Below are 142,047 nucleotides of genomic sequence, written 5' to 3'. Positions count from 1 at the left end.
ACCTGGTTCAGTTGGTAGAGTGTACAACTCTTGATCTCAGGGTTGTGAGTTCAAACCCAATGCTGGGTGTGTAGAGATTACTTAAAAAATAAAATAAAATCATTAAAAATAAAGTTTGTGTTTTGAATTTCAGTTAATTTAGTTGGAATGAGTTAATACCACTTTACGTTGTGTAGTATACAAAATATTTTCAGGTACATTATCATAATTAATCATTTTTTTTTAAGATTTTATTTGAGAAAGAGAGAACACGAAAAGGGGGAAGGGCAGAAGGAGAGGGAGAAGCAGGATCCCGCTGAGCAAGGAGCCTGCTGTAGGGCTCCATCCCAGGACCCTGTCTGGGAGCATGACCTGAGCCAAAGGCAGATGCCCAGCTGACTGAGCCACCCAGGTGCCCCACATAATTAATCATTCTTAAAACTCTGTGAGGCAAATAGTATTCCTATTATAGGTAAGAAGAAATTGGAGCTTAGAAAGACTGGCTTTCCCAGAATGAAATAATAGTATTTAAAAGATGCATATTAAATCCTGATTTTTAAAATTCTAGGATAGGGGCACCTGGGTGGCTCAGTCGTTGAGCGTCTGCCTTCGGCTCAGGTCATGATCCCAGGGTCCTGGGATCGAGCCCCAAGGAAGCCTGCTTCTCCCTCTCCCACTCCTACTGCTTGTGTTCCCTCTCTCGCTGTGTCTCTGTCAAACAAACAAACAAATAAATAAAATCTTTTTAAAAAAAATAAATAAATAAAATTCTAGGATAGGTACTCAACTTTCACCATGGCTCTACCATCCTTTGCGTCCCAAGGTTAATAATGTATTGTTTCTATAATGCTACTCTGGTGTTATATTTGCCTTTTTAGACCATTGGAACTTTTTATTTCTTTATTTTTTAATAATCGCTTTATTGAAATATGATAGTTCACATACCATAAAATTTATCCTCTTAAAGTATACAATTCAGTGTTTTTAGTATAGTCACAGTGTTATGCAGCCATCACCACTATCTATTCCAGAACATTTTCATCACCCAAAAAGAAACCCAGTACCTATTAGCAGTCACTCCCAGTTTCCCCTTACCTCCCTTACCTGACACCACTAACTTACTCTGAGAACTTAATGTTCAGGACATTTCATGTAAATGGAATCATTCATGTAAGTTTAATGGGAGAAGGCTTTAAGCAGTTATTTGTAATCTGAGCGGTTCTGCTCCATTCTACTCTTTTGTACTGATTTTCATGTTACTGGAGTAGATCACTTTTCTAATCTGCATAGGCACTTTTCCTGTTTGTGGTTCCATGCAATAAATAAATCTGCTGACGTGTATATGTTTCCTTATTCTTGACCTTTGCTCTTCACATGTCTAATAGTGAGTTCATGGTGTTGCGTAACCTGTTCTCAGGTATCTGTTTGTGGCTAAGTAACTTATATTCTTAGTTGGGCATTTTTATTTCTACTTTAAAATGACTAATGCTTCCTACCTTGTTTTAAGGTTCTTAGAAACCACAGCTTTATTGAAATATAAATATCTCATTATCTTCTAAAGCAGAGTTTCCCATATATGTTAATTATTTCTCTAGGGACAAATTTTACAACAGCAAATTTGGACCATCTTTATGCAAAAAATCGTTTTTCCTTCAAGGCTTACCCCATTCCACTCTCTCTCAGTCTCATAGCTTTCACCTACTAACAGTCATCTTCAGTGAGGACTTCTTTTTTTAGTAAACTCTGTCCTCAACGTGGGGTTTGAACTCATGACCCCGAGATCAAGAGTCACATGCTCCACTGACTGAACCAGCCAGGCACCCCTTCAATGAGGACTTTGTCACTTGATTCACAGTCTTGCTCTCTCTAGCCCCGCGTTCTTCCTGATGATTCTGCTGTCAGCGTGGACAGTATACCATGTAGCCTGGCTTCCCCTTTCTTTCACCCCAGCTTTTTTCATCTGTCTGTGCCAGAGCCGGGCCTTGGAACTTGCCACCACCCAGACCTGATCCTCTTGAATTTTTGAACCTCACATTCTCCTCCAGTTTGCTGACACAATTCTGCTCCACCTTTCACTTTTCTTGCCCTTTCACTATGATTATGTATGTCTACAGTTGCTTTTCGACCAGAGCTTTTCCCCCTGTTCTCTTAGTTCTCTTCTGTGAGAAGCCTGCCTTTGCTGCCCAGTTTATCCCCAGGTACTAGCTGCCTTTATACATTTATTCACACAGCCTGAACTTTTGATCATATCACTTCAACCTCTCACTAGTGTTCCCCTTGTCTTTTTTCAGTTCCTAATCCCTGTTCACTCCATGTTCTGTAAAGCTGATCCTCGCTGGAGGGAGTGGCAGGGAGAGGGGGAGGTTGGAAATCCATGCAGATGGATAATGCTGTGAATGTTTTTCTGCCCCAGCCAAGCACTCGGCTCTTTTTAGCAGTCTTTTAACTTGATCTTTTCCCCACAGTAGCTATTCGAATCCTCACTCTGCTCCTCAGAAAATTCTCGGTACCCCTTCTTCACTTTTGGAGTCTGATTCCTGCTACCTCCACTGTATGTTCCCTGGCCCTCCTTCCTTCTACTCTTAGAGAAGTGCTCTCAGCCCTGGCTCCTCTTGAGACTGTGCCCCTTTTGCAATTCCTTCCTTACCTTTCTCGCTCATCTTTAACCTCTCCCTTTCTGCTAGCTCCTTCTTATCAACATACTTACCCTTCCTTAAGAAGAAAATCCCACTTCTGTCATTCTATTTCAAACTCTTTGAAAGAGGACTCCTTCCTTACTGCCTCCAGCTATTGACCTTCTGTCCTACTCCTTCTCCATAATAATAGCAACCAGGTATTAAGTACTTATTTTGTGCATTTTATCTCAACTTGATCTTTACAACACCCTGAGAGAGTTTGCAAAAGAAACTGTAGCTTGTTCTAAGGTCACACAGTTAATGACTCTTGGAGACCCAGCTCTGCTGTGCTTTAAGTACTAGCCTTGGGCTCTCCTGGACTTCCGCTCTGCTCTGGGTGACTCATGCTCTCAGCGGTTGTCTCCTAGTCACAAAGCAAGCTGTGACATCTCTGCAGCGGTACTAATGGGGCTAACTTCTTTCCACTTTTGCCACCGTCTCTTCTTGGTTTTTTATTTTTGTTTCTTTAAGATTTTATTTATTTGAGAGAGTGAACAAGAGAGAGAGCACAAGGGGGTGGAAGGGCAGAGGGAGAGGGATAAGCAGACTCCCCTCAGAGCAGGGAGCCCGATGTGGGGCTCGATCCCAGGACCCCGTGATCATGACCTGAGCTGAAGGCAGATGCTTAACCGACTGAGCCACCCAGGCGCCCCTCTTCTAGTTCTATCCTTGCTGGGTTCTGTTGGTTCTTCCACTCTTCTGTCCCTTAAAGATCATCTCAAGTGAAAACTCATTTCTTCCATAGCATTTGGCTGGTGTTGAGGCAGGAGGCCTTTAGGCAGAATTGGTGGGAGAAATCCATTTGTTCGTTGGGACGGAGACTGGGCAGAGGTTTTAAGGTGGTAAAGTATAGGTCAGCGGCAGTGAATGGCAAGTGGTTTACTTTGGCCCAGGGAAAGCTACAAGTAGGGAAGATTGAAGCTTGTAAAGGTGACCAAAAGATAGATAGTGGAAGTTCTGGAATATTGGACGAGGAGTTTGAATCATTTCTCAGCCCACAGACCTCCAGTGGCTCTCTATCCATAGGTATAGGGTGGCCGTATAATTTCACACCTAATCAGGATGCTTTTGAGAGTGAAAGGAAGCACTGTGAATAATTGTACTGAGCTAACTTTGCTGAGACTGTCCCCAGCAAGCTGGGAGTTATAGTCACCCTGACCATGCAGTAAATCAAGTCTAAGATGACATTTTGATGAAGCCACTCTGGAGGGTGTGTACAGAGTGGTACAAACAAAATTTGAAGTTAAGATGGTAGTTTGGGAATGTGATTTAAGGTTCTTCACTAACTGGTTCCTGTAGGAATCAAAGAAAGCTTGAGACTGCAGAAATTGATAGAGCTGGGGAATAACTAACTGGATGTGTGATGTGAGGGAGAAGGAGGAATTACATGTCAGAGTCATAAGCTGGAGTGATTCAAAAAATGGTACGTAACCATTTAAACAAATTTAGCCTTTAAAACTTTGTTATAAAGCCACTGCAGTGTGAAAGAAAGGGAACGGAGTTGGAAGTCAGAAAGACCCATGTTTAAAACTTGGATGTGCCGATCCCTAATACTTGAGTTTTAGCTATTGTAACTTCAGTTTCTTCTTCTGTAAAATGGGAACAGTAATGTATTTACTTGGGGGCCCAGTCAGTAGAGCATGCGCGACTCTTGATCTCAGGGTCCTCAGTTCAAGCCCCACATTGGGCATGGAGCCTACTTAAAAAAAAAAAAATATATAATAATATATTTACTTTCAAAGGTTGTTGGGGTGTTTAGTGGTGACATTCACAAAGTGCCTAGTCCTGTGGGCCACATGGTAGAAGAAATAAGAGCAGCTAATGCTGCATGCTTCCTCCATGCCAGATGCTAAGTGCTTTGTGTATAGTAATGGATTTAATCTTCACAACCATCTCAGGTAGCTACTGTTATTCCCAGTTTACAGGTAAGGAAATTGAAGTAACTTGCCTAAGGTTGGTAGTAAAATCCTGGCTCTATAGTTCTTGGGTTTTTTTTAAGATTTTATTTATTTTTTGATAGAGAGAGAGATAGCAAGAGAGGGAACACAAGCAGGAGTGGGAGAGGAAGAAGCAGGCTTCCCGCTGAGCAGGGAGCCAGACGTGGGGCTCAATCCCAGGACCCTGGGATCATGACCCTAGCCAAAGGCAGACGCTTAATGACTAAGCCACCCACGTGACCCCGTAGTTCTTGTTCTTAACCTTTCAACAAATCATAATGCTCATGGGGGTAGCTGCTATTTCTTGTTAGCTTTGCTTTATTAAATTGAAAGACTGATTCGGTATTGTTTCCTATGTCAATATGTTATGGGTAGCAAGCATGAAGACCAAATGCCTAAATTTAGTATCAGATTTGTTTCTGATTCTGACTTATGCCTCACTTGTGAGCACCTGTTGACTGATGCTAAGTTTGCAGCCCCCTAACCTGTCCCATCATTTCACAGTACCTGACTTTTTGCTGTCCCCACTTAGTTTCACACCTCTCCACATAGTATAAAAACCACTTAGCAAACTCTTATTTAATCTTCAAGATTCAGGCTGAACATCATCCAAGAAACCTTTCCTTAGGGACACCTGAGTGGCTTAGTCGTTAAGGGTCAGCCTTTGGCTCAGGTCATGATTCAAGCCCCACATCGCATCAGGCTCCCTGCTCAGCCGGAAGCCTGCTTCTCCCTCTCATACTCCCCCGTTTGTGTTTCCTTTCTCGCTGTCTCTCTCTCTAATAAATAAATCTTAAACAAACAAAACAAACCTTTCCTTAGCTACAACTTGTCTCTGTAGAACTGTGGAAATAGGACTCTGGATGTAGAGACAAGGAGGACTGGTTTTCTCTTTTTCTATACAGAGCATAAAGTACATTTGTGAGCATTCCATACCCCTTCCTACTGCATTACTTCTCTTTATTCTGATTTTACAGTGTTATGATCATTCATCCCCTAATAGCTTATCATTTACAATATGGACAGTCTTTTTCTTTGTGTTTGTATAAGTTTTGAAATTCTATAGGGTAAGTTGTTACCATCCTAGATAATATCCTATTCAGTTTTAACATTTTTCAGTTGAATTACATTTGTGTAGCTAACTTACCTCTCTAGACTTTAACCTTTTCAAGAGAAAGAGCCATGTTTATCATCAGTATTTGTATCCCCCATGGTGTCTTAGCTTAGGACCTTGGACATAATATGAACTTGGTAATCATTATTGAATTAAATAAAATGTCTCAATACACCACTGCTTTATTTGATTCCCTAGAGTGAAAATTATGATTCTGTTTGAAAAACATACATCTTACCTAAAAATCTTCAGAAAAGATAAGCCACTTGTATATGTTTTCTGTGACTACAAGTTTCAATTTCTACATGACCTAGAATAATAATAGAATGAGATATAATTTTCAACTTGAGTAAAATAAGAACTTCTAAGGTACTGGATTTTTTTTAAGATTTATTTTAGAGAGAGAGAGTGAGCAGTGGTGAGAAGCAGAGGGAGAGAGTCTTTTTTAAAGATTTTATTTATTTGTTATGTCAGAGAGAGAGAGAGAGAGCACGCACAAGCAGGGGAAGGGGCAGAGGCAGAGGGAGAAGCAGGCTCCCCACTGAGCAAGGAGCCCGATGTGGGACTTGATCCCAGGACCCTGGGATCATGACCTGAGCTGAAGGCAGACGCTTAACCGACTGAACCACCCAGGCGTCCCTGGATTTTTGTATATATATATGTGGCTCTTCTAGTTCTCATTCTTGTGCTACTGACATACGAAACTTTATAATTTGTGAGTCATTCTCAGTCAGGAATGGACTGGTTGCAAGAGCAAAATTTTGCTCTGGCGAGTTCAAGTAAGTGGATGGAAGAGGGGAGAGGCTGTTGCCTGGATTCAGGGAATTGCCTAGTAAATACTGCTAGGCGTTCTAAACTGGAGGTAGGTGTCTCATCTCTCATTTTCAAGGCAGTGTAATCTCTTAACACCTTATCCTCTAGCAATTCTGAGTTTGATGGGCCTGTCTGGATCAGGTTGGCAGCCCACTGACTGAGAGGTGGTTAAAGAAAGCACTGTTGTGTGTCACACTTTGTCTAAAGAATGTCAAAGATAGCAGAACCTTTCAAATTGTTTGGACTTGGCCCAAGTTTTGGGCCTGGGTTTTGTTTAGCTCTAGAAAATGAACTTTGTTGATCTGAAAGTGTATTTTTGTATATGTGATCTTTCATTTCTCCAGGATTTTTTTCCTTTTCTTTCCATATTAGCTTTATTAGTTATCAAGCCCATGTCAAGTAAATGCTATACGGAACTATACTCTGCATGTTCTACTGTGATTTAAGAAAATGTTTTTTAACATTCAGCAATATGATAAAATTTGAAAAATGCCGAAAGACGACAGACCCAGAAATTTACCACCTGTTACCATTTACTACAAAAGACCAAAAGTAACAGAAAGAGGGTTTTTACTCCACATAGCTATAATCAGACTCGGAAACTTATTATCATAAATTTCCTTTTTTCATCTCTTTCTCCTTGCTCTTCCTTCCCCTACTCTAAGGTTTTGGTACCTATTTCATAGACCATATATACTTCATTTAACTTACTGTTGAATATAGATTATTTCCAAAATTTTTCTTACATAATGCTTTGACGCACATCTGTATACATAAAGATTGTCCATATTTAGGACAATTTCTAAAAGTAGAATTCTTGGGGGGGTGTTTGGGTGGTCACTTGGTTAAGCATCCAACTCTTCATCTCAGCTCAGGTCTTGATCTCAGGGTTGTGAGTTAAAGCATACCTTAAATAAATAAGTAAGTAAGGGTGCCTGGGTGGCTCAGTCGTTAGGCGTCTGCCTTCGGCTCAGGTCATGATTCCAGGGTCCTGGAATCGAGCCCCACATCGGGCTCCCTGCTCTGCGGGAAGTCTGCTTCTCTCTCTCCCCCTGCTTGTGTTCCCTCTCTGACTGCGTCTCTGTCTGTCAAATAAATAAAATCTTTAAAAAAATAAATAAGTAAGTAAATAAGTAGAATTCTTGGGTCAAACAGTATAACATATATTACTGGCGAATTAGTTATTAAAAAGATTTGCATCAATTTATACTGCTATTAACTGCCTCTCTTATGACATCTTTTCCAGTTCTGGCTGTTACAATTCATTTTCGTGTTTGCCACTCTGATTGGCAAATAATGGTCTCTAGTTTGTTTTTTAATTAAAATTTTTTTGGTTTTTTAAAAATGGAAAGAGGGCTTTCACTTTTTTTTCTTTTCTTTCCTTTTTTTTTTTTTAAAGATTTTATTTATTTATTTTACAGAGAGAAAGTTAGCGAGAGCAGAAACACAAGCAGGAAGAGTGGGAGAGGGAGAAGCAGACTCCCCGCTGAACAGGGGGCCCGATGCGGGGCTCGATCCCAGGACCCTGGGACCATGACCTGAGCCGAAGGCAGACGCTCAACGACTGAGCCACCCAGGCACCCCTCCCTTTTTTTTTTTTTAAGATTTTAATTATTTATTTGTCAGAGAGAGAGAGGATATAAGCAGGGGGGAGAAGCAGGCAGAGGGAGAAGTAGGCTCCCCGCTGAGCAAGGAGCCCAATGTGGAACTCGATTCCAGGACCCTGGGATCATGACCCAAGCCAAACGCAGACGCTTAACCGACTGAGCCACCCAGGCGTTCCCCCCCCCCTTTTTTTAAAGTAAGCTGTACACCCAACATGGGGCTTGAACTCCCTACCCTGAGATCAAGAGTTGAATGTTCTACCAGTTAAGCCAGCCAGGCACCCCACTAGTTTGTATTTTAATGGCATTTTGTTTTTTATGCATCAGTATAGATCAGATTAGACCACCCTGGGTAAGAATGGCTAACTCCTTATAGTAAGGTTGTTGTAGGATTATTTACTCAGAGTTCCTCTTTAATGTTGTTGTTAAATGTTGACTACTGAATTCAAAACACTTTCTTTTTCAGACTCTATATAAGATTTGGATATGTCCTTCATATTTGACTGGATTTACAGTGGTTTCAGCAGTGTGCTACAGTTTTTAGGTATGTTGGTTCTTTGTTCTCTATTGTTATCCCATTTAATCCTACTTAAATAAAAGTGCTTATTTGTCTAGAGCCTCTTTATATATAACCCAGTAGTTGCGAATGTGGGCTTTGAAATCATACAAACATGTTCAGTTACTCATTGTATCTCTTATAAATTATGTAGTCTTGGGCAAATTACTTTCTCCACCTTAACCTTAGTTTCCTTATCTGTAAATTAAAAATAATTCCTACCCCTTAAGATTGTTGATAGGAATATTATTTACAGGAATAGCTACCTTTGATTAGCCAGTTTACCTAAGTGCTTTAATACTTTATCTCATTTAATCCTCACAGGAATTCTCTGCATTATTTTTGTTACTATAAAATACACGTCCCATAAAGTGCCTTGTATATCATAACTGGCAGCGTATAGTCTGCTAAATGAGACTTGTTTATGCAGCAAATCAGACTAGTGATTTTCCTCTCTTCTATAGATTTTAAAGAGGAAAAATTTTAGCATCTCATTCTCTTATTGACACTCTTAACTTCTCACATTTTCCAGCAAAACAAGCTTTTGATTAACTTTTTTATGTTACAACGTACACAATTTATTATAGTAATTAATGAAGATATTTCTGGTCTCCTATTTTCAAATCATGCCCTAAGTTTAGTCTCCTTGTAATCATCATCTTGAACTGGAACAAAGAGAAGCATTTCATGTAATTACAGAGTTGTCAACATAATTCCTAACTGGCCCCAACTGTACTTATGAATTACTATCTCCTATATAAATGGCTCTTTTTCCACAAACATAATTTTAACAAAGGAAATAAATTTTGTTTGGAAAATACACATTTTGTTTGACTACTATATATTAAAAGGATAAAAATGTAAGATCAAATTTTGTCAATCTATTTTTATTTCTTATTTGAACCTCAATGTTTGCACATTTTTAAAAATGAAGGTTTTCTTTTTCCTTTTTAAAATAAAATTCTTCACATTTTATACTGTCACTCTACTACAGGTCAAATATCAGATCTCTCTATATTACCTCAAGAATTCTTAAATATTTTTATCAGACTGAAATATTTTATTACAATTTTTAACAACTGGGTCAGAAATAAACATTTTAAACTTCATTATACTGGGATAACCCGGGTTGTAACAGGTTGGTATCTGTATCTCAGTTTATAGAAAAATTAATCTATGGTGAACTGTGTTGAAAAAGCAAAATAAATTGCCTCATAAGCAGGAGCAAGAGGTTAATAGGGCTAACAGTAGGAGGCAGTGTAGAGAAATGAAATGAACCAAAGCTTAGGCATCAGGCATGGTTTCAAATCGTGTATCTGACTTCAGCAGTTGAGCAAGTTAACTTTGAGCCTTTGTTCCCCTCTGTAAAAAAGAGGATAATAATGTTTACTTCAAAGAGTTATTTTTTGTTTTTTAAATTTTATTTATTTGAGAGAGAGTAAGAAAGAAAGAGCACAAAAGAGGGGGTAGGGTCAGAGGGAGAAGCAGACTCCCCGCTGAGCAGGGAGCCTGATATAGGACTCGATCCTGGGACTCCGGGATCATGACCTGAGCCGAAGGCAGTCGCTTAACCAACTGAGCCACCCAGGCACCCTCCAAGAGTTATTTTGAAGATTAAATAATGTGTAACACAGTTTGCTTAATAGTGCCTATCACAAAATAAGGATTTAGTCCAACCCACTTTAAAGATTAAAGTTTAAACGTTCTAGGTGTTCCCTTTTGGAATTTTATCCAGTGCACTTTTACTACTTAAAAGTATGGTAAGATTGATTGTGATTGCACTGGTTAGAAACAATCGATGTAGGGGCGCCTGGGTGGCTCAGTCGTTGAGCGTCTGCCTTCAGCTCAGGTCATGATCCCAGGGTCCTGGGATCGAGCCCCGCATCAGGCTCCCTGCTCGGCGGGAAGCCTGCTTCTCCCTCTCCCACTCCCCCTGCTTGTGCTCTCTCTCTCGCGGTGTCTCTCTCTGTCAAATAAATAAATAAAATCTTTAAAAAAAAAGAAAAGAAACAATCGATGTAGAAACATTTTAAGAAATAGAAATGTGGGGCGCCTGGGTGGCTCAGTCGTTAGGCATCTGCCTTCACCTTGGGTCATGATCCCAGGGTCCTGGGATCGAGCCCCGCATCGGGCTCCCTGCTCTGCGGGAAGCCTGCTTCTCCCTCTCCCACTCCCCCTGCTTGTGTTCCCTCTCTCGCTTTGTCTCTCTCTCTGCCAAATAAATAAATAAAATCTTAAAAAAAAAAAAAAAAGAAATGTAGGGGTGCCTGGATAGCTCAGTCTGTTAAGCGTCTGCCTTTGGCTCAGGTCATGATCTTAGGGTCCTGGGATTGAGCCCCACATCGGGCTCCCTGCTTAGTTTGGAGTCTGCTTCTCCCTCTCCCTCTGCTTTTGCTTTCTCTTTAATAAATAAAATCTTAAAAAAAAAACAAAAACAAATGTATAAAAAATTATTAGTCATAATTCATGATTAAGTGAGAAATTTAGTACCCAGCTCAAGTAAATATGGAAGACAGTCTTCTCCTTAGGATCAGAATTGTTGGTCACTGGGTTATCAAAAGTTTAGGTCTTCAAACAATTTACTTCTTAAGCTTCAATGTGGATAAAGAATTGGGTGTTATTTTGGCATGAACTTATTAAATGGGTAGCCTGAATTACAATGCCTAATGTCTTTAAAAGTTCATTTATTGATTGAGTAAATATTTTTGGAATGACTACTATGTCCCCGGTCCTCATGTAATTCCATGGGTGTCAGTTAAACACATGAAACATAAAGTTCAATATTACTACATACCTATTAGAATGTTCAAAAGCTGGACATTGACAACACCAGATGCTGACAAGGATGTGGAGCAGCAAGAACTTTCATTCACTCCTGGGAATGCAAAATGGTACAGACGCTTTGGAAGATTGGGTGATTTCTTACAAAACTAGACATACTCTTACCATACAGTCCAGCAGTTGTGCTCCTTGGTATTTACCCAGAGGAGCTGAAAACAGTGTGAACCTGCACACTGATGTTTTATAGCAGCTTCATTTATAATTGCCAAAACTTGGAAGCAACCAAGATATCCTTCAGTAGGTGAATGGAGAAATAAACTGGTTCATCTAGACAATGGAGTATTCAGCACTAAAAAGAAATGAGCTATCAAGCCATGAAAAGACATGGAGGAAGCTGAAATGCATATTACTAAGTGGAAGAAGCCAATCTCAGAAGGCTACGTACTGTCTGATTACAACTATATGACATTCTGGCAAGGCAAAAAGGCAGAAATAATGGAGACAATAAAAAGATGAGTGGTTGCCAGGCAGAGCTTACAGGATTTTTAGGGCAGTGAAAACACTTTCTATGATATTATAATGATGGATATATGTTCTTATATGTTTGTCAAAATACAGAATATACAACACTAAGAGTGAGCCCTAAAGTAACTCTGGGTGATTATGATGTATCAGTGTAGATTCATCGTTGGGTGAGTGATGTTGATAATGGGGGAGGCTATATATGTGTGGGGACGGGGTTTTGTCAGTTTATTTTAAAACTGTCAGTTTTGTTGTAAACCTAAAACTGCTCTGAAAAAAAGCCTTTAAAAAAAATAAAGGGCGCCTGGGTGGCTCAGTTGGTTAAGCGACCGCCTTCGGCTCAGGTCATGATCCTGGAGTCCCGGGATCGAGTCCCACATCGGGCTCCCTGCTCGGCAGGGAGTCTGCTTCTCCCTCTGACCCTCCTCCCTCTCATGCTCTCTGTCTCTCATTCTGTCTCTCTCAAATAAATTAAAAAAAAAAAAAAGCTTTAAAAATAAATAAAGCTCAATTTTTAATTTTGCAGTAAATGCCAATCTCTTATAAATTGGTCAGTGCTCTTTTTTCTCTCACTTCCTCTATCAGTATTAGCTGATACATGTAAATTATGTGCTTGGTTTTTTTGTTTTGCTTTAGTTTTACGTAAACCTGTGAATAGTTTAACCATTTGACAGGGAAATTTGACAGTGACCCAAACTTTTTATTGAAAAAACTCACTATGATTATTATTGTCAGAAGTGCTTAACTTATTTTCATCCATGAAAAATCTCTTTAATTTTCCTTTTTTTAAGATTTTTATTTATTCATTTGACAGAGACACAGCGAGAGAGGGAACACAAGCAGGGGGAGGGGGAGAGGGAGAAGCAGGCTTCCCGCCGAGGAGGGAGCCCGATGTGGGGCTCGATCCCAGGACTCTGGGATCATGACCTGAGCTGAAGGCAGACGCTTAACGACTGAGCCACCCAGGCGCCCCTTTAATTTTCCTTTTGGTCCAGCTTCACAAATAGATGATGTCAAGTGTGTTATGATTGTTTCTCTACTAGATGACATTGATATTTATTCCTAAATTGTCAAAGGGATCAGCGTTGTGGTATTGAGACAAGTTTAGGTAACACATTTCAATGACTGGGACAGAGTTTAGTTTTAAAATGATTTGAGGGGCGCCTTGGTGGCTCAGTCCGTTGAGCATCTGCCTTCAGCTCAGGTCATGATCCTGGTCAGATCCCTCTGCCTGCTATTTCCCCACTTGTGCTCTCTCTTGCTCTCTCTCTCTCTGTCAAATGAATGAATAAAATCTTAAAAAAAAAATGACTTGAATTTACAAATTAAAACTAAAAATAGCCTAGAAATTCAAGCTTATTCAAGCCAGTTTATAAAATCTTACAAGTTCAAAAGATTAATAGGTGTTTCTTTATAAAAAAAAAATCTAATTAGGAAAAGTATACAAATAACTAAAGTGTAAATGTTATATTATAGTTTTATTTAAAGTCTTTTGTTTGGATAATCTATGTCAGATAGAATTTTGACTAATCATAGCTCTTACTCTGCAGGATTATATAAGAAAACCGGTAAATTGGTATTTCTTGGATTGGATAATGCAGGAAAAACAACATTGCTACACATGCTAAAAGATGACAGGCTTGGACAACATGTCCCAACGTTACATCCCAGTAAGTATATTCCCATATACAACATGTTACTTTATCAAGTGATACCAATTCATAGGTACTAACCAAACATTTTGTCTTTTGGTGGTGGTTTTTTTTTTTTTAAGATTTTTATTTATTTATTTGACAGAGAGAGAGACAGTGAGAGAGGGAACACAAGCAGAGGGAGTGGGAGAGGGAGAAGCAGGCCCCCCGTGGAGCAGGGAGCCTGATGCGGGGCTCGATCCCAGGATCCTGGGATCATGACCCGAGCCGAAGTTAGTCGCTTAACCGACTGAGCCACCCAGGCGCCCCTTTTGGTGTTTTTTTGGTGGATAAATTATGATCAGGTGATATGACCTATTCTTAAAATAGTATAATAAATCATAGCTAACCCACTCCACTCCCAAGAAGTATATTTAAATCTTAAAATAATACACATATCTTCTTTTCAGTTAGTACACCCTTCTCCAGCTAGAGGAATTAAAGTTACTGTCTCAGGGATTATAACATGATTGAGGTCTATCCAACCAGATATTGCTTAGGCTATAAATAGTCACCATTACCTTGTTGAAATAAATTTCTTTCAAGTTTTAAAACTGTACTTTTAATCATTATTCAGTGGACAGCTTATAGTCTTGTATTTTGCTAGTGACTCTCCATTTATTAACCAGTTATTTTTCTACTCTGAGAAACCTCAACAGTATCTAATATAAAGACCATAGAATTATTCCAAGAAACAGGGCACATATGGATACATTTACAGAAAGTTTTAGAACAATTTGAAAGATAATTTACTGTGGTTTCTTTAAGAAAGACTGCCTAAAAGACATTAACAATGACTCTGTAAATCACTAATACATACCGTCCAGCATATAAGGTTATGTCATGATACTATTTGAGAAAGTGAAGTTAATGTTAAAGTGACAAAATTATTAGAACAGAAGCCTAACTTATAAATACCTGTGACCTTACTGTCACTTGAAAAGACTATGAATCAAAAAGACATAAAGTTTTGTTTTTTTATTTTTATTTTTTTTAGACAGAGTTTAAAAACAAGCTAATCCACAGATTAATTATGAAATAGTGTGGACTTAATAATGAGTATAAAGTGGAGCACTGGACCAAAAAGTAGATAATAATATGATAGTTATTTAATTCAGTAAATATTCAGAGAACAGGGAAGGAGAACAACAAAACAAAGTACTGTTTTATCAATAAAACTCTTAGTGAAGTTGGAAAAGGAAGATTTTATAAAATTGATAAATCTTTGTTTTATATTAGGACAAGAGTGGGGCTTGGCAGATAAGATTCTGATACAAGAACAATACCATTAAAAAATGATCATTGTGAAATTGAGTATTTAAATTGTATGCAAAAACAGTTGAAAGAGACTACAGAGTGGTGTGGTATTATATTAGGTGTAAGTCAATTTAAAAAAAATTTTTTTAAGATTTTATTTTTAGTAATCTCTACATCCAACATGGGGCTCCATTGTATAACTCTGAGATCAAGAGTTGCATGCTCTACCACCTGAGCCATCCAGGCACCCACATTTTCATATATTTTTTTTAGATTTTACTTATTTATTTGAGAGAGAGAGAATGAGAGGGGGAGGGTCAGAGGGAGAAGCAGACTCCCTGCTGAGCAGGAAGCCCGATAAGGGACTCAATCCTGGGGCTCCAGGATCATGACCTGAGCCGAAGGCAGTCACCCAACCAACTGAGCCACCCAGGTGCCCCATCCATTTTCATATTTTTGATGTTGCTCTCTTTTATTTATTCATCAAATATTTACTGAGCACCTACTTTATGTCACACATTGTTCTAAGTATGAGGAGTAAAAAGCACAAAACAGTTGCCATCTCAACTCTCCTGCAGCTCGTGTTCATTTTATCTTACATTTTTCATTATTAAGAGCATATGTGGGGCACCCGGGTGGCTCAGTTAGTTAAGTGACTGCTTCAGCTCAGGTCGTGATCCTGAGTCCCAGGATCAAGTCCTGCATCGGGCTCTCTGCTCAGCGGGGAGTCGGCTTCTCCCTCTGACCCTCCTCCCTCTCTCTCTCATTCTCTCTCTCCCAAATAAAAAAAATAATTAAAAAAAAGAGCATATGTGGAAAAGGTAATCTATATCTACCCTATGATCTGACAATTCCATTGCTAAGTATTTATCAAGGAGAAATGAAAACGTATGTTCACCAAAATCCTTGTACAAGAATGTTTATACCAGCTTTCTTTGTAATAGCCCCAAACTGGAAACAGCTCAGATACCCATCCAAAAAAAAAAAAAAAGAAAGAAAGAAAGAAAAGATAAACAATGAAATTCTTTTCAATAAAAAAGAGGAATAACTGTTACATACACAATATGTATTACCATGCTTGGAAGAAACTGGTCACAAAAAGTTTCCTACTGTATGGTATCATTTATATGAAATTCTACAACAGGCACAACAAACCTGTAGTGATAGAATTCAGATTACTTCTGGGAGTGTACAGTGACTGGGAAGGGGCATACTCCCTGGGATATTGACAGTTTTCTGTGTCTTAATCAAACTGGGACTTTTTATAAAGTAGGGAGTGTACTAGGGATTGTAACCATAAAGGCAGTTTCCCATCCACATCCAAGCATTTTATTTTCCTTATGGAAAGGAACACACTTTGAACACAAATTGTATTGGTTCATTCAGTTGGGAGTCTATATAAAGAATTTTTTAACAAGAAACTACTCTGGGGCCTCAGCAATTGTAATGAATAGTTAAAATTACACTGAACCTTTCATTATAATTGTAGGGGACTTCTGCTTTTGCTATGGGGCAGTAAGAGCATCTGGAATTATCCTCCCACTGTAAGCTGCTAGAAAACTGGACAACCATATATACTACAACTGTTTTCAGAACTGGACAATATTTAGCACAGGACTGTGATTCCTGAGAGAAGGAAAACAAACCTTTCTTTATTCAGGCTTTATCACAGAGATAATCTTCAGACCATGGTACAGGAAGAAGAAACCCAAACATGACCCAGTAGTCTTGCTGAGTTGAGGAGAGAGAGACTAGAATATGGGGAAACTGGGGTGACAAGAATTTGCTTGGCATAGTACCAGAGAAGGAGCTCTGCAGACAGAGAACTGCAGAAATGTTCATGGCTAAATACCAATCTGTGTGCATAGGGTAAAACTCCCCATGGCCAAACAAAGAACAATTTCTGGAGAAAGAATAATTGTAGCAGAGCTGTTAACCAAATAATTCTCAGAGCTCACATGGGCCCAGAAATCATTCATGTTCCCACCAGCCAGAAGGGAGAGACGTGGCATTCAGGAGAGACTCCAGAAGGATCATACTATTAATGGGGCTGAAGTACCTGTAAAGACTATGATAACCCAACAAAATTAAAAACTGATCTGCAAGCAGTTTAACTGCCTGCCAGAACAAAGTCCACCTTACTTGAAAAGAATACAACGAAATCCAGCATCCAGTGAAAAATGACTAGACATGCAAAGAAGCAGGAAAGTGTGACCCACAACCAGGAGAAAAATCAATCAGTAGTGACAGGCCCAGAAGTGACTAAGATGATGGAATTAGCAGATGAGGATCCCAAAGGAGCTGTGATGAATGTGCTCAAGGACTGAAGGAAAACATGGAAAGAATGAGGAAAGAAATGGAAGATACAAGACAGAACCCAAGTGGAACTCCTAGAAATGAAAAATACAATAACTGAAATTTTCACTACATAGGATTAACAACAAAATAGCAAAGACTAGTGAACTTAAGTCAACATAATAGAAACTATATAAAATGAAGCACAGAGAGAAAAATGAAAAGAAAATGAACAGATACTCAGTGACCTGTGGGATAATACGAAGCAGTCTAGCCAACCTATACTTGAAGTCCTAGAAGAAGGAGGGAGGGAGCAGAAAAAAATTTGAAGACATCATGGCAAAAATTTTTATTGCAACTGTGTTTATCATTAAAGACTATCACTTGCTAATATGAGAGCCATGAGAGAAAATTATTTCCCCAGTGTCATCTAAGATGAATTACAGGAAAAATTATAAGGTTGGAGCAGTTACTTGATTTCACAACACATAATTACCTGAATAGTTAATATTTTCAGCAGGAGAAAGAAAGAAGGGAAAAAAATGTTGGATTTGTGGACGGTAGTGAATAGTAGAATATTACCATTACTTGTGTTATGTTGTCAATATAAATTGAAGTATATCTAATTACAACAGATTCTTTTATTAGTTCCTAAATGTCTGATTTGAACTTATTTGCAGTTAATCAAACATTAAATAGCAATATATACCATGAATGGATATCTGATTTTCTTGTTGTAAAAATATATTTTTTTTTTTAAGACTTTATTTATTTGCGAGAGAGAATGAGAGACAGAGAGCATGAGAGGGAGGAGGGTCAGAGGGAGAAGCAGACTCCCTGCTGAGCAGGAGGCCTGATGCGGGACTCGATCCCGGGACTCCGGGATCATGACCTGAGCCGAACGAAGGCAGTTGCTTAACCAACAGAGCCACCCAGGCGCCCATTGTAAAAATATTTTATATTATTATTTAGCTTCAGAAGAACTAACCATTGCTGGCATGACCTTTACAACTTTTGATTTGGGTGGACATGTTCAAGGTAAGATTCTATTACTCTTACAGTTGCTTTATTTTATTTTAATAAAAATGTGGCCATTATTTTCCAGTGCATGAAATCTCATTCTGTTCAAGGAAGGCCAGAGTAGACTTAAAATTTAAGAATTATTACCACCAGATAAGCTTTAAACCAAAGTGATTTTCATGATACTCCTGGTCAGTTTAAGTCTGAATTGCTTTAGGTGTAAAGCATGAACCTAAATTTAGCCTCTGTCCTCTGCTCCAATTCACATCTCACTGATTATCATAATCATGTTATGATGTTACTGCTCTGTATTAAAAACCTTCAATGGCTGACCTACAAAATGGAAGCCAAACTCATTGATCTGGCATTTGGGATCTCTGTAATCTGATCCCAGCTTATTTTTTGAGTCTTTATTTTCCTCTCTTCCCTTTCCTATTCTCTGTACTCCAACTAAACAAAACCCTCTTGATGTTCTCCCCCTCTGTGCTTTTGCTCATGCCATCCCCATCTGCACACAAGTAACCCACCTTCAGGGACCAGTCAGTGTAAGTATGGCTACCTCCCCTGAGAAGCCACTCTCACCTGGGAGTGCTCTTAATTATACTTCCATAGTGCTTAGTGCATTTGTGTAAATGTCTACAAGTTTGGAAAAGACTGTTATCTCCTCTACTAAACTTTCCGGAACTAAAGACATGGCAGTGCCCAGCACATGGTAATTCATAAATAGTGAATATTACAAAGTTGGTGGGCATTCTGAAAGCTCCTAAGACAAATAGTTGAAAAGATTTTGATTGGTTGTGGCTAGTGAATGCACATTTGAGACATAATAATTATTTGAAATATATATGAAGTATTTTCCAGAATATAATGGTTAGAGAGAATTGGAACCTAATGGAGTTTGTCTGAGACTTAATTTCTGTGTTGTTTTTAAGATATATCATAAAACTGAAGTCAGAAAAAAGTTGCTTACCCCTAAGACACCCCTAAAACTTTTCTAAAAATAATGTCATGGAAAAAAATTACCCTAAAGTTTTCATCGACTTTAACTTCTGTTATAACAGTTTGCTTTTATTATTTTAACATAACAAATCTGTACCCACAGATTTCCTTCTTTCACTGACTCCGAATTTATCAGTGGCAAAAAAACTGATAAAATGTCAAAAAATGAATACTGCATATAAATAAATAAAATTAAAAAATAGTGGCAGTCATCCAATGAACTTAATGTGCATCATTGTCCATTGGTAGCAAATAATAATTCCACTTCTAACTTGGGAGAATTGGGGCAGAGTAAAAAATTTGACTTGCTCACATCAAGGAAAGCCTTCCTCGGTCCTCTGGAAAGATTTGGCAACCCTGGGTTAAAGATTAACTTGAGTATATAGTGAAGTGGTAGCAGCTAAGGGATAATTATACTTGATATCTTGTTGGACTCTTCCATCAAACCATCTGCTAGGTTTGACCAGCAAATAAAATCTAACTCCTGATTGTTTTTGTTAGCTCGAAGAGTGTGGAAAAACTACCTTCCTGCTATCAATGGCATTGTATTTCTGGTGGATTGTGCAGACCATGAAAGGCTGTTAGAATCAAAAGAAGAACTTGATGTAAGTTAACTAAAACTAAACATAGCTGAATCACTGTGGTAAGCTTGAGGAAATAGGTTGGAGATCTAGGGATCAGAGTGCAGCTTTTCTGCAGTCTCTGATATAACTCCTAGCAATTTATGGAGCTCAGTGGTTACTCCACTTGGAATGCAGAGACAGTAGCTTGGAGTAATTGTAGCTATTGAGGACATACTGACACAGACTTTCTTCCTGAAGACCTAAGCTCACTCTGTGCAGCATGCCTTTCTAGTATATTTCATGTCTGTGGCATACCTGGAGTGGCTTGGTCTTGAGTCCCTGGTCATCCTAGATGCCATTTTCTTCAGGAGCTGGCTGGAACCTGGAAATGGTATAACATTATCTTAGTCACCACTTCCAGGAGTGAGTAGGGGCATTTGTAGCCACTTCTCGTCCCCCTCTTCCAGGTCAGTTGCTTCGTAAAGTGGCTCAGGATCAGCTGGGAAGGCCAGGGCTAGATCTGGGACCACAGAGAAAGCAATGATTTGACCTTGACTATGCCTCTGCCCAGAGCAGGCAAATAACTGTTCATGTGGCAAAGTCCAGGTAGGTTCTGTGGTCATGGAACAAGGTCAGGGAATTCCTAACTACCTACTTTGTGCCAGGCACAGGTATATTAACTCATTTAATTCTCAAATCAACTCCATAAGGTAGGTGCTACTATTCCAAATTCTCTTTGAACTTCATTGAGGCTTATTTGTCCAAGATCTCATAATTCATAAACAGTAGAACTAGAATTGAAACCAGGTCTGCTCACCTTCAAGGTATTTGTTTTAGAGTCCCTTAGTGATTCACAGAGTGAGCAGAGTTGAGCATTTACAGAAGGAGCTATAGGGAAACAGAAGAATTGAGCTTACAGTTTCTTTGAGCTCACTCTTTTTTTTTGTTTTTTTTTTTTAACTCCTCTCTCCACCCACCTTGGAGCTCAAACTTAACCCCCAGATCAAGGATTGCATGTTCTACTAACTGAGCCAGCCAGGCGCCCCAGAGCTTGCTTTAAAATGTACGAAAAGTTTGTCAAAGAAATTTGGCAATACTGACGTGCTATGATAGAGAATGAGTCCTTGATACTCATTGGTATCTTATCATAAGGAGCTCTTCAGATAGTTTCATATCAACATCTTGTCTTTCATTTTGTTTTGTTTCAGTCACTAATGACAGATGAAACCATTGCTAATGTGCCTATACTAATTCTTGGGAACAAGATTGACAGACCTGAAGCCATCAGTGAAGAGAGGTTGCGAGAGATGTTTGGTTTATATGGTCAGACAACAGGAAAGGTAAATAAAACAATTTTTTTTTACTAGTGTGAATATTTCATTTGACAGTGTAAGGGTCTTTTAATTTAATACCTTATTTGTTTTTATCTTCTGAAATAGTTTATTCCAATACTAGCACTAACAGTAATCATGGTGATTAGTCCAATTGGCGGTCTGCCTTTTTTTAAATTGAGGTATAACTGACACGTAACATTAGTTTCAAGTGTACAACCAAATGTCTTTTTAAATTACTATTGTCCAATTACTTTAAATTACTATTGTCCAACTACTACGCCCATTATTTTTTTTTCTTAAAAACTGTCATTTGTACATTTGGGTCTTTTTAAATGTCTTCGTGTGTTTTCTTTCTACCACTGAATGAAACCCTTTCTTAGGGATAACAAAAATGTTAAAGCTCATGCTTGTGGGAAACTGAATGAAAGCTTTCAAAGTTTATTCTTCTTAGTTTTTCAGAATTAGCCACCAAATAATATACTTAAAGGTTTAAGCATTCCAGTAATGTATTTAGGCCCTAAGTTCATCAGAGATAAAAATAAAATGTAAATTTGAACAGTGTTTGGGGATTTTCTGAACATAATACTTTTTTTAAGATTTTATATGAGATAAAGACAGTGAGCATGAGGGATAGGGGGAGCCAGAGGGAGAAGGAGACTCCCCACTGAGGAGGGAGCCCGAAGTGGGGCTGGACCCCAAGACCCTGAGATCATGACCTGAGCCTAAGGTAGATGCTTAACCGACTGAGCCACCCAGGCATCCCTGAACATAATACTTTATAATAAGCTTCAAAATGCATTATTTTTGCAATCATTTTTACTAGTATTTGTTTGAGGAGAGACCTTGGTATTGAAAAATATCAGAGTTTACAAACAAAATTTCCTTGGTTTGTGTGTGTATATATACACACACACACATATTTTCAGAGTAGAGAAATACTGCATTCTTTGGAAGGAGACTCTGATGTTAGGGTAGACTTTAGTCTGTTTTCTGTGTCTTCTTTTCTTTAAGTCAACTCCCCATTTTTAGGAAATGCCTTGTTGAGTCATAAATCTACTCAAAAAGGTTTGTCTTTAATATTAGTGAAGCTGGCTTGGGTAACTTAAATTTTTCTAAGTCAAAGATTATTTTCATTCTTTTGTGCCTCAGAAACTCCCCTCTTTCCCACTGAGAGAAGGAGGTTTCCTGTGTGTCTAAGGGACTTGTCCGCCCAACACCCAAGGCTTAGCACAGTCACCCTTTGTTCTGAGATGTAGAAGCTGCAATTCAGCTGTAAAGTGGAGCTTTTATTTCATAAAGGGGTCATCCATCATAATATAATGTCTGTCTTCCCTTCTAGGGCAATGTATCTCTTAAAGAACTGAATGCCCGACCCTTAGAAGTTTTCATGTGCAGCGTGCTCAAAAGGCAAGGCTACGGAGAAGGTTTCCGTTGGATGGCACAATACATTGATTAACAACCACCTGCATCGGTTCCAGGTCTCACCATTCAGGCCTACTCAGAGATTTGATCCACTCAACATGCATAACTTGAATTCAATAGACTTTTGTTGGTTAGAAAACATGTTTTTTAGATTATTAATATTTTATCAACTTAATTTGAGTGCAAATTGAAAACTGATTCAAGTAAGTTTGAGTATCACAATGTTAGCTTTCTAATTCCATAAAAATAGTTTATACAGTTTATAATCTGACATTATCCCCAGCGCCATTTATAAAGAACAACTTTCCAGCAGTACATTTGAAGCACTTTTTAACAACGTGAAGCTACAAATATAAACCATGTTTAAAAGCTCATCATGTTAAATTTTTATGTACTATTTTGGAACTAGTTTTTAAATTTTAGATTATATGTCCACCTGTCTTAAGTGTACAGTTAATAATTAGCTTATTGATGATTGCATGATGCCTTACAGTTTTCAATAATATTTTTTCTTATGCAAACGTCATGCAATAAAACACACCCTGATGTTTGGCATTTTTGTTGGACAGATGTTTCATTTACTGTGTCTTATCTAGCTAGTATGCTCCGAAATTTTGAGTATTTAATAAAATACGTATGAGGGGGTTGTGGGGAAAGGAGACCACTTCAGAATTTTTAGGATAATGTATAAGTCTCTAGAGGCTTTTGCATTTACCAGGAGACAAGCTGTGTTTAGTTCCACCTTGTACCACATTTATCTCTGAATCACATGTGTTTGTAACAGTAATGCTACCATTATTAGTGCTGATGGGGTCCACCTCCTAGTTTCCGTGGAATCGGTCTTTTGAAGAAAAGCACATCTGGTACAACACAAGGTTAATCTGGGGTTTGATAGGCCCTATAGCTCCATTCCAGTTGTCTGATTCTGAAGTGTTCCAAACTTACTGGTGCCCAGTTCGGTTATTTGTGCCTTTTCACCAGAAGTAGTGACAGGCACCAGTCTCCCCACATTTAGAGGTACTCCCCACTCCCTTTTACATAATGGTACTCCCAGGGCAAGCAACAAGTAGCACCTTGTGCGTAGTTTCATTGTGGAGGCCTGTATATGTGTGAGAAAGGAAGCCTCTTCTGCCTTCTGAGCTGCATGGGGATTCTGGTCCTGTCCTATAGCTTTTTTGCATTGTTTGGCATATTTTATTTCTCAGTAGAAATAAATGAATGCTTGTGTTTGATTTTCCTTTTTCTTAATTGCTCTCAGCTCTTACTTTTAAGCACAAAGGCTTTTGTTTTTAGAAGTAATGCCTTCCATGTGATAGTGTCTGCAAGCCTCACTGAGACTAACATTTTAGGTAGGTTTTAAAGCACTTTAATTTTCTAAGAAATTGAGTTTGTTTGTTTTTTTCCATGAGGTTCTGAGATTCTCATAATTACTAAAATAAGCTGAAAGGAAGTGCCAAATATGTATTTTTAAAGACTCAGACTTAAGAGAGTTCTCTCTTGGTTATAAACCAGGATTTTATAGTATATTTCACCAATTCCATTGAGAATAGATTTTCCAATTCCCTCAAGAATAATTTTAATATCAGAATTAGTGTTTTCTTTAGCTTTTTTCCAAATCAGTTACTCTAGTTCTGTTATTAATAATGGAACATCTGAGACAGATAAGGATTAAGGGATATGACTGAAAGGAAATACCAGTTAGCTAAACCAACAAGGTCATTTCAACATGACCTCTGGTTTTAGTAATAGGGCTTTTCTGTTTCACTTTAACCTTCCTTTCAAATAAAAGAGCTTCTTCCCTGCTTAGAATCATCAGTAGCATCATGGGAAAAGGAGGAAATGACATACCAACCTGTTGGCTTATCCTGCCACGGGTAATTCAAGTACTCACTATTTTAGGGGCACCTGACTGGCTCATTTTGTGGAGCATGTGACTCTTGATCTTGGGGTTGTGAGTTCAAGCCCCACACTGGGTGTAGAGATTACTTAAATAAATAAAACTAAAACAAGTACTTCTAATATCCTTACTAAACAGAACTGCACCTTATTAAAAGTACTGCCTCTCGTTGATATCTGTCTTGAATACCTACAGGGACATGCATTTTCTTTCAAGTATTTCCTTATATTGTGATATTGAGAAATTATTTGTATCATAAATTGGTGTGAAGGAAAAACCTTACTAGTTTCTCTAAAGGGGAGAAATGCTTTCTGGTACAAAATAAATCATTCCAGAATTCTCATTTTAGTTCGGACACTGGATCAAAGAAACAAAGTCAGTTGTGGACCACAACTAAACTGTGGCTATTTTCCCAATGATGTAGGATTCTTATGGCCTGAACATTCGGAAATGAAGCTGTGCGTAGCAGCAACTGGCTTTCCCCCCAGCTCCGGGGAGATGGACCCTAGTCATTGGGTTTCCCATCTCACTCTTCCAGCTCCTCGGAACACATCCACTGAGTCACTGCTCCCCTTCAAAAGAAACATACTAAGAGAATAGCAAGAAACAGTAGAAGCACATGGGGAAAACATGCTCTCTCTGTGCTTGTGCAAGTGCGTGCACCTGTGCAGTATTTTGGGGGTAAATGGTAGCACTGGGGACATAGATTAATTATGTACCTTTTACCGGGGCGCCTGGGTGGCTCAGTCGGTTGAGCGACTGCCTTCGGCTCAGGTCATGATCCCAGGGTCCTGGAATCGAGCCCCGCATCGGGCTCCCTGCTCGGTGGAGAGTCTGCTTCTCCCTCTCCCTCTGCCTGCCTCTCTGCCTACTTGTGCTATCTGTCAAATAAATAAATAAAATCTTTAAAAAAAAAATCATGTACCTTTTACCATAAGTTGTGAAAATGTATACAAGTTAAAATTGGATTCCATATAAATCAGGCACTGCTCAAAAGATACGTTAAAATCTTCAGTCTAAAGCTCTAAAAGACAAGGTCTCAGCCTGCATTTCTCATTTTAATGAAACCCTTAACCCCACACCTCTTTCAAGGACTGCTGTTAATTATATTTTCAGGTATCTTTTTAAATTGATTCCAGTTTGTCTTTTATCAGTGAATTTTTAGAATGGAGATCATAGCATTTTTTAAAATTGGGGCAAGACATTTCCTAAAATATATGAAAATAATTCTTCACTATTGGCTTGGTTGACCCAGTATCTCTGAATGCCAAAGATGTATGAATCCAGATATTGCCTGCATAGCTGTAATGTTTAGTTTTGTGTGCCTGTGTTTATATATGCATCTACTGTGGTTTACAGTGTTGTTTCTTTTCCTTAGTTTTGAACCGGCTCACACTTCTTCCTAGTGCTTTCCAGCACATAAACTACTTGTAAAATCATTAAAATAGGGTAATAGCTGTGATAATACTGCTTCTTGCCTTCTGCAAAATGATTTGATCAGCCACATTCAAAACACAGCATTTTCACAAGTTCCATCATTAAAAGCAGTGTAATTCTAGTTGACATGATTTGAGAGTTGCAGGAGAAAGGTCTACATGTTCTGAAACTGTACGGGTTGTGACTCAGTGTGGCATTTCAGTCTTGATAGTCATGTGATTCAGGTTTGCAAGGATTTATTGCCCAACTTTGACCAGAGTACAATGAGAATAGCTAATATGAAGGGAATGCTCTCAAAATATCTTGTGTTCATTTTACTTAGAGTATATTGTTTGGATCATTTTAAACCTATGTAAAAGTTGGTGAAGCTTCAAAAAATCTCCAAGAAACCATGAAAAAAAAAGATTAGCAAATAAAAATTCCTTAATGCAAAATTAATGGTGAATTAAAGGTTTTCTGTAAACCTTTCATTTTTTTGCTGTAAATCTAAGAGTTCAGAACAGTGTATCTTCAGTTAAGGTCTAAATTCTCAAAGCTACATGGTGATGCTTCTGATGGCTTCCATCACTGTTCTTTGGAAATGCAAATTAGTGCTTTTTAATCCCCCCCCCCCCCCCGCAAGGTACAGTCTAACAGGTCTAGGAATATGGGACTGTGCCTCTGTGCAAAGTGATTGGGATTTTGTTAAAACCGTGTTTCCACTCCTGATCCCTGAACCATCCCCCCTCACACACTCCCACACCACAGCTGGATAAAAAGTATGAAGGGAATCTACAGAGCCTATTGAAGATGTAGCTCTGAACCAACACATTTTTGTTCTCATAATTTAGAACATTAAGTAACTAATGCATTTAATACCACTGATCGATTGTTCAGGGATTTGACCACACTTTTAAATAGAATCAAAAGTAATTACAGTAAGCAAATTTATCCAAAGTAAACTTTGTTTCAGGAGCATCCTTGTCCCAAATAGGTTTTAGGGCAGAAATGGGAAACCCTTTTGAGTGATTTCACACCGAGTTATTTTTGCAAAAGCTGCATTGCACTGGATGAATTCTTCAGCATGCATTTTAAATGGGGAAGGGAGAATTCGAATTAATTTCAGTTTTAAGTATTTTGGGGCAAGGGGGGGTGATAGTTCTATAGCTTTTGACATACAAGTGGTTTTTGGAATTGTTTTCATTATCAAGTATAAAGATTCACATCGGAATGGCAAACTTCACATGGGTTTCTCTATTCCCTGGTGCTGCTTCTAACCTGAACTCATCATCAGTTGACATACTGAGATGATAGCACTCAGGGTGAATGTAGTCACGTTACTTTGAAAGTGATCAAAGTGTTTTTCTGTGGTGAGGCCTTCAGTATTTGAATGCGGGGTATGTTGAAGTGGTAAGTCAGTGTAAGTTTTTCATCACTAACCTTGTTTGCACTTTTGTACACCACTGCTTGCACTAGCATCTCAGTGTGAATTTTAACAATGGTTTTACAGTGTATACAGATTGTTAAGCATAATTTATATAAAGATGTTTCCGTTTACCTTTATGTATTTTACAAAGAACAGCTACAATAGATGGTTAAATGTTCTTGAATTGTGTTTGTATGTTATTTTGATTATGTTCTATTATCATTCACCCCCTATGAATTCGAGTGTCAGGAATAGAAAAATAAAATGCTAACATGGTCTTTGAAAAACTCTAGTGTCAAGATCCATTTTTATCATCCAACTGTAATTTTCATTTTGCTCACTGGAAATTTCTTGGACTTTGAAATTATGAAGATAATAGAACTTTCCCTTTGTACAAAGATTCTGAACAATCTTTGCTTAAGTACCAAGGCCTAATTTGCCTGAGGACAACTTAAGGGCAAACTGAAGTAGAACTGACAACAGTGTTGACTGCTGAAATGTGAAAAATAAGGCAACCAGTTGGTTTTATCTACATCAAAGTTCTCTAGCGTTCGTATGCATCAGCATCTCCTGGGAAGATTTTATTTTATGTAAACTCTGTGCCCAATGTGGGGTTCAAAATCACAACCCCCCGGGGATCAAGAGTCCCATGCTCTACTGACAGAGCCAGCCGGGTGCCCTTCCTGGGAAGATTGTTTTTAAAAAGCACAAAAGAAAAAATAATCCAACCGCAGGTTGTGATTCAGTAGACCTGGAGTGGGGGTGGAGGGCAGGAATCTCAATCATTTACAAGCTTCTCAGGTTTTTCTGATGCCAGAGTACATGGATTTTTCATTTAGCAGAAACAGTGATGTAACAATACTAAATACTAATACTGATGTAGGAAAGATGTTATTAGGGTTCGAAGCCAACGACCAAAAAAATTCTTGAGATGTCTTTGGTGCAAAAGGGTGGTTTTATTAAAGCACTTGGACAAGACCCATGGGCAGAAAGAGCTCACCAGGTTCATGAGGAGTGGCCCATTATATACTTTCAAGTTGGGAGGGGATTAGGGACAGCGTAAATCAAAGTTTCCAGGACCTTGAGAGGGCTAGCTATTGTTGGGAAAAGGTCATTTATTACCGTCTAATAAAACCTTAGTCATGAGACCCTTCAGATGTATATCAGTGGGCCATATGCTTGGGGCGGGGGGGGGGGGGGGCTTTGTCAACATGTATCTTGGGGTGGGGGTTAGAGATGAAGTTTCCAAAGGAATTTTTATATGTTCAAGGAGACTTACAGGATCCTGGGCGGGGAGAGGGGGGTTCAGGCTAGGATTGCCTTTTGCCCTTTGCAAAGTATTAACATTGAGGCAGTTGAGTCCCTAGAGGAATGTCACTCTGCCTGTTTCAAGGACTTGTCAGTGGGCTCTAGGTAGTAAGGAAATTTAATAATTTTTCTCTTGCCTTTGTTTCCCACATCAATATCACTAAATGATCATTGGTTCATCAGTGAAGAAAAACATTAATCATTTTGGTAAGGATTATCGAGCTACTTTTGAGACTTAAACCCTTCCTTCCTTTAAATCTTTCCCACAACAATGTACAGAATGACAACAAGCTTTGGGCTAGCTCTTTTAACATATGCAATCACGATTCTATTACAGTTGTGTCCATCAAATAAATTTACCTCTGGACTCATTATTTGTTGAGTTGAAACTAACAAGAAGATAAAAATAGTGCAATGAAGGAACAAATAATGTGAAATAAATGATCCCCAGTTTATTTAGCTCATTTTCCTGAATTTAGCTATGTAATTTTCAAAGGTACAAGTAATGCAAGAGTCAGAAACCCCTGCAGAATGTGAAAGACACTTTGTTCGGAATAGGGAAACTTCCTAAGAAACAATGTAAATGTAAATGAAGCCCTTTGGGTGGTGGCCACTGTCCTCCTCCTTGAAAGGAAAGGCATTGCTTAAAAATTGTTAACTAGAGGGGCGCCTGGGTGGCTCAGATGGTTAAACGTCTGCCTTCGGCTCAGGTCATGATCCCAGGGTTCTGGGATCGAGTCCCGCATCGGGCTCCCTGCTAGGCGGGGAGCCTGCTTCTCCCTCTGCCTCTGCCTCTCTCTCTGACTCTCATGAATAAATAAATAAAAAACATTAAAAAAGAAAAAGATTCTCTCTCTCCCTCTCTGCCCTTTAAAAAAAAAAATTGTTAACTAGAAAGTCCTAAAACAAAACAAAGGTCCTAAAAAAGGCCCTGTTTTTGTGGCATCCCTTATATAGGGTTCAGCTGGGGATGCAGTTCACTGACAAAAGTCAGGACCTCTATTTACAAAGCCTCTTAACCTTGATTTATTTAAAGTTAGACATTAAGGGGGTGCCTGACTGCCTCAGTCAGAAGAGCATGCAACTCTTGATCTTGGTGGTCGTGAGTTCAAGCCCATGTTGGGTAGACCTTACTTAAATAATCTTAAAAAAATAAATAAAAATTAGGGGTGCCTGGGTGGCCCAGTCAGTTAAACATCGGACTTCGGCTCCGGTCATGAACTCCGGGTGCTGGGATGGAGCCCCAAGTCAGGCTCCGCACTTAGCGTGGAGTCAGCTTCTCCCTTTCACTCTTCCTCTCCTTCTGCCCGTCCCCCCAGCTCCTGTGTGCTCTCTCTCAAATAAATTTTTTTTTTAAGATTTTATTTATTTGAGGGCGCCTGGGTGGCTCAGTTGGTTAAGCGACTGCCTTCGGCTCAGGTCATGATCCTGGAGTCCCGGGATCGAGTCCCGCATCAGGCTCCCTGCTCGGCAGGGAGTCTGCTTCTCCCTCTGACCCTCCCCCCTCTCATGTGCTCTCTCTCTCCTCTCATCCTCTCTCTCAAATAAATAAATAAAATCTTAAAAAAAAAAAAAAGATTTTATTTATTTGAGAGACAGAATGAGATAGAGAGAGAGAGCATGAGAGGGGGGAGGGTCAGAGGGAGAAGGAGACTCCCCACCAAGCAGGGAGCCTGATGCAGGACTCGATCCCGGGACTCCAGGATCACGACCGGAGCCGAAGGCAGTCGCCCAACCAACTGAGCCACCCAGGCGCCCCTAAAAATCTTTAAATAAATGAATGAAAATTTAAAAATAAAGTTTGACATCAAGGCTCAATAATTTTCTGGCTATTACTTAGTATATAAAGTAAGCCTTGCTTTGGAATGTGGGTTTTGATTTGGGGCGTCGTAACAAGTAATTTAAGATGTTTATTAAAGTCACTAACTTCAGGGAGCCTGGGTGGCTCAGTTGGTTAAGCGACTGCCTTCGGCTCAGGTCATGATCCTGGAGTCCGGGGATCGAGTCCTGCATCGGGCTCCCTGCTCAGCAGGGAGTCTGCTTCTCCCTCTGACCCTCCTCCCTCTCATTCTCTCTGTCTCAAATAAATAAATAAAATCTTTTTAAAAAAAAAAAAATAAATAAAGTCACTAACTTCAGTGATGGCAATATGCCACTACAAACAAGCTCTTTATGTTGCAAAAATAAAAAGAGCTTTCTTCCTTGATTGTATCGGAAGGGCTTGGGTTAATAGGTAACACATTCCTCCAGTCAAAGGGTTTTGCATGGAACGGGTTTCAAGGCTGTTAAAAGTAAAAAAGAAGAAATAATTGAGGCGAGGTACAGGTGTTACAGGGGTCAAAATGGAGATTTTGGTTCACTGCTTTCTTGAGCAAAAAGCAACTAAAGGTGAAATTCAGTATTGGAACTGTAGTCCCATTTGATCTGGGATTAGCAAAATTTCACTAACTAGAGAGATTACAAACATTACCAAGTTACAGCACCACTTTTATGGTTCTCCTAGCACTTGGGTTTGGGTTCAAGTCCGTCTAGACCTATCTCTGGACTGGGAAGCCCTACCAGACTGAATGCAGTCTGGAGAAAATCAAGTTGACTTTTGTCTATTCTAGGGACTTCACTTAAAAAAAAAGTTGGGGCGCCTAGGTGGCTCAGTTGGTGAAGAAACCGACTCTTGATTTCGGCTCAGGTTATGATCTCGGGGTCCTTGGTGGGAGCCCAATACAGGGCTCTGCAATCAGCGGAGGGTGTGCTTCAGGATTTTCTCTCCCTTTCCCTCTCCCCCTGCTTGCACACACACACGCGCACGTGCTCTTTCTCTAAAGTAGATAAATATAAATAAATGAATAAAATTTAAAAAAATTTTTAAAGTGTAGTTGACATGTTACATTAGTTTCAGGTGTACAACACACTGATTTGACAATTCTAGACTTAATGCTCAACACAGTAAGTGTAGTCACCGTACAATGTTATTACAATATTATTGACTACATTTCCCATGCTGTACTTTTCATCTCTGTGACTTATTTATTTTATAACTGGAAGTTTGTACCTCATCCACTTTATGCCCTGCTTCTGGCCCACTACAAGAGCCCTCTTGCATACATTTCTCTCACCTGGCACGCCCCACTTGCCTTATCCAAATTTTTCACCTTCGAGGTCCAAATCAAGTTCTGCCACCTCGGAGACACATCTGTGACACCTCTGTAAAAACAAATTACTGGACTCAGAAGGCATTGCCTCTAGCCAACTGTTGTGCTGTAAGGATTCTCTAGAATAAGTAAATTAGTATAATTTCTAGGAAAACAGAAAACATTTAACTTTAGCCGAAGCATCATTTTGTTAAGACAGTTTAGCACAGGAAGGAGTTTGGCCATCACAATGGGGTAACAGGACCAGTTCAACTACACTAGTGCCCTACTTATGAATAACTGCGTGATTGGAGCGCTTGGGTGGCCCAGCTGGTGAAGCCTCTGACTCTTGGTTTTAGCTCAGGTCATGATCTCAGGGTCGTGGGATCCTGAGCGTGGATCAGGCTCTGCCCTCAGCAGGGAGTCTGCTTCTCTCTCCCTCGCCCTCTGCTTCTGCCCCGCGCCTCCCCTTCTCTTGCATAAGAAATAAAATCTTTGACTAAAATAAATAAAATACTGGGATGCCTGGGTAGCTCAGTCAGTTAAGTGTCTGCCTTCAGCTCAGGTCATGATCCCATGGTCCTGGGATTGACTCCCCGCTGAGCAAGGAGCCTGCTTCTCCCTCTGCCTGCCCTTCCCTCTGCTTGAGCCCTCTCTCTCTGACAAATAAATAAATAACATCTTTTTAAAAAATAATAAAATCCTTTTAAAATTAAAAAAAATTAAAAAGTAACAGCATGATGAACCACTGTTAGCTTTCGGAGTGGGTCCTGTTCTTCAAACTGATTAAGCACAGTTGAGGCACAATGCTACATTAGTTTCGGGTGTACAACACACGGAATCAACAACTCTAGACCCACAATTATAGCTACCATCTGATATTCTTCAGCCTTACTGCAGCAGAAAAAGGATGGTCAAACCCTGGTCCTCTCTCAATTTGGGAGGAATAAAAAAAGGCCTAAATTGTATTCGTGGAATCGGGCTTTTAATTCCTTTAGCCCTTTTTTCAGCAATGACAAATGACTTAAGCTTTTTAAACCTTGGTGGAGATTAGAATTCTTACCTCCAAGGATTGTTGAAAGGATAAGAAAATGTACCGCAAAAATGTACTAAGCACTCAACAAATGGTAGTCATATATATATAACAATGTACATTTATGTACAAAATATAGCCCCTGGCTTATGCCCGAATAGGCAAAAGTGTTGGGGGCAGGCGAGGTCTTAACATGGGCTCCCTGACTCGTCACAACGTCCTGAACCTCTTAAAATTTGATGCAGAGCTTTGTGCTCTGTCGTGTTGGTAAATTCTACTGCGAAACGATTCAGTTGGCACAAGGGTCTCAAATAAGTTCGTGAACCAAAACAGGCGGGGAACCGGCAGGGCAGTTAAGGCTTTGATTTAGGGACAAGGAATTGGGGGTGACCTAAGGAAACGCCTCAGGTCACCTGAGGGGAAGTGAAGATCAGCAGTGCGGGTCTCAGCCCACTGCCCTTCCTCCTGGAGGTCTCACAAGGGGCAAGCCCACCCTTGCCCCCCTTTTCTCTGCCCCTTGAGCCCGGCGCGGCCTCCAGGTCTTCCTCCCATTACCTCCAGAGCGCCGCACCGGGGGAGTAAACGCGTGGAACCTCAGCCGCCAACACAAAGCACCACTTGCCCACCGTACCCCGAACACTCTTCAAACTGGGCGCGGGGGCGGGGCCAAAGCGCGGGGCAGAGCGTCGAGGTAGCGTTCCGGCCTATGAGGGACTGGCGTTCGGGCGGCGGGGGCGGGACGACGGGGAGGGCTCCGGCCTATGAGGGACTGGCGTTCGGGCCCCGGGGGCGGAGCGGCGGGGAGCGCGCAGAGAGCCGGGGACGTCACTTTTGAGAACATCCGCTAGCCGGGCTGGGTCGGAGGTCGAGAGAAGCAAAGTGGGTGGGAGCTTGTGTGTAACTAAGGGCTCCATTGCCCAGGAACACGGCTCTGACAGCTCCTGAAGGAAACTCTGCAATGCTGCCTTCTTTCCTGACTGCCTGGCAGCAGATGGCAGGGGCGCGAAGCTATCTAGAGAACAGCCTGAGTTTTTCTCTACCGCAGCTTCTATATAGGGCCAAGCTCAGAATCATCAGTCCTCTGGTAGTTGGGTGGCAGTGGGGTCCCTCTTGGACTCTCTGGGGCCTCATTCTGCCTTCCTCCTCGGAGAAGCAGTGCTCCGACCGTTCTACGTGATGACTGGGCAGCCTTTGCCTACCACCCCAAGTGTCAGGGCTGGGCTGGGCAAAATAGGGAGGAGGGTCCCTACCAGGGTTCTCTCTTTTTTTTTTTTCCCCCTCTCTCACACACAAAGTTTTACATATGGGGAACTACTGCTTGTCACCAGGCACTTGCCAAGTACTGTGTTGGTGTTCGATTCAGTTTTGGATGCTCGGCCTCACTTTCTGTCTGCTTTTCCTTTAGTCAATAGGCATTTCCTGAACACCTGCTGGCAACTGGCATCACATACAGAAAAATGGGTAAAGATCTGCCCAAGGCACCATGGGAGGCGAAAGGAAAAAGCGCCCAAACATTACCAAGGAGATTTCTAGAAAGCAGGCACCAGGAGTACAAACTGGTTAGAAGGAGGAGTGAGAGAGGATGTGCCAGTTCCGTAGCCCGACAAAGGCATGGCAATAAAGGCCACGCTGTAATTTGGGGACTGGTAGAGTTCAGTGCCTGAAGAGGACTATGGAGAGAATGTACTAGGAGAAGGCAAGAGTGGAGGGAAAGACTGGAGAGCATGAAGCCTGACCTGAGGAGGAAGCAGGAGAATAGGGCTGTTTTGTTTTTTTTTCCCATCCTCCTACCTGTTTTTCACCTGTAATGATACATATGTTATTTCTACCACCGGTTCCAAAACCAGCATTGTATGATGTATGACCATGTTCACCAACCATGGTAGGAGCTAGTGCTCCACCAGGATATTCTGCCCTTGGGACCATCAAATCAGAATCTGGACGTGCTATTTGAAGTTGGGACCATCTGGATAGACGTGTCCTTCTTAAAATGCCACTGACTGTTGAGCATGTGCACTAGAATGTGTGGCGCTGACAATGGGGAAGATCCTGATAGGAGGTAAAACTAAATGACAAGCTTGAAGCTGTTGAAACAGCGGGGATTGCCAACCTATAAAACACCTGGCTGAGCCCTGGGGTCAAGTGGGTGGGTGCTCACTGAGGATAGTGCTGGGAGAGTGGGGAGCTGAGACAGCATCTGTCCCATCTGACGCCTCTCTCTGCAAACCTCTGACCTGGGACTGGCTTGCCTGAAAAGTGTGGGGATCTGGTGGCTCCATCAATCAAACAATTCAAGTGTAATTGTAGGGATAAGGGGGGGGGCATACCCTGCATTCTGATCCCCTAGGAAAGTACCCAACTTGAAGAGTTGGATGGGCATATCTTAACTCATCAAATAGCCTAAGGGCTGTCCATTGAACACTGGACTGGACATGATCTCTGTGGCTCCAGGGCTCAGGAAGACCTGTGAATAGAAACATCAAGTTTCAAGGAGACAATTATAGTTGAATTTAAAGAAGATTTTCTTTTTTTTAGCACGATGACTTAGCACTGGATTGCTTTTAAAATGACAGTCTCTCTGTCATTAAAATTCAGAGGTTGTTCTAAAGAAGTTGTTTTTTTTTGTTTGTTTGTTTGTTTGTTTTAAAGAAGTTGTTTTGTAAGATTGAGTAAAGGACAGGCGAGGCTAGGTAGGGAGAGACAGATAGGGGACCAGTAACCAGGCTCACAGATACCCCAGATGTGGAGAAGTGTTATAGACAAGATATTAACCAGAGAGAAGGGACCAGAACAGATCCACCTTGTTTGTCTTAATTGTTATAGATGAGATATTTACCAAGTTCCCTGGTCAGTTTTTTAGAACAGATGACCATAAAAGCCCTCAGTGGCAACCCATATGGGACCCCTCTCACTCTACAGAGCTTTTTTTTCTTTCCTTTCTGTTCTCACCTTCACTTAATATATTTTCACCTCACTTCACCTATTTGCGAGATTCATTCTTCGACTTTGTGAGACAAGAACCTGCAACAAGATGAGGTTTCACAACCCCTTACCCCCCAAACTCTGGAGGTGCTATCACCCAGATGCAGCTCCTCAGATGAAGGCCAAGCAGGAACCAGGATTAATGGTGCAAGTTGGTGCCAGTCCCACACCCTTTCTTGACTAGAAGGAAGTGCTTTGGTTTCAGGGGGATGGGGGGTGGGTTTTCCCAGAGATTTGAGCATCCCTTCTGATTCCTGATGCCTCTTCAGGGCCCACTGCTCTTTCTTTGACATTAACCCATTATCGAGTCTTAACATTGGATGAGGCAGCAATTAGGCCCACCTGGCCTCCTTCCCAAGCTTCCTTCTGTAAGCTAATGGGCATAAATGTTACGGCTGGCATGTGGGAAGCCAGGCTATGAAACTAAGCATCTGTGACCAGAACCAGGCAGTGATGACCCACAGCCCCAAAACTGGAGTTTGGAACATCCACAGGTGAAGGTTTATTTTGCTGAGTCACTTTTCTGCCTTGGCTTCTCTTACAAACCCCAGCTGCTCTTCTGAGTTTCATGTTGCTCACAACATTCAGTCCCTAGCCATGGAACATTCCTTCTTTGCAAAAAAGGGGCGGGGGGTGAGGGGGCAGGAGGGATGTCCTATTCAGCTACCCTCTAGCTCTTGGGTTACAAGGTTTCAAGTGTACAGGAAGGCCACCAAGGAGCTCAGAACATTGGTAAGCTGGGGGTTTCTCAGGCCCAGGCAGCTGTCACAGGTATCACATGAGCTGGTCCCTGATGACCCCCAGAGGTGTACAACCAGCCCCTATTTCAGCCCTCTCCCCAGACCACAGTTGTCCTGGTTGAGGGTAGGGAAGCCCATGAGAACTTGTAAACAACCAGGCTTTGCCAGCTCAGATTCCAGGAAGTGAGAGTTAGTAAACAAATCCCTCTGGCCTCCTCCCCTCAGCCTAGAGGGGTCTCTGCCCAAACCTCCTCTTCCCCTCTTCTTCCACCTTCGCTGAGTCCTCATTTTGCCCACCTCATGTCTATGTCCCCTTAGCACCTCTCAGCCGCCCCGCATGGGGGGCCCAGCAGGAACTGTCATCCTCATTTAACAAATGAGTAAATTGAGGCCCAAATGCCAAAATACAAGTCCTTAATTCTCAATTACCCCATTTCTGCAGCAAGAAGCCTTGAGTTTAAGCTTTGAGTTGGGGGATGTACGGGAGTCATGCCCCAGGAAAGGCAGAGGCCCAATATGAACTTTTTTTTGAAAGTTTTTTAGAATGGCTTCTTTTTGCTTAATGTTATGTTTGTTCTTGCAACAAAGCAGTTGTAACTTACCGAATGTGGCAGGGATTCCAGACCCCGTCCCCGCATAGTATTTTTTTTTTTAAACTAGGGTGATAAAACACATAGGATAAAATACAGATAGCAACTTCTTTTATGTATGTATGTATCTATTTATTTTGAGAGTGTGAGGGAGAGAGCACCAGCGCCAGCGGGGGGAGGGGCAGAGGGAGAGGGCGAAGCCGACCCCCAGCTGAGCAGGGAGCCCAACAATGTGAGGCCGGATCCCAGGACCCCAGGATCATGACCTCAGCCGAAGGCAGACATTTAACCGACTGAGCCACCCAGGCGCCCCCACATACCAACTTCTAAGTGTAAAGTACGGTGCTGTCAACCATATGCTCACTGCTGTGCACCAGATCCCCAGAATCCTCTATCCTGCCTCTGCACCTGCAACTGAACTCAGGGGGTCTGCTGCTTGGGGGTGCTTCAAATTGAACACCACCCAAGGAAGTGTTGAAAGCAAAGAGTCTTTATTACTTGTCACAAGTAAGGAGACAAGGAGATAGCTCTCAAACCACTGCCTCCTCTTAGGGTTAGACGGGGTCTTTTATTCGGTAAGCTTCAGAGCAGGGGCAGGGCGCCGGGTCCATTAAGGAACTGACTTTGTTACTTAAGCACTTCGGATCAACTGCACATGCTCAGTATGTCAAGGCGCTAGTGCACACATTGTTATGTTCAAAAATGGCTGACCCCCACCCCCCATAGGAGATCTTAGAATTATAACGAGCTAAAGGTAACTTCAGGGCAATTTAGGGGGCTACTCTGCAAGACCTCAGCAACAGTCCGGCTTGAGCTGGCTCCCGCCGTGGGGTAGCCGGTGGAGCACCTGGCCCTCCGTCTCCTGGGTGGGAGCAGCTTGTTCTACAAAACAGACACATTCTTTCCCTGCTGTCGTCCCTTCCCTCTCCTCCTTTCTACTGAGCGCTTGCAGCCCTCTGATCCAAGCAACTCCCCTTGGCATCCTAGCTCACACACCCGCTGAGCAGCTCGCACCCCCTCTGCCCCCAGCCCCTGGCACCCCCCTCTCTACTTCCTGTTTCCACCAGTCCGACTCCTTTAGATACCTCCTACAGGCGCTGTGGTGTAGGGTGTGTCTTTTTGCCATTGCTTATTTCACTTAGCAAAATGTGTTCGATGTTCATATGTCAGAATTTGCTTCCTTTTCAAGACCGGGTAATATTCTATTGCCTGCATCTGCCACCATTTCCTTATCCGTTCATCCACCGATGGACACATGGGTTGCTTCCACTTCTTGGCTATGGTGAATAGTGTTACAACCAATAGAAGTGTTTTAGACACTTACCTGAGTCAGTAAATAAATGGCCCGTGGGCCTCAGACAGCTCTAAGGAGAAGGGTCCCTTCCAGGACGGAGTTCCGTTCAGCCTTAGCTTGGGATGTGAGATGAAATGGGGACAGGCGCAGCCTGGGTTCCGTGTGTCCTGGCTACTGGCGGCAGCCCCCTTTCCATTGCTCTTGAACTTCAGGGGTGAGCATTTTGGAGTTGTGGGGACAGTCTGGGATCTGCTCCAGTTTATACACCATGGGAAATCACTCGCTAGCGCCACCCCTCTGCATGAGCCACAATACAGTGGAGGACACGAGGCTCCTGCTAGGATTGCCAGGTTAAAATCCAGGATGCAATATTTGGAACATACTTGTACTAAAGAATTATTCAGTATTTGTCTGAAGTACTAGTTTCACTGTGGGTCCAGTACTGTTATTTGCTAAATCTGGCAACCCTACCTCCTAACCCACCGAGGGGCTCCCTCACAAGCCAGGACAAGGACCTTTGCATCCCGACACAGGTTCCCTGAGAATGGATGGTATGGATGCTTCTGAACTCCAGGCCTGGCTTGGAGCACGGGGTGTCGAGCCCCATCCTGGTGCACTAAGCTTGCCCCTAAGTCACCTGCTTGACTGGCCCCTATCCTTGCCTCGCTCTGACACTAGGCAGTGAGTCTGCCTGAACCCCAGAAGGCTGCCCTGAAATCCATTTTTCATGATCTCTTTTTTTTTTTATCAGGCAACCCCCAGTGGCGATCATGAAGCCTCATGTCCTGCCTGTGCTTCTCATCAGGGGAATGAAGAGTGGGTGGCTGGGGCAGATGTAGACAGGGGCAGCCGCGGCGTGGCCTTCGGACTGTGAAGGAGTCAGCCCTTTTGTGGATGCCCTCAAGAGCCTGGCCAGGCGACACTGCAGTATGGGGTCTCTCCTGTGAAGGGGAGTGGCGCATGAGACCACTTTGAGCAACCTGCTGGCATGGGTCCACAGTGTCTCTGAGTCCCGAAACCCTCTTCTCCCAGAAAAAGGGTCTTTGCTGCCTCTGGGCACAGACAGAGGTGCGATGAGAGGGACTGAGGCCGTCTCTGGGAGCACGGAATGTTCCCTCTCCAACCCGCCATTGATCGCCTCCCTTGCTTTAGCAGTTACGAGACAGCAGGGCCTGGAAATCCTCAGTCCACCCACCCTACCCAGGGTGGGCACCCCACAGGCCTAAACCAATGCCTTATGCTCTCAGGAGACCTCTTGTCCCTTATCCTGAAGGCTGATAAAGAAGCTCCTTCTCTGTGCTGGCTCATGAAGGGCTGAAGGGCCATGCATAGGGGGGTGTGGGAGAAGGAGGTCTGGAGTTCTGAGACTAGGGACTGCATGGTTGGCCCTGGCCCTGGGGGCCTTCAGACTTGTTGCTGGAGCCATCTGGGCTGGGGCCTGACAGGCAGCAGATGGCACCCCATAGCCTATCCTTGCAGAAATTTGGTGAGAACAAAGGAAGTTCTCAGAGACCTCCTCCCACCCAGCTTTATACTTACGGTATGGTCTTAGTAATGGACGCTGCTCTGGGATTACATGATTAAAGTGTGTCTCCCACACCGGCCTGGTCTCCCCCTAGGGGCATGTGGTCATCCGAATGTCCTCAGGGCCCAGTAGCAGGTGCTCAGTGAGCGTGGAATCAATGCAGGCAAGATAGAAGGGTGATGAATGCCGCACCCCCCCTGGGAGATCCTGGGAGAGAACTGGCCCGGCACGAGGGAGCTGGGAACACTTCAGTCCACACTCATCCTGTCCTGCCCTCGGGGGAGAGACAGCAGAGGCAGCCACAGGGGCAAAGACCTAGGAGCCCCAACCAGCTGTGAGACCCCTGCCGTGAAGCAGTCATGTGGACTTGAATGGGTGCCGAGAGGGACCCCAGAGGGACTTGCTGGGAACTAGGGCCAGGTCTACTCCTCTGCCTTCCCCCATGGAAGAGGGCCAAGGACTCCTCATGGTTGTCTGTCCCTCACCCCTCACAAGCCTGGGTCAATCCAAAGCAAACCGGGAGACACCCGATGGTTTCTAGGGCTATGGTGCCCAATAGAGTAGGCACTAGCCACCTGGCTATTGAGCTCGAAAGTGGCTAGTCCAAACTGAGATGTGCTATAAATATAAAATACACACCGGATTGAGAGGATTTAGTACAAAAGAATGTAAAATCTCTCATTAGTAGTTGTTTTATATGAATTACACGTTTAAGTGGTTGTATTTGGATCTGATAGGTTAAAGTTCCATTTTACGTGTTTATTTTTACTTTTAAAACCTGCGGCTACCGGACTTAAACGTGTGATCGCACCTGATGTCTACCAAACACTGCTGCTTTAGACCCACAGGTGTCTTGACCTCTCTGGCCCCACGGGTAGCAGCTGGGTCAGCTTTCAGGTGTGGGTCTGGCAGCAGGGCGCCTGTCTCACTCTTCTGGACCAAGGTGGCCAAGTGCACGTGGCGTGGTGCTGGCGGAGGGAGGACCGAGAGGCTGGGGTGCTGGGGTGTGAGCCCAGGGCAGCTGGCCCCTGTGACAGGTGGGCTGGCCAATGCAGAGCCCCAGGTTCCTTCCCATGCCTTCTGCATTGTGGTCACAGAACCTTGGATCTGGATGCAGCCTTGGGGGCTACTGCCTATTGCAGTGACAAAATGGGGCAATTCTCGGTGGCAAACAACTAAGTCGGAGGCTCCAGAAGCTAGGTTCCTTGAGTCCCAATTCCACCCTTTTCCCAAACTGCCCGCCTGGGGCTCTCAGAGGTTGAAGACCCCTTCCTACTCTGCATAGTTTGATATATCTTTGCACATGCCCAAGCCATTTCAGGAATGCTTGTTGGCCCTTTCTTCTACCCAGCTGCCCTTGACCGAGCAACCGTTTATTCTTCAGGTCTCCGTTGCCTGGAAGCTCTAGGATGGCAGGATCCTGGTGACGTTTGGTATACAGCCCAGCACGCTGGCAGAATGAGGTATATGGCTGAGATTCATTGAATGAATGAATGAATGAATGGTCTCCATTCCTCAAGGAAACCCATCCTGAATGCCTCCCATCCCCAAACCAGCCAGGGCCTCCGTAACTCCCTGTCCCCTCATCGTCTGAGTCCCTGCTGGACAGTGAGCTGCCCTGGGGCAGGGATGGTGGCTACACTTACCTAACAGCTTCCAGAGCCCGGCACCGAGCAGGTGCTCAGGCAGTTGGGAATGAAAAACAAACCTGGGCCAGCACCTTCCCTGATGGAGGGACAGATGCCCAAGGTTGTCCGCAAACCCTCCCCCTGTCCCAGGAGGGTGGCTCACGACGGGGTGGGCCGAGCGCAGCAGTCCTGCGGGTGATGCGGAACCCCTCCTCCCATCACAGCTGTGGCTCTGGGTGCCTCCCTCATCCGCTCGGAATCCCGGTGGATGCGGACGAGGAGCAAAGTGGTCACCCAAGGAGGCGACCTGGGTGCGAACTTGGAGGAGGCGACTTGGGAGCTCCACCGAGCTGCCCTTGAGCGCAGCCCCCGGTGCCTTCTGGGCGCTGACGAGGAGCATCGCTAGAGGACTCCTCTGCAGGAAGCACGAGGTCCCGCGGGACGCGCAGAGCCCTCGCTGGTTCCCCAGGCCTCCTGCTGGCTGTGGGGTGTGGACCCCCTCCCCCCCCGCCCAGTGCAACAGAGCCTCACACCATCCGGCACGGAAAACATTGCTTTATTCACTGCGTTTGCCAACACACGAGGAGTGCAAAGGGCTCCTTGAGACACAGGCCCTGGTGGGGGCCGGGGTCCGGAAACCCCCATGAGTGAGCAGGACAGGATGGGAGTGGGAGCTACGCAGCAGCAGCAGCAACACAGAATCATGCAGGGCGCGCGGGCTCCGGCCGCAGCAAGGCGGCCGTACATTCTATTGCTCGTTAAGGGGAGCGAACGTGGACAATGTACAAAAAGGGGAAATAGGTCTTTGCGTTAATGAAAAATACATTTTTTTCTCTACAAAGGAATCTTTTCTAATACAAGAAAATAAATATTGCAACATAAGCCAAAAATAATTTAAAATTGCTCTTTTCAATATATTTTCAGTATTTCTCTTGTATATTAACAAATGGCACATCACTTTCTTTGAAACAAGGACAGAAGGTGTCACCTCCTGTGACATTCATATCATCCCCCCACCCCGAGTCGTTTGTGGAGCACAGAGTGTTGGTGCGTCTGAGGGACAAGGTGGCAGGAAGTGCCTTAAAGAACGGACTCCAGCCCTGGCTCCTTGGCCAATGTGGCCAGCCGGGCCGGAGCGTGGGAAGCGGCCTCCCCCAGGGCCTTGCTGCGGCATCCAGACCATTCTGCAGAGCTCCGGGCACGGGCAGAGGTTAACCACATCTGGCAGTGAGCAAGGAAATGCCCAGTCCAGCTGCCGCCAATGTGTTAGTAGTGGGCAGTTGATTCCCTAAAAATTGCCCCAGCCAGTCCCACAATGTGCCCATACACAACACACAGACACGCATGCGCAAGGACACAGGGCATGCACCCTGGCCCAGGTGCACACACCTACAGTCCGGCACCCACGTCTGGAACCTTGGTGGCTTCTCGAAGGAAATCGAGACCCTGACATTACAAACGCTCACACACTGTCACAAAGTCAGAGAGCTCATTTAATAAAATAAAGCTTCTACCTTTCTTCTCCTTCCTCACTTTAAAATACATTTATGATCCATAAAAATACTTTCCGTGCACCATATCCTTTTCTTGCTGTGATGAGGGGGAGGGAGGAGCTGTGCAGCCAGGACTGGGAGAATGGGGAATGACAGAATGAGTAACAGAGCAGCTTCTCCCTCCCAGAAGAGGGCCAGTGAGTGGGGGCAGATGTGGTCAACCAGGAGCTCTGCCTCAGCCTCTGGCCTGCAAAAGGCCTCCTGCCTTCTTCCCTGTTTCCAACCTCAATGCCAGGGGTGGCAAAGCTGTCTACACGGCGGGCAGTAGACCAGAGAGGGAAGGGGCTGTGGCTAATGGAGGAAATGACAGTGGTGGGGATCAGCATCTCTGACCTCTGTGTAGCCTTGCTGGGCATCCTAGAGGTGGACAGCTGCCCGGCAAGAACAGCCCTAGGGCTGGCCTGGGAGTGAAGGCCCCCCACATCCCTCACCGGCTGGCTGAACAGATCCCTGGGCCCTGTGCAGGACATGGCCCCAGGGAGAGTCCAGTCCAAAGCCAAGAGCCAACACAGAAGAGAATCCAGAGGCCAACTTGGGCAGAGGCCCCCTGAAGAGAGCTGGCTGCCCCACCTGGCCGACCCAGACCAGACCCTGGCCAGCCAGGCTGCATTCTCTCCTGCCCCCGGGGGAGCCCAGACTCTGCCTCGGGACGCGTGGAGGGGTGAGGGGGCAAGGGCTGAGTCTATTGGGCCTGAGCCATTCCCGGCACCCCACCCCCACCCCCGGCAGAGTTGGTCGCTCTTTAATCGCGTCCCCTGGCTTCCTGCGAGGTCAGACCGGGCAATCCAGCACAGACAAGACTGTGACCCAAAGCACGGGGAAGGAAGGACGACTGTTCAAAGGCAGTAAACAGAGAACGGGGGTTGGGCCGCTGGTGCAGACGCCGCACTGGCCGGGACTCCCAAGGAGGCAGGCGGACTGAACTCTCCACGGTGCCTTGTGCCATCCCAACGCCCAGAATCCTGGAAGCCCGCCCTGAGTCCACTCCACCCGGACCAATGTGCCCAATCTTCTGAACGGAGTCCTGTCTTTGCTTCCTGTTTTGCTAAAATTCACACGAAACTGAGTGTCGATGACAATGCCACTGTCGTACCTTGAAAGTTCTGCAGTCGGGGGTGGGTGGTCACGCTGCTCCCCATCCCGCTGATCTGCGTTGTGTATTTGTGTTGGGGGGAACCACATGGTGAAGACTTTCGCCATGCTGGTTTTGTGGTCGGTATTCTACCCCCCCCACCCCCGGTTGAGTCTCAGAGTTTGGGAAAGCTCACAGTGGGCCCAGCCCAGGATCTGAAATCCAGCGCTGGTTCCCGCTTCCCGATTCTAACAGTTCAGCAGCAGAACAGCACCCTCTTCCAAGAGCTTGGGCTCGCCTCCTTGGGTGTGTGCAATGAACATGTCTCTACACTTTGTTGCTAAAGAACTCCATTTAAAAAAAAAAAAAAAAAGTCCAAGTGACAAGTTGTCAGGTCCAGGCTGTGCTGTATTATGGTCAAAATATTCTTTGGCATCCATAGAATGATTCGACTGATTCACTGGACTTTTGCAAGGTTCTTGTTGGAGAAGTTCTGGCTTCACCAGTGGCGGAAGTGACCCAGGAGTAATTCATGAAAGAAAAAAACCCATGTTTTCACTGAATTCCTTTTGTGTTTGTTCCCTGAGCTATCACCCTGGGGCCACTCCACTGAAACTCTTCAGAGCAACTACCTGGGACCTAGAGGGTGGGACGGAAAAGGCGGCAGGTGGGTCGGTGGTGGGGAGGGAGGGCATACCCAGGAGAGGGGGTAACGGCTCACAGGGACAGAGGAACCAGGAACATCCAGCAAGACTTGAAATCTGCCCCAGGCCCCGGGATCCCACTGCTTGTTGGAAGGAGGAGTTTCCAAAAGGAAACCGAGGAAGAAGCTCGTCTCTTAGCAGGACTGGAAAACTTGGAAAGGCAAACGGTCTGGTCTGGTCAGGTCAGCTGTCTGGGAGTGACCAGACTTCGGCCGAGACTGGCCCCGAAGGAAGGAAGGAAGTTGGAGCCCCAGAGCAATTCTCTAAGTGGGTGAGTCTGAGCCCCACACCCCTGTCTGGGCACTGGCCCTCCCTTGCAGCTCCCACCGGCACTGGCGGCTGGCTGTTTGGGAGTCCCCTGAGTAAATGGCACAGCTCAGGAAGGATTCTAGGAACCCTTTCTCAGAGCCGCCGGGCTGGGCACTGGCAGGGGCGGAGCAGCAAGGGAGTGGGGGGTCGCGGGGTGGGCGGGCAGGCCTCAGATGATGTGGGTTGATCAGGAACAGCTGTGGTTCCTCTGGAACCAGCGGTCCCTCTGCGCCCCCTCAGTGCTTTCTTGTATAAGCTCGTTGTGCTTGTGACAGTGAGTAGACTCTGGCTGGGTATCACTTAGCATACTTCCTTGGGGATCAGTGGAGTGCAGCAGGACCCCCCAAATGGACCCCAGTGGGATTTGGGGGCAAGGCGGGGCAGGCCCTGGGCTGGCCCATCTGCCGTGAAATAATGCCCAAACGACGGTCTGTGTCACCCAGTGGCAGCGGGCTGGAGGCCTGAGCTCTTCTTCACCTTGCCTACATCTAGCCAGGAGCCCAGCGACGCCGCGTGGGCCAGGGCGGGGCACTGCCCAGGCAGGGATGGTGCACAGGACCTGCGACAGTCCCTGCGGCCAGAGCCGTGGAAGGAATCCTACTGTCCTAGGCCAGCACAGAAGAAAGACAACAGTGTGGAATTCAAAACTCTCTCTATATTAAAAATAAAACCACAACAGAGTGGCAGTCTCAAGGGTCTGAGACACTCAGCAGAGATTGGAAATGGCAGTTGTGACTGGGCTGAGGCCTCACGGGAGGACCAGGGCAGGGCCTGGGACGGGGTAGGGGGTGACTTAGGAGGCCAGCACCCCCATGCGGACCACCTCCTCAGCCCCTGCTTCCCGGGGAGCCCGCTGCACCCCACTGTCCTCAGCTTCCACATCTGAGTCGCTCATCTCCCCATCAGAGAAGTAACCATCGGTCTCAGTGTCAAAGTGTAGGCTGACCTTGGGCCTCTCGGCCACAGCAGAGGGCGGTCCTGTCCCAGCATCAGGCCTGGCACCTGGCGATCTCCGGGTTCCCTTGTTTTCGCGGGGCAGCCGGAGCCGGCCCAAGGGCTTGGGGCTCACTGTAGGGCCAGGCACTTGGACATTCGAGTCGGCAGCCATTGGGGCTGCCTCGTCCGGGGTCTCGGGGGCCAGAGGAGGGGGGCTCTCGGGGGCTGCTGGGATGGGACAGTCCCCAGCTGCAGGGCTAGACGGCAGGTGGGAAGGCGTTCGCCGTGTTGGTTTCCGGGCCACTGGCCCTTGCCCCCCCTTGCCACTGCCTGCATCCTGGCCCCAGGGCTTCTTGGGGGATCTGTCTGGAGTCGTCCGTGAGCCAGGCCCATCCTGTGGTGGCTTCTTCTTGGCAGGCAGGCGGGTGCGGCCCCGGGCCTTCCTGGCAGGGTCCCCAGGTCGCAGAGAGGGGTCCCGCATGAAGCTCAGCAGCGTCTCCTCGTCTTGCAACAGCTCCTCTGACAGCAGCCCCGGAGCGGGGTCTTCACGGTGCCCATTGTTCAGTGACCACTCGCTCATGGCCATGTTCTCCGCCGTGATCTGCACTGACTGAGCCAGCCAGCTGTTGAAGAAGGTGCCATCGATGGGGAAGGAGGTGGACAGGCCTGGCCGAGGGGAGAGAGGACGCAAGTGAGATACTCGCAGGTGTGGGTCCCACCCTCTCTCAGGAAGCCCTCTCAGACCCTCCCCAGCAGGCCACGGTGCACCTGCCTCCCTCCCTCTGTGCCAGACCCCACGGAGCCATCTTGATTTGCTGATCCCTCCCACCAACACCACCGAAGAGGGGGGTCCACACCATATTCCCCTTTTCCCCAGATCAACCTAGTCCCAGAACTGGTTTCATGATCTGTGGTGCAGAATGCAAAGTGAAAACGTGGGCTCCCTGTTCAAAAATTATTAAGATATTTCAAGGCAATAAAGTAGAGCACTAAACCAAGCAAGAGCCCTTTGGGATGGGACAAGTACACACCCGTGAGGCCAGCTCTGCTCACCACCCCCTTCCCGGCGATGCAGGGGATGGAGGAATGAAAGGAAACGCCCTCACGCCATCAGGGGCGGTGGGTTTTCATGAGCGCTGCTTCCAAAGCAGAGAAGCTGGATCAGTGTGTCAGGTGTGAACGGGGTAGTGAAGGGCTTCTAGGTAGAAATTCCCTCTTGGGGGTCCGGGCCAGCAGGTGATCCTGGGCTTTTCTTTTGATACCCACGTGGTCCCCTTCTTGAGACTGATGGAAATACAAGATAACCTGAGGCTTCCTTGCTGGAGGTGAGGTCTGGAAGATGCCACAGTCATCCCTGAAAAGTGTTCTGGGGAAACATGTGACACCCTGGGAGACAGAGCCCAAAGCCAGGGGACCCTCAAGGGCTGTTCTGCTTAATGCAGCAGCAGTAAGGATTCTGTGAGTGACGATGGGCTGGGCCAGTCCTGTGGCCACTCCTTTGGCTCTCTCGGGGTAGCTCCAGGAAGGCTCCCTGATGCTGAAGGGAGGGCTCGCTGGAGAAATTCCAGCAGGGTGGGACTAGGATGGAGAATTCTGGCAGACCCTCATCTCCCAGCAGAGGGCTTCGTTCTGGAAGGGCCTAGATGGCCTACAGGTCCCTTGAGGGCCTCCAGAAAAATCTGGCATCCAGGACTCTGGCTAGGGGAATGTGCGTGCAGGCTCCTGAGCCCCTGGCCCAGTCTCCAGGTCTACACAAGAGGAATTTCTTGGGATGCAGACAGGACTCTGAGACCCTACCTTGTTTCCTTTATGGCTAAAAGGTGTGAGCACCTGGGCATGGAAGGGCCTGCTTAGCCCTTTGGGCTTCCTACTCTGCAGTGGAGGTACCGGCAGACCCTGCTGGCCTTAGGTTGGGGGCTGCAAATGGAGTGATGGTGTGATCCTGGCCACGTCTGCCAGGCCAGTGTGGCCACTCACTCACCCAGCTGCCCCAGGACTGAGTCGGGCCCCGCCTTCACTTTCTCTTTCTTCTCTGGGCTGCCCTTCGGGCCCTCACGGCCTTTCCTTTTCGAGTCACTCTTCTTGCCCTTTGCTCTCCTCCCAGACCCCTCTGTGCCAGGGAAAGAGAGAGCAGGAGGGAGGTGGTTAGCCCAAGCAGCTCAGCCAAAACCAAGATCACTGCCGACCAGCCTAAGAGTCCTCACTCACCTGCGCCTCACCTTCCAGGTCACCTTGCCCTGCTGACGGGCCCCAGGCTCAGAGCCACGGGCGGCTGGGTAAGTGGGGCTCCTATGAGTCAGGGACTGGTGGGGAAGGGGGGGTCACTGTCTACTGCTGCCCTTGAGTGGCTTGGGGAGGGCACAGGGCCACGAAGAGGGTGGAGAACACCCCTGTAGGACCTGGAATGCAGGCTGAGCTACATGCCTACAGATGTGGAGGGAATCCTAGTGGGTGGGGAAGGTGGCGGAGGTGAGTGGCCAGGACAGGGCCTTCAATGCCAGGCTGAGGAGCCAAGCAGGAGGAGGTGGAGAAAACACTGAGGAGTCGAGAGACATGGGTTCTAGTCAGGTCCTTGAGCAAGTCTCCTGCCTGGTCTCCTGATCTGCTCTTGAGGTCACGCAGTAGATGGCAGACTTGGGGTGCACACCTGGCCCTCATATCCTTTTGGTCCCTGACCATACGGGTCTAGGGAGCCACCGAGAACGCTGGAACAGGGGAGGACACCTGCAGGGAGAGGCCCAGCTGCCAGAAATCTCCTAGCTTTTCAGCCAGAGGCTGGCGTGCTTCCCAGATGAAGCTTTACGAGAAGGCTGAGGGATATGCAGTCTCCCCGGCTCTGCCGCTAATCCCCGGTGCAACCTCAGGCCAGGCCTCGGGAGCCTCATCTCCGACATGGGACCTGTGCCTACATACTTGGGAGGGAGACTTCGAAGTTTCCCCCGCTGCCCTCAGGAAAGTCTGAGCTCTTTGAGGCCATAAAACCTTGCATGTCTGACCCCATCAACCCCCAAACCTCACTTGAGACATCATCCTTTTGCCCCAGTGGCTGCGAGGCCAGCCTCCTTCCCGTTTCTCTAAAAAGCCAAGCTCTGGCTTCTAGGATTCCAAACTGTCCTGCCCTCCGCCTGGTTTAGCTCACAGCATAAATGTCACTGCCGTGGGAAGCCTTCTCCACCCTCTGGCCACAGAGGCCTTGACAATCTGCTGGTAGCCATGTCCTGTCCCAGGGCCGAAGGTCACCACCCCGAGGGCCTCAGCACAGGCAAACCAGTCCCCTCTCCAAATGGCCTGCTCTGAACAAAGGGCCGCCTGTTGCTGCCACTTAGGTCTAAGAGCTGCAAAAGTCCCCAGGCTCCACACAGGGATCGGGCCCTGGCTCTTGACCAGGTTTCTGGAATCCTGTACCTGAGACTACCACACGCCCTGCCACTTTCTGTCGCCCTGATCGTGGGGCTCTCCTTCTGCAGCCGGACGTGCGGCCACAGTGAGGTCCCAGGGAGCCCAACGTGTTTCCAGAATCCCCACTGCTGCGAAGCCATCCCTGATGCTCTGTCCCTGCACTGGTGCCGACCTCAGCCCCTTGGGCACCCTCTCCTTTACCTTCCCAGATGGTGAGCTCCACAAGGACAGGAACTCTATCCATTCAGTCCATGGCAGTGTGCCCCGTGGTGCCCGGCACAGAGCCTGGCATGCTGTCTACACTGTTAATGCTTGCTGCAAAAAACCAGCAAACAAGAGGGAGCCTGGAAAGCTCGGGCGGCCAGGAAGCTGCCAGTCCTGGGGAGGCACAGTAAGCTCTGACCTCTGTGTGGATGTGACCCGGCCTGAACCAACACCTGTACTGGGTAGGGCTGGTTTCTTAGGACAGAGTGGGTTGTGATCCCAGCCACGCAGTCCTTCGTTCTGGGGGTGGCCCAGCAGCTCCAGTTCCTCTCCACGCCAGGCCCAGCCTGACCCAGAGGCTGAACTGGCAGCGGCGGCTCCTGGCTCAAAATCTCTCTCCATCCAGCTACGTGTCATCCAACACGAGAGCACCATTTTTTGAGTGAAGCAGTGCCCTCCTTAACATGCACCCACTCTGGGAAGGGCCTGGCGTCGGGCAGAATCCACACAACCAACAGACAAGAGCAATGTTGAAGCTTCTTTGCCCTTGATTTCCAGATCTGTTAAGTGCATGTGACGGCAAGAGTTTAACAGAGAAAAAAGCTGCTGGTACAGCATCTAAATTCTCAGTTGAGGTCAGAGGGAAAGAACACACAGGTCCTCTTCCATCTCTGAGGCAGCTGCCTGGTTCAGGATCCACATGGAGGCACACGGGTTCAGGGAAGCTCACCAGCTTCCGGCCCTTCCTGCCCCAACACCAGCCTAGAGCCACTGGTCCCATGCCATCCACTCCTGAACCACGATGGCCCTGCAACCACGTAGGTGTTCCCAGTGGACCAGAAAGCTCCCTCAGGACAGGCCGATGCCCACATTCCTATCCCTGGCTCCTTGTCAGCCAACACACAACTAGGGCCCCGGGAATCCCATCTTGGTCTACTAGTGGGTTACGAAGGGTCCGTGTACGGGCCAGTGGTCCCTGGCTCCGTGCACATGCCCTCACCAGGCCCTGAACACACCCCCTCCTTGGGCCCCGGCCCCTTGACAGCATGCACACTGAGCGGGGGCTGGTGATGCGCAGGGAAGGCGCCTACCTCGACACAGATCCTGTTCAATCAGTTTCATCTGCAGGTGGAATATCTGCTCCTGCAGTTTGCAGATGGCGTGCTTCGTTCTCTCGCGCCTTGTCACCATGTAGCACAGATTTCTAACCTGAGGAGACAAGGGAGAGGTTTTCCACTTTATTCATGGGCGGTCACCCCCTGAGCTCCCAGCTCCAGGGGGCCACCACTGCCTAACCTGCCAGGGACATCTGGGAATCAATTCCCAAGCCCCAAGTGAGTCCTCAGGCCGGAGCCACAGTTCTCTGGTCCAAAACACAGGCCAACCACAGCCTTGATCCTGCAGCCCCCACTGAACCAGAGTGGGCAGGGAAAGCATCTGGTGAGCTCAGGCTGGTGACTCCACCTGCCTCCTCTTGGCCTTCACTTCCGGGCCCAGTCTGCCATGGTGCCCCTCCAGGCCCTTCCAATGTGGCTGCCCTCCCCTACATACACAGTGCTCCAAGGTCACTGGGGCCTGGCAAGGTCACCAAGTCCATCCCTCCGCCTCCTGTCCAAGGCCTCTTTTTCAAAGACATTCCTCAGCCATAAGCACCATGGCAAACCCAACTCCTGTCCTGAGACGCAAATGGCCATGGGTAACAGAGCAGGGAGACCTCCAGCAGAATAGCTTCTGACCCAGCCGGATCCTGCTGCAGCTGAGCCATGTCCACTTGCTGCACTAGAACCTGAGCCAAGCCCACACCTGCTCTGGCCAAGGCCCCTAGTCCACATGGCTATGTCCCTATAGGAGACAGAAGTCCTCAGGGGGAAGGGCAGGGGCCTCCCTGACTCCCTTCGGTCAGCTAGGAAGAGTGTCTAGTGCCTGGGAGACAAGCTTGCTTAGCTCATGGGACACAGACCCACTCTGTAGCTGTTCCAGAAGCACCTGAAACCTGGGCCATGTTCTCCCTGTCCCCCTCGAACATTTCCCCAGCCATCCCCTCACCGCTGCTCTCAGGATGGAGCACACTTCTGGGGCCAAGACCAGGCCTCCCCCCTCAAGACATTTCCTTGTTCTGGTATCGTCTTCGGCTCAGGCTGGAGCCTCATAGCAGGGACAGCTGGCCAGAAGCTGTGAGCTGGAAATCTGGGTCCCACCAGGCTAGTCCCTCTGTCTGCAGCTGGGTTCCACCTTCAAAGCCGAGTTCGGGCTTCATGTCCTTAAGCTGCCTAGGGGAGACCAATGGGTTCCAAAGCCCCTGCCTATTGTCATGACCTCCCTTTCTCCTGGCCTGGGGGTAGCTGTGATCACACCTCTCTGCAGACATGGGCATCCTCCCCTTCCTTCCTGAGCCTAGTAGTGAAAGGGATCCCAGAATGCCAGGCTCTGCAGGAACTCTAAGCACACTCCACACTCCCGTGTGCACCAGCCTAGACTACGGACACAGGCCATCCGAGGCCCACACCTCCCTAAGGGGCAGCCGCCTGGCCCAGCCTAAGAGCCCTTGCTTCCTCTCAAATCCTGGACTTCCTCAGGACCTCCTCGCAACCACACATCCCTGAACACCAGCTGTGGCTCTGGGAACTCATGTGGTGTTGGGCCCTGGGCTCTGCGGCACGCGGTGCCATCGGGGAGATCCCTTTCTTCTGAGGGCTTCTTGCCTAGCAGGGCAGAGGGATGCAGAGCGAGTACTGACAGGACCAGGCAGCCCTGACCCACACTTGGGGTGGTGAGAAGGCTTCCTGCACAAAGGGGCAGCCAGGCCGAGTGGGAGAGGCAGAGCGAGGCCTTGTGGCTAGCGTGCCAGGCTTGGCCTGACTGAGCCAGGCCGAGGCGATCTGGGGAGGGACTTTGCTGGGGGCGGGGCGAGATGGGGTGTAAGTGCTGAGACCCTGGAGTCACCCTTCAGCGCCTAGCTCCTCCTCACTCCCCTCCAGAGCCAGTCCCTCAGCGTGCCCCATCAGTCCCTGGGGAACGTACATCGTTCCTATCAGCTCCCTCCACTTCTAGTCACATAGGCTCCACCTGGACAGGCAGGCATCCTGACCCCTCTGCTATCTCAGACAGTCTTCTTGAAATGTAAATCCCCCTGCCCTTAACACCTCTGCTGGTTTCCCTACGGGGATGAACAGTGCCCCCTGCCAAATTGCACGTCCACGTGGAACCTCAGATACAATCAGTTAAGATGAGGTCATACCAGATATGAATGAGCCCAAATCCAATGACTGGTAACCCTATAAAAGGCCATGTGAAGACATACAGGAAGAATGCCACATGACAACAGAGGCAGAGATGGAATCAGGGGTCTACAAGTCAAGAAATGCTAAGCGTTGCTGCGAATCAGAACCCAGGAGAGAGGCCTGGAACAGATCCTCCCTCAGAGCCTTTAGACAGAATCAACCTTGCCAACACCTTGATCCTGGATTTGTAGCCTCTAGCACTGTAAGAAAACACACTTCTGTTGTTTAAGGCTTTGAGTTTATAATGCTTTGTTACAGAAGGTCTAGGAAACGAACACAGCTTCCTTCCTATGACACTTAAATAAAAAAAAAAAAAATCAGAGCCAAGTCCAAAGCCTTGCCCAATCTGACCTCCCACTGGCACCTCACAGCCCATGTCTCACAGGTCCTTTCTGTGTCCAACCTATTTCTGCCTTGGGGCCTTGGTATATATTTAAGGCTCTTCCCAAGGCTGGACCTCGTCCTTTAGGTCTTGGTTCAAATGTCACCTCCAAAGGGCCTTCCCTGTCCGCTGCATCCAAGCAGCCCAACATTATTCTCCCTGTATCCTAGTCCGTTTCCCTCCTGGCAGTCACGTGGCCTAGTGTGCATGGGGACGGCAGGGATGAAGGGAGGTGGACCATTTCATGGATACTTTGGAGGCCTTAAAACAAACCAGTCAACACGGTCCAACCTAAAAAACAGATCAGTCAAGGTCTGGCTTTTAAAAAATTTCCCAAACATGTCATTCTCACACTTAACTCTAACACTAACCTCGAAAGATGACCTGAGGCTCAGAGTTGCAAATGTCCCTCTCAAAGAAACCAATACTTAATCACTTCCTATTAAAATACAGACTTTTTTTGGTCTTTCATCTGAAACTTTACAAAAAGGTTTCTTAAGGCAAACCCAAATGAATCACTGGCATCAAGATCCCTTTGGGTAGCTGTTAAAACCACGGATTCCCAGGGCACCTGGGTGGCTCATTTGGTTAAGCGTCTGCCTTCAGCTCAGGTTGTGATCCTGGGGTCCTACGACTGAGCCCCATGTCAGGCTCCCTGCTCAGCTGGGAGCCTGCTTCTCCTTCTCTCTCTGCCTGCAGCTCTCCCTGCTTGTGTTTTCTCCCTCTCTCTCTCTGTCAAGTGGATAAATAAAATCTTTAAAAACAAACAAAACCCCACAGATTCCCAGCGGGGAGCCTGGGTGGCTCAGTCCGTTAAGTATCTGACTCTTGATCTCAGCTCAGGTGTTGGTCTCAGGGTCGTGAGTTCAAGCCCCGAGTTGGGCTCCACGCTGGGTGTGGAGCCTACTTTAAAACAAACAAACAAACAACCTACACAGATTCCCAGGCTTGGGAGAATAACAAAGTCTCTGGGGGTTGGGTCCTCAAATATACATTTTATATAGCACTACATAATCTGAGAATTACTGCCCTCAGCCAGGGGTCTCCAAAGTGAGCTGCATAGGCTACTGAGTTAGTTCATTGCAGTATAGGAAAAAGACATTAAAATATCTACCGGTGTGTGTGTGTATGTATTTTTATTTTAAGATTTTATTTTTAAGTGACCTCCACACCCAATGTGGGGCTTGAACTCACAACCCAGAGATCAAGAGTCACATGCTCTACCGACTGAGCCAGCCAGGCGCCCCTCTACTGGTTTATTTTTTGATCCTATTAGAAATTCTGATTATGTCTGCTTCATAATATGCAGTGGTAGATATGAATGAGAGATTAAAAATACAATATATTGCAGGTAAATGCTCAGTTTTTCTCCTGATAAGGTACACTACACAATCAGTGATACCCGGAGGCTCTTGCTATGCAAGACGGGAATGCTTCTTCCTTTGAGAATCCCAACAATGCCAACATACTGTGGTTGGCACACTGGTCAGGATGCTCCCCCCTCACGCTGGAATCATCAACTGGTTCTCTAATTTCTCTCAGGACTGTTGGTTCAAAAAAGACCTTTGGTTCCATAGTCACGTGTTACTAAATGTTGTAGCATTCCTCTTCTGTGACGGCTTTTGGGGACCAAATATTGATACCACCGTAGAAACTCATCCAGCCTATCAGGTTTCTTACACTGTCATTATTGTTCTTTTCTGATTATAAACATAAAAAGTTCTCTTAAAAAAAATAGGAGTGAGGGGCACCTGGGTGGCTCAGCCGGTTAAGCATCTGCCTTCAGCTCAGGTCATGATCCCAGGGTCCTGGGATCGAGCCCCGTGTGAGGCTCCCTGCTCAGCGGGGAGTCTGTTCTCCCTCTGCCTCTGCCCCCCCCAACCTGTTCTCTCTCTCTCTCTTTTTTTTTTTAAAGATTTTATTTATTTATTTGAGAGAGAGAGAATGAGAGACAGAGAGCATGAGAGGGAAGAGGGTCAGAGGGAGAAGCAGACTCCCTGCCGAGCAGGGAGCCCGATGCGGGACTCGATCCCGGGACTCCAGGATCATGACCTGAGCCGAAGGCAGTCGCTTAACCAACTGAGCCACCCAGGCGCCCTGTTCTCTCTCTTAATAAGTAAATAAATAGGGGCGCCTGGGTGGCTCAGTTGTTAAGCCTCTGCCTTCGGCTCAGGTCATGATCCCAGCGTCCTGGGATCGAGCCCCGCATAGGGCTCCTTGCTCAGCGGGAAGCCTGCTTCTCCCTTTCCCACTCCCCCTGCTTGTGTTCCCTCTCTCGCTGTGTCTCTCTGTCAAATAAATAAATAAAATCTTAAAAATAAATAAATAAATAAATAAGATCTTTAAAAAAAATTGTGAATGAAAAAAAATGAATCAAGTAGCAAAGTCCCCCCAAACTAGGAACTGATCACAAAAGCAGGCTTTCTATTTTGATGATGTTGTTCTGGTATCAGTAAGTTTTACAGAGTGAATCTGAACAGGGGTGAGGAGAGCGGAGGGGCAGGGAGGGCTCCCGGCTAGTTATCTTGAGCTAGACTGGACTAGTGTTGAGGCATCTGTGCAGACTAGGGAGGTTGTAGGGGGAGCAGGCTTGGACCTGGGTATGCTGGGCATGAGATACTGGAGCTCAGAATGGAGATGTGGGCTGGACCAGCCTCCTGATGGGGAGCAGAGCCGTGGAGCAGAGTACTGAGAGGTCAGCCCAAGTGTGGTGAACTGATGATCTTGGGGCCAAGGAGTACTCACAGAGGGAGCAGGAGAGCTGGGGTATTAAGGGAGGATGTGGTCAGAGTGTCCACAAGAAACGTGTTTTAAGACCAAAGGTATGTTTGACAGTGGCCACCATGGCTGAGAAGGCTGAAGATGGAGAAGTGGCCACTAGACGTAGGGAGATGGAAGCTGTTGGTGGCCCTGGCGGATGGTTCTGGAATACGGTGGTGGCAGGAGCCTTGCCAGAGTAGGAAGCAAGGAAGTAAGAGCAGTGAGGGAGGACAGGAAAGGAGAGATGGGGATGGGGGTGGTAGAGGGTCCCAGGACTAGAGGGACATGGGGAGGGAGGATGTGTTTTCAGAGATGGAAGAAGGTGAAACAGATTCGAATCCTGGAGACTGAGCGGGCCTGAAGGGAAGGATGACTCCCGTGTTCACGCAGGGTGTGCGCTGGGGGAAGGGGGATGGGGAGAAAGGGCAGAGAGCCGATACAGAAGGCTCTAGCGCCCAGAAGTTGGAGGGGTCTGGTCTGAGGCACAGGAAGTGAGGTTGAGAGCTGAGAAGCAGGAGCCCTGAGTGAGGTGAAGCAGGGGTGCAGACAGGGAGTGGGCTGGGGAGCCCAGAACATCCCAGAACAAGGCTGGCTGACAAGAACCTTGGTGGGGCTTACCTGCTGCTCAGCACAATGGGACTGCTACCGGGTGAGGCTCTGCCAGGTACGTGTCCTTCACACAAGGGCAAGGGCTCGGGCAGCAAGCCACACGGGGTGGGACTGAAGAAAACGGGACAGTGAAGGGTGGGGAGCCGGGCGGGGGTGGGGAATGGAGCAGGGAGACAGGAGGCTGTGGGCAAGCAGGGGGATTTGAGGGTGCAGGGTTACTGACGAGGAAGCAGGGTGGTGACCAGGTTTCAGTGGGGTGAGGACACGAATGGGTTGTCAATGTCCTAGAGATGGGAGATAGAGGGGTTGAGGGGCTGTAGTTCTGGAGGCCAAGGCTAACGGGGACAAGGTAGGCTTTGGTGGGAGGCCAACGAGAACACAATCCAGGCACTTAGGACAGAGAAAATGGGGTATGACCCACTTGACAAGGAAGCGGGTGGGTGGCAAGTGTGGGGGAGGGCAGGCTCTTCTCCATGGGAGAGAGTCAGAAATGTGGCCTCGGGGTGATCCCACAGATCTATGCTCAAAGAGGAGTGTGTATGTCTGAGAGCTGCCCCCACCCTCCGCAGCCAGGTCATGCTCTTGGGTAAACTCCAGGTAACCAGATCCAGAGGAACCACAGGCATCAAGCCCCGTGCAGCCCAAACCTCCGGCACAGTTGCTAAGGGACACCAGCTTGGCGTTGGCAGGCTGCTCATCAGCGCTGCAATTTTTGTGTCAGCTGTGAATAACTCTGGGAGCCGGCGGTGGCTGTGCCTTCCTGAGCGGCCCGCTGGGGCCAAGGCCTGCAGCTGAAATTTTAGGAAAACACATCTTCCAGGCTGACCATGAAATGGGACTTGAGGCTAGTGGCGGCAGCCTGGCCCTGGCTTCTGCTTCTCTCAGCAAAACCCCTGCCTGGCCCTGGGGGACACGGCAGTGAGGGAGGGTGCCCTGTGATTCCTCCCCAGGGCTTTGCCCTGGGCCTGCACGCTCAGTCCTCCGTGGAGCCCCTCTCCAGGCAGCCCCCCCTTCTTTTTTTTTTTTTTTTTAAGATTTTATTTGTTTATTTGAGAGAGAGAGAATGAGAGAGAGCACAGGAGAGGGGGGAGGGTCAGAGGGAGAAGCAGACTCCCCGCCGAGCAGGGAGCCCGATGCGGGACTCGATCCCGGGACTCCAGGATCATGACCTGAGCCGAAGGCAGTCGCTCAACCGACTGAGCCACCCAGGCGCCCCTGAGCAGCCCACTCTTCTAAGAGGCAGGCAGCAACAGTAACCACGACGAACAGCAGAGGTCGCTGTGCTCCCACCTTCGCGGTGACGCCAAGGTCAGTTGGCTCCTTATTCCCATTTTACAGAAAGGAAACTGAAACTCAAGGCACAGAGCTGGGAAATGCTGGAACTGGATGCAAACCCAGTTGCCCAAGGCTTCCGTCTCAACCCCGACCCTGCCTCCCAGATGGATTCGGCCCAAGCTGGCCGGGTGCCCAGGCAGAGGCTGGATCGTTTCGGCCCTTGGCACTGGGCCATGGCCGGGCCACCAACAGTCATGGGTCTTTGCAGAAAGCCTCCCCTGTGGCAGAGCTCTCAGCCCTGCTCCCTCCCGCAAGCCACCAACACGGGGCTGTGAAAGGCCCCGAGGCGAGACCCGGAGGGCGTCAGGCTGGCAGGGTGTCAGGCTGGCTCATCATCTCCTCTGCCTGCCAGGGCCACACACTCTCTGCACTCCCTTGCCTTGCTCTCGGCTCATGCCCGCCAGTCCAGCTCGGGGGCTGCTTGGAGGACGAGTGGGCTGGTTCACACCTGACTTTGGAGGGCTCTGTCCCCTTTCCAGAGGTGTCTGCATGGCAGCTCTGGCTGCCTGGGAACCTGCTGGCATCCTAGCCCTTGACCTTGGCTCCCGGCCACAGCTGTACCAGCTGACTGAGGTCGAGAGGCTGGGGAGACGACAAAGGGATGCTTTTGCTCAGGAAGTGTACAGAACAGGAGATTAAGCCAACAACTCTCCTTCTTATGACAAACCCCGCCCCCCATTCAGGTCCAAAGTCAAGTCAAACCCTAGAAAACACACAGTTCTCTACTAAGGCTCCCTGTCATTCATCTTCCCGAGCCCTAGTTTTCTCATCGGCTCATTAGGGCCAGGAGGAGCTACTTTGTCTCTTTTTGCAGGATGATGATTAAGTAAGTCACCCCACCCCCAGCCTCCCTACACTGCCTAGCTGGAGCCAGACCAGCACAGACCCTAGGGAGGTCAGACCTGAGGGGTCACTTGGGAAAGAGCAGGAGTAAAAGCAGGGTGTTTGCACTGGAGATCCGGAGGGTGCAGACTCAGGGTGGCCTGAGGACAACTGTGGAGGCGGCTCTGGTCTCTGAAAAGTACTCCATGTCCTCATGTACCTGATGCCACTGCCACATGAGACAGGACGCTGGGCTGCCCAGGAAGTGGCGGCTACAATGTAGATGGCCTTGCCCTCCGGCCTGGCTGGAGCCAGGGACATCTGCCGTCCCCACTCTCCACCTCCCCCTTCTGACCTGCTGCCAGGCCGGTAGGCTCCCTCCCAGGCCGGCGGGGTTGTTTCCCCTTGACTGGGGCTCGGGGTAGGGGAGCTCGGGCAAGCTGGGTCCAGATTCAGTGCCTCCACCTTATGTTCCTCCCAACACAGCACAACACCTGCCAAACTCTTCTACCCATTTTACAGACTTGCCAACAGAGATGGACCTAAGCCAAGCAGCTGCCTCAGGTCACACAAAGCCCCCTGAACGTGTCCACCCAGGGCTGTCTCCTAACAAGGCCTGGGGTAAGGGCAGGCAGGTGTGTCTGTGCCACGCACCGAGGACACTGTGACATGGTTCCATGTGCTCTGGAACCCTTGGACAGAATGTCCCAAAGAGAGGCCAGAACAGCACCTGCGGTTCAGAGACCATCCTGTTTCATCCTTGGGTTGCCTCCAACTTGCACTAGAGGTAACACAGTGGGAAAGAAAAGTCAAGTTCGAGGACATACCCCACAGAAGGTGGAACCACCTCACCTCTTTTCTGGGGGAGTAGAAGGGACTGGAAGCTTTGGGGGGCCTCCATGCTCCAGGAAAGCAACTCTCACTATCCCTCAACCACCACAGCTCACCCCAAAGCCATGGCGTCTCCTCATCTGACTCAGCTCCCAGAACTACCCGCTTGCACCAAGCCAAGACCCACTGTCTCCTAGCATAGAGCTGGGGGCTTTGGGTCATCCATCCACTGTAGGCCCCGTGATTCCTTTCCCAGGGTGAGTGTTTGGAAGTTGCAGCCACAGAGGGACGGTCCCTGCTTAAAACATTCTGCAGTCTCCACACACATCATGGCCCACCCACTGACCTTTCTCCTATTCCACACAGGCCACTGTGACTCCGGCCCACCTGTACGCCCCCATGCCTCTTAACACCTGTCTTCCCTGCCCTGGCCCAGCACATGCTTGTTGGGTTGATCCAACTTGCTGTGATTCCCAGTTCCTCCTCGGCCTCTGATTCCAAGCAGAAGCTCATGTGCTGGGAATAGGCATGGCCCAAGGAGGCCACAAATGGGGACAGAGGCCAGTAGACACTGGAAGCCTGGGTCGTGCCCCAGCTCTGATGCCCTCTAGCCTCAGGACCCTGGCAGGGCCCCCACTCTTCAGGCCCCCACAAGGGTAGGGACAAGAGGCGCTCGGAGACCCAAGGGCTAGATGCTTCCCTGTTCTGCATAGTATCAGATACCCCCACCCTGTCAGAGACCTGGAGGCCCTCGGCCCCCGGGCCAGAGCGCACCACCTGAGTCCTGGAGAGCCATGGCTGCTGTGGGGCAGTGGCAGGGGCACTCACCCTCTCCAGGTCCTGCCGCAGGTGTGTGAAGAGCTTGAGGCGGCGGTACAGGACATCCTGCTCCTGCTGGGCCAGGTTGTCCACCTCATCGGTCTTGGGGGTCAGCAGGGGCTGGTTGGCGTTGGCTTTCCTCTTCAGCTTCCAGTACTGGTAGATGAAGTCAACCAGCGCCTCGGCTAGCTCCAGCCGCTCAGCCACCTCGGCTGGCTCCACCAGCTCGTAGAAGTCTTCCTCCAGCTGCTGCAACCGCTGCTTGCGCACGGTCACCTTCTCCAGGTCCTCGCCGGCGGGGCTGGGCTCCGTGGGGTCGGAAGTGGGCTCCCCCCGAGGGCCCCCGTCACTGTGCTCCTGGCAGAACGACTTGAACTTTACCTCGTCGTTGTCTGCTAAGATAGTCCGCATTTCCAGGCCATGGTCAAAAGCGCACGTGACGTGGAACGCTGTGACGCAGGAAGGCATGGAACACTGGAGGGAAAGGAGGGAAGTGTCAGGCACGAGGGGAGCCCTGCTAGGAGGGAAGAGGTTCCGCTGAGAATCCAGGCTGCCGGTGACACCCGACCCACAATGGTTCGGACCCGCAACATCCTGTGGCTATGGAGGGAGCTCTGGTAAGTGGGAAGGGGGAACTCTGGGGGAGCCTGAAAGGAAATGGGGCTCAGTACCATATATATCCTGGGGAAATGAGCAGTCAGGAGATTTGACAACCCTTGGGAGTAAGCTGCATTACTGTGTGGGCAAAATGACTTTGGAAAAAGAGGCATCAAAAGAGACTGGTGATGGGTCCCTGCCTCCCTTCTGCAACATGATCTAAGATGGGGAGTCGTGTGCCGCCTCTGTCCTCTGGAAAGAGGGGCTGGAAGTGGACCCCCTTCCCTCTCTTGCCCAGGCAGCTGGGGCCAACTCAGGGCCGGCTCCTCTCTCCCAGCCTTGGATGATGGCTGTGGGCAGCTGATAAATGTTTCAGCAATACCCCACCCAACTATTAATGAATATTTAGATTGCACTCACAAGTCATTTTGAAAGTCTTAAAAATGGGCAGAGGCACATTTAGTGTTTGCAATGACAACTGTTGCTAGAGAAATGAGGAAGACAAAGAATGACCCCCCACTTTCCAACCCAAAGACCAGCAGCATCACATCATCTGGGAACCTGCTGATAAAGCAAATTCTCAGCCCATTCCAGATCTATTGAGTCAGGACCTCTGGGGATAGGCCCAGCAATCTGTTGTAACAAGCCCTCCAGGTGCTCCTGCTGCACACCAGAATCTGGGAACCACCGCTATGGACAGACTGCTAGAGCCCTGCCCGGTATGGGCTCAGCTGGAGGAGAAGTGGTTCCCGCCCCTCCCACACGGTATGTCTGATGTCAGAAGTGAGGTCCATGTGTTTATTAACCCCAAAGACAGTCACTCTTGGGGAGAGCCAGGGCACGGCAGCTCGGTGAGCCTTTGCTCCCAGGGCCTATACGCCGTGCCTGGAGGGGCTGGGGATGGAAGAATGCCCCTCGGTGGGGTCCTGCGTCTGGCTACGGGACCAGGCCTCCACGGTGGTTCTGTCTGCAGCACCGTGGGGACAGGGGGAGTGGGGTGGCAGCTGCCTGTTTTCCACAGCGTTCCCAGATGCACCCCTCTCTGCGGCTGCGCCTGGCATGAGTCCCCGGGCAGCTGCGAGGTGAAGGGCCTCGTACCTGGATGCAGGTGCCTGTGCACTCCTTGCAGAGGTTGCAGGACAGAGCCCAGCGGCTGGCTGGGATATGCGAGATCTTGGTGATGGGCTCCATCTTCTCTGGACACCCAATGCTGACCTGGGCAGGAGACAGGGAGCTGCGTCAGGCCTCTCCTCCCCGCTCGCTTCTAGGGATCCCCCAAATGGGAGCCGTCTGCCGAAACCAGGTAGGGGGCACACAGGGCCGGGGGAGAGCCCCTGCATCCCAAGACCTTCCTGACTCTCCCAAGCTGACCAGGAAGTGAGTGCGTTAGTGTTTGCTCACCTGTGACTAGCCTTGTTTGTGACTGTGTATGAGAGTGTACATCAGGCCATGTAACTGATTATATGTGTGTGTGTGTGTGCGTGCGTGTGTGCGTACGTCGTGGTGGTGTGGGCCTTGAGGCAGCGAGGCTTCAGTGTGTGTGTGGGTGTGTGTATGCATGCAGACGCACACACAGATGAGTACATGCAGCATCCCCATGTCTTCTATACCTCACCCCTTCATTACTAGCACCTTCGGAGTTCTTACTAGAACACGAGTTTATTTAGTTTATGTTTCTGGGCAGCAAGTAAAGGCCCCAAGGCAGCATCTCTTCTCCTCCAGGGCCTGCCTGGCCAGTGGGGATGTGCCTTTGTTTAGCCCTGCCCGTCCCTCCTACGGGGACGAGCCAACAACCATACCTAAGTCTTCTGGGCACACAGCCCACCCCTCAGCCCGAGGATACATCTGCCTCCCCACTGCCCATGCCTGAAGATGGAAGAAGGGCTCCTGTTCAGAGGTCCTGAACCAAAGGGCCCCCATGGTGGGGCAGGGTCTTTGCTGGTTCTGTCTCTGAGGTGCCCAGTCCAGGGAACACCCAGAGGTAGTCCCAGCTTTCAAGAGGTTGCTCTGGGAGCAAGAAACCACTGTCAACGCAACCATGATCACCACAGAAGCCTACAATGGGGAGTCCCTGCAAAAACCTTCAGACTGGAAGCCCACGAACCCCACTGGAAGCCCCCTGCTGATAGGGGCACCTGGCTTGCTTGCAGGCACAGGCAGCATCGGAGGGGGCCACGTTCCCAGTTGGGGCACACAGCGGGCCTGGGGCAGAAACTCTGGTGAACGTCAGCATTTCCTATTTCAAATAGAACAGGGTGACTTTCCAGGAGCCCAGCGCCCTGGTGACTCACTAACTCACGGTGGACCTAGTGTGTCACCCATGGTCCCCCCTCCACCTAGACTCAGACCCAGGCCAATCCCTCCATCCCAGGCACAGCCATGAACCCACGGACCCACCATCCACTTCTAATTAGCTCTCTGCCTGACTGCCTGATTTCCTTTTCGGTCAGCGGCTTATTTTTGTTTTAAGCAAGGAGCCTGACGTTGGTTGGAACCACTGCCTGGATTTGGAAGGACCCACAGCATGCTTCCCCCTCTGCTCTGCTGCCTGACTTCTGCTCAGATCTCAGACTTAACCACCTGGATCCCCCAGGGGCCCATAATCCCACCTACCCATGGAAACCACCACCTGAGTTCTATCCAAGACCACAGGCAAAGCTCTCTGCGGGTTGCTGCCCCAGTTCTTCTCAGGTGCCACATGTGAGATACCCCTTTTTATGGAGGCCTGTCACCTTCTTTCCCAGTGCTCTGCTCCGAGTTCTGAGCTCCATGGAGACCCACTTCCCCAGGGCCGCCCCCTGCCTCGATCTGCCCACCTCAGGAATCCACAGAGCGCAGCTGACGTGCACCCACTTGGTCCCGCTTCTGGTGGGCTTCAAGGCTCCTCCTCGTTTGGGGCAGAGCAGGCACTTTGGCTGGACACCCAGGGCACACGTCCGGCACAGCCAGCTGCCCGTGGGCACCTTGAGGATCCCGTAGCATGCCTGGGGAGAGAGCAGGGCGGTTACCATCGACACCTGGTCAGGAGTCAGCTGCACACAGCCCCGGCCCCAGCCCGAGCGAGGAGCTACAGAGCCCCACTGTGAGCAGGCTCTGGCAAGGAGGCCTCCACAGGGATTCTAAGGCAAAGACTCCAGTCCTCTGTGGAAGGGCTCAGCTCTGCCCTCTGTTGGGAGGAAAGTCACTTTGGCCAGAGGTTCCTAGTAAGTGCTGGACTTCAGAAGTGTCCATGTCCAGAAGTTGGACACAAATTTGGGTTTGTATGCTGCTTGAGGACAAGGCCCTGAGTGTTTTCCTTTTTTCACAGGGATTTGTGAAGGAGGCTCCTCCTAGTCATGCCTAAGGCTTATGGACCTACGAGCTACTGGGTATAAGGGATATGAATGAATGAGGGGTCCACTGCCTCTGAGCTCCCCAGAAGCTATTCTAGCAGCAGTGGCTAATAAGTTGTGTGTGTGCTCAAAGTCAGGGCTAGAGTGGGTCCACTGGGTTCCAGTCAAGTCTTCTGTAAACAATGCCCAGCGATGCCCAAAACCTGGGAGGTTTGGGGCCCAAGATCAAGAGGGGGGGCATGTCAGGCAACACGCGTGGTATATAAGATCAGTAGTGGTAAATCCTTACAGCCTGTACTACACACTGTTCTAAGCAAAGAACTCCTAGAAAGTAAGCGAAACCTCCCAACAACTTATTTTCATTTAGAGTTGAGGAAATAGAGGACCAGAGAGGTTAAAAAATTACCCAGTTTCTTATTGGGTAATTCTTATTCAAATTGTGCCCTGCCACAATTTGAAATCAGGCAGCCTGGCTCCAGGCTTTGCTCTCCATCACAGCATGGTGCGGCCTTTTTCTAAGTTCAGGTCGGAGAGAAGAAGAAGCAGGGGGGCAGGGTGTTCAGCGGGGAGCCTCGGAGGGAGGCCCCCAGGACAAGGATGGAAAGGCCACCCAAGGGGTATTTACTCAACTCTGGCGGACAGCGCTGAGCCCTGGGGCACTCGCTCCATTCCCTTCCTCCTCCCTTGCCCTGCTTCTCAGGGGCCTGTGGCCGCAGGGCTGGGGCCTTCCTACAGCTGGGACGACCAGCAGCCAGCAGCAGCCTGGCAGGGCAGCAGGTGAGGGCGGGGTGAGGCTGCGGGGCCGGCCCACCTGGTGCACGCAGACGTTGCATTTGTCACAGAAGACCATCTCATTGCCATCTTCACCCTCGGGAGAGCGACACACATCACAGACGACGTCCTCATCATACTCGATGCCCAAGCCCTCCTGAGTCTCGATGGCCCGCACCATATTCTGGTGGCACAGGGTCTCTAGCTCCTCCAGCACACGCTCCAGCGTCAGCTCGTCTAGCTCGGGCCTCTCTGTGAGGATAGCAGGGGAGGGTGTTAGGAGCCTGGCTTGTCAGGACAGGTATATGGCGAAGGGGGGGCGCGGATCTCCACTCACCCACTGTGTGACCTGGGAAAATGTACCCACAGTCATGGGCCTCAGCGCCATCATCTGGAAACAGGATGGGCTGGACCGTTCAATCTCACAGACCCCTGGGGGCTGGTCCCGGGGCTCTGACTTTAGATGGCCTGCTTGTGACCACACACGTGTGTACATGCAGATAACATGATAGGATCTCTGGGATGCAGCTGTATGCATGGGGAATTCACTGCCTGAGCTGCATGTATGGGGTGGGGGGACCTTCCTAGGACGTGTTGGTGGGCTCCAGCCAGGAGGCCCCCGCTAACTGACCCGGCGCCCCATTTGTCATCGTAACTTCACTTATGTGTTCACTTACTCTTCGTGTAATACTCAGGCTTACTAATAATATCCTCAAGAACTCTGCAAGTGACAGGTCATTATTGCCCCCACCTGACAGCTACAGAACATGAGGCACAGAGACATCAAAGAAGTTCTCTGATCAATAATGCAGTAGGGACTTTCTCTCATATCCACGCGGTGCCAAAGCCCCGTCGCAGCCACTGCCCTTCTGAGGGTGAGGATGCTGGCATTCGGAAGAAAACCCTGCCTGGCCTGCACCCATCCCACTCTCAGCCTGGCAGGTCACCTACCCATCTCCTTGAGCTCCGAGTTGATGAGCTCCAGCCAGTAGGCATCAATCTCGTCCAGGTCATAGCGGCTGCCCCCAGGCCAATCAGGCTGGGAGCCCTCGCCAAGTTCAGAGCTGCTAGGGGACACCTGGGTAGGGGGGCCTTCCAGCGGCGGGAGGATCCTAGGAAATCAAGAGAGGGTATCATGAGGGGAGGGACCCTCAGCCTGCCACCTTCACTGGGTCTGGGGGCCACCAGTGAGTTGGCCAGCTCAGCTGAGGAGCTGGTGGGCAAATGAGGTGTGAGACTTTGAGGTCACCACCTTACACTACCTTGTCCTGCCTGCCCACCCTGCAGAGACTCAAAGGACTATGGGAGAGGAGACCAAAGGGCAGAATGTGGGTTGGGAGTGGGTGCTGACCCATTGTCTTACACATCCCATAAACATCCATCCTGCCCAGAGCACACCTCTACTGGTCCTCCCATGAGGGCATCTGGGCTTAGCTAACGCTCCAGGATCCAGATCTGCCCTGCCTGGGGCTCTATCAGAGGCAGCCCACGTGCTCTCCTGGGCAATGCTCAGTGCAAGCCACTTTGGGACAGGTGGGATAGAGTCAGCAAGGCTTCAGGTCCTTCAGCATTCCCCTCAAGGCCAGGGGGATGCCAGGAATTGTCCCCATGTCCCCGCAAGGTCGGGAGAGAGAAGGGGTCTTACCTGGGTACAGTGTTGCAGCCCAGGGTGGCCCTTTCCACATTCTCTGTGGTCTCCCTCCCCAGAGGACATAGTGTCTCCTACACACCTTATCATTCCCTCCAGATACAATGTAACCTGAGCAGTCAGGTCTCTCACTGTGCTGCCCCCACCCTCAGTGCAAGATGGAGACCTCCTACCTTGGATATAAAGACGTACATGCCTACTACAGCCCTAGGATCATACTCCAGCTCAGCCCTCCCTTGGGCCACGGCTCTCCCTGGGGCAGCTCAGAAGGGTCCTGGCTGCAAAATGTGGACTCAAAGTCCTGATCCACTATTTTCTTTTTAAGTAAATTCTACCCCCAACATGGGGCTCGAACTCATGACCCCAAGATCAAGAGTCACATACTCTACTGACTGAGCCAGCCAGGCGCCTGCCCCCTGATCTACCTCTCATTGTGCGATCTGAGCAAGCTGCTTAACTTCTCTGTGCCCTGAGACCTCATTCAAAAAAATAAGCTGGCAATAATAGTACTTGCCTTCTACGGCTGGTTAAGGGTTAAATGGACAAATACGTGTAAACTCTGTCAACAGTGCCCGGCACACAGTAAGCACTGTAGGTGTCTGAGTGCGTATTTTAAGTCCTCTGGATCTCACTCTACTCCTTCAGAAATGGAATAGGAGGGCTTTTTGCCTTGGGAGGGCAGTTTCCCCTCTTGGCTCAGCTGTGTGCTGCCCGAGTTCCCAATGCCCGTTCCGATGCCAGCTTTTCCCACCCCCCACTGGTTGCCATGGTTATTGCGGCGGAGCCTGGCTTCCATCTGGCCAGCCCTGCCAGGCCTGAGAGGCCCCTCACTGGCCCGAGAGGCCTCCTGGGGTCAAAGGCAGGGCTGCCGGGGGTTGTGACTCAGCGCCGACTGGGGAGGGGAAGGCAGGGTGGCCCAGAGACACGGCTGAGCTATGGGAGGACTCCCAGGCTCCAGGGCGGGCCCCGCGTGTCAGCCAGAGGGGCAGGAAGGCAAAAATGGCCTCCAGACCAGGAGGAGAGGGTCAGAGGGAGGTTGAAGGGCGCAGGAGTGAGGGCAAGTGCTTGGTGCCACGTGGGAGGCCCAGATCAAGGAAGACCTCAGGTAAGGACAAATGGTGTGACTCCCTCCATCCTCCTGTAAAATAGGTCATTCCAAATGGATGCAGTGCTGATACTCTTAGTCCTACAAAATCCCCTGAGGGTCTTATTGGAATTAACACATTCTTTTAAAAACATAGATTAATTTTGTCTTGACTCCGCTTTGTTTGTGCTCCCGGCGTAGGCTCAGTCAGATTTTGGATATAAGCTTTGTCCCACTGCCTACTGGCCTCACCGCCTACACCTGTATGGTCAGTCAGCTGCCCCCTGGCCAGACCTCTTGGGGCCAAGATCACGTTCCTTTCTTTCTCAGAGACTCTAGGGTTCAGGGGCTCACACCAGAAAAGGCATTTCCTGTGCTTCCTGGGGCCCTCATCTTCATCCGTGATGCCTCTTCTGGCCCTGGCTCTGGCAGAAGCTATCCTACCAGGCGTGGGCTGACCTGACCCTAGGCCAAGGACTCGGTCTCAACTGTAGCCAGCAGGACAGAGGTCAGCTGGAGGAAGTGGATGGCTCGGCTGGGACCTGGGGGAGGGTCTCTACTCCAAAAGATGACACCCACACCAGAGGTTGGTTTTGCCCTGGGTTGAGTCTTTTGGCCACACAGAGAGGCAGCAGCATAGACCATTACTCAATTCACAATCAGGGGGTGAGACAGGTTCTCATTACCCAGATAAATTTCAGACCATGAGGTGGGCAGACGTGCCCACGGGCCAGGGGAGACTGGAGGAAAAGCGGGAGGCGGAAGGGGCCGGGGTGGCAGCGGGGGGAGGGCGTCAGTGTGATCGGGGCACGGGCTCTCTCTGGGCCTCACAGGGGCAACCCGGGCTTGTTCTCGTGGCTTGGGACTTCCTGGCCCAGCCCCCTAGGCCCTGGCGGTCACGCAGGGAATTCCCCAGAATTTCCCAGCTTCCTCATCTATCATATCAGGACAGTAAGATGTACTTCTAGGGCCGGTATGCTAATTAAATGAGAAGATGAACGTTAACAGGCTCAGCCCAGCAAATTCTCAGGAAGAGCTGCTGTAACAATTCTGACCGGGCTGGCTGGTGCACTGGCTTGCAGTGGGAGGTGCCCAGAGAGATGGAGGGACTGGGCTGGAGGGAGACAGGGGAGCCTTCTCCAAGCCCTCCCTGCCTCTAGTCTGTCCTCTCCAGAGAGCACGGACGGGCCAGGAATGCCTGGCTCCTGTCAGCTTAGAGCAGCCGTGCATAGCGGGGAATGCACCTCGTTGAGCCAGAGCTGTCTGAACGCGTGCTCTCCTCTTGATGTCAACAGATAAAGCACTGCGCCGGCAGACAGAAGCCACGCTACTGGTGTGGAAGCATCTGCAATTAATTACCCAGGCCATTGGATGTTTCCGGAACCACCTGACATTGACATCAAGGAGAGAGGACAGACAGCTGGGCCAAGCCTCAACAGGACTCACCTCTCTGCCCAGCTGCTGGCCTGTCCCGCCCCTTCACTGCCCTGGGCCCTTGCCATGTGTATTCGCATTTAATCCCCACTACACCATTGGGCAGCTACTGTTACTAGCCCCGTTTTACAGAGGAGAAACCTGGCTCAAATAGGTTAGTAATAGTTCTTTAGTCTGCCTAGATGAAGGTGTGAAATTGGCTAGGAGCTTAATCCATGTTTAGAGAATACATTCCCTCTGCAAACCCCACATATTCTCCCTTCCAGAGAACCCTAGAGCTCCCCTGATCCTCAGAGGGCCTGACACCAAGAGCTGGCAGGCACTCAGCCCTCTGGAGCCACAAGATGAGCCCTGCCCAGCACCCAATCCTCACAGAGCACCTAAGCAGGGTTCAGAGTCTGATTTGCCTCTGTAATCCCATGCCCAGCACAGGCCTGGCACCAGCTGGGCACTGGGGGGTCTGTGAGCCACTCATAGGTGTGGCTGCCAGCAAGCAACGGTGCCAATGTCAAGGGTGATGAAGGCTGCAATCTTTGCCCCAGACCTGGTCAAAATGCACCTAACCGAGAGCCACGGGGCTGCCAAGGCCAAGTGTGCTGGTGGGCCAGGGAGGCCAGGACCTCAGGTCCCTCAGCCCAGAGACAAGATTTAGGGGTTTTTCCCAGGGTGCAGAAAGAAGCACTTGGCTGAGCTCTGTCACTGGAGGCAAGGGCCATGGCCAAGATGCACCAGGGGTCTCTCCAATCCACAAGACCAGAAGGCTACAAAGCCTAGAGAGGATGCACCCTGACCCAGCCCTGACCCCTGGCAGGGAACCCTCCTGAGGGTGGTCACAACCACTGCTTCCTGAGCATCTGCTGTGTGCCAGCATTCAACTCCCTCCCACTCAGAACTCCTTAAAAAGGTTTAAGAAGTCAACAGCATGGCTTATTCCTGTCTTAGAGATTGTTTAGAAGCCTGGAGATTTCCCTGATAAGATCTGCTCATGGGATGCAATTTGGATTGACATCAAGCTAATCCATGGCCAGTTTCTACCGAGCGCTGGTGTGTGCCAGGCCCTGTGCCAAGTGTCTCCCACGCGTCGCTGCCCTTGTCATCTCAACCACCATACGAAGTAGGTGGTATTGTTACCACTCTCATTTCACAGACAAGGAAACCGAGGCCCAGGGAGATTACATTTCTGGCCCAAGGTCCCAGTCAATGGGAGTGGCAATTTGAACCCGAGCCATCTGGCTCTAGAGCTGAGCCCAAGCCCAGGCCCTCAGCCTCAAAGATAAACTGCCAGTATTTCTGGAATTTTTCAGTGGTTGATGGGACCAAAGAATCTAAGACGGAATAGAGAGAGGCTACAAAGTTCCCTTGCCCCGGCCTCCCCTGTTTAGGGCCTCCTGGCTTACCTCACCACGGGCTCTGGAATAGCCTCTGCCCCCGCGGGCACCTGCACGCCCTTCTCCCATTCCTGTCGCCATGGGTCCGCCAGGATGTAGTAGTCATCCGGGCTGAGCTGGCAGGAGTCTGGGATCTTCATGGCTGTGATCAAGTCTGTCCGGAAAACCTGTCAGGAGTAGGAGAGGAAAGAGTGCCTCAGGGTGGTCTGCTCCACAGCCAGGGCAGGAAGATGCAAAGGCAACTTGAGTGGGCTTTCTGCCCACTTACTTAGGAGTAAGAAGCCAAAGCAAAGGAAATCATGACAATGACACATCTTCTCTGAAGTCAGCACAGGGCTCTGCACACAGGAGATGTTGGGTAAATGTGTTGAACTGAATTCACCTGTGTTCTGATCTGTTAAAGGACAGAGCTTGAATGACGGATGGTAGTGGACCTCAGAGGGAAAGGAAAAAGGGGAAAAACTAGACTGTAGAAAGGCTTCTGTGAAGGCATTACTGCCATTAAGGGACTGACTGCTCGGGGCATTTCCACAGGTTTAGAATTATGTTCCTGCTCGAGGGGAGGTGCGAAGCAGGGCAGGCCACCAACCTAGGCAAAGGAAAGGCCAGGACCTTATGTAAACAGCTGAGGGAGAGGCAGGCCCCAGCACAGCTTACAGACAACTTCCCATGGGTCAGGGTCCCCAGCGTCCCTTAAGAACAAGGATACCGTGTCCCCTCCTCAGCCGGGGCAACACAGGGCGGTCTTCTGTGTGTGAGAGAGTAAGAGGAGGATAGGGCTGCATTTTTTTCTCAGTAAAGCCCATCCAAATCTTCTCAGAGCCAGGCCATGAATGTGTGCACCCTCATGCTCTGGTTTTCTTCTGGGCAACGGCTCACTCAATGTTCTGTCTGTCCCCATCGACCCCCTCCGTCCTCCCACCCCAGAACAATCTGCAAGCCCAGCCAACACCGGCAATGCCCCTCCCTCCCCGTTGCCTGACCTCACTGTGGCCTCCCACAAAGAGCTGCTGCAGGTCTTGGTAGCAGCTCCAGATTACTACTTGACTTGTTTAGGCACCCACTTTCCCAGGGATTATCAAACGAGAATCACAAGTTGAGAAACCACTTCCAAGAGCACTGCAGGCCTCAGACCAAACTCCAACAAATCTCTCCCTCCCCAGAAAAACCAGCTTCACTGGCCTTCCAGAGGCCCATGACCAACCCGGTCAGTGCTAACCTCTGCCTGCCAGGGGCCCAACTCACTGGCTGTGTGTGTCTCATTTGAATCGAGGGCCACAACAATGAGGAAACAACTGAAATGGGTGCACTAAGGGGACTCAAGGCAGCATCTTCCAGAAATCTAATTAACATTTGCATCTGGCTAGACAGGGCCCTGGTTTGGAAAAGGTCAAGTTTCCTGAAGACTCTATTTGCCAATATAATTTAATTGTTAAGACTAACACCCTAACATTTAATTAGGGTGCCAGTGTGAAAAAATTAAAATGAGATTACGATTAAATGCTAATTAAGCAGAGGATGAAATGCGGTGAAGATTTCACAGCCCCGATAATTTGCATATCTTATTAACAAGCGGTTAAGATGGCTGATACAAGAACACAAACTCAGGTAGTGGGTGCTTCTGTGCTGTTCTTCCCAAGTCTCCCTCTCCTGGCTTGGGCCTTTCCTAGCCGAGCCCAGCAGGACCGGGACTTGGTTATTTCCTTCTGGAGCTGAGGCGGGACCTGGTGGGGTGAACTGAACCCACAGTGGACTCATCAGGGCCTCCAAGTTCTCTTGATCCCAGTAAACCAAGTGGGGTCCAGACCAAAGCCCTGTCCCTCTGATGCCACGGGAAGCCTCCCACCTGGGACAACCCATCATCTTGCCCCGGAAATCACCCCTTCACTACCGTCACTAGGCGCCCCTCCAGAGATGCACAGGTAAGCCTGAAAGTGATTGCTATTCCCTCATCCTGGGCTATCCCGATCACCCTGACTCAGGGAGTGCCAAGTGTCCCACAAAGGCCCCTTCCACTCCGTCTTCCTCCCTCGCTTCCCAGCACTTACACCCCAACAATTAACTGGTGTCCACCTGTTGCTATTTTTTTTTGCCATCTCCCCCCACCCCCCTCCAGCAATCCTGTTGTCTGCTACGTTCTCAGTGCCTGGCATGACCACTGCCACATAGTAGGTGCTCAGAAAATAGTGACTGAAAGAGTGAATGAATGAATGAAAGGGCCTCTCTGGGAAATTACCCAAGGAGTCGGAGGCCCCCAGCTGGCTCCTCCACAGTGCTTTTCTGAACCCCCATCAACAAGGTGAGGTACCTCAAGGATACACGTAGAGCTCCCCAAACACGGGGACCTAACTAGAGCAACACGCAGCCTCTGGTCTGCAGGGCTCGAAGCCTAAGGACCAGTGCACTACCCAAGCTGGAGACTGAGAGACCACAATGTCAAGCCCCACCAGCAGGGGAGAGGTGGCCCTGAGTTCGGAACAGGCATGGCACTGAGAACTCAGCAGGAAGGAAGGGATCCCAGGCTCAAGTGGATCAGAAAGATTTAGGAAGGAGAGGGAGAGAGGGAGGGAGGGAAGGAGAGAGAGGAGGATAAGAAGAGAGGGGGAGAGGGAGAGGGAGGGAAAGAGGGAAGGAGGGAGGGAGGGAGAGAGAGGGGAAAGAGTCTAGCCCCAAGAGAGGTGCGTGTTTCATCCTAGGTCACTCAGGGAACAGGTGGAAGACTGGACACAGGTGGCCCTTTTGGGCAGGGGACTGATGGAAATGCAGGAAGGGGAGCACTATCATGATGGTAGCAGCCAACACTTAAAGAGCACCGTGTATCCAGTACCAGTCTACGGGATGTTCTTGAATTGATTCAGTATTAGTCCCTACACCACCTCTCTGAGGCCAATGCTGCCATCATCCCTATTCTGGGACGCTAACCTAAGGTTAGTTAAATAGCCTACACCAGGTCCTACATGTTCAAAGTGGCAAAAGATCCCAGGCCACAAACTCTGGAGCCAAACAGCTCTCCCCCACAACCTGCCTGCCCCTTTTGGCCACGTGCTCAATGCCCGTACTGAAGCCAAATCACATAGCTTCCCCAAAGGCTGGAATATGCAAATCTGATGGTGGCCTTTGCAAATTTCAAGCCCTTCGGTGGCTTTCCACCATCTTCCCTCAGGCTGAGCTGCAGGGCCTGCCAGGCCCTGTGGCCACACAGATACACATCAGTCTGTGGAGCACTTTTGACCCTTGGCACAGAGGAGCAACCTGCTGGGATGCTCTTCTCTCTTGCCAAAGTGGTGCCAGCCTGTTTTATCTTGGAGGGCTTGGTCCCATCCACATCTGCTCTGGGAAACCTTCCCTGATCCCAGGCTGGGTTCTGGGCTTCCTCTGATCTCCCACTGCCCCTGTATTGGAATCGCCTTGTTTCCTACCATGTAGCCCCCACAAGAAGGAGGTAAGCTCAGTGAGGTCTGGCTGGGCCACAGGCTGGAGCCCAACAGTGCGCATGGGGCCTAGCACTTGGGAGGCACTAAACAAAGGCTGAATGGCTCAAGAGTCTTCCACGGATCTGCCACCTTCCTGGGGTGCTGCCCAAGGCTACGTACAGCTGGGTACTCCGTACCTTCCAAAGGAGGCTCTGTACATTTATATAAAACCTGTCCACAAATATGGCAACCCAACTGTCACCCAAACATCCTTTTTGTTTTAAACTGCCAGAGGTTAAGCTTGAAAAAGGCTCAATTATTCTCCTAAAACGCCTCTGAATTATTTATGAAAACTGAATAAAGAATAAAATGGACACTGATGAACCAGAGGCCTCACCCATGGCTAGAAAAGTTGGAAGTTGGAAAACAAGTAATTTTCTAAAAACGTGAATGTTTACTATTTTTTCTCTCCTATGGCAGAAAATGACAAATTGTCTTTAAAGGTCTGCTGCCTAGCAACCAAGTTCTGCTGAGCTGCTTGGGAGATGTTAATTGTAGCTTCTTCAAACAGTATGGAGAATGTTTAAAGGTCTAAAACTCAGATGTAATAACCGATCTGAGTGACGGGAAGCCAGTGCAGCTCCGGAAGGAGCTGACGACGCTGCTCTGTGCAGACGTGGGGACACATACATAGCCCTGACCTTCAGTTCCTCTTCCCCAGACTGAAGACGACAATCACAGAACAGTCTGTCTGGTTTTCCACACCTAATTCCCCAGGAACAACCCAAAACAGGCTCTGCCAGAAACTATCACCGGAGTCTGACATGACCTCCAAAAGCAAAGCTAATGACCACAGGCAATTTTCCCTGGGCCATGCACCGAGTTCTCATACGTGATCACGAGATTTGTGGATGTCACCTGAACATCTCATCCTGGGACCTTGGTCTCTGCTTCCTTTTCTCAAGCGTGAATTATTGTATCACAGCGTATTTCAGACCAAGAGACACCAAGAGGAAGTTTAATTATTTAAGGAAAGGCTCCACCGCTTATCACAATTACAAAATAGGATTATTTGTGTAATTATTTGTCGGATGTCCATCTCCTCCAGTAATTCAGCTGAGGAGAAGCGGAGCCTACATGTGTCCTGTTCATCACTGGACCTGTCTGTGGCACCGTGCCTAGCATGCAGCAGGTGCTCAGCAAATCAATGAATGAGCCCCAGGATTTGTCTGAAGTAGGACTAAACTCTGAAACTTCCTATCCTGCCTAGTAGGGAGAGTAGAGGCAGGAGGCTGGCCCCAAAGATTCTTCCAGGTGGACTTTAGGAATTGGTCTTGGTCAGGGTCCCAAAGTCAATGAAAACAGCTTTGGCCAAGACAGCCTCTCCTTGACCTCTGTCCACACTACAAGTCCCAACATAAAGCTAAGACTGGCATCTTGCTCTGAATCCCCCTGAGGATGTTTGGGGGTCTGCCAAATGGAACTGCTACCGAATATCTCATTTTAAATCACAATTGTTTTTCTGAGCACTTCAATCTCGTTAGGAACAACAAGCTAATTTTGAGAAGTAATTGTCCTGTTAAATCAGGTGCTATGCTAAATGCTTTAAATATATACAATATACATGTATATATACACATAACCCCACCTAATCCGTATTATCCCCATTTTACAGATAGAAAAACTGAGACTCAAAGAAATAAACCACTTATTTGAGGTCTGCACTATATTTCAACCACTGCAACATTATTGCCTGGGAATCAGCCAGGTATTTCGTCTTTTAAGAAATCTCTCCTGGGGGAGGAAGGTCACCTGGGTGGCTCAGTTGGTTAAGCGTCTGCCTTCGGCTCAGGTCATGATCCCAGTGTCCTGGGATCAAGCCCCACATCGGGCTCCCCCCTCAGTGGCAGTCTGCTTCTTCCTCTGCCCTCCTCCCTCTCGTACTCGCTCTCACTCACTCTCTCTCTCAAATAAATAAATAAAATTTTAAAACAAAAACAAAAACATCTCTTCTGGGCTGGAAACCTGATAAAGAGTATCTCAGCCAGGGGTGCCAGGGTGGCGCAGTCAGCTAAGGCTCCGACTACTGGTTTCACCTCAGGTCCTGATCTTATGGTCATGAGATCGAGCCCTGTGTTGGGCTCTGCTCAACACGGAGCCTGCTTGGGATTCTCTCTTTCTCTCCTCTCCCCTCCACCCACCCCTGCCGGTTCTCTCTCTCAAATAAATAAATAAATCTTAAAAAGAAAAAAAAAAAAAAAAAGAGTATCTCAGCCAAGAGCAAACTTACTTACATTAGTCATAAAACACCAGAGAAGGGCTCTGAACATAGCCACCTTCTGCCCAGCCCCATTCAAGCTACCACTAGGCTAATTTGGTCAGACTTCTCCCTCTGTCTCTCAAACACACACCCTCTTTCTCTTTCACAAGGATAACAGCACTTCCTGCTCTTTAAAAGAATTTATTACACACATTTCTTTTGCAAGACAAGACCCAGAGGCCAGGAGGACTTTCCAGCTGGCAGGAACAGCAATGCTTCTAACTATACTGGAAGCGGATTCTGCCCCCCACCCCAAAGGAAGGCAGCGGGAGTCTAAGAAAGCAGGCGCTTGGCCCAGTGGAAGGGCTCTCCCTCACCGCCCACCCACCCCACGGGGCAGCAGTGGCACTGTTGGCTAGAAACATGGCTTGAAACCACAGGGCAAGCATAAAACCTTTCTGGATTTCTCGTATTTTATCTCTCAAGCTTGTCGGCATTTTGCCTTTTCCCACAACATACGCCATCGCTGCTTTTATATAAAATATGTTATTTCAAACACCTGGATAGCACCTGTGCTCCTCCAGGTAGGCATCCTCTTTATCCTGTGGTTTTGCACCCCAACACATTCTGGCCCCCCATGCCTGCACCCAGGATAGAAGGCTCCCGTTTTTTTAAAAGCAACAGGTCAAGCCAATAAGCTGCATCCTCACTCTTCACTTGCTGCCTTTTCTAGGGGGGAACTTATATAGGAACTTTCATGGACCCTGGGTCTGGGGGACACCCCAGTGGTGAGAGAGACTGCTCATTCACAAGGATCACCTTTTTCTCCCAGGCCCTGTCCCCAAGGGCAAGACGCTGAGCATGGTGAAGGGCCCCTGTGGAAACTACAAAGAGGCCCCATTCTCTCATCTAGGGATATACTAATTTGTCACCAGGGCCTACAAAGGAAACGGACAGTTGGATCCCAACTCCTGCCCACCCCGTTCTGGGACTATCAAGGCTTCGATCCCAGGGAGGCCAGCTTGCACCTCCACTCACTTCCTCCACCTTCGGGCTCCACAAGCCTCAGGGACGAACAGTCACAGAGCTCCTCAGTGGCAAAGCTAGCCGTACCGCCCATAACAGACAGTTCCCTGTGTAGCACCTGCATCCTGCTACCCAAGGACCAGCTCCCTGGGGACAGGGTCTGCATCTTCTGTGCCTTCCCCCCAACCCCCCGCACCCAGCTGGGCCTGTTAGGTGCCCTCAAGCGCTTGTTGAGTTTAATCACTGTCAGCAGCTCTTGGGTCCTGAAGACCTATGTCCCTGCCACTGGCTGACTTCCGGGGACTCAGACTTCCTGAAAACCCTGCCCAGGGGAAACCCCCAACGTTTGGCCTGCCCTTCTGCCCCAGGCCTGAGGAAGACATGGCCTAAAACAGCAACCTCCAACCCACGGGGCCGGCCTCAGGTCTCCTCCTGAACTGTCCTTCACACCCCGGCCAGGCTGATGGTTTGGAAGAAACTGGTCAGTGGGGGGGTAGGGGGGGAACAGCTGGGGGACCGCCTTCACCCACACTCCCTGCCTTTGCTCAGATCACTGCACCAGGCTGGAAAGCTCCCCTTCCGTCCTTCAACCTCGGGGTCCTTCCAGGGATGATCAAGCCAGGACCTCCCATCTCAGCAAAGTAAGGAGAAAGCTCTGTGGCCGCAGTTCTTAAACCTGGCTTCCAAAAAAGGGGCTTTAAAAAAAGTATAGATACCTGGGGTCCCACTCCAGACCATTTAAGTCAGAATTTCTGGGGGTGAGGTAGGATGGGGGCCTGGTATTAGTATTTAGAAGAATAACCTTCGTGATTCCATCAGATTCTCAGAGATAGGACCCACAAAGTGGTAAGCACCAATAATGGTTATGCCATCTGGTCAGACAAGCCAGGCCAGAAACCCAAGGCCTCGGCATGGTTTATATACAAGCACCACCTTCCCAGGGCAGGCGAATCCCTTTCCTGCCTGCCGATTCAAGCCCTAAGGGACACATCTCAGCTTTGTTGGGATCCCGCAGGCAGGCAGAGCAGGGCTTCGAAGGGAGTAGCACATGTCCTTGGGGTCAACGCTATCTTTTTCCTCTACTGCCAAAGGGGATCCTGCGGCTGACTTTGGACTTGGTGCACTTCTACCAAAAACTCAGTCTCCCAGAAATCCCTGGGCCTGTCCCTTCAGCTCCAGTACTGAGGCCTGGATTCCCCCACCCCCTTTCACACTGGCTGAGGGAGGCCACCCACTGGTTAAAGGCCAGAAGGGAAGCTGGGCCTCATGGGCTGGGCCCTGTCCAGGGTCCTGACTCCTGGTCAGAGCACTGTTTTTCCTGCCCTATAGCACCTCACTGCCGGTATAGAGGGAGCCCCTAGATCTATACCCTCAGGTGCACTCAGAAAGGCGGCCCCTGGCAGGTCATCACAGGGGCGGCTGCCGGTCTGGCGTAAACCCAAGCCCAGCCCTTACTGCGGCTTTTGGCTCCACTACATGCTGGTGCTGCTGCTATGCTAAGGCCTCCAGGCCATCAAATCCCCCAGGCCATCACTGTCCACGGTGGGAAATGAAGAGACAAAGGGAACCATGGGCTCCCCACCAGGGAGAGGACTACACCATGCTCATCAATTTACAGGCATCCTGGCTGGGACCCTGGGTCAGACTAGGAGCACACTGTGTGACCAGCCTGACAGCCACCCCACAGAGGTCTTACTCCAGAGACTGGATAGATGGGACTCACAGATCCCCTTCCACCACGGTGACCAAAGCCCTCTGCCCGCAGGCCCAGCAAACTATAAAGGCCCTCCTCCCCAACCCTTTCACAGAAAGAGAGGGGAACAGCCCAGCGAGGAGATTTAGTGCAAACATTATCTGCCGCCAAATCCTTGCTTTTCATCTCCGCCTTCTCATGAGCCAAATAATTTGGAAGCTTTCATTGATGGTTTCCTCTCGGCCCCACGACTGCTTGGAATTTATGCCGGCTATGGCTCAGCCTCCTCACTTAGGGGACGAGGGAAACCTCATAGGCTACACTCCAGCCTGCTGTGGGAGGAAAAGCTTGTCCTTGGCGAGAGTTCAAGACAGGGAGGGCTTCCTCAGCCCTCCTGGAGCCCAGGACTTGAGGGCGGGTATCTTCAGGCAGGCCTCAGAGCTGCCTGCAGAGGCCCCTGGGCTCGAACCCAGGGCCACGCACAACCAATCCCCAGCAGGGCTGGGCATTGGCACCCCTACAATGATGTGAGTCTATTTTTAGGTGGAGAAAGGTTCAAATGCTCTGTGCTGGAAAACCCGAGATAGGGGAATTTTCAGCCCCATGCAAATCACTCTTTCCCTTTGGCCTTCACTTACACCTGTTTCCTCCCAGCTCCTGGCCTATCCAGGGTACAGATGGCAGCTCTGCCCCTGGGATCTCTGCCTTGAGAAATGGCCCCACCTCCTCCTGGTGTTTAGAGAAAGCAGGGCAGGCAGAGTGGGGGGAACCAGCCAGCCCCAGCAGTTCCCCAGAACTTCCCCACTCTTCTCCAACCTAAATAGCCACTGAGAGCAGGGGCAGGTTGAATTCTGAGACAGGTTCCTCATCTTCAAAATGGGCAGAGAATTCCTCCCTCCTAGGTACATGGAAGGCACATAAAAGTGGCTACTGTTTTACTAATGCAACCATAGTAACTGGGGAGCCTCAGTGGCTCTCAAGATGAAGGTAGGAAGGCAAGGTGGAGTGAGGGTGGAGGAGCACAGAGGTGGTCCCAGAGGCTCCAGAGCCCTATAGCACACTCTGCCTCCTGCATCCCAGCACCCTTGAGCACATCCATCTACCTACTGAGCAGGGCTGGTCCAAGAGGGTGCTTAGAACCTCAAAACAGCAACCCCCATGCCTGCGTAATTCCCAGCTTTCGTCCCAGTCCTTACTGCATTCCCGGAGGTATCTCCTTCCATCTCCATCCCTCCCCTATGGGGCCAAAGGAGGACACTAGGTTGGTGGATGGGGATGGGAGGCATCAGGTCTCAACCACCCCTCCCCACCCCCCACACAGAAGGAGAGTCCTAGGGTAGGCCAGCTCAAGGGAGGATGTGGGGAGTTTTTTCTCAAATGCAAGGTTCTGCGGAAGATGCCCCCACTGCCCCCAAGGGGCTGGCTAACTACTGCTGGTCAGGATTGCCCCCAAGCCATGACTGTGGTTAGCAGGGACAGAGGGCTCCAGGCTCAGAACAAAGATACCCTCCCCCACTCCGTGTCAAGGACTCTGCTCCAAGACTCTGGGCCCTCCCACCCTTGGCAATATTGGCCTCAACAGCTTCAGGTCTTGGCTCTATAACCCTGGGATACTCAATTTCCTTATTGTAAGAGATAGACTGAGAAGGACTAAAAAAGTGAAGTGTCCAGCCCAACTCCTGGCTAGGCTGAACAACGTCTCCTTCAAAGGCCAGATTCAAACCCCCTGCTTCTTGGGGGCTCAATGCTCTTGCAGCCGCATCTGTGCAAAGGGCCTCTTCCGTGCCCAGTGCAATGCACTGAGGACCTGAGAGAGTGATGTGGCCCTAGGATGTGATTTCTCAGGGGCCACAAGAAGCAGGATCACGATGTCCATTCATGTCCAACACTACCCACCCCCCACGCTCTTCTCCACAGCTAGAAGTCATGAACACCTACCTCTACGTGCCGTAAGAAACACCCCAGGTCCAAGTAAGGAAAGCTTAGGATGCAGATACATAAGACATGGGCAGAAGGAGCAGATGACTTAACCGGATGATCCTTAGGACCGTAGCCCTCACCCCTGTCTCAGCACATCCTGGTGCCCTTGGCTTAGCCTCCAGAACATGCCAAATCCGACCGCTTCTTCCTCCACTGCCCCTACCCGGCTCTCAGCCACCGTGGCTTCTCTCCTGGACAACTGCAGACAAGTCCCCCTGGCTCCCGCCCTTGACCGCATATTTCATTCTCCTCACAGCAGCCAGTGGGGCCTTTTGTTAATGCGTCAGACTCTGTCATTACCCTGCTTACAATCCTTGAAAGGCTTCTCCTCTTGCTCAGCTCAACTGGAATGTCTTTACAACAACCTACAGTTATCACTGGCATGCGCACCCCCTCCTCCCATTCACTGCACTTAGCCACACTGGCCTGCCTCTGCAGGGCCCGTCCCCTCTGCCGGGAGGGCTCTCCCCCAGGCACCTGCAGTGTCCCCTCCCTTCCTCTCCACAGTTCTCCGCTCCTGTCGCTTCCTTCCCCACCACCACTTCCTCTTTGTCCGGACACTAGGCACTACCCACCTCCGAGGGCTTCTTTTCGTTCTGCCGGGGCCAGCCCGACTTGGTGCTGCTGGGCAGTTTGGAGCATCGTGATGCAGTTGTAGCGTGACCTGCAGAGAGAGCACAGCCCATTAGGGGCCCCTGGAAGGCCAGGGACACCACCCACCCACCCATCCCCATCCAAGGACAGGAAGCCTGTAAGGGCTCTGGCTTGAATGTTCAGGAGGTGGAAACCTCTGTGAGCACCTGTCCCTGCTCTGGACCTCTCCAGGGACAAGTGGGGATGTGAATGCTTCCCCTGTTCACCAAGCACAGGGGCTTAGGAAATAAAAGGCAGTGACCTGGACTCACAATTGGCTTACTGTGTGACCCATGACAAGTCCCTTATCCTCTTTGGTCCTCTGCTTCTTCCTTGGAGAAGGAGGCCTTCTGTGGCCACGCTTCATTCCTGCCCCAGATGGATACACTCTGGGATGATGCCCAGTGGATAGGCAGAGGCATGAAAGGGCAGTGGGATGAATGCTGCTCTAAAGTAAACCCATTTATCAGCTTGTCACCCTGGGCAAATGACTTTAGCTCTCTGGGGGCAAAGAGCTGTGAGAATTCAGTGACGCCATGCCTGTTAAGGCTTAGCAGAGTCCCCGGCCCAGAGCACGGCCTCCATAAACATGAGCTATCACTGCTAGAGTCTGAGGCCCTGGCTGGACTGCAGGACTGCAGCTTCCACCCTGTGGGTCCAAGCAGTGGTAGTCACGGGTGGGTACAGTGGTGGGGGCTGGTGGGAAGGAAGTATGCCACAGCCCGGCCCAACTCTGCTGCAGCGGCCCAGACGCCGGCTCTTGCAGGTGCCTGGCCCTCAGGGGTTCCTGTGCCTGAGTGAAGTTAGAAGCAGAGGATGCGGTTCTTCTTGGCTCTATTGAGACAAGCCACAGGCAGTGTGGTTGTGGCCATAGAGGGCCGGACGCTGTGATCTCCTGCCACAGGGAGGAAGGGCTGGCCAGGTGGGACACCAGAGCCAAGCTGAGCAAACAGATCCTAAAGGGCAGTGAATGAGACCTGGAGGTAGGGAAGCGGCTGGGATTGACTGGCCGTCTTGGTGCATCTGTCCTCAGGCTCTTGGGGGCTCTCCCCAGCTGCTCACCACATACGTGAACAAACTGAGGTGCAGAGCTGCAGGGCTCCAGGCCCAGCCTCCCTGGCAATGAGTTCAGCCTCTTCCTCAGTGTGGGCTCCCCCCAGGGTGCACCGCCAAGCGGGATCCTCCTGGCAGCGCACCTCTCCTATGTAGGGCAGAACGGAACTCCTTACTGGACCGGCTCACACAGGCCCAGGTTCCTATGGCATCTGGGAAGAGCTGCCTTCTGGTACCAGAGAAAAGCTCTTGTCTTCTGCAAACCTCCCTTATCTCCCCCCACATTTGAGAAGAGGTTCCCTAAGCCCCCTTTTCTCCTTGACAATCCCTGTGACCCCCAAGACATCTAGCTGCCACACCCAGCCCATACACAAGTCTACCTCTGGGATTCTCCTGCCAAGATCCCTTGTTAATTCCTTTCACAAACATTTACTGAACACCTATTATGTACCTGATCTAGCTGGGGATACAGCAACCAGCCAGACATGACCCCTCTTATCAAGGAGCTTACCGCTAATTAGGAAATGATACTTATATCAGGTAATTATCATAAAACTTAACAGGTTTTCTGTCTGTTGTGTAGAGAATTTCTACACAGCCCTGACTTAACATAAGGGCCAGAGGGAGAGGGATATGTTCCTAGCAAACAGGAGCAGCAAATGCAAAGACCCAGAGAGGATATGATCTTTTCTAACCAGAACGAAACATGTGGGACTGAGACCTAGGGGGGAAAGGGGAGTAGGATGAAGAAGACAGCAAGGCTTAAAAGGCCACAGAGGTGTGGGGACTTTCTTAGGAGTACAAGGGACTGGCCTGATTTATGCTTTCATCAACATTGAGACCATGGGGCAGCCTCCCCCGATTTGGACCTGTGGGCCTGATAATTATTCAAATGCTTTCCTGGCAGGAGCCCCAAATGGAAGGCCTTACTGTCAGTGGTGTCAGAGTTGTCGCTGCTGATGGAGTATTTTCGCCTCTTCTCTTCCATCTGCAACAAAAGGCAGGCCCCATTATACTTACAGGAGGCTCGGGAAATCCTCAGTCTCTTAGAAAACTGCCCGATAACCTACCTCCCCATACTCACCCTGCTGCAGTGGAAGAATGAGAACAAGGCCCTGCCCTAGCCTTCTCCCCAGCCAGCCTCACCCTCTCTCCCCACCCACCCACGGGAGCCCTGGGGGTGGGTCAGGGGGCTGCATCTCCCACCTCCTGACCCCAGAGCCTCCAGATGAGCAGGAGTCTGGCCAAAGATGACAGAGGAAGGGCAAGGGGGTCAGTAGCCCCAGAACAATGATTAGGGCCTGCTCAGCCCTAGCTTCCACTCAAGGCAACTCAGGTCCTCCAGAGAATCCACTCCCACCCTGGAGGAGGAGCAGAAAGGGGAAACAAGACTGACTGTTCCAGAGGGACCATGCAATCTGAGTTTAGAAACAAGCCAGCTCAGACAGCACTGAGGACACATCCTAAGGGTGGTGGCCAGGGGAGTGTGGAAAAGAAGTAGGGCAGGGAGGCTCCGAGCTGTGTCCCTGAGACGCGCCCAGCCCAGGGTGACTGGTCCTAGGCTGGGCTGCCCTCCCTCCTGCAATGTCCTTCTCCAGGTAAGAGCATAAACCAACTTTATCTCAACTACAGTATTTTACTTCAAGGTAAGATGGGCAGCTCCCCACACTGAGCTCCTTCCTCTACCAACACTGGCTCTGCTCACGTTCCTAACACCCCGGGAAGCTCCGAGTTATTGGCTTCCTTACTACAGAGGCGCAGAGCCTTGTCTTGCTATAACTGGCTGAACTGGGATTTGAATCCATGTGGTCTTATCCCTGAGCCCACACTGAGCTGCCTTTGTGTCTGGGTGAGCTCTTGCCTGCGGACAGCGCTTTCCCACCCACTATTTCCTTGGACCCTGCAGACTCCAGGGTGGCAGAGCTTGCTCCGGTCTCCTCTTGGAGGGGAGGACCCCAAGGGGCTTGTTCACCTGCCTTGGGTCTCACAGCTAGTCAGGGGCCGAGTCCTAATGTGAGAACAGATCTGGGACTCGGGACCCAAAGCATTTTCCACCATGTCCCTTGTTAGTCTGGAACCTGGGCTGCCTCACTGCCCGAGGCGAAGGGCAAGGAGCCAATGTCAGTCGAGAGGAAGTCCCGCTTCCCAGCCCAGCTGCAGGCCAACCAGGGTCCCCACCTCTGCTTGGGATCCCATGGGCCACCTGCCACTGCCACCCACTCCAAGTCTGTTTAAGCCGAGCCCTGGGTTTCCCCTTATCTCACGGTGGCCCCGCAGAGACAAGGGAACATGAGCTCTCTAAGGTGGGGCGTGACCATCCAGACCTCTGAGCCAACCAGGAGCCTCCTGCCTCAGACTTGACCTCAGCCAGGACCTTCTCCCCACTCTAGTGTCCCCTAACAGCAGGAACAGGATGATGGAAAGATTCACCGGGGCTGCTCGCTGCCAGCTCCACAGGGACAGGCAAAGTTCTGTCCAGAGGGTGCAGAGGTGCAGGAGGGAGCCTGAGGACACCAGCAGCACAGGTGCCCGGATGTAAATTGCTAAACACTCATTGTGGCAGAAGGAGGAGGATGCCTCGGTACACAGGGACCTCATGAAGCTCGCAGAGCAGCCCTTCTAAGCCAGCGGGCACGATGGCTGCTTCCCTTTTGCAGATGAGGAAAAGGAAGCACAGAGGTTAAGTGATTTGCTCAAGATCGCAGTGCTTGTAAGAAGTTTATCTGGTCCAGGAGCACATGCCCTTGACCTTCAGACTTCTCTGCCTCTGTGCAGCAGAGTACTAGCAGCCCCGTGGCCCAAGTCGTGGACTGAATGGGGCAATAATGCTCTGCCACCCACAGGTGCCATCCTTGCTGTCCTCCAGCGTCTGAGTGTGACAGAGAGGACTTTGACAGGGCCCTGACCCTAACCTGCACCTTACCAGCCCAGTGCTCTCACAGGTGGGGGCAGCAGCAGGAGAGAGGTGCTATTAACGCAATCCTGCCCATGGATCCCGTGTGTCTCCACTTCCAAGCCTGCGTCTCCCAAAGGAGAAAAGCAGGAGCTCGGGATTCAGGGGGTGTCGAGTTCAAATCCTAGCTCTACCCCTCTACAGACCAGGGATCTTGGTAAAGACATACCTCCCCGAGGACAAGGACTCGATCTGGATTTTTACCTAAGTCTCCTCAACTTCCAATGTTGGCAACTGCTTCAGAATCGTAAAAACACTTTGAGAGGGCCAAACCAAACACATCTGTGGGCCAGAATCGGCTGGTGAGAATAACGAGAGCAGCGTCAAGCCCTAAGCACGGTGGTTGGCTCTCCACATAGGTGCTAGTCGTTTTGTGAAAATCTGGGGCCAGGTGAGGAGTCCTCCTCGCTGTGCCCACCCGAGCGGCTCCTGTACAGTAAGTCAGCCCGCCCGGAACAGGACCCTTGACTGCCAATGTCCTTCTCATAATGCTGTTTCCTGCTGCCCAGGAACCTGTCACAGGTGACCTGACAGCATGCAGACCTGCACCCCACCCTCAGCCAGCTCCCCGTCCAACCTGCCCTCCGTGAAAACACCCCAGAGTTCTCCTGGGTAGAGTGTTATTAAGGGAGCAGATTTTGTGTGGCTTAATTGGAGTAATAACTAGGCTTCAGAGGGAAGCTCTGTTTTGTGAGTGAAGCTTCTTTCCTTTGAACCAAGTCTGTTCCAAAGGCCTCCCCGCCTCAGGTGAGGCTCCACTGTCAGTAGCTAACGAAGCTCTGAAGGAGGCCTGGGCTCTCCTGCGGGACAGCCCTTTGTCCCCGGAACCCCCCTTCCAACTCAACTAGGAGACAGGGAGGACTCCTTCACCAAAGTTGAAATCTAGGTCGTGGTGGTGGGTGCTGACACTTGGGTCTTAGCCTCTGGTTTTCTCTCTCCACTGGCCCCTCCAATCTCTCCCAAAGCAAGGTCTGCTCTGGGAGAACACCCCAGTGTCCTAAGGCACTTACCTGTGGGGATAAAAGTGTTTCTGAAGCCCTACCTACAAAGGAGAGTCTAGGAAAGAAAGGCTCCCCTTTTCCTTCCCTTGGCACCTCACACACCACCTCGGCACAGAGACAGAGAGAAGGAGCTCTCCTTCAGGAGCGTGGGTGTCCTACTGTTCCTTCAGTGGAGAGCCCGCAGCCTCTCTGTGCAATCTCTGCCCCACAGCCAACCCCTGGGAAGTCCAGTGGGCCCTCCCTTCAGAACACATACGCTGAATGCATCCACTTTCCCTTCCTCTCTACTGCCCCCACCCTGGCCCACCCTGGCCCAAACCAGTCCCATCTCTTGCCTGGACTTCACATTCATCTCCCAGCTCCCGCTATTGCTCCTCCCCAATCTAGAATCCACACAGCAGCCAGAATGACCTTTAAAAAGACATAAATCAGATCATGTCATACCCCCTTTTTAAAATCTTTCAAAGGCTTCCTGCTGATCAAAGGACAAAACTCAAGCTCTTGACCACAATATCCTACATGATCCGGCCCCTCCCTACCTCAGCAAGTTCACAGGGACCACTATCCCCTTCCTCACTGCTTTCTGGCTACACTGGTCTCCTTTCATCTCCTGAAATAAGCCAAATACTCCATGCTTCAGGACCTGTGCACAGGATGTGCTCTCTGCCTGGAAGGTTCTATGTAGTCTATGCATGTCTGACTTTTTATCCTTCACATTTCAGCTTAAATGTCAAGGAGGTCTATGCCAGTTACTTTATCTAAAGAGAGCCCACAGTGCCGTTAGTCAACATCTGCAGAGCATCCACCACAGTTACTGTCTGCCGATCTACTTGTTGAATGTCTTCCTCCTTGGAGAGGGGAGTAAGGAGCACGTCTGTCTGATCTCTGTGGGAGCCCCCATGGCCCCTCGAGTTATCCCCAGCACACAATAGGAGCTTGGTACCCAGGGAGTGCTGAGTAAGTTCTTGTCCCCTCCCTGTACAAGTGTGGGGAGTACACAGCCCAGCCGGCCAGCCTGCAGCTTGCAGGAACAAACACCCCAGGCCAAGATTTCACCCTGTTTTCACAGCCTGCCTTCCCCATCTTAACCTCACCCATTTTCCAGGAGGCTTTATTTGGTAGGGCTCCTGGCTAATGATCAATGTCAACTCAGTAATAGGGCAGCAATTTGGTGGCAGATGTTTTCTTGGCAGCACTAGCCATTGGTCTTAGTGGGGGCCTTGGGTCTGGACTTGAAACACCAATGCCCAATGCCAGCCCCCTTTAAAGACCTCTCCACAAATAAACTCAAATAAACACCCTGGGCCTCCATTAACGCTCTTCCAGCTGACCCTGGGAACAGTGGGCCTTTCAGCTCTGCTAGTGCAGCCGCTCCCTGGGCAGTTAAAACACCCCAACCTGGCCTCCAGCCTCTCCTCTCTGGGGGCCACCAGGCCTGCCCTGCCCGCCACCACACACAGCAGGACTTCGTCTTCCTCCTTAAAAAAAGCGGGGGGGCGGCTTTCAAGCAGGCAATTTACCATTCCAGACACAATCTTTCAAAGAGAAACAAAAACTCTCCCTGTCTGAGGCAGACCGCTTAGGCGTGTGTGTAATAAGATGCTAATACAATTTAATGATATTTCGGCTGGAAAACCTGTCCTCAGAGCCTCCTTGTGTCGGGAAGGCCAGACGTTCAGAAAACAAGAGCTGCACGCTCTTAAACCGCTGTAAGTGGGGGTCAGAGCCCCGTCTTTCCTATCTCTCATTAACTTTAATGCCTTCTTGGGGACAGTAATCACCATTACAGAAATGACTTTGTACACACGGATCCTCAAACCTGCCTCTCCAAGCATAGGGGCGCCTGAGCCCTCCTCTGACACTCATCATGGCCCACCTGCAATTCCAAGTGTCCCAGAGGGTACCCAGCTCCCTTGGAACATGCTGCCCACACCCGCTCCCCCCCCAAACCCAGTTCTGGGGACATACCTAGGGGGTCCTGGAAGAATGAAAGGGGTTTTGTCTACTTTGTCCTTCGGCACCTTCTCACCCTACCCTCCACCTCAGAGAGGGCAAAGCTCAGTCCGCTCGCTCCCACAGATGGCTGCCCATTGGCAACTGCAGGGTTCTTCCGATCCCTTCTTCAGAGAAGGGAGCTGGTTCTCTGGCCTAGCCTAAAGGGGAGAGATCAAAGGTCAAAGCTGCATTTGGGCCCTCAGTAGATCATTAGTAATAGTAAAAATGGCCAATACTAATCAAGTGCTTACCACATGCCTGGCTTTGGGTTTAATCTTCTTTAGGCAATATACTGCTCAATCCATACACCAATCATGGGGTAGGGACTGTTATTAACCCCACTTGCAGATGAAGAAAGTGAGGCACAAAGCAACTGTCACAGCTGGTAACTGCATAGCTATAGCATTCAAACCCAGGCTATCTGACTCCAGGTGGTGCACCCTGCCCCGCACCCTGGGCTACCATGCACAGGCCTACAACCCCAGAGTGTGGCTGAGGTACTCCAGATTCCTATGGGTTATCTGAGAACCTCCTGGGGTTCCTAAACTTCTAGCCACACAGTCAGGGTCCTATGTGGATGGAGGACAAAGCAGGCCAATCCTGGCCTTCCCCTGGAGCACCTAAAGGCAGAACTAACTGTGAAGTCTGTGAAGAGCCTGCTGGATGAGTTGTGAAGAATTTGGACCGGAAGTCACTGAACCCAGTCTTGGGTATAAGAAAAACTACCTCCCCGTTACTTGGAAGTCCAGTTAACCAGAACACCCTGCACCCCCTCCCCCCCACCTCAAGGATGTGATAGTAGTCAGTGTCGAAGGCCTACCCTCAAGACTCTGGGGTGCACCTTGGGGACTGGGACCAGCAGTCCCACCTCACCCCCCAATGAAAGCCAAGTGGAAGCTCTCTTGGATTAGTGTTACTGGCCATTTAGCCGTGCAATTTAGGCAAAGGAAAAGCATGCTGGATGGGAAATGTTCTGGAAACATTTGCTGCATCCCAAGTCCAAACAACTTTGTCCTTAAACACTTCATCTCCGAAAGTGCTGAGGAGACCTTTGGCCAAACAGTTTCAAGACCAACATTCACTACAAGTCCTGCTGCCTGGGGCGAGGACTTCCCTCTACGAGGGATTTGCTGTAGAACCAAATGCTTTTCCACTCCAAACAACACCCAACAGCACTTGGGACAACTGAGAGGACTCCAGATCAAACAAACATCCCTTTTTTCCCCCTACCATGCAAACTTTCTCAATAAATTATTCGCCCACTTCGGATCAAAGCCTGTTTTGCAGCCTGTGACCTAAAAAGCAAATAGCGTCTCTTAAACATGAAAGCCCTCCTCCCTGCCTGGGTCGGCTTTATTACTCATTCCTTCCCCTTACAGTTATTCTGTTGTTATTTTCCTCCTCTGCTTGTTAGATCGCTCTGCAAGTCCCAACCCGCCTGAGGAAGAAGAGACGGGAGGATAGTGCGTTCACTTGGGGCCCTAAGGTGAGAGAGGAAGTCGGGGTAGGGGAGAAGCCAGCACCCTGGGAACCCAGGAAACAGGGCCAGGCCCGTTTGGCAGCTCCTTGCACGGCCCTTTTGCCAAATGTCCTACTGGGAATTTTACCAGTGAAGGGAGGGAGTTAATGCCACGGTGGGAAGAGGGGCCAGGCGGCCGTACCACCACCTGGGCCCGATTCGGTTTGCAAACAGAAATGTTAAGGGGACGTCCTGACAACCAGTCTAGGCTCAAAGCTCGGGGCTCCTCCCCTTTCCAACAAAGGCAAGGCGGCAGACCAGTCCCGCCCTCTCAGCCCCTCCCCAATCCTCTTTGGAGCCGCTCTGAGTGCAGACACGAAGCCTCCCGATGACCCCCTACAAACTCAGCCTCTGGGTAAAACTTTGTGTCCCGCAGTGGATGAGCAAGGGGTGCTGAGCGCGGGAGCAAGGTCTGGAAATCTGCAGAGACCAGAGTCGCCCGGTGCAGCGTGCCCTTGGCTCAGGGCAAAGGGAAACACGTCCCCTCCCGCCCCCACCAGCCCCGGGCACTAGACCTGCAGCCAAGGTGGTTAAAAAAAAAAAAAGCGTCCCGGCCCGCGGCGGAGACTAAGGGGATTGGGAGGGGGTGGCGCGCGCCTCCAGCCCGCCCCTGGAGGCAGTCCGCGGGACCGCAGGCTGGAGGCGCGCCGGCGTGATTCCGACCGCGGGAGCCGGGAGGAGGAGCCGGAGGTGGCTGCTGGGGGCTCCGGCCCAGGCGAAGGAAGGGCAAGAGGCGGTTCGGGCTGGGGGTGGTGGACTTAACGCTAGGGGTGGAGGAGGGGAGGGCTTTAGGTGAAGCAGGTAAGAGGAGCCGAGCCTCTTGGGAAGTGGGCAGCTACGTGTGGCGGGGGACTGGGTGTGTGGGGGATGTCCTGGGCCTCTGGAAGCCACAGCGAAGCCTTCCTGCCTGTCTCGCAGACATCCTCGTCTTCTGATATAACAGCTACGAATCGCCAAGCTGACCCCTTCTCATCCCTTGGCCTGGAGAATAGAGTGGCTCAGGCTCAGGCTCAGGGATAGGCGGGAAGGGACCGGAGGCAGCCACAAGTCTGCACCCAGGCGGGGAGGAAGCGGGCGGGTGCCGCTCCGCAGGCGCAGGCGAGTGGGTGGGAAGGAGGGAGGGAGAAAGGGAGGAAGGAGGTGAGGCCGGGAAGATGCCACTGCCGGGGGCGGGGCGCGGCCGGGGATCCGGGAGAGGGACTGCAGCGGTGCTTGGTGGGGGCTGGGGCTGCAATGTCACTTATGTGAGGGTCAGGTGTGCATGTCCCAGGCTGAGACTGCCAGTTGCCTACATCTTCCCGGTACCACCCAGGGCGCAGGGACGGAAGCGGAGGGCAGGGGACTGCAGTACTGTCCCCGAAGCGGGACGCGAACCAGCAGAGTTGGGAGAAGGTAAACAAGGGCCACGCCCCCTGCCGTCGCCCCGCGGGCGCGCACCCGCCGCTCCGGCCGCAGCCGGTACATTTCCACTCTCCCAGCGCTTCTCCCCCGCCGGACTCCCGCGCAGCCCCGGAGGGGGGGCTACCCACAACCCCAGCCCCCGCCCCGTACGCCGGGGCTGCACACCCGGCATACTCACCTGGAAAGGGTGTCCCCCGCCCCTCCAAAACACTGTTTAATTTGTGCAGAGCCTCCGCGCCGGGGAGCTGAGCATGCTGCCCCCGCGTGCAGCGCCCGCGTGCACCCAGCCCAGAGAGGGGGCGACAGGGCGGAGGCGGTGGCCCCCGGAAGGTGTCTGGGACCGGACCGGCTGCACGTGAGCCCAGCGCGGAGTCATGTGCACCGGCTCAGCCCGGTTCGGCGGCCGGACGTGCTGCGTATCAACAAAATGAAACTCAGGGCGACAGGAGGGCAGTTAGGTCCAGGTCCTCTGAACCCCCATCCCCGGCAGAACGACCTCCCCAGCACTGCTGTCTCCCGCCGCAGCCCCTCCGCGCGGCCGGAGCCCGCGGGGCAAGTTGCAGCCCTGGCGCGCCCCCGCCCGCCCGCGCCCCCTCACCGGCCCGGGGGCGCTTTGCCGCAGTCATTAATAAAGAAGGTCGCCAAGCTCACCCTTCCAAAAGTTGTTGTTGCATGCGCCCCTCTCAGCCTCCCCGCAATGTACTCTTTAAAACACGACTGACCAACATGCGCAATCTCTCTCCCCTGTGCTGTGCATCCCCCCCCCCCCCGCGCCCTGGCTTCCTAGAACAGGCAGCCAGCAGGAGAGAGAGGGAGCGAGCGAGCAAGAGAGAGAGAGCGAGAGAGCGAGGAGCGCTGGCAGATCTCTTGCAAAAACACAAAATAACGCCGCGGAGATGCGCAGGGCCCATCGCTGGGGGCTGGATCTTACCTTCCTCCGCGGTGCCCTTCCGAGGGGCGCTGCCCTGGACTACGCGCCGCGGCGGGGGCCGGCGCGGGAAGGATGCTCCCGAAACCCGGAGCTCCTGGGGCCGGCGCGGGCGGGCGGGGGGCGCGCATCCATCCGGGGTCGCAGCGAGGGAGGCGGCCGGGCCTGCGGCGTCCCCGGCCCCGCACCCCTGCTGGGGACGGTCAGCCCGCTGGACCTAAGCCCTTACCGCTAGGAATGGGCGCAAAGTAACTCCATGGACGCTACTCACCCCCCCCCCAAAAAATAGCCTCCAACTGCGATGGCCGCGGTCGGCACCATTCACCAATCCCCCTGTGTATGTTTCTGTTTCTTTTTAAACCAAGACTTCCTTGTGATCTCTTTAGAGAAAAAAAAAATGTGTTGGGGTGGGGGTGGGGTGGGGGCGGGCGGGAGGAGCGAGGGAGGGGGAGTAGCCACTTTTTTCTTATTCACTCGGATCTCCACTCCTGACACCCCCCGCCGCCCGCCCCACCCCCCCGCCCAGTTGTTTGGCTTCGGCAGCGGGTCCAGGTAGCGTTGCAGGCCTCGCGGGGAGGGTGCTCTGCCGGGCCGCCCGTGTGCCTGCACCTCGGGCCCAGACTCCCCATGGGCTCTGGGGCGCCCCCAGCCCGCCCTGTCCCCAGGGCCGGGCCGAGCGGCGGCTGCGCCCGTGCAAGTCCCATCAGGTCTGCTCACACTTCACACACTCACACACACACCCCGCCCCTCCACTCTCTCACTCACACTTTCTGCTCACACTCCGCCCCCTTCGCGCCCCAGACCCGGGCGGCGCCCCCCGCAACCTTAAAAAAAAAAAAAAAGCAAGCTTATACTTAAAAAAATCTTTTGGCGCCATATTAATGACGTACTTAAAATTTGCCATTTCTCCCTGCGTCAAAAAGACGTTTCTTTGCAAATAACAGCCTGAAGGCGACACTCGCGGAGGGAACGAGGTTTGCACTGAGCACCCCGCCTCCCGGGGCTCCAGCGCTGGAAGACCCTCGCCCTAGGCCCTGCTCCCGAATCGCTGGTTTAAAAATGCGAATCGAATAAATCGCGTGGCGCTTTGCAGCGCCAGAAGTGAGCAGAAAGTGCTGGCCGGAGCGGAGGGGAGGGGCGCGCACGCGAGTCTGGGGGAGGGGGCGCGGCCCTCCTCCCCCACCCACAGCAGATGGAAACTAACATCTCGGGCGGGGGAAACTTGAAATTGTGGGCGACCTCAAGAAAGGAGGGGCGGTCCGTAGAGAGGGTCCCTCTCGGGTTCGTCACCCCCTCCCCCGCCCGGGTGCCTCCGGGTTCCCAGCTCTGCCCCGCATTTCCGGGGGGTGGGGAACGCAGTGATGGGTGGGTGGGTAGCTGCTCGTCCCGGTCCCACTTGGAGTTTGCCCCGCGGTGTCCCCTTCCCCCCCCCCAGCTCGTCCTTCCCATTACCCCTAAAGGGTTAAAAACCGAGGGGGCAACTTCCAAAGGCTGGCACTTGGCGAGGAAGCGGGGCGCCCCTCTCCCCACCCTTCGCCTCCTCGCCCCTCCTCCTCCGGCTCCACTTCCCGACTTGACCTTGTGGTGCACAAACAGTGCGCTCGGATCCTCGCAGTTTCTGGAAGAAGCGCTTGCGCTCGCCAGGCAGGCGGGCTGTCGGGCGGCTCGCAGGCGGTGGCGGGGCCTTGGGTCCGTTCCCGGAGCCGCGGGCCACACCCACCCAACCCGCTGCGCCCGCCGCGCTCACCTTCTCTCGAGGAAGGAGCTGGGCTGGCCTCCTGGGTGGGGAGGTGTGGGGGGCAAGCTGCAACCTTCTCTGGATGCTCCCAGCTGCGGAGGGGCTGGTCTCAGGCTGGGGAGACCTGGGAGCCTGGGTCAACATCCCCAAAGCATCGTTGCCAACTTTTCCTATCCTCTCCCTTTTGGCTGTCCCTCAGAGATAATCCAATAATTTTTTTCAACTCACCTTTGGCTTTGAAGGCATGTGGGTGAGTTGTGAACGGGGACAGGAACCGCCTTCCCTCTCCAAGACTGAAGGTTGTTTATTCTTTCTTTCTTTCCCTTCCACCCCGCTTCTATGGAAAGATAAATATACAATTTACATAAGATGACATTTATGTGACAATTAAAAAGATACCCCAATGGAATGTTGTAAACACATTTGCTTATAGGAGAAATAAATCTAATAATAAACAAACTCATAATAACAGCACAAATCCTCTGACAGGGTAGATTGTCTACACAACAAAGGGAGATGATGAATGCAGAAATAAGCACTTTTTGCAACAAGAAAGAAATATGAGCTCAAAGGGAGTCACTGCAACATTTTCTTCCTTGGTCTTCATTCACAAAGTCTGGGGAGGCTTGTCTGGCAAGATTGAGGCACTGGGGTACCACCTCCTGGTTAGACCTGACTCCAGCTCTGAGTGGTCAGTTGTTAGGATTTTCTCAAACCCAAGCTCAGTGCCAGAAAACAGATGACACAGGCTGTTCACATGAAACAAAATGGTTAAATACCTGGATTCTAATCCTGGCTTTGCAGTTGAGAAGCCACTTGATGTGGACAAGTGCATTCATCTCTCTGGGTCTCTTTCTTCTTCTGTAGAACAGGATGGCTGGAGGGGTCCTGAAGCGGTATGTGTGTATACATGCTATTTGTGTAAACACAAACACTCCTGGCTCAGAGTGCACAGCGCACATTAGCACTTTCCCTGGTGCTTAAGTTTTGGAAGGGTGACTGTGCTCCCTGAAAGTTCTTAACACTGAAAAACTGGAGAACAATGATTTTTGTCTTGCTCTCCATGAGGACCTAGACAAGATCTCCCAGTTAGGGCAAAAGGGAAGGCGAGGAGAAAAAACTGATACGTGGTGGGCTTCATGGTCAAGGTCCAGATGGCAGTCTCAACCACACATCTGAAGTGGGAATGGGGGTACCAAATGACAGTGGCACAGTCTAAAGAAACCGCTCTGATTGGGTCTGGTTGCAGAGGGCTTACATGCACCAAAAGATGGGACAGGCTCCTCCTCTTAGCCATCAGGATCCTGTGAACCTTGGCAAGCAGTTATAAAATGACCTAGAGAGAAGGAAGAGGGAGAAGATGACCATTTATAGAGCACCTGCTCTGTGCTGTGCACTATGCAAGTCGTTCCATTTCATCCTCACAAAAATCCCATTTTACCTATTGAGAAAGGTTTGGTGACTTACTAACAGTCACACAAGCTAGCAAGTGGTGGTAGAATTAGCACCTAGTCCACACGACCCCAAAGACTACATTTTTTTCCATTTTACCCCACTGCCAGAAATAAAAAGTAATAGCATTATTGGTTTGATTGAGGATGGGGGCCTGATTGCTATAATAGCAAGAAAGAATTTTGTGGGTAGCACTTTGCCTCTAAGGTGGTTCACTGAATTTGGGTGAGACCCAGGTCCCCTAAGGAGTCCTTGGAAGGCACTTCTTGTTTAGGACTGGAAGCTCCATCAGAATTCTTGGATTCCCACTGTTCTCTGCTCCTGTTTAAGGTTAACCTTGAAAATGTTAACAGAATAATAGCAATGGAGCTAATTATAACTCCTTAGTCTTTAGTAAAAGCCTCACAAATCATTAACTTATTACAGAAAAAAAATGAGAAGAAACATAAAGTTCTTGGAGATGTAATCATTCACTTTTGTCAACAAATATTTATTGAGTGCCTCTGGTATACCACGCACCATTCTAGGGGCTAAGGACACAGCACAAAAATGACAGACAAAAATGCCTACTCTCATGGAACTCACTTTCTAGTGGAAGGAGATACACAAAACTTTTTAAAGTAAAATATATTTGAAGGTTAGTTAATGGTATTCCGAAAAAATTAAGTAGGAAAGGGGGATAGGGAATGTGGTCATGCAATTTAAATAGAGTCCTCGGGGAAGAGCTGCCTGAGAAGGTGGCTTCTGCATAAAAGGAGGTGAAGGAATGAGCTGTGAGGGCTTATGGGAGAAGAGCGAGCATTCTAAGCCAGGGGTTCTTGACATGGAGTCCACGGACACCCCCCCCCAGAGATCTGTGGATAGAAATTTGGGGGGTCTTGGCTTTAGATGGGGAAAAAATTGTATCTTTATTTTCACTAATTAACATTTAGCATGTTCTTCAATAATGAATGCAGATAGCAAATCACAGTAATATTAGCACCACCCGTGATACCATTGCTACTAGAAATCACGGATATTTTCATATCACGTTATCGTTGTTAAAACGATCTTAAAATATCATTACAGTTATCACTACTTCCTAATTATGCTGCGAGCTCTTATAATTTAATGAGTTAATAAGAAACAAATATATTACTGTGTATTACACATTTTAAAAATATTTTGAGAGTTGTATTTCAATATAATTGGTTTTCTTTATAATTTATGAAACTTATTTTATGGATTTAAAGATATTATTCTCAGAAGGAATCCACAGGCATCACAGATTGCCAGAAGGGTCCATGGTACGAAGTAAAAGAAACCACTGTCTCCACAGAGAGACCAGCAAATGCAAAGGTCCTGAGGCAGGAATGTGCTTATTATGTAAATGTGTAAGAAAGAGATTATATAGGGTGTTGTTAGGAACTTGGCTTTTGCTAGGTGTAATAAAGATGCTTTTGAGCAGAGGAGTGACATGATGACATGATATGACACTGGATTTTACAGGTTAGTTTGCTGTCAGATGGAGGACAGCCTGAAAGCAGAAAGGTTGAAGCTGGAAGACAGGTTAGAAGGTCACTGTAATAGACCAGGTGAGAGATGATGTTAACGTGCACTAGAATGGTAGCAGTGGAAGTGGTCAAATTCCATATATATTATGAAGATAGCTCTGACGTTTATTGATGGGGTGTGAGAAAACAAGGAGTCAAGAATGACAACAAAAGTTTTGTCTTGAGCCAGTGGAAAAACAGAATTGCTATTAACTGAGATGTGGAGACTATGGAAGGAGTAGATTTGGGGCAGGGTAAGGAGCTCAGTGTTATACATGGTAAGCTTAAGAGACCTACTAGATGTCCAAATGCAGCCATCCTGTAGGCGGCTAGAAATGGCAGCCTCACCTCAGGGGCACATTCTGGGCTGAAGACATGTTTTGAGAGGTATCTGTAGGTGACTGGTATTTAAAGCTATCTAAGGCTGTTTGAGATCACTAAGGAAGTGAGTGTAGAAAGAGAAGAGGTCCAAGGATGGTGCCCTTGGCCACTGCAATGTTAAGAGGTCTGGAAGATGAAGAAGAATCAGCAAGATATTGTTAAAAAGGAAGTGTTCAGACATTTCTCCCACCCGTGATACCATTGCTACTAGAAATCAGTTAGTTAATGGTATTCCGAAGAGATACAAATGGCCAATAAGCACATGAAAAGATGCTCAATGTTGCTAATCATTAGGGAAATGCAGATCAAAGCTGCAATGAGGTACCATCTCACGCCCAATAGGATGGGTACTATTTTATTTTATTATTTTATTTTTTTTAAGATTTTATTTATTTATTTGAGGGGGGGGAGAAGAGAGAGTGCGCGTGCACAAGCAGCAAGGAGGGGCAGAGGGAGAAGGAGAAGCAGACTGACCCCTGAGCAGGGAGCCCGACACTGGGCTTGATCCCAGGACCCTGGGATCCATGACCCAAGCCAAAGGCCGACTGAGCCACCCAGGCACCCTGGATGGCTACTATTTTAAATATTTTTATTTTATTTATTTTTTTAAAAAGATTATATTTATTTATTTGAGAGAGAGAGGGCATGAGCTGGGGTGGGGGTAGAGGGAGAGGGAGAGAGAGAATCTCAAGCAGACTCCATGCTGAGGGTGGAGCCTTTCCCAGGGCTCAGTCTCATTACCCTGAGATCATGATCTGAGCCAAAATCAAGAGTCCAATGCTTAACCGACTAAGCCACCCAAGCACCCCCCTTTTTTTTATTTTAAAGTAGGCTCCACACCCAATGTGGAGTTTGAACTCACAGCCCTGAGATCAAGAGTCCCATGCTCTACCAACTGAGCCAGTCAGGTGCCCCAAGATGGCTACTATTTTTAGAAAACAGAAAATAACACGTGTTGACAAGGATGTGGAGAAATTAGAACCCTTGTGCTCTGTCAGTGAGAATGTAAAATAGTACTGCTACTGTGGAAAACAGTATGGCCATTCCTCAGAAAATTAAAAATAGAATTACCATATGATCCAGCAATTCCATTTCTGGATGTATACTCAAAAGAATTGAAAACAGGGTCTTGAAGAGATATTTGTATACTTGTGTTCATAGCAGCATTATTCACAGTAGCTAAAATGTGGAAGCACTCCAAGTGTCCATTGATGGATGAATGGACGAATGGGTAAGCAAAATGCAGTATAGACATCTAATGGAATATTATTCAGCCTTAAAAAGGAAGGAAACTCTGACACATGCTACAACATGGATGAACTTTTGGGTCCTTATGCTAAGTAAATAAGCCAGTCACAAAATACTGTAGATGTCAAGAGTGGTGAAATTCACAGAGACAGAAAGAAGAATGGTGTTTGCCAGGGGCTGGGGTAGGGAGGGGAGATGGGGACTCATCGTTTAATGGGTACAGTTTCAGTTTTGCAAGATGAAAGAGTTCCAGAGATGAATGGTGGTGATGGTTGCACAACAGTGTGAATGTACTTAATATCACTGAACTGAACACTTAAAAATGATTAAGATAGGGGCGGCTGGGTGGCTCAGTGGTTAAGCGTCTGCCTTCTGCTCAGGTCATGATCCCAGTGTCCTGGGATCAATCCCCTGCTCAGCAGGAAGCCTGCTTCTCCTTCTCCCACTCCCCCTGTTTGTGTTCCCTCTCTCGCTGACTCTCTCTGTCAAATAAGTAAATAAAATCTTTAAAAAAAATGATTAAGATAGTAAAATTTATGTTATGTGTATTTCACCACAATAAAAAAATTGGGGGAGGGGCGCCTGCCTGGCTCATTAGTATAACATGCGACTCTTGATCTCAGGGTTGTGAGTTTGAGCCCCATGTTGGGTGTAGAGATTACTTAAAAATAAAATCTTCAAAAATAGTAGTAATGATTTTTTAAAAATTGGGGGGTGGGTAGGGGAAAGTAAAAAGGAAGCAGCGGTATCCAGAGAGATAGGAAGAATGTCCTGGAAACCAAGGTAAGAGCATTTCAGGGGGGAGGAAATCTCTATGTCCAAAGCTACCAAGGGGAATAAGGTGAGATAAGGACTGACAACTGATCATTAGTTTCAGCCATGTTGGGCTCACTGGTGATATTGATAAAAGCCATGTCAACAGAGGGGCATGAACAGAAGTTTGATTAAGTGGGTTTAAGGGAGAGTGGGAAAATTTATAGTTGTTACAGCTTGTTCCAAGATTTTACCTGAAAATGAGTTTTCTGTAATATGCATGTTTATAGAGATGGATCATCATGTATCTGTAGAAATTCACTCTGTTGGTCATTCAGTAACTATTTCCTGGCTGCCTAGCCTGTGCCAAGTCTTTTGCAAAGCATATAATTTGGCAGTCAGGAGAGGACAAATCCAGCAGCTCTGCCTCCCAAGCTCCAGGCAGGAGCTGCAGGTGGGGTTTGGGACAGATAGGAAAGCTGCCCAGGGCTGCATCTGTGGCTTAAGACACTGCCCTGGCAAGATCCAGCCTTGCCACTTTCTGTGGCGCTACAAATGCATGCCTGGGAGAAGCACCCCTCTGGAGCTGGTTTAGAGATAGTACTGACCAGCCCTAGGAGATGTCTGCATGATGTGCCAGCCAGGCCACCTGTCTCTCCTCAGACTCTCAGACCTAGCCCAGTGGCCACAGATGGCAAAAGGCAAAGAAGATCCCTGGGGCCTCTAAACACTTCCCCAGAAACTGGCAGCAGGCAGTACCTCTGGCCAAGTCAGGGGCCAGCTTGACCAGACACTCATCAAAGTGTGAGACGCCCCGAGTGGAGCTGAGGGGCCTGGCTCAACCCAAGAACCACCAAGAACCAAAGGCACTGGCTCCAAGTCAAGTTGAACAGTATAAGAAAAACCCTTTGGCTTTTCCCCAGCGTTTGTGATAGACTGAAGCAAATCTCTCCTCATCTGGCAACCTTACGAAGACCCTTCCCATGCATTTACTGATGAATTCATAGCCATGCTGGAGCTAATCTGGTTTTATTAGAAATAACATGCATTTAACAAGCACCTATGTAAACAAGGCTTTATCTTAGGGCAATGAGTTCCAGGTCCAGATCTTACCTTCAAGGGATTTTGGCCCATTGAGGAAGACAAGTCCTTAAGCATATGCAGGATGGTAAAACAAGCAGTCTTGGGAGCCTGTGGTGTGGAATGGTCCAGAGTCTGAGAAGGGTCTGGAGATGGACCTGCAAATAGATAGCGATTTAGATTAGATGGGAGGGGGGAGGACCATCCAGAGAGATGAGGAATGTCTGTCTGGTTCACAGCAGAGCAATGGGGCACAGAATAGGATGTTAATAGCTGGCCTTAGGGTTCTTCCTGAGAGGAAATTGCCCTTTGTACAGGAAAATATACTCGTAAGCTGCTTGAGGATGGAAGGTGAGAACCTGCAGTTGTCCCAAGTTGGAAGAAAGAGATGAAAACATGCAGTCTACTTCTAGGAATCCACTCCAGAGAGACCCTCTGATGTGGGCCCAAGAAGATCTGTTTAAGAATGTCATTACAGGGGTGCCTGACTGGTTCAGTTGGTAGAGCATGAGACTTTTGATCTCAGGGTCGTGAGTTCAAGCCCCATGTTGGGTGTAGAGGTTACTTAAAAAAATAAAATCTTTAAAAAAGAAAAAAGAAAAGCTGGGAATAGCTTGAATGTCCATCACCAGAGCACTGGCTAAATAAACCACAGTGCAAAAAAGAAGGCAGCAAAGGAAGAAGCATTGTATGGTTTTGCATGTTTCATGTAGAAAGAGCCCTAATAAAAGTGTTAAGTGAAAAGCAGGTTTAGGGATTTGCAAATATCAAAACACTATGCTGTATACCTGAAAACAAAATGCAAGTTTCAGGGTACAATGTGCAATATGATCTCATAATAAAAAATTAAAAACCTAAAAAATACCTTAAAGGGGCACCTGGGTTGCTCAGTCGTTGAGTGCCTGCCTTCGGCTCAGGTCATGATCCCAGGGTCCTGGGAACAAGCCCGGCCGTCGGTCTCCCTGCTCGGCGGGAAGCCTGCTTCTCCCTCTCCCACTCCCCCTGCTTGTGTTCCCTCTCTCGCCGTGTCTCTCTCTGTCAAATAAATAAATAAAATCTTTAAAAATAAATAAATAAATAAAAAATACCTTAAAAAGCCTACATTTTTATTTGAACACAGACACACAGACGTATGTAATTTCATAGAAAAAACAAAGCATCTGGAAAGAGACTCATCAAATTGGTGACCGGTTGCCTGTGTTGTAGCGTAGGGAGTGAAGCTGGGAAGGGTTGGGGTAGGAGTTGTGGAGACGAAGAGGAGGAGTCAACCCTGTGGTTGTTGAGGGAGCCCTAAGGAGCCCTTTGCATTTGGGTAGTGTTGCTTGCCCCACAGGGCTTAGAATTCTCCAGGGACGGAAGCATCGGTGTGTGTGTGGGGGTGTGTGTGTCATGTTTTCCTAGCCCAGTGATGGGCTACAGTGTGGTCTTGGAGGGCAGGGACAGGAAACCTGCCCTCTAGCCTAGCCCCACTGCTGACTCCTGGGTGGCCTGGGTTCTGTTTGGCCCTCTCTGGTCCCCAGCATCAGGGTCTCTCTGGGCTCCTCCAGCTGGCCCAGCCTGGGATTCTAAGTCCATTCCAGAGCCTTCCCATGGAGTCTGAACTCCAGCAGGGGCATGGAAAAGTTCCATTTGGCCTTTAGCCTGCTGGGACTGGAACATGGGCCAGGCTGGGATTGGGAACCAGTGTGAGAAGAAGTTTCTGAGTAGCCTGGCTTCCTGGAGGAGCTCCCTCCTCTGACAGGTGGAGTATCATTTCTTCCCAGAACATTTGGCTTGAGGATACCTGGCCCAGCCTGGCTCCTCAGGAAACAAATGTGGGGATAATTCATCACCTGTTGGGCTCTCAGCAGTTAATGAAACCCACTGAGTGAGGGCTCTGGGCTGGGAGGCAGATGTGGAGCCTGCTTGAGGCCAGGATTTGGGCTCTGGCGTGCAGGATGTTGGTGTGGGCTGTGCACAGGTGCAGATCTGTTCTGCATACAATTCCTGTGGTTGGTTTGGGCAGGCTTCAGGTTACAGAGATGTTAGATGAGGTCCCTCTCCTGAGGATACCACAGGATGGGGGAGGGACATAAATTGGATTTGGATGGGGTCAAGTATGTGCATGGAACCAAGCCTCACTGTGGAACTGGAAGCAGCAAGGGAAGCTGGCCCTGAGATACCTCACTCCATTCAAGGCTTCATTAATGGTGTCCTGGCCTTAACCAGCCTCCCAGTGCTGGGAAGTGCTCCAGGGTACAAAGTAGATGCCTTAGGAGCCTCCTGTAGGCACTAGTGAGCAAGCTGTTCCTCCCTTAGGGCTGTGGACAAAGTGACTTGTGAGTCTGGGTTGGCCTTGGACACTGTAACTGGTGGGCATCCAGGACCTGCAGCTCTGGTAGGTGCCAACCTGCTTCCAAATGTGCTAGATCTCCAGCCAGGGCCCTGGGGAGAGGCTTGGACAGGAACTGGCCTGGATGCCTGTGCAGCAGAGATGCTTAGAAAAAAGGGAATTCTTGTCAAACTGATCCCCAGCTAGACCAGCTCCAGGCAGATAATCCACCTAAGACAGTTCCTTTAGGAGAGTTCTACAGAGGAAGGAAAGCATGCATTACCCTGGCATCCGGCTGGAGCAAGAGAGGCAGATTCATAGGGGGCAGAAGGGACTGTGTTGGGCAGTAGGGGCTTCCCTGGGGAGCCTCTGCCATTGGGCATCTAGCTCCTTATCTCCCTGATCCCCAGCTGCCCTCAGAGTTCAAGGAAAGGCCAACAGCTCTTAAGTGTCTTGTCCTCTGGCTGGCCAGGCTGGAAGGGTATGCCCAAGGAAGAGCAGGCACCACCTTGCCCTAGAGGACCTCACAGTCCAGGTCGGGGGGTGAGATTCCTATACTGGAAACAAGATGAGGTAGGGCATAAGTCAGCGTCGAAGTGTCCACTTTGGCCATGGACATTCACAAGAGTGTGAATGAGCCAGGAAGGAGCCATTATGTGGGGGCAGAGGAAAGAGAGATTATTCCCATGTGTGCATTTGTGTGTGCCCATGTGCATGTGTATGTGTGTGTTGTGTGTCTGCATGTGCCCAAACATTGCCTGATGCAACGTCTCTGGAGTTGCCATCCTCTGTGCTATTTGCCCAGACAAGCTAAAAATAATTTCCATTTAACTTTAGGATTTGTTATTTGATGCATAAGATGCTTGCCCAGCAGATAGAGTTTTCTACCTACAGTTTATCTAAGATCAAGTTAAAATGAGTCTGCATTATTTATACACAGGATGGCTAGTGAGCAAAAGGCAGACCAGAACAGTCTGGATTGTCTCGTAAGTCCACATAAAAATGATCCCTATGTGGAGAACAAAACTGGAGAGTGTGCATGGATTGACAGTGATGGCATTGACTGTGATGAGGACGATGATGAAGAAGGGCCCAGCGTGGCTACTGGGAGGTGTCATCAACCAGCTTTCTCACCCACGCATGACTTAGAATTGGGCACATGACAAGCAGTCATGAATATTTATTGAATTTGTTTGTAGACATTGAGAAAGAATGTCCACATATGCGACACATGTGCAAATATGGAGCTAGATGACTGACAATTCATCATGGACAGAGGAGAATTGAATGGTAGACTGAGTTTAAAAATCAGTTCATTAGACCGATGGCTGAGGGATGATGCAGTTATCAGATTGAAAGATGAAAGCCATGGAGGAATGAGAGATCGATAAATAACTTGTTGATACTTGATAAAGGGGTAAGAGAGAGAAATTGTGGCCAGGTGACAAGGTTAGTAGATCCATGGTCAGATCCAAATAAGTAGATGGATAGGTAAACAGAAATGTAGCAATGGAGTGAGAGGGGCAGGTAAGAGGATGAGAGAGATACTGTGGTGGGTAGATGTTTATGCTGTGCTCCCCAGAACCTGGAATATGTTACCTTACATGGCAAAGGGGACTTTGCAGACATGATTAAATCAAGGACCTCGAGAGGGAGAGATTATCCTGGATTATCCAGGTGAGCTCAGTTTTATCACATGTCCTACCACTGACCTCCTTTTCAGCATGCCCCAGCCTCCTCTGCCTTCTTTTCAGTTCCTGATCATGCCAAGCTCATTCCTACCTCAGGGCCTTTGAACTCACTGCACCCTCTGTCTGCTTCTTTTTGTCACTCAGATCTCAGCTCAAGTGAGTGTTGCCTCCCTGCTTCCAGATTTTTGTCCTGAAGCCTTGAGCACACTCCCTTCCTGGGGACTGGGCTGGTGCAATGGGATGTCCCAGCTTCTAGCCTGCCCTGGCTGGCAGTATCCCCAGCCCTGGGTCCCGCCCAAAGCTGCGGGATGGAGCAGTGTGCATGAGTCATCGAGCCACAGACACAGTCCCCTTGTTGGAGGGACCTGAGCAGTTATGTTGTGGCAAACTCCTAGAGCCAACGGACAGATTGAAAGGGAAGGTGAGGAATTTCCCCAAGTTATTCAGGCTCACGTGGGGCCAGGCGGGAGCTGGACAGTGGAAGAGCTAGGAATGTGCCGTGGGGACGACGCTATAACCTCTCTGTCGACTCTCTTATGTCCATCCAAGCTAAAACAGGCTGTGGAAGAGTAGATGGCTCTGAGAGGGTCTCATTACTCCTCAACTATGTCTTCATTCACCTCACATTGACTTAGCTCCCACGATGTACCAGGAATCATACTGCCTTACTATAGGTTAGGCCCTGCCCGGAAGGAGCTTACAGTCTAGTCGGGGAGGCAGGCTGGCCTGCAGACCTTCCCAATCGACTGGACAAGGGTTCCCCATCAGGGCTCACAGAGAAGCCGCACCTGACCGCCTGCATGACAGCAGTGACAGAGTTGGCTAAAAGCCATTCCAGACAGCAGAACTGGCCTGCTCTGTTAGTTTCCCGGCTGCCATGACAAAGTACCACAAGCTGAGTGGCTTAAAACAACAGAAAACTGTTCTTTCACAGCTTTGGGGGCTAGAAGTTCAAACTCAAGGTGTTGACAGGGCCAGGCTTCTTCTGAAGCCTCAAGGGGAGGATCCTTCATTGCCTCTTGTAGCTTCTGGTGGCTCCAGGTGTTCCTTGGCTTGTGGCTGCAACATTCCAATCTCTACTTTCATCTTTCATGCTGTCTTCCTTCTGTGTCTGTGTGTCTTCAAATGGCATGCTCTATGGGTGCCAGTGACTATGTCCAAATTCCCCTCTTCTTATAAGGATATCAGTCATATTGGATTAGGGCCCACCCTAATGATTCATCTTAATTGGATTACATCTGCAAATACCCTATTTTGAAATAAGGTCACATTCACAGGTACTGGGGGGTTAGGGCTTTTTTGGTGGGACACAATTCAACCCCTAACAGTGGGTGAAGACTTGCAAGGGCCTGGAGCTCAGGGCCAGAGTGCTCTGCCACCTGCCATCTCATCACCCACAAGCTCTGTACATATTTCCCCCCAGGGTGACTCACTGGTCCATACACCTGCTGGCATGTTCCTACCTCCAGACTTGCTCCCAGCTTCCCTGCCTTGATGACTTTTCTGTCTCACTCGGCAGGCCCACCTCTTCAAGACGCCTTCCTCTGGTTTCTGAGATGCTCAGGCTCTGGGCTCATAGTCTGTCCCGTTCAGCGTCCTCCCCGCCCCATGCCAAGTCCAGGGTCAGGGAGCCAGAGGCTTTGAGTCTAGCCCTTCAGCCATCTCTGTATTCCCTCAACACCATCCCTGCCCAGGCTTCTCACTGAGCCTGGGTATCCCCGTGAAGGGGGAGGCAGAGCCCTGACTTCTGCACCAATGGCCCCGACTGCCAGATCGTCTTCCTTGCTCTAGCCACACTGCATCTGCAAGGAGCTCCCTGAGAGTTGTGAGGTCCCCCCCAGATCCATCACTTAGGGCCCCATGGATTCCACTTGCCCCCACCCCCCCACCAGTGACCAGAGCTGCAGGGAGCACTGCCCAGCTGAGGCAATTTGGGGGGCTCACAAAGGGCTCCTGGACCCAAAGATCTCTTTCACCTACCTGCCCTGGGTCAGAAATTCCACCGTGAGCAAGTCTGATAGCATCCACCTCTGATGAGGGCAAATGCCCCCGAGAGGAGACTCTCTGCCAGGAGTAGCTTAAGCAGGGACTTGCCTTGGGAGCCCAGCAGCCTGGTGATATTTCACTCAAGTCCTACAGGAGATTTGCCACCCAGGAGCAGGAGGTTGCCAAAGAAGTTGGGCCATCATACAGAGCTTTGTCCAGAGGCTGTAAGCTGTATACTGCGGGCAGCTGAGGGCAGCCCCAGGCCCAGCCTGGCCCAGGCAGAAACTCACTCAGGCCCCAGGACATGCACTAAGCCCAGCCTCTTCCTTCTCTCTTGCCTGTCCTCCTTCCCTTTGTCCTGCACCTCCCTGCCTGAAGACCCAGCCCCTCGGACATACTCGCAGCCACTGGGCTGTTAGTGGCCTTTGGACTGGGGAAGGCCTGGGGCCTCCGTCCTGGGCCCCACACCCATGTTAGCAATCATCAGGAACAGGGAGAGGCCAGAACTGTCACTCCCGGGGCACAGTCCCACAGTGTCCTCAACTGGCCAGTCCTGTTCTATCCTTTCTCCTGTGGGGAGGAGCTGGGGGCAGGGAAGAAGGCAGGGTCTCGACCTGGCCAGAGACATTGTCCTGCCAGGGGCCCTCAGCCCCACATGTGCCCATGGAGCCCACACTCTGTATGGAGGCCCTAGGTGAGGCCGGGCTGCCTGGGCTGCTCCTCCTTTCCTGCCAGAGGGACTAGAGGATAGGATTGGGGGGGGGGGGTTGTGTGCTCACCACAAGATCCCAGGGGTTCCAAAAAGGTTCCTTTGGAAGGGTGAGCCAGTCACGTCTAATGAGCTATTTCAGTTCTGCCATAATCAAGTCTAGCTTTGGGCTACCTAAAATAGCCAGGTATAGAAGCCAAATGTCTGCAAAGATGGTTTGGCTCCTGAGGCCTGGGGTCCAGTGCATGCCCAGGTGGGGGTCAGGAGGGTAGCCTCAACCCCTGCACCCAGATTGCAGGCCCCTACCTCAACCCCAAGGCACCAGTCCAGGCCTAGCCCCTACCAGGTCCTCAGGCTAACGAATCCTCTCAAATCCCCACTCTTACCTATCCAGCTAGTGCTTACGTAGCAAGCATTAATAAGGCCCCTTTTAGATTAAGAGCTGTGTGGAGAATTTCATGGTGCCCCAGAGAGGGTAAGGAATGGTCAGGGGGTTAGCTAAGCCTTGCTCTGAACCTGCTGCTCATCAGAGAGAAGGCATCTCCAAGCCTGGCCTGAGCCTAAGCGGGGGGTCCAGTCAGTAGCCTGGGGAGCTGGGGTGGCCTCTTTGCCCCAGATCATCTACCTACTGGGTTACCGAGGATGGCTAAGTTGGGGGCTGCCTCCCACCCTGGGCACACCCCCCTGGCCCCGCTTTGGCTTGGTCCTCTGTTAAGCATGGTTAGACCTGCCAAATTCTCTTGATCCCCTCTCTCATAGAGGAAGCGGGAGACCAAGCAGTGTGTGGCATGGGCCTTGCAGCCCACGCTCTGAACCCTGAGCATAGCACCTATGCCAGGGCGGGGAATAGCGTAGAGATACCCAGGGGGCACCTTTGGAGCAGAGCCTGCTGCCTCTTCTCAGAAAGTAAATGCTCAGCTCCTTCTCTGCAGCAAAATCCTACTGTGTGTCCTATTTCCTCACCAGGCTCTCAGAGACCATTTGGGGAATCTGTGGGGGCACGATCTGCCTCCTCCAGGGGTACAGTCCCTAAGGTCAGCAACCATCAGACTACTCCCCATTCTCTGGAGGTCTTTGTGCAGCACCAGGAAGAACACTTTCTCCCTCACTGGACCCTTGACTTCTCTGGGAAGCTCATCCCTCCCCCATTCCCCCTGAGGCTTCCTGAGCCCCAGAACTTCAAAGGTACAGTCTAACAATGTGGTTAATGCCTGCTCCACCACTTGGTAGCTGTTTGACTGTGAGCAAGATACTTAACCTCTCTGAGCTTCACTTGCCTCACTTATGAAGTAGAAATAATGACAGCCCTTATCCTAAAGAGTCATTGTGAGGATCAAACAGATCGTCCAAGGGCTGGCACATAGAGAGAGCTTAATAAACAAGTGGTATGATTATCATCATTATCTGTGGGTATCCCTCTTTAACCTGCTTCTCCTCTTTTGCTCCTTTCCTCTAGACCCCTGAATTCAGAATTGTCACCTTCCTAAGGCCTCGGCAGTCTAAATGGGGGTGGCTGGTCAAGTCCTATTCCCAGGTGAGTGGGAGACAGGGATGTGTGTCTGAGCATTCTGGTTGTAGAACCTAGAATGAGTCGTCCACAGACCAAGAATGCTCTCACTTAGGTCACCATTCAAGGGGATTTCAAGAATCAGCATTTCTGTGGTAGAAGGCAAAGCCAAGAAACAGAGAGGGTGAGGGAGTCACTGCAGGCCACACAGCAAGCTTAGGCCAGTGCTGGCCAAGAGCCCCAGTGGACCTGCCATCCAGCTCTTCTCACTGCCTGACTCAACAGCTCTCATTTCTCCAGAAGCTTCACTGGAAACCTCACTCTGGAGCTTCCTGTTCAGAGAAAGCAGCAAACAAAGCGTAGAGCCAGCCCCCTGGGCCTAGAGCCCTGAGCTCCCTGGGCAGACCCACAGGCTGACGGAGACGTTACCAGAGCTGATGATTCAACTTCCTGTCTTTTGAGAGCGCCCAGACCACAGAGGTTTTCTTGCTTGGAGGAGGGGGGCATCTCCCTGCCTTGGGCCAGGCAGAGCGGGTCAAATCTCCACCACAAACCGCAGGGACTAGGCAATGTGTGGGGCAGGCTGTAGGGGGCCATGCTAGAACCCTGACTGGTGCCTCCTGAAGCCTGTCTCCTCTTTGGGTTAATGATTACCACCTAGGGTGACCAACTATCCTGTTTTCCTTGACTCTGTCCTGCTGTTAGCACCCAAAATCCCACATCCTGGGAAACCCCTCAGCCCTGGGCAAACCAGAACAGTAAGTCACTCTATTACTACCCATATTTCAGGAGGACATGACTTATCATCTCAGTGACTCTGGGAGTATGGGCCCCAGGACAGCACATTCTAGAACAGGGAATTGGCAAACTATGGCTTGAGGGCCTGATCTGGCCCTGTACCTATTTTTGTAAAGCCCATGAGCTAAGAACAGTTTTTACATTTTTTAATGGTTGAAAACAAAATTAAAGAATAATATTTCATGACACGTGGAAATTACAGGAAATTCAAATTTCAGCATTCATAAACCAAGGAGCACAGCCATGCCCGTTCACTTACTCACAGGTTGTCTCTGGCTGCTTTCACATTACAAGGCAGAGTTGGGGAGCTGTGATGGAGACTATATAGACCCATAGACTACAAAGTCTCAAGTATTTACTACTTGACCCTTTATGCAAACAGTTTGCTGACCCCTGTTCCCGAGGCAGGCTGGGTGGGGATGCCTGAGCTGGACTGGTTATGGGTGTATATTGAGTGGGCAGTGACGCTTCTGTGAAGTAACTCAGAGCTGGAGCAGGCTTGATAGCCCAGCACTAAACCAGGATTTAGCAGATTAGCTGTCAGGTAGCAACGAGGCACTGAGTTTTTCTGACTCAGTTTGCCTTTCTGTACAGTGGGGTGAAGGTAGGAAGGCTCTGCTTCTCTCTGAGTACAGTGCCTCGTGCTTCAAGCTTACATAGTCCTCTCTGATACAACTCAGGCACTCCAGAGAGTTCTATGTGGCCTAGGGCAGGTCCTGCTCCCTCTGGGCCCAGCCCACAGAGGAAGTACTTACTTATCTGGCTTTAAGGCAGACCCAGATCCTATTCCCAGGCCTGGAAACTCTATTTTAACCAACTTTTCAACAAAGCTCAGGAAGCACCTACTGTGTGCAAGGTACTCTTAGGACCTCCCAACATTGGAATTGTCCCTTTCACACAGACATATGAGGTGGGGAGCTCTCCTCTCCAAGAGAAGGTACAGTAGGGCTTTTGGCTCCATGACCCGCACTTCTTAGACAAACACTCTAGAAACCTCACAAGTGCCAGGTCATGTACTATGTGCTGGTCAGCTGAGCCAGCAGGCAGTTGATGGTCCGGGAGAGCTCGAACAATGTGGAAAGAAACTCAAGTGAAAACTGGACCCAATGCCAAGTCTAAAGTGGGTCCTAACTTGGCCCCTCTGCCCCTTCCCTGCCTTAGCCCTACAACAAGATGTGCTCCCTTTCTTCTTTCAGAGGCCTGGGGAAGGAGTTTATCTGAGCAGCACAGGCTGCAAGAAGGCTTGCAGGGGCTGACCTCAGTGGGGACCTTGAGGAGCCCCAGCTTGGCCCCTGCACTAGTCTGGTCTTCTCGTACAAGACTAGGGCAAGCCCTCTGGAGGCCTGCATGCCCCTGAAGCCTCTCCGCTCCCTCCCGGACACAGCTGTCCCACTAGGCCACCTTCCTCTGTGCCCATGTCCCCACAGCTCTGATTGGTGACCTTAGTTCGTAGGACATCTGAGAACCCAAATATCTAAGGATCAGTGGAGGGTACCACAGAAAGAGATGCTCAATTTCCAGGCTTTCTGGAACTCTGCTTGGGGTAGATTGGGTCAGAGGGGTTATTTATTTTTTTTAAATAGGCATTTTAATTGAAGTCCAAAATACATGGAGAAAAGGGCACAGCTCGTAAGTGTACAGCTCCCGTGAACAAGCCTGTGTTAACTATCACCTGTGTGACCAAAAACAGAGCATCGCCAGCCCCCAAAGCCCCCTGGTGCCCTCTGTAAGTCATTGCCTCCAGGGGTAACCTCTATGGTAGCCTGAGTCACCACAGATTAGTTTTGCCTGTTTTTGAAAACTATGTAAATGGGATCAGATAGTACATACTATTTTTCTTTCTGGTTTCTCTTGCTCAGTGAGATTCATCCATGTTACTGGCTATGAAATAGTTTGCTCAGTTTCATTGCTATTCGCTGTTTTATAAATACACGATGACTGATTTACTGATACCATTGCTAATGGAAATTTGGGTTGTTTCCAGCCTTGGCTATTACAAATAGCGCATGTCTTTTGGGACATGTATGTATACTTTCTGCTGGGTATGTATACTTAGGAGTGGAATTGTTGGGCTATCAGACATGCCTACGTTTAGCTTGAAAACATACTTATTGCTAACAGTTTTCATATGATTTTTTCAAAGCTCAGGCTGAAACTGCAGATGGATGTTTCTAGAACTACTTATATCACTGGTGAAAGGTAATGTCTCAACATTTCTCAGGCTGCAAATACTTGCCAGCCCAATTCCAAAAATGGTTCAGAAATGATGAGCATATACCCAAGGGCCCTACCCCCAGCCTGCTAACAATTTTGCTGAGCTTGGGCTTATGGGGGGCACTGGGGCCTGCAGTACCAGATCCTTGGCCTGGAGGCCAAAGAGTCCTGTTGAGGCATCAATGGGGCCTACAGTTTCAGGACCCGAAATCAGAACATGGGGTCTGACAACTGGATAGCATATTTGAAGCCAGGACCATCTTATGAAACCTACTTTTCTGACTGTGGACAAGAACAGTAAGGTTCCATGTGGGATCTGGCATCCCAACATAGTCACACTATGTTATAAGTAGAGCAGAGGTCCCGGGTGCTATAAGTAGAGCAGAGGCCCCAGGTGCCCCAACATGGCTTTCCGCTTGTCCCAGGCCCATCCACCTGTGTAACTGACTGAGCAGCTCTGGACTGCTGCAGCGCTGGCAGATTGTTCCCAGAGCCTGCTAGGGAAGGGCCTCGTCTGATTCTTTTCTGAGCAGCTTCTAGTTCATGGGACCCTGATTCCTTGCCGTTAGCAAGACCTACAAGCAGGGTTTCTCAGAGGTGGATTCTGCTCTTCAAACCCTAGAATGGACAGAGCTGACCGCATCTCTGCAAAAAAACCCCATCAGCATCTTACTTGGCTTCCCTAAGGTTTGAGTGAGGCTTTCCCTCACTTTGAAGGGCTGGTCATTGAGAGCAAACACCATGGTTAGCTTACTGCTCATTGTGGGAAGCAATGAAGTTTCACTAGTACTCATGGCCCCCTTGGGGAAGGCAGGTTGTGGGGGAGTGGGTGAGAGAGAGCCCTAGAGATGGAGAAGACCTGAGCCAGTTTGATTATTACCCTGCTGCCAGGAAGAATTCTGTCATAGGCCTGGGCTAGGTTCTTTAGCTCTACATAGACAATGTGTGTGCTTGGCTAAGTATCCTACCAACCACTGCATCAGCCACATGATCAGGTTGTTTTTAGGCCATACATCCCCAGATTGGCTTCTGTGGACTTACTGCTGATATGTGGAGAGCTTGGGGATGGTACCAGAGGCCCCTCATCCAGAGACCGGACCTCTAGGTCCATGCTGAGTACCCCAGGCTGTTGTTCTGTTGTCCCTCTGTATTCCCATCTATAAAATGGGATGACTGTGGGGGACTTGCCTTATCACGGGGCTCTGAAGAACTGTCCCGGAGAGAAGGCCCTCTGGTGATTTCACTGTGGACATTCCCAAGGAATTGGTTCCAGGCTGATGCTTTGGCAGGGTGTATGTGGGAGAGTCAATTAGAATTCTTTTAGCTTCAAGTGATATGAAACTCACCCAAACTGGCTTAAGCAAAAGAGAACTATGTATTGGCTTGTTTGTTTGGTTGGTTTACATAATGGAAAAGTTCAGGGCACACCTTGATCCAGGGGCTCAACTATGTCATCAGGACCAGGCCATTTTTCATTTCTGCTTCCTTAAGGATTGGGCCTGTCCTTACACTGTGGTGACAAGACAGCTGCCAGCGCTCCAAGCTGACACCCTCACACCTCCAAGTCTAAATGAAAGGACAACATCTGTTTCTAAGATACTCAGATACTTGGTATTGGCTCTGATCGGACCCCGTGGCTTGGCTTATGTCACATGCCCGTCCCTAAACCAACCATTGCGTAAATCTGCACAAGGCATAATGCACTCTGCGACTCTGACCGGCCAGGCCTGGTTCACAGGAGACTCTCAAGCCAGGGCGTTACTCCACCTGAAGCACCCAAGCTGAAAATGATACGAGGAGCAGTTCCTCAGATGAAAACTGGGGTGCTATTCCCACAAGAGGAGGGATGGGTACTAAGCAGGGAAACCACAACAGTTCTCAACAGGGAACCCCCCTGCCTAGAACAGGAGTCATCTGGCCCGTGCCTGCTCCCTCCCTGATTGTCCTGTGCTTTGAGGGCAGGCATCACAACTTTCTCCCCTCTGTATCTGCAGAGATATTAATAGAATGAATAATCATCTTTGGCAGGTGTGTTGAGCTTGATACCTTTTCAAACCGCTTTTAACACCTACCATCTTATTTGATTCTTTGTTCTTCTTTTTGGCTACTCAGGATCTGAACCCTCTTCCTGTGACGGGGAATTCCCCTCATTCTGAGGCAGAGCCCACTTCCCACTACAGAGGCTGAAAGTACCATGTGCATCCATTTCCCAGCCTCCCCGTGGCTGGACAAAGGCCCATGACCGAGGCTCTGACAATCAGACACACAGGCTCCAGACTGTGACCCAGGAGCTAGTGGCCCAAAGAAGCAGGGATCACAGAGGGTTCTCCTTGGTGGTTACTGTGGGTGCAGCAGGTCAGTGTCGCTAGGGGGTAGAGATGGTGACAGCACAGAGCATGGGCACAAGGCAGCAGCCCAGCCTGCAGAGCGGAGCGCATGGTGGTGGTGGTGACAGGGAGGGCAGGGAGGTCCTGACGGAGCCAGTTGGCAGGATGATCTAGGGCCCTGTTCACGGCTGTGTTTTCAGAGTCGCTGCTTTTCTGCTCTGCCCAGAGATTCTCTGAGCTGCTCAATAGCCTTATTATTTTTCTGCTGAAATCAATTTCACTTAAGTCAATTAAGTCAGTCTGCTTAAGTTAAGAGTCAATTTCTGTTGCTCATAGCTAGAAACTCTGACTGTCATAATCCTGGAGACAAAACCACCAGGTAATTCCCCTTTTTCAGACGGATAAATTGAGGCTTAGAGGCTGGTCCAAGTTCGTGCAGCTGTGACAGCTGCTGAGTTGAGAGCAGAACCCTAGACCGGGTGGAACAATCCTACGGCTGGCAGGTGGGAGCCCAGGCAAGGGAGAACTTTCTCACAAGTAGAGCCGCCTCACAGGAGAGCAAGCCCCCTGTGACTGGAGGCGTGCAAGTAGATTTCTGGAGATTTAAGGGAGAGGCCAAGCAAGGGAACTCCAGTTCCTTTCTTCCTCGTGGATTGCACATGTTATCAAATGCCCAGCTGAGAGTACTCTTTGTGAACACAAAAGTGTTAAGGCGAAAACACAGCTCCTGGTGCTGCAGCTCCAAGTCCCCACCCTCTCCTACGAGCCAGGCTCTCCCTGGCCCAAAACACAACTGCTGCTCATCCTATGTCCCAGAGCAAAGTCATGGCGTTTACTGGCCTCCGTCACTTTAATGAAAAAGCCCCTACACCAAACAAATACAAGCACAGACATTTGCAACTAATTATGGTAGTGCTGATCAGTCAAATTTCATTGCAAATTGCACGTTGAAATTGATAGTGGGCGAGTCAAGAATAAACTGCTTGTCTGGAAAAGTGACACGAGCACACAGGACTGGATTAATAATTCAATTTAGACTCAGTCAGACACTGTGAAGAAGAGGAAAAAGCAGATTAGCATTGCCCCAAGATCGCTTGTTTATCCAGTACTTCTTGCCAATGTGCCTGACTTCTAAGGGAAGCTGATCCTCCTTTAGGGTCCTCCCAGTTTGGGAGACCACAGGGCGTTGAGTATTCCAGACTTTAATTCCTGGTTTGCAAAATTGCAGCCTTGAGTGGTGTGGGGAGGGGAAAAGCTGCTGCTGAGAAGCCTACTCAGGAGGCTTCTTGGAAGACAGACACCTCCTGCTTCAGTGAACCACACTCAATACCCATTTGTGGGTATTGAGCTCAGGGGATGTAATCTACTTTGAAAGCCTAGGTGGGTTCCCAGGTCAGGTATGGCTCCAGGGGAGTAAGCCCCAAGAAGGTGGGAAAGGAGTCAGGATGGCCAGTTGGCCCCAGTTGGCCTGGTTTCCAAGGAGTCCCAGAGAGCTGTGAAGTCCAGAGGAGACATAATCCCAGCTTGCATGGAGGCCACAGATGGATGGGCAATGTCCTCAGGATTGGGCCTTCCTGGAAGGTCACTGTGTCCTTGCACCTGGGGAGGAAGGCAGGAAGGAGACACAGGGCAGGCAGAGTATCCAGGTGTCGGTTGGGGGGCAGGTACCTGTATGCCCATGAGATGCACTCTCAGTGGCCACCTTGAGTGAGCCAGGAGTGCTCCACACAGAGCTGCTCAGCCAGCCCAAAGTGGACAGTGAATCAAGCAGCCTGCGGTTGCATGGAGCATGGGCTCCCCCTCCAACTGCCCTGCTTCACAGGCCTGTGCAGACGGAGAGTCTTAATCTTCGTCCTTTAGATATAGGTTCAAAACTCAAATGTCTACACGGAAGTGGGCCAGCTATGGATGGGGGAGAGTTGGTGAGCTTGAACCTGACTGGCAGGGGGAGAGGGGGCAACCATGATTCAGCTTCAGGAGTCTGCCTGGAGACAATATAAGTTGGAATTCAGAAAAAGGCTTAGGCCAGGGATATACATTTGTAAGTTGTCAGCAATGGAATGTTATTTAAAGCCAGGACACTGGAGGAGATTATCAGGGGAGTAAGTGAAGATAAGAGATTAAAAGAGGTCCAAGGACTGAGCCTTGGAGATGAGGAGGTAGGTGCCAGCAAAGGAGACAGAGAAGGAGCAACCACAAAGGTAGGAGGAGAACCAGGAGAGGGTGGTGATGATCCGGGTGCCGAGCGGGGAGAGATGAACTCTGACATGCTATTGAGAAGCAAGGAAGGTGAAGCCTGATATTTGAGAACACGGAGAGTCCTTGACACACACAGTCTTGCTGTAGTGGTGGGAAAAAAGAAGCAGGGAGAGGACCTGAGGCAGCAAGAAGAGACAATTCCTTCTAGGAGTTGGGCCGTAAAAAGGAGCAGAGAAATTGGGTGAGAGTTTGAGGGGCATATAAGGCCAAGAGGAGGTTTTTCTGTAATATGGAAAAATCACAGTATTTTTGTGTGCTGATGGGAATAATCCTGGAGACAGGGGAATTTTGATGACGTAGGTGAGAAAGGGGAGAAATGCTGGAGTGAAGTCCTTGAGCAGACAGGTGGGGATGGCATCTGGTGTATAAAAAAGAGGCCTGTCCTTAAATAGGAGCATGGACAGTTCATCCATATTAGCAAGATGAAAGCCAGAGTTGATGAGCACAGATGCAAGTGGGTGGGGGAAATAGTGGTGGAGCCCGTGGAACTTCTCTGGTGAGGGCTTCTATTTTCTTAGCAAACTAGGAACAGGTTGTCAGCTGAGAGTGAGGCAGAAGAGGAGGTGTGAGGCAGTCGGCTGGGAGAGAGGGTGTAAGTGCCCTTGGGGCTGTAGTATGACTGCTGGGCAGCCTGTAGGTCCCGCTGAGGGAGGCTTGGGCTCATTAATTCAAAGTGAGACTGGGCAGCCCATTGTGGGTCTTTCTCTAGTCTCAGGTGGCCTGTGGATGCAGGTGTAGAGGGTGGGTAGAGGGCTGAGTTGAACCAGGGCTGTGGTTTTGCCAGGTGACTGTTCTGCAGGGAGGGGTGAGGGAGAGATGATAACATCGGACCATGGATTCTGAGCTGGGTAAGGAGGGAAGGGGGACTGAGGGGGCGAGGGACCATGAACATTTGCTCAGATCAGTAGGCTCCATGCAGAGCTATTGGAGTTGGGGCACTAGAGGGAGTGAGCTGGAGAGAGGGAGGCAGTGTTTACCGAGAGGGGACACAGGACACCAGTCAATGAAGGGACTTCACTGACAGATGACGACTCGTTGGAAGTCTGGCTGTGGGAGCAAGAGGCTGAGGTTGTGAAGAAGCCAAGGTTGTGAAGAGGAGGCCAAAGACTGAGGAGCCTGTTCATCTACATGAATGCAAAAATTAAAAACTAAGGCAGAGGGGTGCCTGGGTGGCTCAGTCGGTTAAGCGTCTGCCTTCGGCTCAGGTCATGATCCCAGGGTCCTGGGATCGAGCCCCGCATCGGGCTCCCTGCTCCGCGGGAAGCCTGCTTCTCCCTCTCCCACTCCCCCTACTTGTGTTCCCTCTCTCGCTGTGTCTCTCTCTGTCAAATAAATAAATAAAATCTTTAAAAAAAAAAAAAAAAAAACTAAGGCAGAAGTGCCCCCTGGAGAGGGGGACTGTGGGCCAGGAGATAAAATCTTCAGGAACAGGAAGGGGGGGGCGGGAATCAGGGGGCCTGTCAGTGGCTGCCAAAAGCGAGGGGACAGGTGGTCTTGTCTGATGACACGGCTCCCAGACATGGGTGTCTCCAAGGAGGAGGGCAAACTGTGACACTGCGGAGCACCATGGGCACTCCCCACCCCAAACCCAGGAACACAAGGACCACAAGAGGGAGAAGAGCCACCCTCTGAGAGGCTGAAGGCGAGGCGGAGTCCTTACAGGAGAGGTAGTTTTCCATTAGAGCAAGAAAACAAAGGGGACATTCTGAAATGAGGTTGAGGATAGGGAAGTTTACTGATGCTAAACCATGAGTTGCAGAGACCAGTGAAAGGATTTCTAGACATGGGGTAGGGTAGGCAATGAGGTCAGAAAAGGGTAATGCAGAGCCACATGAGGCTGAGACTCCTGGGGTGAGGGATGCCCTGAAAATTCTGGACCTCTCGTGGGACTGGTATGAACAGGGATAAAGGGACTGGTGAGAGCAGTCCTGAGGGGCCAAGACAGAGGGTGGTGGCCAGGCTGGGTTTGTTGGGAGGTGGGAGGAGAAAGCACCTGTCAGGAGCCCCCTTCACTCCTGCTGATGGTGGTCTGGAGGTTTGAGGAGGAGCAGTCTTCCCACGGCAGGTGGAGCCCTGAACTCCTTCTTTACTCCCAGGTAGGAATATTAATCAAAACACTCATCATAGGGGTGCCTGAGTGGCTCAATTGTTAAGCGTCTGCCTTCGCCTCAGGTTATGATCCCAGGGTCCTGGGATTGAGCCCCGCATCGGGCTCCCTGCTTGGTGGGAAGCCTGCTTCTCCCTCTCACACTCCCCCTGCTTGTGCTTCCTCTCTTGCTGTGTCTCTCTCTGTCAAATAAATAAATAAAATCTTAAAAAACAACAAAAAAACACTCATCATAGAACTGATACTAAAACTACAGACAGGTCAATGAAAGAGAATTACCCAGGAGCGCCTGGGTGGTTCAGTCCGTCAAGGGACCGACTATTGATTTCAGCTCAGGTCATGATCTCAGGGTAGTGAGATCAAGCCCGCTTTGGGCTCCGTGCTCAGTGGGGAGTCTGCTTGAGATTCTCTCTCTCTCCCAAATAAATAAAATAAAATCTTTAAACAAAAAAAAGAAAGAATTACCCAGAAATAGACCCTTATATACTGCATAATAAATCTGTATCTAATAAAGTTTGCCGTCAAAACAGTAACGATAAAAAGCATGATTTTCCCCCCCCAGGGACCATTCATTAACTATTTGGGAAAAAATAAATCCAGATCTTTACCTTAAATCTTATACTAAATGAATTCAAGTGACCTAAAAAGCTAGTGTAAAAAATGTGATATTAGTGTAAAGACAGAAATAGACCCACACATATACGATTGATTGATGTTTAACTAATGGTAACAAAACAATTCAATGTGGAGCAAACAATCTTTCCAACAAATGGTGCTGGAATTATTGGATAGCTGCATGTAAAATTTATGACACATGCATATACCATTTATACCGTATACAAAAATTAACTTGATATGAATTATAGGCCTGTAGGTATGAGCCATATCCAAAATTACATATACATATGTTATACAAAAATGATATACAGCCCAGGGGCACCTGGGTGGCTCAGTCGGTTAAGCTTTTGCCTTCGGCTCAGGTAATGATCCCAGGGTCCTGTGATGGAGCTCCACATCTGGCTCCTTGCTCAGCAGGGAGTCTGCTTCTCCCTCTCTCTCTGCTCCTCCCCCCGGCTCATGCTCGGTCTCTCTCTCTCTCAAATAAATAAATAAAATCTTTAAAAAAATGTTATACAACCCAATGTAAAAATAGGCAAAAGATTTGAATCGAAGAAGACTTCACCAAAGAAGATATTGAGATAACAAACACATGAGAAGGTGCAAAGCATCATTTGTCATTAGGGAAGTAAAAATAAATTAAAACTACACACCCGCTAGATGACTGGAATTTAACAAGACTGACCAAATCAAGTACTGGCAGGGATGGGATCAGCGGTTGCCCTGGGACGGATGGATCACAAAAGTGCACGAGGAAATATTGGGGAATTACCGGCATGTTGTATGAACAAGGCAGAGTTTAACCTTCAGTTAAACCTTCCGCTCTTCAGTTGATAGACATTTCAGTTGTTGCCAGTTTGGGCTTGTAGCTGACGCAAAGATGTGTCACCCAGATCCTTCCTCAAGGAAGGATTTGCTGTCCAGTTGCAGGGAGTGTGATAAGAAGAAACCTGCAGCTGATAGTTTATTCAGGGTCTGCGTAAGCTGCAGAGGGCTGCCTTACCCCTTCCCAGAGCAGCTTGTATGCAGTGACTGAACAAAGCAGGGACAGAGAGGCTGGGCCATTTTAATCCAATCTGGGACAATCCAGATGCACAATATTTGCTCCAGAGTTCCCTGCCAACTTGGCTTAGACGTCCATGAACCTGCATCACAGTTTGACTTCTGCTCAATCCTGCTTCCTCTCCCTTCCTTTCATAGATGGTGATCCCTAATGTCCCTCATAAATATCTTGTGCTCCAAACTCCATCTCAGCATCTGTTTCCTGGGAACCAGATTTATGACAGGGCTATGACAGACCGAGTTCCTATGACCATTCTTGTCCATGTTTCCTGCCCTATTAACACTCTTTTCTGTAGGATATTTGCCTAGGAATGGAATTGCTGGCTCAGAGTATGTTATTTTCAGTTTACTTGGATAATGCACAACTGTTTTCCAAAATGGTTGTATATGTTTATGTAAATTTATATAGATGAATGTTTTTGCTACTATCTGGTATTGTGACTTTTAAATTTTAGTCAATTTGGTAAGTGTATAGTGGTATCTTATTGTGATTTTAATTGACATTTCCTGGATTACCCAAAAAGCTGAACAATGTTTTATGTTATTGGCCTTTGTTTGTTTAGAGGGAGGAGCAGAGGGAGAGCGAGAGAGAGAATCTTAAGCAGGCTCCATGTCCAGTGCAGAGCCCAATGCAGGGCTCTATCTCACAACCCTGAGATCATGAGCTGGGTTTCTTCTTTTTCAAAGTGCCTATCTTTTGCCCATTTTTCTTTTTCCCAAGTTATTTTATTTTTTATTACTTATTTATTTTAAACCAATCTATTAAGGTATCATTGACATACAAAAAGCTGTACATATTTAATGTATACAACTTTAGTTTGGATTGCACAGTCTTCTACTGGATTGTCTTTTGTTATGAATTCTTATGTGTCCTGTATATATTCTGGAAAAAAGCCTTTTGATAGTTTTATCTGTTCCTATTATCTTCTGCTACTCTGAAGATTGCCTTTTCACTCTTTTAGTGTTGCCTTTTGATGAATAGAAATTCTTCATTTTATCCATCTTTCCTTTGTGGTATTGCTTTTTGTGCTTTGTTTAAGATAATTTTTCTTACCCAAGATTATGAAGATATCCGTCTACATTATTATTATTTTTTCTATGTTATTATTTTAAAACCTTACAATTTTGCCTTTTTTATTTAGGTCCATATAACCTGGAGTTGATTTTGGTGTATGGTGTGAGGTAGGGGTCCAATTTCATTCTTCTCCCAGATAGATCCCCAGTTGTTCCAGCCAAATTTATTAAGAGTCTGTCTTTTTGCCAGTGCTATACCATGCCATCTCTGTCACAAATCAAGCATCTAGATGTGTGCAGGTCTGTTTCTGTAATCTCATCTCTATTCCATTGAGTTATCTATTCCCAAATCCATGCCACACTCTCTTAATTACTATAGCTTTAGAGTAATCTGTTATAGTAATGGCAATCCCTTTAATCTTGTTCTTCCTCTAGAACGGTTTAGCTATTCTTGGCCTTCCACATCTCTACATAAATTTAAGACTCATCTTGTTGAGTTCCACAAAAAAATCCTCATGAGTTTTTATAGAAATAAAATTGAATCTATAGATCACTTTGGGAAGAACTGACAATATTTGTAATATTTAGTCTTCCAATCCATGAACACCATAGCTCCATTTATTAAGATCTTTAATTTCTTTCAATAATGCTTTAAATTTTTCTGCATTGGAGACTTAATCAAGTTTATTAGCTTTATTCCTAGTGATTTGGTATTTTAAAATGATATTACAAATGCTATCTTTTTAAAATATAATTTTCTCAGGGCACCTGGGTGGCTTAATTGGTTAAGCATCTGCCTTTGACTCGAGTCATGATCCCAGAGTCCTGAGATCGAGTCCCAAGTTGGGCTCTCTGCTCAGTAGGGAGTTTGCTTCTCCCTTTCCCTCTGCTCTTCCCCTGCCACTCATGCTTTCTCTCTTGCTCATTCTCTCTCAAATAAATAAATAAAATCTTTAAAAAAATAAAACGTGGGCGCCTGGGTGGCTCAGATGGTTAAGCGTCTGCCTTCAGCTCAGGTCATGATCCCAGGGTCCTGGGATCGAGTCCCGCATCGGGCTCTCTGCTCCTTGGGAGCCTGCTTCTCCCTCTGCCTCTCTCTCTCTCTGTCTCTCATGAATAAAAAAAAAAAATTTTAAAAAAAAAAAAAAAAAAAAAAAAAAATAAAACGTAATTTTCTCTTTGTTGCTGTTAAATACATTGATTTTTACATATTTCCTTTTTTTAAGTCCAAGAAACTTGCTGAACTCTCTTAATAATTCCAATTACCTGTAGAGCATTTTTAAAATTTCCTCTGTACACTATCATATCATCTATAAATAATGGAAGTTTTGTTTCTTCCTTTTCCAATGCTTATTCCTTTTCTTTCTTCACTGTGCTGGCTAGGATCTCCAGTATAATGTTGAGTGGTGGTAATGGGGGGCACCTGGCTGGCTTAGTTGGTTAAGCGTCTGACTCTTGATTTCAGCTCAGGTCATAATCTCAGGGTCATGAGATCAAGAGCGAGTTGGGCTCCATTCTCAACCCCGCTCTCTCTGCCCCTCCCCCTCCTGCCCTCAAGCACATGTGCTCTCTTTCTAAAATAAAAATAAATAAATCTTAAAAAAAAAAAAGTGGTGGGGTGCCTGGGTGGCTTAGTCGTTAAGTGTCTGCCTTTGGCTCAGGTCATGATCCCAGGGTCCTGGGATTGAGCCCCACATCAGGATCCCTGCTTGGCGGGAAGCCTGCTTCTCCCTCTCCCACTCCCCCTGCTTGTGTTCCCTCTCTCGCTGTGTCTCTCTCTGTCAAATAAATAAATAAAATCTTTTAAAAAAAAAAGTGGTGGCAATGGATATCTTCGTTTTATTCCAATTTTCAAAGGGAAAATTTCCAATGTTTCACCATTAAGTATGATGCTTGCCTTAGTTATTGTTTAAAAGACAGCCTTTATAAAATTAAGGAAGTTTCTTTCCAGTTCCAGTTTGACTCAAGCTTGTTTCCCCCACCCATTATTATCCATTTAATTCAGTGGATGTTGAATTTTATCAAATGCTTTTTCTGCATCCATTGAGATAACTATATTTTTTTAATCTGTTAATGTGATAAATTACATTAACTGGTTTTGGAAAGTTATATAAAGCTTAAATTTCTAGGATTAATTATAACTTGGTCATATGCACTATCTTTTTTATGTGATGATAAATTTTGTTTAGTAATACTTGTTTAGAGTTTCTCTATGTTCAAAAACAAGATCAGCCTTCAAATTTCCTATATTGACCCTGTCAGATTTGGGGGTCATTATTGTATTAGTTCCATGAAATGAGTTGAGGAGGATAACCTTAGTTCTTTGGAAGTAGAAACTTGTAAACTTTGTATATGAATGGAATTTTCTTTTCCTTGAACCTTGAATATAATTCACAAGTAAAGCTATCTGGATTTGGAATTTTCTTTGTGGAAAGATTTTAAATTACTGATAGAATTTCTTTAATACTTATGGACTTTTCAGGTTTTTCATTTCTTCATGGAGTAACCTTCAGTAAGTTATTATCTCTAGGAATTTTCCCATTTCATTCAAACTTGTTACATCAATTGGCAATAAGTTGTTCATAATATCTTCTTAGTATCTTTTATTAGATGTATATGGGATCTCTAGTAATGTCCCTTTCTTCATTCTTACTATTATTTGTTCATTGTCTTTTTTCTCTTTGTTGGCCTCACCAGAGGTTTTATCGTTTCATTATCCCTTTTAAGATTTTATTTATTTATTTATTTACTTGAGAGAGAGCATGAGTGGGAGGAGGAGCAGAGGAAGAGGGACAAGCAGACTCTCTGCTGAGCATTCAGCAGGATGTGGGTCCTGATTCCACGATCCCAAGATCACAACAGGAGCCGAAATCAAGAGTCTGCCATTCAACTGACCGAGCCACCCAGGTACCCCTTTATTATCCCTTTTGAAGAACAAAGTTCCTGACCAGAAAGGAAAAAGTAAAACTAACTTATTTACAGATGACATGATGTTGTATATAGAAAATTCTAACTAAACAACTATTATAACTAATAAATAAATTCAGCAAGTTTGCAGGATACAAGCCCAATATACAAGAAATCAGTTGTAGTTCTATATACCAGCAATATATTCTTAAAGTGAATTAAGAAAATAATTCATAAAGAGTAAAATACTTGGGAATAAATTTAAGTGCAATATACTGAAAATTATAATGCATTTTTGAAAGGAATTAAGTAAGACCTAAAAAAATGGAAAAGATATCCTATGTTCATAGATCAGAAGACAATATTGTTGAGATGTTAATCTTCAGATTCAACGCAATCCCCATCAGATACCAATGGGCTTCTTTGCAGAAACTGACAAGCTGATACTAAATCATGAGGGAAATGCAAGGGACCCAGAGCAACCAAAACATTCTGGGTAAAACACAAAAAGTTGGAGGACTCACATGTCCTGCTTTCAAAACTTACTACAAAACTATGGAAATCAAGACTACATGATATTGGCATAAGGAATAAACATATAGATCAATAGAATAAAAGTGAAAATTCTGAAATAAACTCTTACATTTAAGGTCAACTGATTTATGACAAGGGCATCAAGACAACTCAATGGGGGAAAACAAAAATCTTCAATAAATAGTCCTGGAACAACTGAATATTCACATGCAGAAGAATGAAGTTGTACTGGACCCCTACCTCACACCATATGTAAAAATTAACTCAAAACTGGGGTGCCTGGGTGGCTCAGTTGTTAAGCGTCTGCCTTCGGCTCAGGTCACGATCCCAGGGTCCTGGGATCGAGCCCCACATTGGGCTCCCTGCTCAGCAGGAAGCCTGTTCTCTCTCTCTCACTTCCCCTGCTTGTGTTCCCTCTCTTCGCTGTGTCTCTCTGTCAAATAAAATCTTAAAAAAAAAAAATTAACTCAAAACAGATCAAAGACCTAAATGTAAGAAGTAAAACTCTAAAACTCTTAAAAGAAAACATAGGTGTAAATATTTGTTATTTGGATCAGGCAATCATTTCTTAGCTATGACACCAAAAGCATAAGCAACCAAAGAAGTAGATAAATTGGACTTCATCAAAATTAAAAATTTTGTGTTAGAGAGAGCATCATCAAGGAAGTATAAAGACAACCTAGATAATGGTTGAAAATTTTTACAAATCATATATCTGACAAGGGAATTTTTTTAAAGATTTTATTTATTTATTTGTCAGAGAGAGAACAAAGCAGGCTCCCTGCCTAGCAAGGAGCCTGATGCGGGACTTGATCCCAGCACCCTTGGATCATGACCTGAGCTGAAGGGCAGGTGCTTAACCAACTGAGCCAGCCAGGCATCCCTGACAAGGGACTTCTATCTAGATATATAAAGAACTCTAAAAGTAAAGAGTCAAAAGACAAATGCTCACTTAAAAAATGGGCAAAGGACCTGAATATACATTTCTCCAGAGAACATATATAAATGGTCAATAAGCACATGAAAAAATACTCATCATCATTAGCCATCAGGGAAAAGCAAATGAAACCATAATGTGATACTACATTATACCACTAGAATGGCTATAATTAAAAGAACAGATAATAACAAATGTTGACAAGGATGTGGAGAAATTGGAACCCTCATACACTGCTGGTAGAAATGTGAAGGGGTGCCTGGGTGGCTCAGTCACTTAAGCATCCGACTTCAGCTCAGGTCATGATCTTGGGGTCCTGGGGTTGAGCTCTGCATCGGGCTCCCTGCACTGTGGGGACTCTGCTTGTCCCTCTCTCTCTCTCCCTCTGCCCCTCCCCACCTTGTGCTCGCTCTCTCAAATAAATAAATAAAATCTTAAAAAAAAAAAAAGGAAAGGAAAAGTGAAATAGTGCAACTGCATTGTAAAATAATCTGACAGTTCCTTAAAGATTAAATATATAGTGGGGCACTTGGGTGGCTCAGTCGTTAAGTGTCTGCCTTTGGCTTAGGTCATGATCCCAGGGTCCTGGGATCGAGCCCTGCATCGGGCTCCCTGCTCGGCGGGAAGTCTGCTTCTCCCTCTCCCACTCCCCTGCTTGTGTTCCCTCTCTCGCTGTCTCTCTCTCTGTCAAAAAATAAATAAAATCTTAAAAAAAAAAAAAAGATTAAATATATAGTTACCATATGATCCAGAATTTCTACTCCTAGGGATATACCCAAGGGAAATGAAAACTTATGTCTATTTAAAAACTTGTACATTAATGTCCATAGCAGCATTATTTATAATACCCCCAAAGTAGAAACAATCCAAGTGTCCATGAACCAATAAATGCATAAACCAACTGAAGTATATCTGTACAATGGAATATTATCCAGCCACAAAAAGGAAAGAAGTTCTAATACATGCTATAACATGGATAAAACTTGAAAACAAAATGTAAGTGAAATAAGCTAGTGACAAAAGACCACATACTGTGTGATTCCACTTAAATGAAATACCCAAAACAGGTAAATCCATAAAGACAGAGAGTAAGGGGGCCTGGTTGGCTCAGTTGGTGGAACGTGTGACTCTTGATCTTGGGGTCATGAGTTCAAACCCCATGTTGGGCATAGGGCTTACTTAAAAAAAAAAAAAAAGACAGAAAGCAGATTAGTGGTTACCTAGGACTGGAAGTAGGTAGGGCATGGGGGGAAAAGTGAAATGACTCTTAATGAAAATGATTTTTTGAGGAGAAGGGGTGATGTAATGTCCTAAAACTGATTGCAGTGATTTGTTGCACATCACTGTGAATATACTAAAAACCACTGAATTCTATACTTTTTTTTTTTTTAAGATTTTATTTATTTGACAGAGAGAGAGAGAGACAGTGAGAGAGGGAACACAAACAGGGGGAGTGGGAGAGGGTGAAGCAGGCTTCCCGCTGAGCAGGGAGCCCAATGCAGGGTTCGATCCCAGGACCCTGGGATCATGACCTGAGCCGAAGGCAGACGCTTAAGGACTGAGCCACCCAGGCGCCCCTGAATTCTATACTTTCAATAGATGAATTGTATGGTATATGAATTATATCCCAATCAAGTTATTTATTTTATTTTATTCTTTTTAGATTTTATTTATTTATTTGACAGAGAGTGACACAGCAAAAGAGGGAACACAAGCAGAGGGAGTGGGAGAGGGAAAGCAGGCTTCCCGCAGAGCAGGGAGCCCGATGCGGGGCTCGATCCCAGGACCCTGGGATCATGACCTGAGCCGAAGGCAGACGCTTAATGACTGATCCACTCAGGCGCCCCAAGTTATTTATTTTAAAAAAATGTCAGGGGCTCCTGGCTGGCTCAGTCGGAGGGGTGTGTGACTCTTGATCTTGGGGTTGTTAGCGCCCCAGGTTGGGTGTAGAGATTATTTAAATTAAAAAATAAATAAATAAATAAATAATTTCAGTGGACCTGACTGTCAGGACGCTGGTGACCCCTAGCCAACCAAAGGCATTTCAGTGCTATGGTGGGATGCTGAAAAGTGGCAGGATGGGGAGTGACGTGAGCAAGGAAGAAAGGAAAATACATGGAAAAAACTTGGGAGGCTCATCTGGCCATGAAGGCAGAAGTGAGACTTGATGGAAGGGAGGGCTTGGGGGCATGTATTCTGTAGGCTCATGTAAGACACATCACATTCCTCAGCCTGAGATCCAGCTCCTCAGAGAAGCTGGTGAAGCTGATTCTCTGGGCCTCTCCAGCATTCTCTCCTGACGCTGGCCAGACCGGCCAGGCCAGTCCTCTCTTCCTATACCACTAAAACTTAGCCACCTGGAAAGTCTTACCACACCCTGCCTCATCCCGGAGCCCTCCCCTGGAGGTGCCACCTCCCACTGACCTCTCCCTTCTCAGCCTGCTTTCATACTGCATACAAGATAATATCACTATATTGTATCATACATGGTCAGGTATTCTGATTCACAGTACTGATGCTGGGCTGGGGACCTGATTTGGGGTGTAGGACATTGCCTAGAGCCTGGGACCCAGAACCTTGAGTCTGCCAAACTCATACATAAAGCCTTCTATGGGCTGGCCTCGCTTTGAGGAGATGGTCATTGAATCTGGGTTTCTAAGAAAGTCATACTTTCCTTAGTGCCTACAGGTGCCCACCTATTCCATGTAGGCCAGAGCTAGCAAGAAAAACATACTTATTAATCCTTGGACCCCACTGTTCTCAGAAGAGCACAAGTCCCATGAGGCTGGGCTAAAGGTGTGAGGGGGCCTTCTCCATATTCTCCCCACTCTTGGAAAACAAAGATGCTTATTAATGAGCATGTGAAATAAAGGCTCTGATAAAGTCCAGCAAGTGGTGTTTAGCTTTTTCGAACACAGTGTTTCCCAAATATATTTGTCCTTGGGATCTTTTGTCCACCCCACCCACTATCATCCAGGGACATATCACCGTAACAATAAAGTCCAGAACCTGCAACTGGTACTTGTGGCCCAGCCTACAAATCTCAATGGCCAACCTCTCTTCTCCTCCGCCTGGACTCTTCTCCCTACCTTACAACGTTCTCCTCTAAGGCAGAGCCCACAGCTCTCTCCACCTGCTGGGGTGCCAGCATCTCTGAGCCACCTGTTCCCTTAAACACCCAAAGACCCCTCTCCCCACCTCATATCCACAGCTGCCCATTGCTTCCAACATCGAGTATCCTTCAGTATGCCTGTCCCTACCCATCCTCCTTCCAGGTCATTCCTTGCTGCTCTCTGGGTTGTCCTTGTGAGGTCATGGGCATGAGATGCCACACTTGGCAACAAGCCAAGGGTGCAGCAGTGCACCTCGAAGTGTTCTCAGAACCTGAGCCCTGTCTCTCAGCTTCTCTACCCCACAGGGATTCTGCCTCACGCAGCAGAAGAGCAGGGTATGGGAACGATCAGAGGTGGAAATGGGCATGGGGCCACAACCCAGTACCAGCTTCTCCCATGGACAGGGACCAGAGGGCTGTCCCCATGCCTCAGTCTGGCACTTGGTGAATGAAGATCAATGACAGTTCTTAGAGAGAAGCCCCCCACTCCCCCGGACCAGAGTCCGGTGCACATACCCCATGAGGGTACTGGACACTTCCCAAAACTCAAGACACATCCTGGCTGGAGCTGGCTGTGGGCCGGGCACCCCCGGGCCAGCCGGGCAGGGCGGGGTGTCCTGGAGAGCCGCGGATGGGCCTCACACCCAGGCTGGGCCAGGACACCCCGTCCTTGGCCGAGGCCCAAACCGGCTCTGTTTACAGAATCTGTCAGCTCTGTTCCCCCTCCCCCACCCGGCACTTCCCCTAGAGTCCTGGGGGCTGGGAGAGGGGCAGGCGGGGCCTGAGGGAGGCTAGGAGGCAGCCAAATCCTAGGCCAGCCCCTCAGTCCTCCTCCCCTTCTTGGCGCCTACGGTCTCTCCGCGCCGGGTTCTCCAGTCTTCTGGTTTCTTTTTCAAAACATTGGGTGGGAATGCGCTTTTTAAAAGAGAAATCTGCAGAAGACCACGCTTAGTCCCAAGGAAAGTTTAGCTAATGGTGAAAAGATAGGCACTGAGTCGGCAGGCGCAGGGACAGTTTTCTGGCAAGGGGTTCCTGGATACCTCCAGACAGCCCGGAAGGAGGCTCCCTCTTTCCTCGGGACCCCAAAACTCTTGGGCCCCTGGGAAATTTTCTAGAACTGCCGGAGGGACTTGGTGCAAATTAGATGTAGCAGGGCAGGCTGGGGGCTTTCGGGGGGTAGCGACGTGTCGAGATAAGGCCAACGGCCGAACAGGCCGCAGTGACTCAGCTCCCTTGGGCTGCAGGGAAGCTCCGCGGGCCCCCCCGGGAGCCAGACGGGGGAGGCGGGGCCTGGCCTGCGACGCTCCGCCCCCACCCCGCCCCCTGGCTCCGGGAAAGCCCGCCCAGCACCCCCAGCTTCCCAGAGGCGCCCGGATTTCCCACGGGTTTCCCCACCTGCTGCAAATAGTAACAAAGGCTGGCACTTTCAGAGCGCTCACACTGTGCTAGGTACTTAGCAGGAATCATGTCTTTTGTTACCTCCAAGGAGCCTCTGAAGCGGGCACCAGTATTCCTATTAGAGACAAGAAAACTGAGGCTCAGAGAGGCCAAACTCCTTGCTTAAGGCCACACGGCTACTGAGTGGTGGGAACCAGAGTTTATAAAACCCCAGATACCTCTTACCCCTTGTGAGTGCCATGTCCTCCTGTCCTTCCTGTTGCTAGCGGGTCCCCTGGTGGTGCCTTCCCAGGGAACCAGGACATCCCCTGGTTTGGCGGCTAACACAATACAAATATTTATCATCTTGGGGCAAATCCAGTGGTATTGATTATGTTTCTCCTGAACTCCCACCCTGGTGTCACGTGGTGGCAAAATTCCCCAGCCCTGAGTTTCCCTTTGACCTCCACTCAGAGGGAAACTCCTGGGCACAGGGCTGGGCCCCCAGGGAACACTGCCACGCCAACACTCAGCCCTGCCCTCTGGAGAGATGCAGTTCTCTAGAAAGCCCCTACCTCGCTTACAGATTAGTCCCCCAACCCTGGGGCCTTGCCAAGTGGGAAGCCGCAGGCGCACACCACCCCACTGCCACTGGCTGGCCCCTGCCCATATGGGGTCAGGGACAGGACAGTGCCACAGAAAGCCGTATCTGAGCCCAGAAGAAGTCAAGGAGCAGAGTGCAACCTGTACCCTAGGGCTGTCCTGGGAAGTAGTGAGCTCCATGTTATCTGGGGTGGAGGACCACCTGTGGAAGAAATGATTCAAAAAGAGGGTGGGATGAGATAACCTTTTAAACCCCAGATTCGTCTATCCTATGAGTCAGGCAGTGTCCAAGTGAATGGCTTGTTCTGAAAGCCGCTTAAATAGAAACTTTCCCAGACTCTCCCACTTCCTTCCCCTTTGACCTCTTTCTTCTGGGCCCGTGATCTTTCTCCTGGAGACTCAGAGAATATTGGGAAGAAGATCACGCCCACATGTCCCTGCCTCAGTTTGTGACTCTGTCTCAGTGGCCATTGCATGGGCTCTGGGAGGTTCTGACTCGTGGGAAGTAAGGAAGGAAGCAAAGAAGGAAGGAAACACGGACAAAGAGAGGGAGAAATCTGGAGACCAGAGACTGCTTCTGTGGTTGAGTTGGTTTGACCTTTGGCCCCGTCCCAATTCCATCCTCTTCCCCCAGATACGTGATCTTAAGCAATGTCACTTTACCTCCCAGGGCCTCTGCAAAATGAGAGAACTCTAACATCAACCACCCTTCTTGGGAGGGCTGTTTGTAGCAACAACGAATGACCACCATGGGTAAGGTCATCCCAAACACGATTCTGTGATGGTGCCCAGTGGGCAGCTCAGCTCTATAAGTAGACACCATTCTTCATGGTTCTGTCTGAGGAAGTAAGTCCCCAAAGACAGGCAAGTTTGAGTGGCAAAAGAGGGGGAGAGAAAGGGACCCGACTGGGGGCTGCTGGGGATGGGTTTCCTGCAGTGGGAAGGGCTGTGTTCTGGGGTCAGTGGACCTGTGTCCTAAAGATACTAAATACTGCCTCTGTGGGCCAGCACGGTGCTAGGTGCTTCACAAACATTGTCACATTTCATTCTATCTACAAGGCAGGTATTGTTATCACCCCATTTTACAGTTAGCAAAAGCAAGGCTTACAGAGCTTTGGTGAGCTGTCAGTGGAGAAGTCAGGAGTCACATTACTCTGGAGCCCTGGCCTACCCAAATCCTGACTCAGGTCCCTTGTCCCTCCCCCAACAGTTGTCTTGGAGGCTGGTACCCAGTGGCCAGGCAGAATGTGCCCAGTTCCCCAAGATCCCTGCCCTAGCCTGGCACCCTCTCTCTGCTCTGTCCAGCGAGAGCAGCCCTGGCCAACCAGAAAGAGTGTGGCATCATGGCTGTGTTGGACCTTGAACAGAGAGACAGGGACTAGGATCAGAGCCCCAAATGACAGGAGATAGGATATGGGGGAGGGGTCTTGACTGGTGCTCAGCTTTGTACAGCAAAGGAAGAAAGGAAGACTGGGAGGCAGGAAGCCACCCCCACCCACCCTGAATTCGGAACTAAAAATGACCTTAGGCACCCTGTTACCTGAGACCAGCTCTGGTTCCATAAGGGTTGGCGAAGGTTTTATTCTAATTAATTAATTAATTAGAGAGAGAGAGAGAGAGCAAGTGAGGGGGGAGGGGCAGAGTGAGAATGAGAAAGAGAATCCCAAGCCTACTCCGTGCTGAGTGCAGAGCCCCACATGGGGCTCCCTCCCAGGACCTGAGATCATGACCTGAGCAGAAATCAAGAGTTGGACACTTAACCAACGAAGCCGCCCAGGTGCCCCGGGGAAGGTTTTAGATCGTCATCAGGGAAGCTATAAGACTGGGGCTACCCCAGCTACAAGGTGATACTGGAGGGCCCCAAGCCCCCCACACCCTATTTTCCTGTCAGAATCATAGCATGGCCTGGGGCATCCCCTGATCAAAGCCCTGTATTGCAGACCTCCTGGCTGTCATGGAAAACCTCTGTCCAGTGGCTCTGAGTCCCAAATGGGTCCCCTGCCTTTAGCTAGAAGAGACTCCTCCTTGTCCTCTCACCTCTACTCCCAGTGAACTCTTCATCTTCCCTTGGAAACAAATCGCTCCCAACTTCAAAGCATCATAATCCCCCCCAAAGAGCAATCTTGAGAATGTCAAGGGGAAATTATTGAATTATCCTGGTTGGCAGAAAAATCTAATTTATAGCAAAGCATTTCTCCTGAAGTTTTAATAGATTTTTTTCCTCTGATGGATTTTAATGCGCAATTGTTTCCCAGGCTTGGAAATTTAGTTTGAAGCACTGACATTGCTTTTCAGTTCTTGATTTATTGCCAGCTCCCCGCTTTTGAGCCTGATAGTAAACCCAACATTCTATTTTCCATTAAACTGGCAGACTGTGCTCTCGGGTTAGCCTCCTGGACCAGACATCTGATGGCACTGCCATCTCATTAAGGGTGTGAGGGGGCCTGGCAACCTGGCTGAACATTCCATGCTCTCCGTACCTGGTTCACAGGGACAAGTCCCCTCCTTGAGGATTTTGCTAGATGGAACCTCGGCGCTATGTCTATGAGGATACCACTGGCCTGTGGAGACCACTCGGGGCAGTGGCATGGCTAACCTTCCTCTCTGCCCACTCCCTGACTCTCAGCCTATGAAGGGGCTTAGCACAAAATAAGGGCTCAGCCAATAGGTGTTGGTTCAAAGAGGATGGGGAAAGAGAGTGGTGTGGCTGAGTGTTAGAGTCCTGCTTGGGCCAATGACAGCTTAGGCTCCCATTAGCAAAGGAATGTAGTGTTGACATCTTTGCCAAAACTCCAGTCCACTGGATTGGAATCATCTGGGCATAGCAAGAGACAGCAGGCAAGGGTGTTGTCTAGAGATTTTAATTTATGAGGGCACAGCCAGCTTGGGAGAAAAGGGTTGGAGGGCACAGTGGCATCAAAAAAATGCATTCCCCCTACAAAGATGAGAAGCTTAGTGTGCCCCACCTTTCAAGAGTATCTGACTAGGGCAATGCTTAACCAAAACCCGCTAAGAAGAGTGGGCTTTTGGAATGAACAACAGGCGGAGAAGGGAGATATTTAGGAATAAAATAGACTTCTTTTGAGTTCTTGGAATGACAATACCCATTTTACAGATGCAGAAAGTAAGGCTCAGAGAGGGGCAGAAACTCTCAAAGCTTTGGCAAACGGCCAGAGCGACACTGAGACCCAGCAGAAGCAGACTCCCTGAGGGCTCTTTTCGCAGCTGTGTGGGAGGCTGTACCAGGCTCTTGCTAGCCTGACCCTGTAGGACTCAGCAAAGGTCAGGCTCCTTTGGAAGGGTGGGGGTCCCTCAAGTCCCCAAAGGAGGTTGCCCACCATCTAGTTTTAGAACGGGCTGACAGGTCTGTGGGAATTCCTTCTTAGGTCACCACTGTTTTCTGGGGGTTTCTTCTAGCAATCCTGCCATCCCTGACCCCATGTACCCAAATACCCAGAGCCCCCAGAGATTTCAGTCTCTTTCTTCCCAGAGATCCCTGCTGTGGTGCCAAGTGAGAGGGTCATTTGGCGAGAGAGGAGTGTGAACAAGGGGCAAGGGGGAAAGGGTCTGCACCCTTCCACTCACTCCTTCTCTCTCCCTAACTGCCTAATCTTCTATGCTCGGGAAATTTGGGTTTCATATCACAGGGCAGTACCAGAAACAGAGTCAAACAGCCTGACCCCTGGGAAGCCCTGAGGAGCTCCCAGGGGGTGGAAGGCTCACCCTGGCCAGAGTTCCTATCTGGACATGGAAGTTGGGGGGGGGCGCACTACACTCCCAGGGACTGAAGTGGACTTTGCACGCTTTGTGAGGCCACCCCCACCCCATCCAGCCCTCTGGAGCAAATCCAGGAGCCCAGCCAGGAGAGGGTGGTTTGGGGGAGTTCACAGAATTGTGAGGAGGGCGTATTGTGGAAGATGTTTCTGTTTGACTTCAGGGCAGAACCAGGCCTGGCTCTGAGAATACAAGAGACTGCACTCCTATAAGGAAGGTGTCCTCACCACTCAAGCTACAAAAGCACAGGGCAGGAGGAGTCATGGGGACAGAACATACTGTCAGTGTCCTATTCCCCTAGAGGCCGGCCTCTCAAGGTTCCACCAGACAAGCTTCTGCTCAGGAGTGAGGGAGAGCTACTACTCTCATTAATCCACCCTGCCCCTCCAGATTTAATGACTTCCAAAATGCTACCTTTGCTGGGACAACTCCCTGGCTCTGTCTCAGCCAGCTGGAACCCAGGTCACCTGACTCTCTTCCTGGTGCTCATCTCCTTACTCTTCTGGCAGTCCTGTGACTGCACCAGGCATGCGTGTAAGCCAGGCCCAGGAGAGCTGAGTGGCAGGCGGAGGGACAGGAGAAAGAACCGTGGGCAAGGTGGTTATGCAATCCTGACTCCTGGGGATGGGGAGCTCATGGGAGGCCAAGACTGGGACACTTTCCTGAGGGTGTTGGGAAGCAGGTTTCCAGAAGGACAAAATGGAGATCAGGGGTGAGGAAGCTGCTGATGGGACCCCAAATACATGTCAAGCCAGTCTTCAGTAGGTCTAGGGGCTTTGAGGGTCCCAACTGGTCACCTAGAGGGGTAGGATGAAGGTGTGCTCAGCATGTGGTTCCCAAGTCCCCCACCTGCAGTTTGGTAAGATGAGGTGTAGGGCAGGGTTGTGCCTGGAAGGAGTTGTGCCTGGGCAGGGTTCTGGCCCCACTCCTGAAAGCTCCCCAGTGCCATAGCCCCTGCTGACCAGCCATTCTCATCAGACCATGGTGCAGGGCCCCTTGCCTGGGTTTCTGAAACTTTGCCCTTTGGTGAGTAATTTCTTAGAGTTTGTGTCTGGCATCAAGATCAGAGGTTTTGTTCTCCACCTCCTACCTCTGAACGAATCATGAAGAAGGACCTTCTTGAGGGCCCTGGGGGTTACTTCTGATCTGAGAGGCCTCCAGAGGCAGGATGAGGGGCATGTGTGGACCTGAATCACTTGGGGCAGGAGGCTTCTGTACCAGGTCCTCCGGCCCACGCACCCTGGCACAGGCTCTCTGGGTCTGAGTCTGATGGGCACCAGAGGTTGGCATGCTTGATGGCGTTCATACAAGAGGCATGTCCACCACCCAAGCCCTTGGCCCCCAGCCCCATGCCTCAGTCCCATTGCCTCTCAGCACCAAGCCAGCTCACCAAGAATGGTATAGAATGGCCTGAGCTCACATTGCAGCTGGAAGTTCAGAGCTAGACTCAAGGAACTTTCTGAATGTAAGAACTGTGATGGGCGAGAGAAGATGTACTAATCACTCAACTCTCAATAACCATGTGCCAGCCTTGTCCCTTCAACCTGTTTTTCCACTGGTCAGACCTCAGGAAATGGCATTACCATTCACGTATCCACCCAAGCCCCCTGGGCAGTGAGCCTCTCAGCCCCATGGCCAATCCAGCTTCGATTCCTCTGAAACATCTCCAGAAACTGTCCCTAGCCCTCCACCTCTACTGCTATAACCCAGGCCAAGCGACCACCTCCTGCCTTGTAGGGGCCTGTAGCAGCCTCTCCCTGTCTGCCTGCTGATCCTATCCATGCCCCCTGCTGTCCGTTCTCCACCCAGCAGCCAGAGAGAGCTCAGAATTTAAGCCAAATGGGTGTCTCCTGCTGCAAACCCTCCAGGGGGCTGTGATCCTCTTGGGTAAAGGCCCTGCCCCATCTGGCTCTAGGCCATCTCTTGCTACCTATACTGCAACATTCAGCTACAGTGACCTCATTCCACATGCCCCTAGCTTCACTATGACACTCCTATCTTCCTGGCCTCTAGACTGTCACTTACTCATCTTTTAAAACCAGGAAGACTTTCTGATCTGCCAAACCCATCCAAGGCTCTAAGAATCCCTGCCAAACTGGAATCCATCTCCCCAACACCTATCACCTCTTATTGTCATCTTTCTTTACTCTTCAGTCTACCTACTTGGGAGTGTCAGTCACAATCAAGACAACACGCAGAACAGACATGTGAAATGACCACAGCCCATCATTAATGGCATCATCGTCATCACTGCTAACTGCTTACTGAGCACATTTTATGTGCCCGGCGCTGTTATAAGCATTTTACATGGATCAAGTCATTTAACCCTCATGACAGTCCTATGAAGTCAGGTTGTCCTTCATTTCCAAGATGCGCTGTGGGGAGTCAGCGGGGCTTGAGGTGGACAGGAAGACTCTGTGGCGGAAGCAGGAGTGAAGCTGGGTCTCACAGGATGAGGAGCAAATGGTAGATAGGCACAGGGGAAGTCCTCCAGGCCAGTATGAAGAATACTCCTAGTAGTAATAGTATATTGGACCCTTCGCTGTGCTTCAGAGCTTTATATTTATTATCTTGTTGGATGTTTACAACAACCTTGAGAAGTAGATACTCAGAGTCCCATTTTGCAGACAAAGACACTGAGCAACTACCGCTGGCCTCCCTGAGCCTGGGAGGGAGACAAGCTGCCCCAGCCACAGACAGACTTCTGTCCCCTGAGGAAAGAGCCCAGGGCAAGGAGAGCAGACTCTTGGGGCAGGAGGGAGTGGACACTCTACTGAGCTCTGAGGGGAAGCAGGGAGGGCTGGAGGCTCCTTCCCAGAGGAAGTGGGAGAGCACTAGAGCTGGGCTTTGAAGGAGAGGCAGGAGTTAGGGAAGTAGAAATAAGGGGAGGTGGGGGATGGGGTGGGCGCAGCCTCCCTCCTCTGACCCTGCCCCGGCCATCTCCCCCAATATCTCCCAGGGTCCTGAGTAAGCTCCCAGAGGAGAACACTTACAAATTTAAGTGCTCCATCCCCATGTGACTTTTTCTTTTTTCACTACCGTAAAATATACCTAACATAAAATGTACCACTTTCACTATTTTTAAGTGTACAGTTCGGTGGCATTAAGCACAACTACACTGTTGTACAACCATCACCACCATCCATCTCCAGAACTCTTTCATCATCCCCAAACTGAAATTCTATACCCATTAACAACAATTCCCCATTCCTTCCTCCCCACCTGGCCCACAACCACCATTCTACTTTCTGTCTCATGAATTTGATTTCTCTAGGTACCTCATACAAGGGGAATCATGCAGCATGTATCTTTTTGTGTCTAGTTTATTTCACTTAGCATAATGTCTTCAAGGTTCATCCTGTGGTAGCATGTGACAGAATTTCCTTCCTTTTTAAGGCTAAATAACATTCCATTGTCTGCATATACCACATTTGGCCTATCTATTCATCCACTGATGAGCCTTTGAATTGCTACCACCTTTTGCCTATTATGAATAATGCTATGAACTTGGAGTACACAAACATCTGTTCAAGTCCCTGCTTTCGGTTGGTTTGGCATATGCCCAGAAGTGGAATTGTTGGATCATATGGTAATTCTGTGTTTAATGTTTTTTGGGGCCTTGTTTTCCACAGCAGCTGCACCATTTTACATTCGCACTGGCAATGCACAAGAGTTCCAATTTCTCCACATCCTGGCCAGCACGTGTTACTCTCTGTGTAATATGTATTTTGTTTTTTATTAATAGTTGTCCAGATGGGTGTGAAGTGGTATCTCCTAGTGATTTTGATTTTGATATTCCTATTAGTCATGTCCAGTACTTCTTTTGTGTGTTCACTGGCCATGTGTATATCTTCTTTGAAGAAAGGTCTATTCAAGTCCTTTGCCCACTTTTAAATCTGGTTATTTGGGGGTTTTTTTTGTTTTTGTTTTTGTCATTGAGTTATAGGGGTTCTTTATATATTCTGCACATTAACCCCTTATTAGATATATGATTTGCAAATATTGCTTCCATTCCATGGTTTCCTTTTCATTCTGTTGGTAGTGTCCTTTCATGCACAAAGGTTTTTCATTTTGATGAAGACGATTTATCTGTTTTTTCTTTTGTTGCCTGTGCTTTGGTATCATATTAATTTAATCATTGCCAAATCCAATGTCATGAAGATTTTCTTTTATGTTTTCTTCTGTGAGTTTTATAGTTTAGCTCTCACATTTAGGTCTTTGATCTACTTTGCTTTAATATTTGTTTATGCTGTGAGGTGAAGATCTGACTTCATCCTTCACATGCAGATGCTCAGTATTCCCAGTACCACTTGTTGAAAAGACTGTCCTTTCTTTAGTGGATAGTCTTGACACCCTTGTCAAGTGTCAAAGATCACTGAACCATATATGTGAGGATTTACTTCTGGGCAAGCATATTCTATTTCATTTTTCTGTATGTCCATTTTTTTTTTAAAAAAAGATTTATTTATTCATTTGAGAGACAGAGAGAGAAAGGGAGAGAGCTAGCAAGATGGGGGAGGGGCAGAGAGAGAGGGAGAGAGAGAATCCTTAAGCAGACTCTCTGCTGAGCATGGAGCTCTACTCGGGGCTTGATCCCAGAACCCTGAAATTATGAGCCAAAGTCAAGAGTCGGTCACTTAACCAACTGAGCCATCCAGGCGCCTCTGTATGTCTGTTTTTATGTCAGTACCACACTGTTTTGATTACTGTAGCTTTGAAGCAAGTTTTGCATTCAGGAGGTATGAGACCTCTAACTTCATTCTTTTTATTTTATTTTTTTTAAGATTTTATTTATTTATTTGACACAGAGAGAGACAGCAAGAGAGGGAACACAAGCAGCAGGAGTAAGAGAGGGAGAAGCAGACTCCCCGCTGAGCAGGGAGTCTAATGTAGAGCTCCATCCCAGGAACCTGCAATCATGACCTGAGCTGAAGGCAGAAGCCTAACGATTGAGCCACCCAGGTGCCCCTAACATCATTCTTTTGGCTCTTCAGGATTCTGTGAGATTCCATTTGATTTTTGTTTGTTTGTTTGAAGTAATCTCTACACTCAATGTGAGGCTCGAATTCACAACCCAAAGATTGGGAGTTGCACATTCTACTGACTGAGCCAATCAGGCACCCCTGTGAGATGCCATTTGAATATTAGGATGGATTTTTTTCTATATCTAAACAACAACAACAACAAAAACACATTGCTGGGATTTTGGTAGTGATTGTATGGACCCTTGGGACTTTAAGGAGGGCCTGGGCCAGCAAGGGTATCCCAAAGTGGTCAGGAACCAGCAGTTAGGTGAGGATGAATGGAGATCTGAACTGAAGGGGAAGCACAGATTGGCCCATCAAAGAGTGGGGTCAAGGGGCTACCCTTTTTTAGAATAGTGAATACTTTGGCTCTTCCCAGGCCTCCATCAAGGACGGATCCTCATGAGAAGGAGTTCACCCATCTGTATAATGGGCACTGCTTTCCCAAGCCAGTGAAAAAGCTCCTCCAGAATCAAAAGCCTCCTCCTTTCCCTCACTGAGGTTTCTCAGCTTTTCCATGTTCTTGTTGATTTGCTAGGAGCTGGTACTCCCTACCCCGGCTCTTAGAAGCTTTAGTGCTATTTTTTAAGTGGCTGGGACTCTGTCTCACTTCTACCTCTGGACAGGTCATCCTTCTGGTCCAGCTGGCCATCCCGTCCAGGGGGAGCATGTTCCCTCAAGACCGGAGGGGAATACGAATGAGCATTCCTGGCCCTTCGGGAGAGGATGGCTGGGTAGAATCCCTTGGTGAAGATTGGAGATATGGTCTCCTCTTCCTTTTGCACCCTACAGGCGGGCCCAGACCTCAGTATGTGAGGTCCACCTGCAGCAGCAAAAGCAAAAGAAGGCATAGGCAGCCTTCCTGTGAAGCCCAGACTCTTGAGAGATGACTCACCTGGCCGTACGCCAGACCTCCGGCTCTGCCTCAGAAAAACTCCTGCATTCAGTCCATCACTGAAGACAGACAGATGGACAGACAAGCAGAATAAGCACTCTGGGCCCCTCATAGGGCATAATTCCCAGTTCTGAGCTGTGACACTCACCCACCTCTCCTGCCTGGCCGTGGGGACACACAAGAGCCTTTATTGCCCTAACTCTAGGAGGCATGGCTGGGGCTTCTAGAAATTCTAGAAATGGAATATGGCATTTAACTCCAGCTCTGACAGTGGGGTCTGGGATTCCAGGCACAGCCTGAATTTCTATCTAGAGGTTCATATATATGTGATTGGGTGTCAGAAAATAAGGTTCTGGAGCCAGATGGGAACCTTTATCCAAGTTGTTTTTAAAGCATCCCAAATTGTATCAGGCTGACTGGGGTCACTTCAGATACAGAAGTAAAGCAGCAAGCAGGGAACATTCTTCCTATTTCACAGATGAAACAATAGAGGCCTAGAAAATTATATCAGTGCTGGAGAAGATCTCATCCAATTGAGCCTTTTGTTTTATCAGGTGATAAAGCTATCCATCTGTCCATCTGTTAGTCCATTGATTGATTGACTCATTCATTCATTCAGTGCCTACTCCTGAACAAGTCCCTTGGCAGAGGCTAGGGATATAGCAGAGAGTCAGACAGAACCTCTCTCTCATGGAAGGCACAGTCTACTAGGGAAGGCAGATGGTAGCAAACAAACAAACAAACACCACTAATGAAAGGAAAGAAGTAATGGAACAGGGGTCTATGGGAATATTTAACCAAGGAATCAAACCTGAACCAAGAAGTCAGTGAAGTTTCCCTGAGGGAGGAGAGACCTGAGAAATGAGCCAAACAGACAAAGAAGGGGAAGAATACTCCAGGCAGAAAGAGCAGCATGTGCAAAGGCCTGGGGGCTGGAGGAGGGACAGGCCCAGAGAAGAAACGTCATCGGGGAGTTGGAGACCAGACTGAAGCTTTGGGATTCCTACCGATATTCTTCCCCCCAAACCCCAGCTCAACGCCCCCCACCCTGCAACCTTCATGGTCTCAGACAACACCCCTGGCTCCTCTTGGGCCATTCATTGCACCCCTAGGGACCCAGGAGAGCTCAAAGACAAACTGAAGAGTGCAGAATGTCAGAGTTGTGCAAAGAACATATAGGGTATGTTCAACTTTGTGGGAGCTGGTGGGAGTCCCTGGCTTGAGTTAAGATGAGAGACTAAAGATTGAGTGCTGAGTGGAAAAGTTTTACAGACAAGCAGAGAAACAATTCCAGCACAGAATCTAGGCTCAGCATTGGGGGAGGGGGAGAAATGGAGTAGGTAATGTATTATCTGTGTTCTGTATTCAAAAAGCAAAGTTTCTGAGTGTTGCTGATTGACTGGGGGTATCGGGTTGGCTGGAAGTGGTCAGCTGTGTACCTGG

At 48.9% G+C, this 142,047-nt stretch overlaps 3 protein-coding genes and 1 non-coding gene across 11 annotated transcripts in view; 3 read left to right on the top strand and 1 right to left on the bottom strand.

Moving 5' to 3' along the window:
- The window catches only part of SAR1B (secretion associated Ras related GTPase 1B), a 26,982-nt gene extending 3,865 nt beyond the window's left edge, over nucleotides 1-23,117 (top strand). For all 4 annotated transcript variants that reach the window (XM_021701740.1, XM_021701743.1, XM_021701742.1 and 1 more), the window contains 6 exons: nucleotides 8,589-8,666; nucleotides 13,532-13,651; nucleotides 18,197-18,262; nucleotides 19,745-19,848; nucleotides 21,015-21,146; nucleotides 22,480-23,117. In XM_021701740.1, coding sequence (XP_021557415.1) covers nucleotides 8,609-8,666; nucleotides 13,532-13,651; nucleotides 18,197-18,262; nucleotides 19,745-19,848; nucleotides 21,015-21,146; nucleotides 22,480-22,596 — 597 coding nt within the window. In that variant the 5' untranslated portion in view covers nucleotides 8,589-8,608 and the 3' untranslated portion in view covers nucleotides 22,597-23,117. The remainder of the gene's footprint in view (nucleotides 1-8,588; nucleotides 8,667-13,531; nucleotides 13,652-18,196; nucleotides 18,263-19,744; nucleotides 19,849-21,014; nucleotides 21,147-22,479) is intronic.
- Nucleotides 23,118-42,072: 18,955 nt separating this feature from the next.
- Nucleotides 42,073-94,283, bottom strand: JADE2 (jade family PHD finger 2). 5 transcript variants are annotated; one of them, XM_021701804.2, is made up of 13 exons: nucleotides 89,058-89,101; nucleotides 88,780-88,964; nucleotides 83,788-83,845; nucleotides 81,747-81,835; nucleotides 70,809-70,966; nucleotides 66,197-66,357; nucleotides 65,286-65,497; nucleotides 63,959-64,126; nucleotides 62,241-62,357; nucleotides 60,555-61,019; nucleotides 50,798-50,915; nucleotides 48,085-48,213; nucleotides 42,073-46,769 (listed from the first exon to the last, which is right to left on the bottom strand). In XM_021701804.2, exons 3-13 carry the CDS (start codon nucleotides 83,843-83,845, stop codon nucleotides 45,961-45,963), a joined length of 2,484 nt encoding a protein of 827 aa, XP_021557479.1. In that variant the 5' UTR covers nucleotides 88,780-88,964; nucleotides 89,058-89,101; the 3' UTR covers nucleotides 42,073-45,960. The 5 variants fall into 5 exon arrangements, with proteins under 5 accessions (XP_021557479.1, XP_021557481.1, XP_021557480.1 ...); XM_021701806.2 differs by lacking the exons at nucleotides 88,780-88,964; nucleotides 89,058-89,101 and adding an exon at nucleotides 94,233-94,283; XM_021701805.2 differs by lacking the exons at nucleotides 88,780-88,964; nucleotides 89,058-89,101 and adding an exon at nucleotides 92,658-92,739.
- LOC110591209 (Wilms tumor protein 1-interacting protein-like) lies at nucleotides 90,654-92,447 on the top strand. Its single transcript, XM_021702090.1, has 4 exons — nucleotides 90,654-90,680; nucleotides 90,942-91,051; nucleotides 91,638-91,717; nucleotides 91,954-92,447. The coding sequence occupies exons 1-4, from the start codon at nucleotides 90,654-90,656 to the stop codon at nucleotides 92,445-92,447; spliced, it is 711 nt and encodes a 236-aa protein (XP_021557765.1).
- Nucleotides 94,284-101,320: 7,037 nt separating the features above from the next.
- TRNAK-UUU lies at nucleotides 101,321-101,393 on the top strand. Its single transcript has one exon. It is a non-coding gene; the product is annotated as a tRNA-Lys (tRNA).
- The last annotated feature ends 40,654 nt before the right edge of the window (nucleotides 101,394-142,047 follow it).

This window comes from Neomonachus schauinslandi, chromosome 7 (genome assembly GCF_002201575.2).
Source record: "Neomonachus schauinslandi chromosome 7, ASM220157v2, whole genome shotgun sequence".
NCBI lineage: Eukaryota > Metazoa > Chordata > Mammalia > Carnivora > Phocidae > Neomonachus > Neomonachus schauinslandi.
This window is presented reverse-complemented; position numbering and strand designations above follow the sequence as displayed.

Coding starts and splice junctions, on each gene's coding strand:
- JADE2 (XM_021701806.2), bottom strand. CDS start 83,845: ATGGAAGAGAAGAGGCGAAAATACTCCATCAGCAGCGACAACTCTGAC. Junction 64,127..65,285: donor GCAACGTCTGCGTGCACCAG/GTGGGCCGGCCC, acceptor CTCTCTCCCCAG/GCATGCTACGGGATCCTCAA. Junction 62,358..63,958: donor GCGCTCTGTGGATTCCTGAG/GTGGGCAGATCG, acceptor TCTCCTGCCCAG/GTCAGCATTGGGTGTCCAGA.
- LOC110591209 (XM_021702090.1), top strand. CDS start 90,654: ATGACCCCCTACAAACTCAGCCTCTGG. Junction 91,052..91,637: donor CCGGCCCAGGCGAAGGAAGG/GCAAGAGGCGGT, acceptor GGTACCACCCAG/GGCGCAGGGACGGAAGCGGA. Junction 91,718..91,953: donor ACCAGCAGAGTTGGGAGAAG/GTAAACAAGGGC, acceptor TAATTTGTGCAG/AGCCTCCGCGCCGGGGAGCT.